General features: G+C 44.5%; 1 protein-coding gene across 1 annotated transcript; it reads left to right on the plus strand.

Moving 5' to 3' along the window:
- Nucleotides 1-3820: 3820 nt before the first annotated feature.
- On the plus strand, nt 3821-64991 carry LOC119654768 (esterase E4). The gene is made up of 9 exons (XM_038060309.1): nt 3821-4243; nt 43066-43209; nt 43377-43716; nt 50661-50866; nt 51080-51242; nt 51394-51575; nt 52154-52319; nt 52441-52576; nt 64552-64991. The coding sequence occupies exons 1-9, from the start codon at nt 3998-4000 to the stop codon at nt 64757-64759; spliced, it is 1791 nt and encodes a 596-aa protein (XP_037916237.1). The 5' UTR covers nt 3821-3997; the 3' UTR covers nt 64760-64991.
- The last annotated feature ends 79188 nt before the right edge of the window (nt 64992-144179 follow it).

Here is a 144179-nt window from a genome sequence, read left to right on the forward strand (position 1 = left end):
CTGCTACCCTCTTTTCCCTGTTCACCGCTGGCCTACCCAAACCAACCCCACACCTCATCATCCTTTAGACCTCCACCAAAAACATCCCGGTCGGTGAAGTCCACCTGAATTCCTATTTGGACGAGCTTTACCGGTACTTCACCCGCTGGAAACTCTCCCTAAACCTACAGAAAAGCGAAACTATCGTATTCTGCGGTGACATAAGGATGACACCGAAAATGAGGAGTGACATGTTCAAATGACCCCAACCTCAATCGATACACTCCAATTCTTGACAAGCCCGTTTATCAGCGTTTTCCCTAGAGTTATGTCCAGTATCTTTTATCACCTCTTCCATTAGTGCTGCTGCTTCCCTAGACTTTGTGATAGGCGTTCGCACTGCAGCCGAGGAGAACTGGTAGCGCCTTCTTCTCGCAGAACTTCACCAGTCTAGCGATTCACTTCGGTGGGATCCCGATGCATTTTCTGGGAAGGAGCCTAATGCATCTCGAGTTCTCCCCCCTGCTTCCGATGAGATGTGGACAAAGTCTTCGGTCAGGAACTCAGTAAGAGATACATATTTTAAATTACGTTCAAGAATGACGCAAGTTCTTCGTTTTTTGCAAGAGGAGTCCTAAATTACTTGCATATTTCCTCGATGTAGACCATGAATCTGCCCCCGGTACACCCAGAGTTTGTGAGCCAGCACTATGTCAATGTTGCCCTTGGAGATTGTCCTTGCAATCATTGCAGGTTTATCTGGGCGCTTTGCCATACGTCGTTGTGCACCCTAAGTCCTCGAATATCTAGGACTAGGTCGTCCAGCGTCCCTTCCCCACTGGGCAGCAAGCCCACTTCCTTGCTCAATCCAGTTCTTTTAGCTCTTATGGGCTCCCAGATTCCTTCAGGGACCTCGATAGGTTTTACATCCGATAACTCGAAGTTTCTTCCCTCGAATTCGTATGTTACCTAATCTATAGTTGATATGCCAATTTTAACGTTTGATTGCCTCCAGGGATTGGTCATTTACCACGATCGTGAGGAGTTTACCTTCGCTCTCCACATTTATCTGAAGACCCTCCATAATCGCGTATGGAAATCATTATTCTGAGCAAATAGGTGGCCCATAAGATCCTCTGTCGCTAGTGCTGCGGCTTTAGGAAGAAATACTGTCACCGTGTGTGCCCCTGATATATTATGACCAGGGCATGTCGACAATTCGGCTCTTTTCAAGCTTGGCAATTTAGGGACCATAATCATAAGCCATTCCGCAGTGTCGTCCGTCGCGCAGTTCAAGAGCATGTAACCTGGCCGAAAGCGTATCCTGGTGAACATAAGCGCCGCACTCCATCCTAATTTCCTGCTCCTTAGTAAAGAATATTGGCTCTGGAAACGTTTTTAGCAGTATGACCAGTTGAAACCCCTTGACCGCACTAGCATAGCTAATGGTGGGTCACCTGACTTTGGCCTCCACTCTGACCTACTCGCGCTTTCTCCCCTCTTGGGTTTGGGTTTGGATTTTTTTGGGACCATTCCCCTTCTTGGCTTCATTAATGAAGGTGTAGATCTCTCCTGAGTCTTCTCAAGGGCTTCTTCTTGTTTCAGACCTTCCTTCAGATAACGCAGGCACCATTTAGCACCTGCGCCACTGAGACCTGTCTCTTTCCTAGCGTCTGATATACTGATCTCAGACGTGCTTTTGCCTATCTCTACTTTTTTAGCAAGGGCCTGTGTTGGTTGCGGTCTTTACAATAGGCCAATGTTGAACTTGCCTTCACTGATTGATTCCACAACTTTTTCATTTTTGGGTGTAGTCACCTGGCTTTCAGTGTTGCACAGATATGCCTTCACCTGGTGGGCCGGTTTGTATGTGGTGCGGGGTCCCGTTTGTTTGTTATTATTTTCCTTTTTGTTTTTAAAGTATTCATTCATTTGATTCCCATGAGTATGAGTTTTAGGAGGTCCGCTGTGCCATAATCCCCTGTAGCACAGTAAGGATTTGAGGAGGTGTTTTCGACTCCCTAGTCTAGATCCGTAGCGTCTTGTTAATAGAAAGGTCACCTATTGAAGGGTGTGGTTATAACCAACCTTGTCTTGATAGACGAGAGGCTTGGCTCCTGCCGAGCCGCATATTACCCTCGAAGAGAGATTAGTTGGCTCTTGCCCACATATCACCGTCAGAAAGAGACAAGTTGCTCGAAGGGACTTATATTCCGCATCAGTCTATCCTGAAGTCCATTGCTTGACCCCTACTGATACCTTACCCACATAGCTAATTCCCGGCAGCCACACTCACGAAGCATCGACAATTCCGAGGACCTACTCGAGTAACCAAATGCTCTTTTGATATCTGCCAAGATTTCGGGCAACAGCAAGGTATCATCGGTGGATCTGCCAGCTCGGAAACCTTATTGCCTGTCGAACATTAGATGAAATATTTTGACCCCGACAGAGTTAGGTTAGTAATTTTTGCATTTAACAGATAAAATCGGAGCATAAAGCGAGCGTAGGCTGAATTCATTAAAACCACATTGGGCGCCTTTTGAATTCATGATGAATTGGTGCGAAGAGTGAATTACTTCTCATAAAAAAGGAGAGAAATCCGAGCTCTTAGGAGGCCGAAAAGTTTACTTCAGATTTCTTTCCCCTTGGAATTCAGAATCTGAAGTTTGTTCGGCCTCTGGAGGGATCAATCTAATGCAAACACAATAGTTCGACTGAAAAGAGGTAATTTACGCCAATTTTCGAGATGAAAACTTAAACCTGAGACCTGCTTGTTACATAATTTTGCAAAATATGCCAAGGAATTACTGAGGCAACACGTTCTTGAAAAAAAGATTACGCTGTGGATTCCCAACAACTTTTTCCTCTTTATAAAACTCTGTGTCATTCTCCAGTAAAAAGTTGGTTTAATGCAATTCGCCTGTCCAAATTTGTACTCTCAAAAAATCTGTAAAAGACACGTTTCACCGCAATCTACTAACCTAAAAGCGGAGGTACCTAAAGAGGAAAAAGTATCTAAACTTGCTGTTCTTTAATGTATCTGTTCATTTCACGGTATTCCAGCTTCCTTCATTGATCTTACATTGAAACTGTTTTGAGGAAGAAAAGACAAATTATCTGAAAGATTGATTTTCCGTGATAATTCCGCAATTCATAGACTTTTTACCCAATTTGCAATAAACAATTATCGCTTTACCACTATCTGATTGGAGTTCCGCTATTATAATAGAACGGATAGAAATCTTAGCACGTTCAGATTTTTTCTCAATTTTGGAAGATTTGTAATAGAAGGCTCTGCACAATTACATGTTGTCTCAGATATTTCAGCTTATTATCATTCAAGAAACCAGTTTACGACTTTGTAGATACTCCCCAGTGAGAAAAGCGGCCTCGCTTTGGAAGAATTGTTTTCCCGCTTGAGTATTCTTCGGGTTTTTTTGAGTATCTAAAAAGGAATGTAACCTACTTGAGAAATTCGAAATGAAGTCGGTGACGAAATCCTAGTTAGTGCGTATACCTGGCTCTAGTGCTTGCTAGTTGAGGTGCTGGAAAATATTTATGATGGATTCGCTAATGAGATAACCGCTGAGGCAAGAACATGTCTTTGGAACCTGTTTCAAGTAGATGTTTCCCATGCATTAATAAGATACGCATGTGATGGAGTTGAAGGAGTTGCATAAAGTCAACAGAACGCAGGTTTCATTACCCAGGGACTATCCTAAGTTTTGAAGCTTAGACTGGCTGGGTTCATCGAAAGCATCTGTGGGCATACGAGTATTTCTCAATGGTTAAGCACGACTTAAGTCTCTTAGCTAGACAGATATGCGGGACAACCTTAGATTAGCTGGTGCTCAATCGACTATCGTTGAAAGTGTCGGCCCGCTGGCCAACTTACGTTAGAAAACATTAGATTAGACCGGGCTGAAATAAAACAGACGAAAATAACAGTCTTTAGTCAGTTGATCTTTAGAACTTGGAGTGATTAGATAGTAGTTCGCGGGGAAGATTTGTAAATATGCGCGGTTCTAGTGAAAGTGCCAAGTTACCAATTTTGTTGTCCTTTCTTTTGAAAGTAGTATTTGTGATAGTTTGTTGTCATGCGGTCGGTACGGAAGGTAGAACTTCGGATGATCTGAAAGTCACCCTTCCACATGGTGGAGTTCTAGTCGGTCGGCATCTTTTCTCGCACAGTGGAAGAGGCATTCGAGCTTTTCTGGGCATTCCATACGCAGAACCACCTGTGGGCGATCTCAGATTTAAGGTGAGTGAACGTTTGTGGTGTTAATTTTATGGAACATTTGGAAAAACCGGTCAGTGAAATGGATTTCAAGAGGCAGTCATAAATAGGTGAAAGTTTTCGTGTTTTCATATGAGTTATCTATTCAATATGGGTTGGTTTTTAGATGGCTTAGACCACTTAACCTGGAAAGATTTTGTTGAAAATATGAGCCACGGTGATGAAGATTACATGGCTACGGCTGTGGGGTAGTGCTTATGGTCGTTGTTTTGCCGCAATGCAGTTTGCTTCGAGGTAAGCACTTAATCGTATTCAAAACATGAGAGTAGGCGAATATCGATTGTGGATTCAATTTTGCATCGATTTCTCTCTTAATTCCCTATTAGAGTTTCTGCAATAAAACCTATAAAATTTCACTTACATTTTCGATATCTTCATATGGTTCCAACGACTACCCACCTATGGATGCATTTTGCGTCGCGCCAAACAATAAATGCTCTCTTATCTCGCATAATACATATCTAGAATTACTACTTCAATTTATGAGCGATTTCAACTGATGAATATTATCTGGTCTCGGAGTGAAATAACCCTGGTACGGTTACGATCATCGTTATTATCGGACACTGACCTTTGGGTTATAAAAAGTGAAACTATTTTCGAAAAGTTACGTCAATTCTTTCTCTAGCGTGGATTCCTCGATAGCTTGGCCAAGTTGCCTCTTAGCCTTTCTGTGGAAATATGACTACCTGTCAAGGAAAATTGCATCATTCTCGACCTTATTTGTAATTTTAAATTCAAATGACAAAAATTATCTAACAGGTCTGCATTCCTAAAGACAAAATAGGAAAAAAAACCGTTCTGGAACGGTGCGAAGTGCCTATATAATAATCGATGATATATTGATGTGAGGCTTCAGTCTTAAACGTTTTGTTAACACAGAGCCTTCCTAAAATTTAAGTTGAACATCTTCAAAAGATATTGACACACATGTTCCAGCATGTGGGATGTTTAATCACCAAAACGATTCTTAACTCAAGTCCCCGCGGAACAACCGCAACGGACATGACTCCAGTCTCTCTCCCAGGCATTGACTCTTTCAACTTGCACTGAATCCGCCCAATTCTAGTTCTCCTGACATGCAAGAACTGCTCCAATTTGACTTTTACGAGCCATTGTTTTTTCGAATGTCTCCTCTATACTCTTTCTTCCTTTGTAAATCTAGAACAATGGGAAAAGATATCCTCCTGATCCTCCGGAATACCGTCGCAGATGGGACAGTTTGGTGAGCTGTCTAATTCAAACCTATACTTGCATCTACGGTATCTTTTGTGTCCTATCAGAAATCGCCTGAAAACATAGTTTATCTTACCATGCCTTCTCTGAGACTGGGTGCACCGATCCTGTTCCTTTCGTTCTCGTCGTTGCCACCTGCTCAACGACTCCTGCCTTTCGGCGTCTTTCATCTGGTTATCAGAACCGTGCCCACCATTGATCTATGTCATCTCATCGGACGAAATGTCAATCTGCATTATTCCGGCTAGAGCGTAGGCCATTTGATCTGAGCCAGTTCTAAACCACCAGCACACATCTTAGGCAGTATGGAGTTCTCATCATTCTAGCTATAAGCAGCTTGAAGGTACATCACGGGTGCTCAATATTTGACATCATACTTTCCAGGGTCATGTTGACATTGGACGTCTTAAAGCAAGCATGTTGCAAATGTTTCTCTAAGTTCAATCTGGCATCTATCGTCATTACAAAATATTTGATTGCTGGTTTTGAAGTGATGATGTGGTTCCCGATTCGCATGCGATCGGTCGTTTCTTTGCCTCTGTTTTGTCCACTTTGAGTGTAACACCTGCATCTTTCAGCTACTTCTTTATAGTAATGATTGCTTCAGATGCAACAAAAATCACCGCTGTCATCGGCGTAACCTTTCCGTGGATCGCATTTTCAACCAAACCAGTAATCACAATAATAAGTAATATTGGGGTCTAGTAAACCTCCGAGGGTCCTTACAGTTGGATGCAATCCGTTATAAATTATTCACTCCAGCATTTTCCTCACAGTACACAATAGACATATAGGTCTGTAGAAGGCTGTTTAATCAGGAGGTTTACCAGTTTTAGGGAACATCACTAGTCCAGTCTTAGATCCCATCCAACAACCATGCTTGAATCAATTCCACAAATATATCTGGCCTCGATTCAATAGCCGATCTAAAGACTTTGTTTGGTATACCTTCAAGGCCAGTTGCTTCCTTGTTTCACAGCCTACTGCAAATCTCCAGTATTTATCTCGTTGTTGGCTCAAATAAAAGTGTCTGGAAACTGCTGCCGTGCTTGTCCTTTTGAGGAAATGAATCTTGAATAATTTTCAGCAATAGACTCTTTAGGGGCCTTCCCATGGATTCTTCGCTGTATATCAAGTTTGAAGCTTCTTTGAGCTTTCTTGAAGGCACGCTGCTTTACCTCCTGGCAAGTAACACTTATTGCCTTCTAGACCGTTTATCATCTTGACCAAAGAACAAACAGTATAAGTATAACGTCTTGGCAATGATTAGTCGTATGCCGTTGCGATGCACTTCGTAGTATGGAAGACTCGCTCCGAGGCTGGGTTTGGTTGAGGGTGCTGGTCCAAACATTCATCGATAAATTATTGCTCTTCAATTGTTTCCCCAGGCCAACCTGCTGTGCTCCTCATTGTTAGAAGTTTCAGGTCCAAGACGATTGTCTAGTAAGCGCTATGGTTTTCCCATTCACTAAAATCCCAAGATATATCCCGAGTTAGTCAAGGATTTATAAAAGTCTAGTCTATAACAGAAACGAACCCTCCGTTAGCCAGTATGACGTTCCGCTGTTCAAAGGCCTCTAAAAGACAACGCCCTCCCGGATTCGTCAGTTCCCTTCCCCATTCTGTGGCCCATGCATCAAAGTCACCTACATTAACTTTTGGTCTTTTTCTTTTTACGCCCAAGACCAATTTGTCCAGCATATCCTTGAACTCAGGCTATAGGAACTATAGACGTATATCGTGTATTTTTTTCTTTGTTGCAGGCACCGCATGCCAAAAATCCGCCCTTCTGTTAAATCATTACTGTTATGGTATTTATAGAGTTTGCTTTTTATAATCTCGAGAGTAGGTCTTGAGCGACTCTACAGAGTTTGAGGTTGATTTTTCCACCGCAGCTAGCACCTTTATGAACTCCGCCTGTCATCCAGGCCTTCTTCCATCCATTTTGAGTTTCTTTCTGCCTGCCTGTCTTTTCAAGGTTTTGAGTAAAACAAAACCTTATTAAAATCGGTTTACTCTCAGTCTGTCTGTTTTTTTTTAAGAAGGTGAAAATCTTCAAAATACTCTGTCCTGGGCATGCCAGAGTATGGGATTTTTACCCATTACCCATTACATTACGGAGCGGAGCTAGCTTACTTTAGCTAGGTCTCCTTCCGTCTACCCGCAGGGTTCGTAACCGTGCTTTCCTCACTTCTTCTGCTTTTCGCAGTTTATCCTGGATTACTGCGATCATGGAATTGATCGCATTTCAGTCCCAGCCACCATTCTCCGGACGAAATTTTCCGAAGATAGCAGTTCACCTAGAGTTTCCTCTAGGTTCCTCCTTCCTTCCATGAACCTAGGACATTGGATGAATACGTGCATTAGGTGTGGTGTTCAATTTAAACTTGTAGGTGAGGTGTCGAATTTGAACCTGTACAGGTATCGATGGTATCCTCCATGGCCGGTGAGAAACTGAGTGAGATTATAATTGATCTCCCCATGCAACCTGTAAGTCCAACGACCCTTTTCTGACTGGTCGCATCGCTGTTGCCATCTGCTTATGGACCTCTCCTTTTCGGCTTTTTTCACCTGCGATAAAGGAGAGGTGGACCTGGTGTTATAAATGTTCATCATTTCGGTTGCCAGGATGTCAATCGGCATCATTCCCGAGATGACGAACGTTGCGACGGCCATGAAGGCAGCACATACCCTGAAGGCTGTTCTTCTGTAAACCGTACTCAGTTTATGTGCATTGCCTAAAACATGCAAGGCTTTTCCCTAAACTGGGACTGCATACAGCATGATTGAACTCACCACCCTCGAGCGGCCTGCAAGTATGCCGCGGTCCTCCTACGTTTGGCATCATTCTTGTCAGAGCCATACTAGTGATGGATGCGTTATGTGCTGGTTAAAATTGAGTTTTCCGTCTATCATCACCCCAAATTATTTGATGGCCGGCTTGGAAGTGATGATACGATTCCCGGTCCTAATGCAGGCGTAATTTCTCTTCCGGCGCTTAGTGATGAGGACCGCTTCTGTCTTTTCCTCCGCGAGTACCACTCCAGCACTTTCTAGACAAGCCTTAACAACACTGATTTCTTCGCTTTAGTGGGTAGGTATCAGTGGCTGCTCCGAGGAGCCCAATCAGCGCTGCGGTGGGCCGTTTTGATGCCACAAACTCCTGATGACTGCTGTTATGACAGCAGGGAGGAAACTGGCGCACTCCCGAGATTTTGGATCAGATACGTAGATGATGTATTATTAATTAGCAAAAGGTTCTTCCCTCAATCCTCGAGAAACTCAACCGGGCACACAGGAACATCGATTTCACCATGGAGATCGAAAAGAAAATTGAGATACCGTTCCTAGACTTAAAAGTAACCCGGGAAAGAGGGGATTTTGAATTCGACCTCTACAGTAAACCGACCCAGATACAGCGAACCATCACATACACCTCAAACCACGATTTACACCATAAGATGGCGGCATTCAACTTTATGATTCACAGGACGGTCATAACACCGCTCAATGAGGAGAGAAGAAATAAAGAAATGAATGAAATCCTGGAAATAGCAAAGAAAAACGGATACAACAGGAACCTCATTGAAAATCGTATCAATAAGAAACTACGCCAGGTCTCAAGACAACAACTTTCAACACTCTTCCAGGAGGTGAACACAGAACCTAGGCAATGGATAACACTAACCTACTCGGTTCGGACGCAGAACTTCAAAAGGCAGCTACATAAACGTGGATTCCGGGTCACCTCGACCAGCAGACGATACCTTCTTAGGACCCGGTCAAGGACAAAAAAGAGTGTACGGAAAAAAGCCGCATTTGTAAGATCTCCTGCCCAGACTGCGACAAGATTTACGTAGGGCAAACAAAACGGGATGGGGATGCAGGGACACCATCTGTCGTTGAACAACGCCAATATCTTGAAGGAAGTGAACGCCGTTAGCAAACTAGATTCCTACAAGAGTCTCCACATCTCGCAAAATTCCCCCCGTAAAAAGGTTAAACACGAACATGGGCAGCAATTTTTCCACCTTGGTGGAACTTTTTGGAAGGACTAATTATGATATTATAATCACAAGAACAGCTCTAAAAACCCAAATGGTGGAAAACATTTTTCAGAAGATAAAACACTGAAGAAGGAGACAGTTGGTCCCCAAAATACGTATTTGTTTAAATTAGATACTCTTAGCCAATAAAACGGAGAAATATCTTTCAAGGCAATCTTTCATGTTAAGACTTTGGTTTACAACTTGGTTACGAAAGTCGTCGGTTTTTCCCGCGCTAGATTTTTCAGCTCAAACATGAGGTTCCCTTTCTGGATCCTCCGGATTTTGCTGAAATTTTCGTCTAGGTCTTTTAGGACGGGGTCAGATTTAACCTTTTTCAGTATCTCCGCATATGATAGATTTCCTTTGCTGGAGATTGCAATTGCCTCCAGACGAATTCGTACCTTTGGTTTCTTGTTCCTTTTTTTGTTCACGACAAGTGCAACCACTGTTTTCATTTTCCTTCGGTTTCGCTTCGCAAACCGACATTCCATTTGTTGGATTGGTTAAGACTCCCTTTTACCTTTTTAGTGCCTGTTGATTCCCTGAAGCCTCTTTGTCTCGCATTCTCTTACTTGATCGAAGGTCGCTGACCTTGTGCTTTGGTGTCACTTGGTTCGCCTGTGACACTGGCTGCTATGTGCGTCTTTTCCTTAGACTTTCTTTCTTCTCCTGCGACCTATTGTAAAGCACCCTGATGGCTCTCACCATGTTCTTAATAGCTTGGTGCATGTTGTGGTTGTCCTTCATGAATTCGGTCAGCTCAACTATTTTAGCCCCAAGCTGGATAAAAGGTAGTTCTTCTGGGTGCTAAGCTCCTATGAACTTTCACTTTTGCCGTTTTTGCTATTGGAGGAATTCGTAAGATTGATGAGCTCCTCCAGAATGGATCTATTTGCTGCTGCTGGAATACCTCTTGATCAGATCCGATGGCTGTTGAAATCGTCATTTTGGGCCAAGCTATCTCCTTATAGTCCATCATTTTTAAGGTTTTGTGTGAAACAAAACCTTATTAGAATCGATTCGATGTCTGTCTGTCCGTCTGTCTGTCTGTCTGTCTGTCTGTCGGTCTGTCTGTCTTTTTTTTTTTTCCCGATGGAAGGTGGAAAGCTTCAAAAGCTACCGCAGGCTCCTGCCACACGGTTATGTGGGACTCTTACCCACTAAAACCACCTCCTTCTCCTTCCACTCTCCCCGCGGGACTCCCATTTGGTATTACGTCGCGGGGCTGGATCAGAATTTATTCTGCGCTCATGTCAACATTCGTGTTCCTCTCGCGTTCATTCTTTCGGATGACTTCCTCCTGCCTAAGCTTCTTTCCGATGGCTGTAATCACTTTTTCAACTTCGGTCCATATCCCCTTGGCTTTCACCATAAGCTCCATGATATTTTCGGGTGTAAAGTGCTCCCCGGTTGTAGCTTCAAATGTAGCCCTTTGGGTTTCGAATCTGGGGCAGTGAAAAAAGACGTGTTCTGCGTCCTCTGGAATGTTTGCACACTGTGGGCAATATGGCGAATCATCGCGCCCAAATCGGTACAGATATGCTCGATAGCCTCCGTGTCCGCTCAAGAATTGAGTTAGGTCGAAACCTACTTCGCCGTGAGGTCGCTCGATCCATTTCCGGATATCCCATATGATTTTGTGAGTCCAACGGCCTTTTTCTGACTCGTCCCACTTCTCTTGCCATTCCGCGACAGTTTCAGCTCGTGCGAACTGTCGCCGACGGGCAGGAGATTCTCCGGTGAGGTACGTTCGATCGTAAAGTCGTTGTATTTCTTTCGCCAGAATCTCAATCGGGATCATTCCTGCTATCACGCAAGCTGCTTCATTAGAAATTGTTCTGTAAGCGCAACATGTTCGGAGTACACTTATGCGATACGCAGCTCCAATCTTTTTTTTATTTATTATATTTTCCAGTGCATCTGCCCATACTGGGGCTGCATACAGTAGGATCGAACTGACCACCATTGAAATAAGGAGTCGACGGCTCGGCATTGGGCCACCTATATTTGATAGCATTCTCGCAACCAGCGCTCCGATGTTATATGCCTTGGTTGCTGCACCCTCCACATGCAATCTGAAATTCAACCTCTGGTCAATCATTACACCTTAGTACTTAAGTGCAGGCTTGGAATAAATTGTTTGCATTCCAACTTTGATCTTCATGGAAGTGCACTTTCTCCGCTTGGTAATAAGTACTACTTCCGTCTTATGCTTTGCGAGCTGTAGACTAGCATTCTCTAACCAGGATTTAATCTCATAGACGGCTTCATTTGCATAGAGCTCGGCTTTCTCGAGAAGGCGCGCAACAACCGTCACACCAATATCGTCCGCGAAAACAATGGAGGCCACACCAGTAGGAAGGTCTAGGGTCAGTACCCCGTTATACATAATAATCCACAAGAGTGGCCCTAGGACAGACCCTTGCGGAACTCCGCATGTCGTTTGGTAGGATTTCATTCCTTCATCTGATTCGCAGCACAGAGTCCTATCGATTAGGAAGTCGGCAACAATACGCACCAGGTACTTCGCCACGCCTAAGTTAATTAGGGACTCAAGTATCTTGCTCCATCTAGCGGAATTGAAGGCATTCTTCACATCAAGTGTAATCACTGCACAACATTTGCCCTCGTCAAGTGCGGTCTTAGCTGTGTTAGCTACTAGGACAAGTGCATCCGTTGTAGACCTCCCCTTTCGAAAACCGAACTTATTTTCGGAGAGACCGCCATTCTTTTCGGCAATTCGACTTAATCTGTTATAGATTACTCGTTCGAATAGTTTGCCAGTATTATTTAGAAGGCATATCGGCCTGTAGGACGAAGCTTCACCCAAAGGTTTGTTTGGCTTGGGGACTAGAATTAATTTCTGCTTCTTCCATTGTGTAGGAAATACTCCTTCTTTAAGGCATGTGGTGAACGCCTCGGCAAACATATTTGGAGCTATTTTTACTGCTGCCTTCAGAGCTTTATTGGGGATGCTATCCAAGCCAGGTGATTTATTTCCTACAATTTTATCCGCAGCTTCGAGGACCTCCTTTTCGCTTACCGTGGGAACTTCCGCGGTGTCTATCTCGACAGTGGGAAGGTTAGCGGTACTCACATTCTGTGGGAAAAGATCCGTTACTATTTCATCAAGCAGAGTAGGGGAAGAGATGGGTGGGGAGCGTTTGCCTTTAACTTTCGATATTACGGTTTTATAAGCGCCACCCCAGGGGTTCGTGTCAGCTTCATTACACAGTCGCTTAAAGTGTTCGCATTTACTTTTTATGATGGCCACATGTAGTTTCTTCCGAGCGTTTTTATATTCTTCATGTAACTGCTCGTATCCAGATCGGTTTCTATTTCGCTGACTGCGCCTTCTGGCCTTGAGGCAGGCCTTGCGACATTCTCCGATTTCTGTCTGTCTGTCCGTCTGTCTGTCTGTCTGTCTGTCTGTCACACCCGATTTATTCGGAAACGGCTAGACCGATTGTCACGAAAATTGGTAAGAGTATGTGATCTGCCGTTCCCTTTACATGCAGCAACTGGCGCCATTTTGTGTTAAGTTTAAGGGGGGGGCTCCCCATACAGGTGAAAGGAGGCTGCAAAATTTTTTTTCACAGAATGTAGTATCAAATGTATCAAATGAAAGGTTCAATTAGTACTTTTGGAAACTGGTTCAATATTTGATATTGGGTGAAACATAGGGGAGTGACGGCTCCAAATATGACCCCCAAAAAGTGTAACAGGTCTCGTTCTCAGAACCTATCCAGCCGAAAAATCCAAAAAAAATCGCAGTAGTGTATCTCTATGAAATCTAAGCCTCAAAATATATCCGGTTCCGATATCTGCACAAATAAAGTTAATAATAGTATATTTCCACATTTTAGAAATTTGCCCGGCACCCCCCTTATATTCATCGAAGAAGTACATACGGATAGAAAAATGTGCGTTGAAATATCTTAGATAAGATGAACACAAAACCTTTATACCCGAAGCACGAGCTTCCGGTATTCCGACTTGTTTGCTTTTGCAATTGGGGTGCTTGGCAGAGTTATGCTTCGGTTGAACACCTCCTTGTAGCATTAGATGCCACGGTGGCCAAGTTGTCCGCCATCGAGACACTGCGGTCGAGGGATATCGACGGCCAGGAGTCCGCTTGCTTACTCCCAAAAGACGGTTTTTGGTATTGGGGTTCCGAGCCCCTGCAACTTAACTTCTTTTTCGATTCGTTCATGTTTGTTTTATTCTGTGGGTATCCTTCCCATAGCTATAGGAGATCTGGCAACTCCTCACGGGGTTGACTGCTTGTCTGTCTGTCTGTCACACATTTTCCTCAGAAACAGTCATAGCGAGAGTTAAGAACGCACACACTTCAGATTGGAGAGAGTCAGAAATCTTTTATACGTGTAGCGTTATAAACAGATATACCTAAAGCATTGGACACCAACCACGATTGATATTAACGAATCAATCAATCTCAATTAGAGGTGGTTTCCCATTAATTCAAGTTGTCAAAGTACATTTCACACTATATAATTTCCACCGTATTTCGCCTTCATTAACGATTGAAGGTGAGGTTTCCCATTATACATTGAGTCAACCGCACTTGATACGGTTCAGTAATTTTAAATGCACTGGACTCGATGTTATTTTGGTTGGAAACATTTATCATCAACGTTTCCATAAAATTTTAATGGAAAACGTTAGGGATATGAGGTTGATTTGGATGAATATTAATATTTAATAATTATGCAGTTGGTATTTGGTGTAGTGCAAGTTAATTTATCACGTGAATAAGTGGGTAAACAACTACTTTATAAATAATTGCAAATGCGTAATTTCGATTGCAATCTACAGATTTTGTATGGGAGTGAATCACTACGAGGTTTTACAGAGAGAAAAGTAGATGCAGGTGGCTAGGATCAACTATTATTGATGGTGGTGTGTCAATTTGATAGTATGTTTCAAATAGAGTTCAAGTGAAATATCACACTCTCCCTAATATAGCAATCCTCATGAAATAATAACAGTGGACCTGTGAGATACATTCTCCTGCCTATGAATCTATGTACATGAATACACCCTGAGTCCAAAGACCTCAACAATAGAGGATAATTTATTGTGAATTACTAACTCCAGTATATTTCCAAAGGTATCTAAAAGGCATATGGGTTTGTATCACCATGGTTTGCCCGGAAGTTTGTCAGCTTCAGGTACTGAACCTAGATTGGTGTGCCCAGGAAATAAGAGAGATCCCATCTATGAAACATGTCTAAATAAGTCCAAGACTATGTCCCCCAAATATTTGAGACCCTAACTACAGAAAGCCACCAGAATGTAAGAAGACTACATGCAGGAGGGGCAAATTGAGTTTTTAGGGAGCACCGAATGTCATTGCAAATACGGGGGCTAGGCACGAGGTAGCTAACTGGCGCGGGTGTGGATGACGTCTAGATAACTTTGTTGTGTATGTCTCCCCATCTCAAGCCTCACATACATGCTACCGGCACCATAAAAAACAGACGCGCAAGTGATTAAAGAAAGTCGAATAGGCGCAATGCTTTTCTTCCAACATACAAATTTAAGCAAGCGCCGGGATGTAGTCTTTTTGGTCGATGGTTAGATTATTCACTACTCCACCAACAACATTGATGAGTACCACGCAACACTGAACAGAGAGGGGGAAACGAGTGATTCCCTTCGAGATCGAAGTTTTGAGGGCCTGAGCAGAGAGTTTCTCTTTATGGTCTTTGTGTTTTGCCATGAGTTCGTCATGTAGGTCAATACAGGGCGCTTTAAATCTGTAATCAATCGGCTCCGTTGATTTTTCGAAATTTTGAGTGAACCTCGTTGGCCAATGAAACGTTATTCTTCTTGATCCAATACTATTATAGAAGAAAGCAGTAGACTCTGCATGAGAGCTTACTAGTTTTTGGGGATTTATGTAACATCCCAACTGACATTCCTTGCGGCAATCTAGATAGAAACGAAGACATCCATTGCCATGCAACAAATTCGGTAGATCAAATCTAGCTCCAGGCCCCTCTTCATATTTTTCTCGTTTTGTGGTTGCATCTTGGAATACTGATGTAAAGATCAGGCTAGAATCAGTTTCTTTATAACCAAGCGGTGAAAATTATACGTCCTCCCTGAATTTATCTTAGCCTTTCTATTCCGACCTCTGACAGAATTCCGGAATTATCTCCGTTCTCTCCGCCTCACTCAATGGACTTCCTTCAAAACCATTTTCGATTATTAGTTTCTGGAGGAGTGGTTTGATTTTCTTCTAGGGAAGACGTGATGTGATTTTTTCTTTTTAGGGATTGAGGAGTCGTAAGTCCGCATTCATTTAATTTCGGACCGGACCCTAAAAATAAATTGTCTAACTCCGGCCAAGTTTTGGTCCGAACAATGGGTGGATTTACACTGAATATAATTCGTACCCTTGTTGTATATTACGAATTGTAAAAGGGAGCGTACAACACCTGCGTGCCGCTTTGGTCACGTTGCTCCCAGGGCAGAGGTCAGGCAGCGTCTGAGGATTTGCCTTTGCCCTGATAAAAAACCGTAGCCGTCTTCGCCCCTCTTTTCATGTGACTTTTATTTTAACATCGGATACATTTGATTGGTATAGTTTTATCTCCTGTTACACATTTATTTTAAAACAGTACAGTTTTTTTTACCACAAAACTAGCTAGATAATTTTCATGTCCAAGTGTTTCCTTTCAAAAACAGTCCTAACGGAAGAAGGGGGGGGGGGCAATGCCCTTCCAGAGTTTTCGTGATAGCATGGAATAGAGACTGAAATAAAATGGCTATAGATGGGCCTGCATAATTTTTACCGCAGATACGAATTTCCTCTTTACGGCGCTGATTCACTTTCGGATGTGGAGGGCATTTTTCAAGGGTATGACATTTTTCCTGTTTTGTTCTAGCAAAGGTTATCTCACTTTAATTTTCATAATTTAAAGATTTGCACGCTTTAGATCGAGAGCGATTGCATGAGAACCATGAGGTCACTAGTGAAATCAAGGTGTGCCATCGCTGCACTAACGGACGGAACTAACCAGCGAACTCATGCAATGGCGATCCTTCTTACTTCCAGAAGCTTGGAGGTTACTTCTGCTCTGCTCTGATATTCATATGGTTCTCCTGAGTAGGCTCCAATAAGCCTCAACTAAGGCTGTATAAGTTCTACGGTGCCTTGTCTTTCGCGCAATATGATTGCTGAAGCTTTCAGCGTTGCTTTGATGAAGGGTTTTAGCAGTAACCTGAGGTCTGCTTTGGGGTTCCCCCGGACTTTCCGATAAGTCTTTTAGGATTGGAGTAGCTTTCATTGCCTTAGGTATAATTTAGTAATTCGAGAAATTCTTCTTTTTCTTCAGCCTTTGTCCAGGTCGGCCCGTCGTGATCGGTTTCGTCACTTGGCTCTATCGAATGCCTGATCTGGGTGCAATCTCGAGTCTTTTAAATCCCCATTCAGCGTATCAAGCCACCGTTGTTTAGGTCTGCCTTTTGGTCGTTTACCATCGACTTCGATGTTGAGACCAATATTGACAAGTGAATTCTCGTTAGCGCGAATTGCGTGACCATACCATCGAAGACGCCTCTCTCCCAATTTTTCCACGATCGGTGCAACCCCATAACGATCGCGGATATCCTCATTTCGGATGTGATCAAAATGTGTCACACCACTAATCCAACGCAACATCTTCGACTCCATTACCGAAAGACGTCGCTCATTGTATTTTATAGTCGGCCAACACTCAGAACCATAAAGGGCGACAGGACGGACGACATTGCGGAAAATTTTAGATTTGAGACGGCCGTTGATATGTCGATAACAAAGAACACCAGTTGTGGAATGCCACTTCATCCAGGTTGCGTTAATGCGTGAAACAATTTCATAATGCAGTTCTCCATTGGCTGATAGCCTTGATCCGAGGTATTTAAATCGCTCAGTTCTGGGCAGATCACTGTCGCTGACAGTGATTGTGCCTTTTTCATGTGGATCGGGGAGGACCGGATCGGGCGGTAATTTGAACATTCTGCTGGACTACCTTCCTTTTTCCATATTAGAACCGTGCTACTTTCTTGCCAGCCAGATGGTGTTCTTCCTTCCTGAATAACCCGATTAAAGAATTTACTGAGTAACAATGTTGGGTCCCAGCTCTCCGCTTTCCATAGCTCAGATGCGACGCCGTCAGATCCAGTGGCTTTCTCCGATTTCATTCGTTTTATTGCCTCCTCGACTTCAGTTGCGCTGACAGGTGGAACTGGTGGCAATGATGATATAGTCGTCAGCAGGCACGTGGCAAGTCTTTTCATCGAGAAGTTGCCAGAAAGCAACTTTCTGGGTATCAGGTCGACCTGTCTGGGGTGCGTACGCGGTGAAGAAGTGAATAGTGCGATCAGCTGATATAATGGTGAGCTTCATCAGCCGATCATCAAATCTTTCGACTTCTTTAATGGCATCACGGAAAGCTTCTGAGATGGCAATGCTAATACCATATTGAGTGTGTTTATAGCCATTTTTACCGCGTTCGCGTTCGATGTCGCAGCTTTTGACACCAGACCATCGGGTTTCTTACAGAGCGCAGATATCAATGCTCCTTTTCCGAAGGGCTGCGAGTTCCTCGGTCTTTTCAGTTAGAGTACCAACATTTAGCGCACGGACACGTATTTATTTTGTTCGGACTAACTTGCTTACGTCCTGACGCCGTCCATGCGTTAAGAATCCTTGTCTATTTATCGACAGGACCAGGGCCCGTCCTGCCGCGTCGACTGAGGTGGCCCTAGCATTTCTCCGAGGCTTGTGACTCAATCCGATCATCTTGTTTGTAACGACATTGTATGCATTTTTTGGTCGGCCTGTCGCCGGACCTGCCACCAAGAGAGATCGGGTAGGATTTAGGATAGTGGAGTACCTCCAACTATACTCTATTTATCTCTTTCCCTGATCTCAGCATTTTATTTTTATTTTACTGAGGATAGTACAGAGTACGCTGCCACAAACCCTGGGCTTGGGACCATCATACTATGTTAATAGCATGGCGGAATTTAAGTAATTCGAGAACAGATGAATTTATTGTCACAAAACTTTGGAAGAGTATGTATGTGTCAGTTGGGGTTTGAAAATACACTTCAAGTATTGTCTGCTGTCGGAAAATTTGTAGCCTAATAATCTGCAAATGTTGAAATTTTCTGCTACCGAAACGTCGACAAGGCTTCCGGTAGGGACGACCTCACGACTATGAGTTTTGGCTATTAAAAACGCCTAATGGTTGATTTTTGGAATGTGTCTACGCTCGCCGACAACGGTGTCGAGGGTCCTCAGAATGCTCGGTTTCTCCAACTTGAGTGAGAATTCCAACGGTATAACATTCAGGGTCTCATCGAAGTAAAATGGTAGGACTCTGGAGAGTACTCTTCTCCTTCTGGACACACTTATGGCAATGTGCTTTTATAATGTGGAAGGACGAGTGTTAGCAGGCGCGAGTTGTTTCCGATGGCTACCGGAAGGAGCGTTCTTTTGACCTAGGAGGCGGTTTCAGGCAGGACTCTGATTGCAAGATTCCGGTGCTGGTTAAGAAGCATCACAATTGTATAGTGCGACAACTCAACGGAGATTTCCGATACGCGAGTATTGAAGAAAGATGCTTTCTACGGGCAATTACGCGTAGTTCAAAAGACGCTTGCTAAAGGTGACATTGTCATCGTAATGCGTCAGATCGCCCATCACCAAGGACACCATATTGTTTCGATATGGCTCCCATGATGATAACAGTGGGGGGTTTATTGATCTTTGTAGCTCGCACAGCCTCATTGGTGGTCTATTGTTTGAGCGCAGAGCTTGCCAGACGGTCAGTTGGGTTTCAGCTAACTCACATCGTACGAGCAATCAAATGGAAGTTATCGTCTCGATTTGCATAACAACAGAGGCGTTCGCGTCGGTCTTAAAAGGGATCACTATCTAATGGTTGCCGTAGCAAATTAAGGTTTCGCCGATAGAAATACTGAACTGTATACCGCATCATAGAAGGACATGCATGTAGCCGCAAATTTTTCGATGGTCCTTTGAGGGACATCCACGATGACGAGCTATTGAAGAGGTGGACGGAACACTTCGTCAGTGTTCTTCAACGTACCACATCCGGTAAAATTCCGCCTGTTGGGGATAAAATGGTTAGTCACTATATCATACGGATGCGGGCTACTACACGAAGAGAAATCGACTCCGCTATTAATGTACTCAAATGGAGTAACGGTTTCCCTGCAAAGCTGTGAGTGTATCTGGAATGCTCTAAGATGATTATTCCGGAAAAACCAAAAGCTATTATGAGAGCGACATATAATAGCGCGAAATTTCCCGTACTGCACCGAGGAAAAATCTCTGAAGAATGTCCAGTGCAAAATGGAGTCCGCCAGTGCTGCTTCACTGATCTTATTTCTTCTCATTCTCGATGATGTTCTTCATGGTATCTTGTTCGGAGGATATTGAGGGCTGCAATGAACCATCAGATCTTTCTTCGAACACCTCGACTAATTTGATCACAACTATTTACTTTCTGACCGACTCATGGACCTTAGCAAAATGACTCTGAATTTGGAAAGAAAGGCAGGTAATGAAACACTGAAAATGAATACCAACGAAAGCAAGGAGACTTAATGGAGATCTATAATCGTATTTACATTAACAATGAGCTTATTCTTTGTTGAAATCTGTGGTATTTCTTACCTGAACTAACAAGCATCGTCGTAGAGCTAAAATCTGGACTTGGGGTGTTGACAAATTAATCTAATTTTGTCACTGACGAAACTAGACTAATTAACATATCTCCTCTCTCGATGAGCCTATCAGCGCAATTCCTTGCGGAGGCAAGTCTGACGAAAGGGGGGAGGGGGGGGGGGGGGGGTAATTCTTCGCCCTGGAATTATCTCGGGGTTTAGAATAGCGATTTTATTGATATAATGAATTTTATCTCTACGGCTAAGAACGAAACCGGGCGTTGTTCGATTGTTGAAGTTAAGCGTTGTTGAAAGTGGCTAGTATTAGATGGGGGACTATTTGGGGTAGTTTTGTCTTTATTTTTATTTCTTGGTGACTGTTACTGTTAAGCACTGCTCCACTCTCACCGACAGAAGATTACCTATCCTGTTCCTCATCCAATGCTCCCTGGAGGATACTAGGGGAAGAAGGGGTTCCAAGAAAATAATGCACAACTGAGTTTCCAGCTTCTGCATATGAAACAGTTGTATTCTAAATTGTTTAAGAAAAGAAAAGTAGTACCTGCTCCAGTTGCTGACTTGTGTATCTCCCAAATGGATTTTCTATTCCCAAAACATATTTTACAAGGACTGCAGTGCGGCGAAGGAAAACAAACGTAATCAGATTTGAAATATTCATACATAAGCCGAAAGTCTCTTATTTGAATAAATTACATATTTTACGCGTTTAGACAATAGCGACATTAATCATGTCCCATTACCTACATATAGTATTCAGTTTGAATCCACTCGTGCGTATGAATCACTCACGTGTATTTTCCATTTTCCCGATTCATGGTAAAGTTTTGAAGTAACACAAACAAGTTCCACGGTAAATTCCCAGAGTTACACTAGAGTGTGCATTAGAGATCGATAACTGACTTTAAGTACGACGTATGTACATGTGTCTGGAGATATATTAATATATTATCGAGTTTACATGTGATTATGCAAATTGTGCCTACTGTACTGGGAAAATTGCTATTACAGGTTTTTAGTCAAAGAAGAAAAGTGCATTTTACTCCATTGAAAATTGAATTTAATGTCACTGTTTACACGTATTTTGTGTTTTATGGAAGTTTTACGGTTGTAATTTTTAGCCAATGTTAGAGGATGGCTTAGTTTCGTTGACTTTTCTGTATCTTAAGTTACTATCTTACATCTGTCAGATTTTATCGCTTTGCAAAATAGTGGATGCACGACGTTTCGCAATGCTTGCCAGTTTTAGACCGTATTATACTAACAAAATTATAGATATATCAGTATACTCACTGAATAGTCAAAATTTAAATCAGATACAAAATAAAGTAGCAACGTAGTTTATCTAAGATGCATCAAATTACGAATTGCATCTAACTAAAAACTACAACATTTAGGTTTCAGTTGTAAATCGTTTACCTGATTTAATTGCACTTCAGAGAACTATTGCGCGATAACATTGCATGGGAAATGATTGTATCAGGAATCTATAGATATTTTTTAGCTTTCCGGTAGATTTACATCTGAATAATGTATGACTATGGTAATATCATTTATAAGTGGTTCCACTCATGATCAGTGTCGATATTAAAGAGAATTCAACCGCAAAAATATAATATAAACACAGGCAAACATAGGCATGTTCTATTGTATAATAGTCATCGTTGTCGCTATCTTAGATACTCTAAATTTCCCCGATTTTGAACGGGATACCATCACCCAGTCATGTGACCTGGAAGAGGAACAGTGTAACATCTGGAGGAGCTCTGCCCACCATGAAAATCCCACTAGGGAACCAACCGCAAATTCCACTAGAACACATCCTCCAGGAAATCTCCTGGAGCATATGTTCTCAGAGGGCATTCCGGTTCCCATGGTACCAGATAACCTCCGGTGAGTTTTCGTGGTAAAAGCCACTTCAGATGAGTCCCTTGCAGACTCGTGTCTGATCGCCCTCCTCGAGTACGTGGGAACGGTACTCCCCAACAGGTTGATTGGAATTAGCTCGAAGCGGAGAACCGCAATGAAACCTTTCCACCAGTCAACAACCGCTCTGCGTACAATACAACACAAAAAGACGTCACAAGACAACACTAACACAAAACACGCAGGACTGGTGGCTATCCACCACGACCACTAAGGCCATTAGCCCATCATACTGCAGGTGAAACAGCGTCGAGAAACTCCCTCCTTCGCTGGAAGGCAACACCCGTGAAAACATTAGCACATCGAAGTGTCTCACTGCTAGCAAGGCACTGGCTAAAATCAAAGATACCGTTCACCACACGAAAGCCCATGTCATCTAGATTGCGAATTTCACAGTACGCCGGACAGACATGGAGAACATGGAACCAGTCCTCTGAGTTTGCCCCATACAGAGCACAATCCTGACTGGAGGCAAGGTTCCGCTTGAAGAGAAACCCATTCAAGTTACCATGCCCCGTCAGGAGGAAGCCCATCCCAAGCGCAAAGTCCACGACGGAACTTCCTCTGGCAGACACATATCTGACGTACTCATATGTGACCCGACCTTTGCCACATTCGTTCCATATGAGCTGCCACTTAGATGTTACACTCTCGTCTAACACCCTTTTGAGGGCAAGCGGTCCGAGCCCTTCCATCTGATCAACACTTACTAAATCGGTTTGCAGCAAAGGTACGTCCCTCCTGATCCTATAAGCCGTGGCACGCCGGACTACCTCCAGATCAAGAGGAAGAGCACCCAACAAGACCTGCATGGGGTCAGTCGAGACCGTATGACATACAGGAAGACACAACAACAATGCCACTCGTTGAAAAGCATAGAGCAGCTACCTGCTCTGCACCGTCAACGCCAAATCATACAACATAGGAGACCCGTACGTACAACATGCAAGAAAGAGTCCCACATAAATGGATCTAGCGGCTCTCTTGTTTAGACCCCATTCACACCTCAACACACGCTTCAACATACACACCAATGTAGTCAAACGTGGCTTGAGCAGGTGCGGAGCCAAGGACATACGTTCCGCGACCGTGACTCCCAAGTATGTCACTTTCTTCCGGTATCTCAATGGAACTCCATTAAGTTTAACAGCCTTTGAGCATCATCGCGACGGTTTTTTCCGTTGAGGTCGCGACACAGACTTGTAAAGACCACGCGTTAACGATGCGCATGTACTCAGCACCCTGCTGTTCGACCTCAAGCCGGGGGAACACCCGGCTCAACAAGAATGAGGGGATCATCGGCGTAGGCAATACATTCAGCAACGGTCGAAAGCTCACCCAACAGTTCATCTATCATCAGATTCCTTATAAATGGACCTGCAATAGATCCCTTCGGGCAGCCGCGCTCCACGTTCACCCATACACGCTCATTGACACCTTGGACGAATGTTTTTCTACCATGGAAGTAGCTCTTCCACGGTAGAAATCCCACGGTCTTCTTAGGACACGGATTGATTTTGTGACTACAATCAGAGCCCCGTTGAGACAAGCAACAACGGTACCAGTCTATACGAAGTGCATGGCTCGGCATCTATACTGGTGGATGCAAGACCTACCTAAATCACTACCGAACTAAAGAGTATGGCACCCGTATTGAAGCGCAACACCACCCTGAGACGCGAAGGTCTCTGTTCGCTTGAATGCAACCACAATCCGCATGAAGCTCTCACTAGGAGGCCAACCGCAAACAACCGAGCTGGACGCAGATACAATAGGAATTTTCCTGAAGTATGTGAATCCGGGGGATATCCCGGTTCCCATGGTACCAGTATACCCCTGGTAAGGTTTCGTGACTATTGCTATTTTAGATGAGTCCCCGTGCAGACTCGGGTCTGATCGCCTTGATTAGATCTTTGGAGCATTCGCCTACTGCATCACGGCCAGAAAGCCAATGTGATACAGCGTCTCCCGATGTCACCACTATGGAGGTTCTCCTCGGCCACTTGGTTTTGATTCAGCCGACAGGGTTGCCGCCCCGTCCTCCTCCCCGCCACCTCTGAGCACCTGCTATGGATACAACAACTTGGGGTATTTTTTACCTGTGCTGATCGGCGCGTGGCTTGCCTCACCCATATTTTTTCTTACTGTAACTCAGCAATTTCTGCCGTCCTTCAATAGATAGAAACTTATGGATATGGAAGCCAGAGAGGCTGCTGTTGTCAGATTGAAAACTGAACTACACCGCTCGAAATATTCTCCACGATAGCTCTGCCATTCCCAGGAGATTCGAGGAACCATCCAATTTTAACCTTCGCGACGTTCCATTTACAGACAGACAGTGATCACTTCCAACATAATGTATCGATAATCATTTGCCGATAAGCCTTTTAGAACTTGTCACCCCCATCAACGGTAATAATGGCTTCGAGGCGTTATGTGGACAATGCTTTCTTCCCAGTCTGGATACCGGTACACCCCTAATTTCAAGATCTGTTTCCTTCTGAAGCTTGGATGAGGCATGGTCTATTCCAGTGCTTTGGTGATAAAATCACCCCCAATCGTGTCATAGATGTGTCAACCTGGTGTCAAAAGTTCACCTTATGGTCATTCGGTGTTAGATAAATGCTGAAAAACGTTAATGTTAAGCACTGAAACCAGGGAGAAAACTCCCGGAAGTATTATAATAAGGGTGTTCTGCAAGGCTGAGCTTTCGGGGCGAATTTATCTATTTAAAATTGCATTTTTTTTGCATTTTCCAGTTAAAAAATTAGCGTACGATCTGAGATGGTCGTAGCATTCACGAAGGAAAGCGGCTCGCCCACCTTGCAGCTAGAAATCTCTCTGAGGTTCCCCTATAATGGTTTATCCAGTGTCCGTAGCCTGAGAGTAGTTAGAGCTATACAATCACAAAGGAAGTGTCTGGGGGTTTCCCCCTCTCTTCTCCGCAGCTTCGGCAATGCGAATTGTATTGTATGCCGAGCCTGGCGGCATGGTCCCCTATGGGCCAGGGCCCCGTGCATGCCGCCGTAATCTTGTATTCATTTGCACGCGTCTGGCACAGACGAGTCTTCGCCATCTGAGGTTCATGGCTGCTAAGTAGTGCGAATAGATGCCATCCTTGACAGTCGTGAGCGAGACATCGACTGTATCCGCCGAAGGAATGCCAAGAGCAGAGCCTCACCTGGCCAATCTAACAGACCGTTCATTCCCCTCTATGTTTCTATGATCGGTACCCATAGGAGGGTGACCTTGAGCGTGCCGCCCAGACAGTTCAAGCGTTTCTGCACTGCCCCACTAGCCTGGAGACTGGGTACAAGGCCTTATTGGCCGCTTGGCTGTCGGTCAGAATGGCTATATTATGCTTTGGGCTCGGATCATGCTCAGCCAGGCTTCTAGTATCGCTAGTCCTTCCATTTGGAATAAACTGGTGAAATTTTGGAAACCATACGACTCGGATACATTGCGTGTATTCGAGAAAACTCCCGCACCGACTCCACAGACCATCTTTGATTCAACGGTGAGGAAAACTGTGTCAGAGCTTTGCAGGACGCCGCCGGTCTTCCACTCTCCTCTGGATGGAAAGTCCACAGCAAAGTTCCTCGTGAAGTTCGGCTTGCGTGTGGGATAGTCCATGGGGAATTTCCAGATTTCCCGAGGTGTTTCGTCTAGGGTGTTATTATGGCATGCAACAACGTATTCAATGTCGAGATTTTGGGGGAGGAGATGCAGGACTATGTTGAAAGCATCTGCCGGACTGGACTTGAGAGCCCCAGTAGCACCTGCCCACGCGGTTCTTTGAAACCTATTAAGCTTCTTTCTATTACATTTTTTGTTCAAAACCTGCGTATGGTGGCAGGTAGAGATGTACGTTAGGATTGGACGCATCAGAGCTGTGTACATGCAGAGAACTATCCTCGGCTGCAGGCCCCATTTCTTTGCGAAGGTTCTCTTGCAGGCATAGAAGGCTATACCGGCCTTCTTTCCCGTCAGTTTTATGTTCAATCTCCAATTTAGCTTTAGATCCAGGATTGGACCCAAATGCTTTTCATTGGAGGAAATAACCAATTTTCGTTCATTCAGCCGCGGTATGCGCAATTCAGTTACTCTTGTCTTGGTGGTGAATAGAATCAGCTCCGTTTTGGTTATGTTTATCCCCAATCCACCTTTTCCACACTTTCTCCAACACTCCTTCTATGATATCGGTCATAATGGACGCAAATTTCCCTGACACTAATATCACCAAGTGGTCGTCATAATTTCGTTCATCACTATTAACCATCACCGGGGAGATGGCGCCACCCTGGGGCGTGGTTTCCTCCCAAATCCGACTAGATTATCAAGGTACTTAGCATGGATATAATTCAATGCGTAAAATACCCCTCCAATCCAATACTAGGCAAGGCTTTCTTGATGGCGTTGGTACCAACGTTGTTGAATGCTCCTTCTACATCGTAAAAGGACATCTTCTTATTGAAGGATCAGTCCATACCCAACCGTAAAGAAGGATAAACTCAACAAATCGTGCCTACTGGATAAGGGACCTCCGGCACTGGCCACCATCTGGCAAATCGCAAACATTCTAGTTGCCATGATTTCACCAACCTGAATAGGGAGGACTTTGGGAACTCTCTCCTTGGTCAGGACGACTACTTCGATTTTCTCCACAGCATTCTCACTATGCGCTGTGCTTGTTCAACCGTGCCTACAGGGACCAACTCCGAAACATCATTCGCGCAACCGACCGGATGCGGTCCATCAAGTCGTAGCCGACTATCGATCAGCCGTTCCGCATGATAGATTCCTGAGCCGCGCCTGATGTGACATTCGTTCTGGACTATCCTTTCCCGGGTCTCCTAGAGGAGGATGTGATCCTTTAAACGGTGCGTCAATATACAGGAAAAAAGATAGAATATGGAAACAATTCGTCAGTGCTTTGAGCATATCGAATTACCTTGTAGAATTGAAGGCATGTTTTACATCTAGCGCCACAAAGACCACCGCTCCTGGTCACTGTGTGCCTCAGCTAGTATCATCGTTTGGACTATCTCCTCAGCGCGGGCTTTACAACCTTCCAACGTGAGAGAAAACATCCGTTGTCAAACATTCGTGAACGCGCTGAGTAGCAGGTCCGGCTTATACTTGAATGAGTACTTGAGTACTTCACTGCAAATACCATCCGCTCTCAGTGCTTTTTTCTTTCATGACCAATATTTTTCAGTTCCTTTATAGTGAAGGGTGGGCATTCGTGAGCACCTTCCTCCTCCTACCATGCCTCTCATCAGCAACGTCAGCTCGGAAGGGATGGACAGGAAAAGTTAACTGAAAAATTTCTTTCATTTTCGTTGCCTTCTTGGAACAGGGTAATTGAGCTGTACCCGAAGCCCTATGGCTTTTTCTCAATGTCACCTACTACCTGCTGCAAGCAGGGTGCTTATTTCCTGTTAATATGGTGGCGAACTTCCTTTTTCCCTCTCGCGTATTTTGTGGATTTAAAGGTTACTTCATCTTGGCCCCTTGCATGCTGCACAGTCCACTGAAGTCTGAAGCAATTTGTTTGTAGACTTGCTATTCCAGCACCAATGCACAGGTAACTTTCCGTGATAGAGTTTCATTTTGGACCTCGTTTGGTTTGGCATCGGTGTTGGCGTTTTCGAAGAACCTTGGTGAAAGGAGGCAGCAAATGGTTGTCGAAATACGTATTCGGGGAAAAATACATAAATATTTACTTAGGGGAAGGAACCCGGGAAATTTTACTATTAGAGTGTGTTTTCAGTCAATGCAAATCAGCCGAGCTCAACACGTAGTACTATTTTCCTTCGTTCGGTTTGACGAGAAGGACCTCTGACTGTGGTTTTCCTCTTATTTTTTTCTTTAGGGCTAACGTTGTTGTCGTAGTTGACCTCGACTTTTCCATAGTGGAATTACTTCTGTCTTTATCCAACCTACCATGTTGTTACTGAATAGTCCTCTAGTTCTTCTTTCTGTGCCATTGCTGTCCTGTATCAATCCCCCCCCCCCCTTCTTGTGGGCTTTGCTTTTTCTTCAGCTTCTCTTCGTTGGTTTTCCAACAGTGTTTGGCTGGTGTGTGATAAGGTCCAGGAGTTTCTCCATGTCCATTGTCCATTTTTGACAGCCGCAGGCATGTTTCACTGGACAATGATAGAAGTCTTCATTTTCCGTAAGACCGTCTGGCGCTTCTTAAGTAGTTTTTCTTGTCTTTTGGATGAGGTCCATCCTCTCCGGTGAGATGACTTGCGTTTCCATTGACCTGGTTGGCGAGTTGCTCAACCTATTTTCCCAATAAGGGAGTGTCGCGCAGCTCGAAGTGGGACAGGGGTTCTGTATGCCTTTTTAGTAGGAGCAGGTCAGAGCTTTGTGCGTCTTGCAAAGGGATTTATAGATGAATTGCCGATTTTAGTTACAGAAGGCGGTGAACATTGTGTATTGCCAATCTTTCTAAAAATTCTGGCTATTGACGGTTGTGTCTTCGTAATTGTTGTTACTGATATTGTTTGCGTTAGTGTTGTGGTTGTTACTGCATCATCCCAGTCCCAGTTGCCAGCCGCTATCTACGCTTGAGAGTGTAGTCGTCTTAAATGACTCTCGTGATTGTCTACGCCAGCAGAGAAGTCACGCGTGGGTTGACACATATTCTTATGAAAGTTTTTCTTCAGGGCCGGAATGAAGCGCTTGTCAGGAGTCCATCTCCACTGGTCAAACTAATTGATGGTTACCTGGCGCTTATAAACTGGAAGGTGTGAAGTCACTTAGCTCAGAAATAAAAAATGATGCCATCTAGAAACTTAGCCCTGTCTGACCGAGATCATTGAGCCTACTTTATAACGACGGGTCGGGGAGCGGCCTTTTTTCCAAATAATTACTAAATTTGTTAATAAATAAATAAACATTCTGAGAGGAGCTACCTTCCTCGATTCTACGAGGTCATCTTCACTATTTTTTCTTTAGATTAATTTATAGAAAAAGATTCTTTCAAATTAATCCATTCGAACTCAGTTGTCTGACCTCGGCTACCCAATCAGTAAATTAACCAATTATTTCTTGGATAAAAGCATTTCACTTGGGTAAGAAAAATGTTTCTTGCCATAAAAATTCTATCCCTGAGACTCCATTAAAATTGCTAATGCGAATTTCTTTTTTCCTTATTTTTTTTTCTCATAGAATGCAATCATTTTTAATTACTATAATTACGTGATTATCACCTTGCACGTGTTTCATTATGTTGAATTTATTGCTTGAATGGTTGAAATCGCCAACAGCAACCAAGGAGCAGCATAATTGGCTGCTGGAAGGCAGTAATTTAAAATTGTGCAAATTTTTGCTCAGGAGTTAATTTTTGGTTGTACATAGCTTGGTGTACGCGTGGATTAATGATAAAAGTTATTTGATTGAAGGTTAACTGGAGTTGAAGTGGTTGAAATGGGTATCTGAAGTGGCAGTTATCGTTTTTATTCTTCAGGCTAGCTTCTATGAAGGCTGAGTTTATTTTCAACATGGCATATTTGGACGGAACGGTCGGATTATGTCTAAAAGTGAAATGTTCATTTAAAACTTTTCGTCCTTTTTGAAAGTATTGGGGCTCGGTTTTTCGAAAAAGGGGATTGTTGCTTATAATTCTCTACATTCTTAAAGCCCACTGTGCTATCCACAGACATCCCAAAGATATGAATTTTTTACCCTCTTAGTGTAATTTTGTCGGGATTATTTGGAAGCCGCTGGTTCATGTGGGGATGTCGACCAATGGACCTTGAGTTCCACACTAAAATTATTTACGGAGTTGATATGGGACATGTGTATGGAAGCAGAGTATATGAGTATGTGCATATGAGCTCAGTGGTCAATGTCCCTTCCTTTGTAATCCACTGTGGGTTTTCGGCACCGAACCGAACTTTTCTCGGAACGTTTTAAGGCCTAACCGAGAGTAGACCTTAAACTAGAGAGAGGTGAATGCAATTTCCTTTTTAGACCTTTTTATGTACTGTATCCGCTTTATAGAATTGAAGAGTTGTCATTGACGCCTTCTTCCCTGATTAACATGGCGGGAAGCTAGACATAACTGAACGGGGGCTCCAGCCTGGAAGGAAGTTGAGAAATTGATCTTATGTCAAATAGGTTTGCAGCAGTATGGGCTGAACGAATCAAGAAGCAACTTACGGTTTTGATTAACGCATGGGAACAATGTAACCGCATGGAGTCGCAGATATTGTTTCCTCCAATGGCATGGAGTTCTAACCACTTTTTTTCTGCCCTAAGTACATATCATTATTTTTGTTTCACTTAGTCCTGAGCTTCCTGAGTCTGGGTGGGAAGGGGCAGCTGTTTCAAGGGGCAATGGGAAATCATACCACAAACTGTTACTGCGTGGACTGCTCATTTGTGGACAAGACATTATTCAAAAGTTCGAAAGATATTTGCCCGGACCACGAATGGATCCCTTGCGCATGAGCCTCACATGGCTTTATTCTCCCATCCCACCTTGCAGAGTGTCCTATCCTGTCCTTAATAATATACCTCGAGAGCTGGTCGTTTCTTGTGTCTATCTTTGAGATTTAGCGTCTCATAGATGATTGTTTCCAGAAGCCTCAGGATCTATGGACCTTTGCGGCTAAACGCTGAAAGGTATTGCCATCCGGGCTTCTGAGAAGTTTCTTTCAGTACCTTTTTGTTAAACGGCAATCGCTTTGTGCAGTAATTGAAAAGTTTGATGGAATACGGGGAGAGTCGGCTAATGCTGTACCATTCCCTCCTCGATGTTTCTTGCTTACCTTGCTAGAGGGAAACGCAACTGAGAAGGTTTCCCAGATCGGCGAAAATTACTACGAGGATTCGACGTGTTCATTCTAAGGTGTACTGGTTTCCAAAAACGAGTACCAAACTTCTGGTGCAACTCTGGAATCCAAAAAACGCTTCAGTGCCTAACCAAGGCCAGAAGTCGGAGTCAGCGAAAGAGAAACTATGTAGTATGAATGCGAGTAGCTACTTGGCCAATACAAAGAGGCAAAGGTAAAAGCAAACACAGCAGTCTTTTGGGGAAGCTGATTTGGGATGGCTCCTACAAACAGTAATGTCCAAAATCAAAGGCAAACACCCTCCTCCTATTACTTGCCCTAGCTTGCTACATGAGATAGTGGCAAACTTTTTCCCGCAAAATGTGAATATCGTCAACCTTCCTATTGTTCAAGTGGATCCCATCGAAATTCGAATGGTAAGTGGGAAAGAGGTCTTGGCGGCTGCAACGAATTTAGCAGAAAATGGGTTGGATGGTATCTCCTTCAGGCAGCAGTGAATATAGTGCCAAATATGTTTGCCGAGTTATTCACCGCTTGCTCGTCTTCCACGTTCAATTCGCCCTGCCATTTACGCCTGAAGAGTCTGCATTTGACCGGCGGCCGTTAAGTGGATGGGATGTCTGGGGTCTGTCAGTTTTGACTATTCCGCGGGTCGGTCATGGAATGGAAAATGACTAAGAATGTTATGGGAATCTTTATCGGTGGTGAACATTTTTGATAAATGCTTATACACAAAAATTTCTCAAATTTTAGTCTCAAGGCCTTCCACGTCCATAGTTGAACTAATGATGTTGTGGCTTGTCGGTATGTAGATGGTGCTTTCAGTTCAACTGCCAGCCGGGTGCATTGGGGGCTCTCCCGGCACAACTAGCAGGCCGAACCGATCGTGGATTCCCACAGAGTGGAAAAGACATATACTAGTTCTCATTAGCAAACCAGACAAACCTTTGAGTGAACCTTGATCATACAGCCCGACGCCTTTATGATCGCGCGTATCTCATGGGAAAACCATCTCCTTGTTGGCGGCTGTTCGCACAGAGTGAGACTAGTTCAGTGGCAGGAGGGGTGGAACAAATCAGAGAAAGGCCGATGAACTCAAAGAATCATATGGGATATTCGGAGATGGATCGAGCGATCCCACGGCGAAGTAGGCAAGTTGCCTACTTGCCAGTTTTGAGTGAACGCGGAGGTTATCGAGTATACTTCCATCGATTTGGGCAGGACGATTCGTCATAGTGTCCAAAGTGCCTGAACATTGCAGAGCACGCAGAACTCGCTTCATTTCAATGCCCGGGAATCGCAGTTCAATGGGCTGGATTAGAGGGTATAACTAGGGATAACTTCACACCCGAAAAGATGATGGTGTATACGTTGAAATAGAAGGGTTGTGGACTGCAGTCGAAAAGGTAATAGCATCCAATTATAAGAAGCTTAGGCAGGAGGAAGGTAACCGGAGCTTCACGAACGCGAACACGAACGCAGGATAGATTCTGATCCACCCCACGACGTAATACCTTAAGGAGGTCCCGTGGGGAAAGTGGAAGCAGAAAGTGGTGGTTTTCGTGGGTAAGAGTCCCAAATAACCGCCTGGCAGGAGTCAACGGTAGCTTTTGAAGCTTTCCATCTTCTTTCAAAAAAACAAAAAAAAGAGGATAGGAGGCACAGCAAAAAAGGACACTACTCTTAAGAATTACGTTTGGGAGAGGACCCTGACACGGGATAGGTACGTAATCAATGTTAATGGCGCACTCAGTTGGAAATGCATGATATTTTGAATGGTTAGGTCCATGTTGTTGAATGCATCATTTATGTAGGCAGTTACACTTGGCTAGCTGCTGTCTGATGGCTGCCAAGCTTGGTAGTGCACTTAGGACAAAGCACTATTACCTACGGGAGAATCTTAATCGAAGTACTTGTGTGTAAAATTCTTCTCCTGTGGGGGTGAACAGTCATATGACAGGGATGGAGTCATGTAATTACTGGCAGCGTAGATCCTTGGAAGTTTGGCGGATGCAAGAGCTCATCGTTAATATTACGGAATAGTTTGAACAGAGATACGGGTATCGTGTCCTTTTTACTTCCCAACTTTTCATGGAACGGAGAATACTATATGACCGGGGGCTTATGTCAGGAAGTACTTCTTGAATGAAACCCTCGGGAAGTAGTTTTTATTTGGTGAACATGGCACACGTTCCCGGTCTTGCTCAGGGTACTAGTGTAGATGATCGCACTAAAGCAGACATGACTCTCTAAAATCTGTTGATCCTGAAAGATTAAACATGAACGCGATGCACAGGTTTTTAGCAATGATAGCGGTTAGAAAATTTTTTTAGGTATATTGAGTAACACACATGAGAGACTATCAGCTCTCTATACGTGGGCACGTGGCCATCCAAGCAAGAGCAAGAGGGAAAGATTTAAGGAGCTCTGTTCGGAAGCGAACGTAAACCCGTGGGGGAGCGCTTATAGAATCGTGATGGGGCGAATCAGAGGCCGATCATCTCCGCAGATCACGTGCCCTTCACTCTTGTTAAAAATTGTCCAGGGGTTATTCCCCCAGCAAGAGGAGTTCATAGACAGCTTCCAGCGACCTCTGAACAACACGGCAATATCGCCAGTCACCAGTAATGAGCTGCTGGAAATCTGCGCTAGGATAGGAAATGACGAAGCTCCGGGTCTGGTTGGCGTTCCGAATAGGGCCCTTGCCGTGAATTCAGACCGGACATGTTCGTTGAGTTGTTCGAAGCGTGCATGTCCGAGGGAAAATTTCCTGCATCATGGAAACGACAGAAGCTGGTGTTACTGCCTAAGGCTGGCGAACCTTCAGGCGAGCCAACCTCCTACAGACCTGTTTGTCTTTTGGAGACTGTTGGCAAAATACTAGAGCGAGTAATCTATAATAGATTACTCCCGTTTGTTGAGAGCCAGGGAGATCTCTCAGATTGGCAGTATTGGTTCCATAAAGCCAGATCAACCATTGATACCAATTCACGGAAAGAGCAGTACTAGCAAATATTGCATAGTAGTGACCCTGGATGTGAGAAATGCATTCAATTCGGCTAATTGGAACCTAATACGGGAATCTCTGGCAAGGATTGGCATTCCCGCTTATCTTGCAGCTATTGTCAACAGCTATTTATAAGAACGGAGGCTTTGGTATGAGACCGATGACGGGCCCCAGGAGTACGTTATCTTCGCGGGTGTCCCACAGGGCTCCGTACTGGGCCCGCTGCTGTGGAACATCATGTACAAGGATGTACTTAATCTTCCCCTTCCGGAGGAAGCCACGGTGGTGGGCTACGCCGACGATGTAGCGCTAGTTGTGGTCGCGAAGCACCTCGAAGATGCTGAGTTATACTCATGCGAAGCGATCAGTGCTATTAAGAGTTGGCTAGAGAGTTCTGGTCTGACACTTGCGGAGGAAAAAAAACGGAACCAGTCCTCATCACCAAGCGCCGTAAAAGAAATTTTAATAATAATAATAATCGTTGGCGCAACAATCCATATTGGATCAGGGCCTTGAAGTGTGTTAGAGCACTTCATTCAAGACCGTAACGGTACACTACAGTAGACTGTAGGAGGCAATGTGGTCAGCATTGCGCTCGCCCGAGATTATTACCCTGATTTGACTCAGGTACTCATTCACAGCTGAGTCGACTGGTATCCGACGTCAAATCACGATGCAAATTCCACTGCCACCAGTGAGATTTGAACCGCGACCTTCCGTATGACAGCCTAGTGCTCTAACCACTGAGCTATCCGGACACTAAAAGAAATTTTGACCGTATTTAAATTGGGAATCATATCATCACTTCTAAGCCTGCCATCGAATACTTGGGAGTGATGATTGACGTGTTGCTTATACCTAATAAGCAACACGTGGAGTTTGTTTATGATAAAGCATCCACTGCAAGTGTGGCCCTGGCAAGGATGATGCTGAACGTGGGGGGGCCACGGCATGCTTCCAGGTTGCTTATAGCTAGGGTAGTTTGTTCGATCCTGTCGGAGTCGGGGGTGGTTTTAGTGGCTAAGAATCCCACACGGTGGCGTGTCCAGGCCAGTGTCTTTTGAAGATTTCCACCTTCTCAAAAAGAAAAAAACGTGGGCAGAGAGTTCTAGTTGAATGATTATTTTCAGTGTTCTCTTGAAAAAATGATGGTACCTAATCCGCTTATCATTACTTGCAGTTCTATAAGGATGTTGACGATGTTGTTACTGTTAAGCAATCCTTAAGAGGAAAAACTTCCAGAATCATCATCCTGAAGCTGCATTAAACCTTAAACCTTTATAATTTGATCCACCTGCTTCCAAGAAAAAGAAGCTTAACATAATGCCACTAATGAACTTGCAAACAGGACGTACATCGCATAATTCCTAGAAGGTCTCCTTTCCTGAATACTCGCTATTATAACCACGCATATGAATATGTACTGATTTCCTCATGCATAGAACACATGAGTACTCCTTTACTGCGAAATATATTGTACATTCAGAAGCAACTTTTTCTTCCCACCCCAAACACTCTTTTAAGATGCTGAATACGGTTATCCTGTACCTGTTCAGGTCATAGTATCTTTCAGCGAATGTCGGGTGGATGTCTTCTAAGAAGGTACTCATGTGTGCATATGTAATATTCATTTTCCTACTTTCATGATCATATTATCCTGTTTTCAAGTACGTCACGTTGGGTCATTTGCATAAAATCTGAATGTCTTAGGCATCCTTTGGTGAGAGTACTCAGCAATTTAAAGGAATTGTTCGATGTATAGATACGACGAAAATGAATAGATATGGGAGTGTGGTTGCGGAATGATACTACATTTTCAAAATCTGTAATATCAAAAAGATGCTATTCATGTGAATTGCACAAAGTAATGGAAGGTTCGTAGTCGGGAATTGCACCCTTACTCCGTGAATAATATGCTTTTGGAATTTACGCTCCACTTCCAGAGTGGAGCTTACGTCAAAGGACACATAAAGTATGTATTCTCGGATAGAGCCGAGCCTAGGCACAGGGATTCCAGCGAAATAGTGCGCCCAGCAACTGCTTTCCTAAAAACCCAGGTTAGAAACCCCGTTAATGTCTTCAAGGGGAATAACCCTTACTAATAGGCATGACCTTTCTCATACTCATTTTCTTAAGAAAATTTCAGAGAGAGTAGTATGTCCCAAGCGGATTAATTCAGCGAAATATGTATGCATGCGGAGCGTAGGAACGTTTGCTCTATGAATTTAAAGGACTTTCCCCCATAACCGCACATTTGCATGCCTTACATACGGAAAAGTCACTTGTATTTATTTATTCAGTTGAAAGTGGTGGATCTTATGATAATTTCAGATCCAGACAAAGATACATAAATTTATTCTCCTACATAAACTTGATATTTTACTTTGCCAAACTAGATAAAAGTTTCTTTGGTTAAGAACCAGAGTAGGAAGGCATAACTTTGCGTATAGGATGAGGATAATACCACAGCAGGTAAGTAAGAAGTTCGGTACTTCAATCTGCATTTGCAGGAAAGTGTGGGAGATGGAGGTAAATATAGTAGAAAGTAAAGACCACAAAACCCATGAGTTTATCAGAATTTGTCCAGGATGAGACCACGACTAGTGGAGTTCTTAAATAAGGATAACCGTCGGAAACTTTTAATATAGTTGGTCAGGTTAGCCACATCCCGTTGCTGTGGAAAGTTTCAGGAAAGAAAGGTTCAATTCGCTTCTTTCACTACGGATTAAACTTGAAAAGTAGTTTAGGCAGGGACTTTTATAGGTACGACCAGTTTGTGAGAAGTTTTTATCCTTAAGTTTGGGTAGCTAACATGGAAGTAGGGAATTGGCTGGGAATTTATTGTAATTTCTTCCTTATCGGTTTAGTGGGGGAAAAGCCATACAGTACCAATGTATAGTGAGTACTATTGGCGATAGCTATTGAAATCTGTCTTCGTTAACAAACGCAACTGTTAATAAGAAACGAATTGTTATCCGTGGAACCTGGGAGTAGCACTGAAGGGTTGGTATGATTAAATTGAAGTTGAATTCTCCTTCGAGGTACCCTTTTAAAAAAATCTCAAGCGATGACTTGAGATTGGACTACTGATTTTTGGTAGAGCTAAGTGGAAGGGGTCATCTTATTTATATTTTAGTATGCATCTAAGGAACCCGTTCTTTTTGTGCGGATCTGGAAAATTTTAGAAAGACACGTCCGCTTCAGCTCCACCGCAGCAACATCCCAGGTAGAGCGGGCGCGTGTTGGATTCGCACCCAATAAAGTCCAGCCACAGCCTCCTGCGACCACCGTTGAGGTATTACTTCGCGGAGTGTGTTTCCTTTCAGGCACTCGTCCTTCCGTTCCTTTCTGCTTTCCTCCTTCTCTGCCCGGTCAGCAACTCTTGCTCTATTTTTACAATTGCGGAGGAAACCGTAAGCCAATTCCTCTTTGGCTTCGGCATCCCCGCAACTATGTATATTCTTCGCACTCACGCTCTTGCCCAACGCTTGATTCAGATTGCTCCTCTCCATTGCGAATCTTGGGCAGTGAAAAATCATATGCTCTGGATTCACCGGTATGCCGCCGCGTCAATTCGGTGAATCATCCAACCAAAAGTGGAGCAGGTACTGTATTTAGCAACCGCTGTGTCTAGTCAGGAATTGGGTGATTTGGTAGTTGGTCTCCCAATGTTTCTGCTCATAACCTACCCTAATGGGTTGGGAATAAGCCTGTGCATCCACCGACCCTTCGTAGACTCGACCCATCTGCGTTATCAGAGTTCATTCAGTTCATGTGTGCCCTTCCATATACCTTGTATGGTGCAGTGGACTCACTTCTTTCGCTAGAATGTCGACAGGTATCATGCCCGCCTCTGCTCACCCAGGTAACTAATAAACCAGAATCGATTGCGCCACTCCGGCTAGAAGTGACCTTCGACAGCGTTTTGGCCGCCAATATTCGGCACCGTTTTTGCAAGTGTCGTAGTGGTACTGGCGGCCTTTGGGCATGCATACTCTAGGTGTTCCCTTGGCATCCATTACCATCCCGAGGTATTTGATAGCCACCTTTGATACGACCGTATATTCATCGCCTTCCACTTTCACAGTGTTCTTTCAACGGTTTCTTATTAAGATTTTCTAAATTTTCTCGTACACTAAGGTAAGCCCAACTCTTTCTACCTAGAACTTCACCGGTCTCACTGTTTCCGTCGCGTAGGCCTCCACATCCTCTAGGCGCTTTGCTGTAACAGCCACAGTTAGATCATTCGCAAAGCTCACAATCGTAGTTTCCTCTGATACAGGTGGAACAAGCGCCCCATTATACATGACATTAAACATGACAATGTACTTTTTGAGACCTACATCCCTGCCGTACCAGGACTCTCTGGTAATTTTCCACCAGACTCGGTAAATACCCTACCATACGCTAAATCTATGTTCCCAATTACGCGAAATTTGTGTTTGCAGAGGGAGCTATTTCGTGGACTTTGGGCTTGTGATGAATTTGCTTCTGTGGGGACATGGCAGCTTGAATGGGCGGAGCCTTGCCTTTAGTCAAGGTTGTGTTCTATGTAGGGCAGCTTATTCAGAGGGCTGGTTACATGTCCTCTATGTCAATTCAGTTTACTGTGATATCGGCAATCTAGAAGATATAGGCGTTCAGTCAATCAGTCAGTCTAGCCGTTGTGGGTTTCCATCCCCACATGATAGAGAAGGGTGGTTAGAATTGTATCTGCAAAGCACAATTCAGAAGTAGCTCTGCCTATAGAGATGCTGTCTGTAACCATGGACACCAGGATGGTTATTTAAGAGCATATACTTTGGGAGGAATTCCTGGAAGCTGTACTCTCGGCCCAGTTATTTCCGGTTGTCCCCCCTTGTGCGACTTTCATGGGGGTTGTGTTTCCTCAGCCGAGGTGGATCCGTTGGAGAGAAGTGGAAACAACGCAGACGTGAATTTTGATTCACTACATTTTCGGACAGCGAACTATTTGCGACTGATCCAGCGTGTTAGGGAAAATTCCAACAAACTCCCTGATCTGCAGGTGTGCGATGGATTGGTATACAAGCGAACCAGTCATGCTTCAGGAGAGAAGCTGCAATAGGCTTGGAAGCTTTGGATTCTGGAGGAGCTGACGACTGAGGTGATCACCCGTGTTTATGATTATCCTTCAAGTGCACATAGGGGTGTTGGCAAAATCTTGGGTAGACTGCGGTTGTGGTTTTATTGGCTTAAAATGGTTTACCAGGTCAAGGACTATATCCGCAATTTTGAAACGTGCAAGATGTCAAAAGCTCCCAACGAAATGCTCCAGCCTTTAATGGGAAAAGCGTTCATCTCCGATCGGGTATTTCAACGCTTGTATATCGATTTGATCGGCCCATACCCCAGATCTCGTCCCCGAAATTTAGTAGCAATAGTCGTTCTCGATTCTCTCTCGAAGTTTCCATTTGTGGTGCCGGTTAAAGCAGTATGGCATACAACACATTTACACTGTTTTATACTCTCGAGGCAAACGGCTCGGAAAGAGTAAATCGTTCACTAATAAGCTGTCATCCATCAGCTGTGCCTTTCGTTGAGTGAAACAGGTCTTGATAAGAACTTCTTCCTATAGCATCGTTTTTGGGCAGAGCATGATCATCAATGGGAGTACCTACGCCTTTTTACGAGGACTGAATGGCTTCCATGATGCGACCTTGGAGGTTTGTTCTCAGGATAAAGTTGCTATTCTGAGAGCAGAGGTTCAGAGGTGTATCTCCCAAGCAAGAGAGACACAGGAAAGGGTTTACAACTTGCGATCCCCAGCTCGTGAATTTCAGGTCGGAGATATCGTGTATAAGCGGCTCTTCAACTTAAGCAGTGCAGCAAAGCGGTGCAATGCCAAACTGGATTGGAAGTTCGTGAAAGTGAAGGTGATCGGTAGAGTCAGAACAATTCAATACGAGTCGAGGGTTGTAACCTGAGCGTCGCTCGCACGAAGGACCTCAAGGCCTAACTCACTGTCTGGAACATTGGCTGCCTTTCCTCGTAGAGCACGCAGATACTCAGCCGCTTACCAGCAGTGATTGTCTCACTGGTCTTCAGCTGTATTTCCTCGAGCGTTTGTTTTTATTTTCCAGGTTTAGCTCGCGTTCTGGTTTTTTTCGTAAGGTCGTCGCGAATTCGACCCGGTGCGGGCCCACGCATCGGTATAGACACGCTAATTTTGTACTAATGACACGTGCTGGATCAAAGCGCTCAAAGGACCCCCCATATTCCTGTGCCTGGTTAGCACAGAGGCGTGCAACAACGTGTCAACCGAGCACAGGCGGACCTTCATGGTCAATTTCGCTAACTTTTTAGATTTCTGGGATAGCTCTGCCATCTATAATAGGTCGGTGTAGGTATTCAGGAGCGATCATAAAGGCATTGTTGGCTACGCCATGTAGTGGAATCGACTCCACTCTCTCAAGATGGCCGACGACTGGGTCACCCCAACAAAAATTTGGCGCAGAAGAGTGGAGAAGGGGTCTGGTGTCTCGGGAAGTCGTGGGGAGAGCTGAAGCCTATTTTAGGTAACCGTGAGCGATTACGCGTAGTTGTGGTTGACGCGCTTTACCCTACCAAGCTGCAAATGGTAACCATAAATATAAAGTCACGATTGAGTCTGTTAATTTTTAGAAGTTCTTGTTGGTTCTGTCATACATTCATCTAATTTTACTATACGTTTTCGAACCTGGGAATTGAGCTTTTAGGAGGTTTCAAGAGGTTTTTCCAGGTTTTGTGTACAAACTGCATCGCAACAGAACTCACCGAGCCTGATCCGGTAAGCCTCTCAGTTATGCCTCAGCAGTTTGTTAACCGGCGAATATATGTGCGCTTCGGGTGGCTTGAAAGGAGATCAGCAAATCGTTACATTAGTAGATCATATACATCAAATTTGCGTTTTAATGCCTTTCAAGGCCAGAGCTGAACAAAAGGTGCCATCCCGCATGCCAGCACGTTTATGGCATTTTAAGTTCAGGAGACGGCCGGATGAATTGTGGACTGTTTAGACGTAACTGACTGGCCTGCCAGTTCGTGTTTGGGAGGCTTTAGGTGGGATCTTCTGAAGGCGCACTCCTTCTGAGAATGTCTCTACTTCCTCACAGGACCTCCTCAACGTTTTGACTGAATGATCTATTAGCTACGATTTGGGTTAGGATTTCTAGCCTTAGTTCGTTGAGTTTAGAACCCTAGCTCCTTCACATAGGACTGTTCCTCCTATAACGTGATAGGGGTATACCATATGTTGGCGTAAAAAAACTTTGTTCCGGGACAAACCACCTTTATTGTAGATTTTGATGCGCTTTCAGAAGAAGAAAAATCGCATCCGTTCGAGGCTGCAAAACAGTTATACCATCCTAAATTTTAGGGTTGCTACGTTGTTGTTATAAAGAATAAATTTCTCGCTCTTCAGAAGATATGGTTTCGTTATAACATAAATCTGGAGAGAATGATACCCTCTTTATCGATACATGTAACTGTCCTTGATGAAGTCTATCAAAATTTTATTTAAAAAACTCAATATCTTTGATTTGAGGTTTCACCGACCCCTAAGCGGGTAGGAGTGAAAATTTGTTGTCTAATTCCGATGGATTGTTAAAAGAAACTTTTCTGCTAGACTAACAATCACCCGAATGGTGGTTGGAAAGTTCGGAATCCTGTTGTGTTTTCTTCCAAAACAATTTTAAAGTTTGCTTTTTCAGCCCCATACCAACCCCTGTATTGGGTGTCAGTTTCTTCCAGCTTGAAGGCTACCGGCTAACTTCTACCTTGGGAAAGTAATTAGAAATCGATTGAAAGCATGAAAGCTCAATTAATTATTTGATTTCGTTTATATATTGTTTTGAAGAGTAACTTTCTTTCAAGGAAGATGCCGGATTGTTTCCAGCCCCGGCTGAAGGGAAGAAGGAAACCTTTGGTCGAAACATCCAAAGTAATTATTGATTTTCCTCTTATTGCCTTTGGTTGGATGATGATGATGTGAATAGGCTTTAAATTTAATGCTCTGCCACTCTCTCATTAGTAGAGATATCTACACTCACCCTTGGAGGCTTTAATTAAGTTTCAAAGGCACGTGGTGAGCCCTTTTGAAATACGCAAATGCTCCTTTCATGGTTGCTCGGGCGTTTCTGCTAATTGAGTTTATTCATTACGAACCCACATTAATAAATACATGCCCATACAATCCTGACCAAATAAACGCAAAATTTACATAATTCCATCCACGCTGAAATCATTTCCAATGGAAACTTTTCAAGGGTGGATCATCGTACAATAGCCCGAGCGCCAATTGTTTACCAAACCGAGAGTCCTGTGCAAACTCAATCCTGGTAATATGTAAACAATCCTTTTCGCCACTTAAACTTTAATATCTTTACTACATGGACGCGGCAGCCATTTAGTGAGTCTATTGAGTGGTAATGACTTGTGGTTGCCTCCATACTAAATTCAAAATGAGTCGATGCCAAAAGCTATTCCGTCGGCCTTTAGCAGACATTTGTATGCATCTCCTGTGTGTTCTTTTCCGGGCGTACAATTGGTGGAGCCGTTAAATACTTTGCTATCTAAATTCAAATTTTTTTTTTCGGTATTTGTGGGACGGCACTTTAAGGGGTGTTAGACTATGAAGCGTATAGTCATGCAGTGCGGGTCGAGCCCATTTGGCAAACAGTTTATTTAGTTTCCGTCCTCTTCGATGAATATTAAAAAGCTCTCGTTCTCTGGGATAACAATAAAATTAAATTGTAAGGATGCTGGGTAGAGGAGGTGGAGGTGATTCAGTTGGAATATGGGCTAGACTAGGATGAGCAAGGCTCTGAATCTTCAATTTTGCAGGGATAATTCCAGTGCAGTCAGCTTGCTTACCCTAGCTCTAAGTTCCCTGAATCCACCTCCTCAATGCTTCTCAGAAACAAGAGCTGAATATTCAAATGATTATCCGAGCTACAATTGCAGGCGTTTTACTTTGTCACCCAAAAGACTAGAACATGAACTTTCAGCTCACACTCCTCTATCCTTTTCTAATTTCAGCCCCCAGTACCAGCTGCTTCATGGACCGGCGAACGACAAGCTGTGCAGGACTCCCCAATTTGCATACAACGTGACCCATTCCGGCGTGATCATACAATTGAAGGTAGCGAGGATTGCCTGTATTTGAACGTCTACACTCCACAAGTAAGTTTATTGGCTTAGTCCTTTCTAAAGTTTTTACGGTGAATAAGGAAATGTGGCCTGAAAGTCTATGGAAAATGTGCTTAAAAAAGGTCGAATATCCATATCTAATTGAAAACGGTATACGAGTATTCCCACGATTTAATGGCTACCCTTTATTGAAATTTCAGAAGCAAGATGTGCTTGGACCATTATCAGTTATGGTATGGTTCCATGGCGGCGGCTGGGAGTGTGGAGCCGGTATCAGCGCATTTTATGGACCTAAATATTTATTGGATCACGACGTTGTATTTGTAAGTGGAAACTTTAGGCTGGGACCACTTGGTTTTCTGAGTACCGAGACTTCGGATTGTCCTGGCAATTTTGGGCTTAAGGATCAGGTAATGGTGCTGAAATGGGTACAGGAAAATATTGCAGCATTCGGTGGAGATCCGAGCAGTGTCACTATTTTTGGTGAGAGTGCTGGAGGTGCAAGTGCCACTTATCATATGATATCGCCTGCAACCAGAGGTGAGTTAGAAAATTGAATATTTAGCATTACATATTATCATCCGTTAAGACACAATTATCCTCATAATCTCCCATAATTGTTTCCATGACGTGCTTTGCAGAATGAGTTATTTGTTGATTAATATCAAGTTATGTACATCGTTTTCTTTCATTAGTCACAGATATCAATCTGCTTTAGTTTTTTGATAAAGCAGTCAATAGGCGGAATCCGATTTTTACGCTTGCCTTATGTCTTTCCATCTTCCAAGCAGTTGGCATGGTTCGTTCTATCCTAGGCACACTCAGAAACCCCTTCGCAGCGCAACTGCTCTCAGTTGCTTCATCGAGGAACCTTGTTTCCTCGGCCACTGAGGCGTCCCAGCTTCGTTCTTCATTAAGCGTTTTGGTTAATACTGGAGCTTCATTTAAGCCACCCCGGGTGTCCAATTCTCCACTCTTGTCTGCTCAACACGGTCCTACGTAGATCATCCTGTTGACATAGCTGCTATAATCCGCTGCCTCCCAGCATCACACGGATAATGGTCCCTGCAACACTGCAAGCTACATCTGCAATCACTCCGAACTTATGGTCTATTTACTCGAACTGCCCCAAGCTGCTTCACGATCAAAGCAACTCTTCATATCCTGATTGGCTTACTCTACCAGGCGGAGAAGCAGCTCATCTCCGTTACCCTTCCGACTGTGAAGCTGACCAAGGATCGCACCTTTGGTCGGGTAATAACGTCATATTGCCGTAACCGTTATTTTGCCGTTCAACTTTCCTTTTTTACCTAGAGGATTTTCATCAAACCTTACCAGAAGCACAAAATATCTGCGCTGCCTGCCTATCTCGTCGAAGCTAGGCTAGATGATAGGATTTTGAATTTCTGTTTTCTTTGAAGGCTGTTCTGACTTTCGGTTTGACAGATACCTTTTGCTATGGCAGGATTTTGGGTAGGGCAACTGGCGAAGGTGTTCTGAGCGCCGTTAAGTCTCATTTCCTTGTGAACCCATTTTGCCTCCTTCTCTTCTCTTAATTATATTCCCGTACATAATTTTTTACTCAACGCAAGCCCGTTTGCATAGTTTCACTATCTGAGGCTTTCTGACCTGTGTGCGAAATCTTCGACAGATTACCTTAAATTTTAACTTTAGCCTCCTCTTCTTTGATTATGGTGAATTTAGCCTCCTATGCTTCTCTGGTCTAACTTAAGTTCTTAACTTTTCACTAACTTCTTCCTTCCTCCTCTTTATGCATCCTCGTCAGTTCAACTTCACCAGAAGTCACTCAGGTCGTCCTTTTGGTCTTGTCCTTCCCAACCTGCCTGCGAGTAGCTTTCCCCAATGTCCAGAGGCACTTTCTTACAAAGCTTCTGGTATCCATCATTTTGCTCTGGAATACGTGAGCCTGGTAATTTCATCTTTGGCAAAGCCAATTTCGTAGACCTGAATTCAACCCTGGTGGCTTATCTTCACTCCCTTAATATACGGCCAATTATTCAATTGTGTTTAGCGAAGTAAGATGGCGGGAGTCCGGAGAGTACACCTCTCCCTTTTGCACTCTGGAAAGCCACGTAGTATCAGACACGAATCCGGTGTCGGATTGTGACTTTTACCACCGATTTCTAACAGACTTCTGACTGCAAGATCCCGGACCAGGTTAAGGAGCAACACAATTGTACAATGCTACTCACCAGCGGAGGCTTCCGATGTAGTGGAGAAGGATGCTTCACGAGCAATTAAATGGAGTTCAGGGAAGGTTTCCTAAAGTTGATATTGTGATCGTGATGGATGATCTGAATGCCAAGGGGTATGACAACACTTTGCGCGGACATGGGATGGGGAAGCACGGTTTTTCCGACCCCAGTGGTGGGAGCTTCATGGATTTCTTCAACTTGTCGCCTAGTCATTGGTAGTACATTTTTCGAGCACAGAGCCTGCCATTAGGTCAGTTGGGTTTTAACTGACCGACGCCGTACCAGTAATTAGATTGACCATTTTTCGCGTGTACCACACAAGTCGTCGGCCGTCGGTCTGAAGGGGCGTTATAAGATCTGGCTGACTGTGGAATCATGAAAGCGGATTGGAAGGTGGAAGGCTATAATGATCGCTGTTAACGACGGTGGGCATGACGCGCTCAAACCTCAAAACCAGCTGAAACCCCGGGAAGTTCAGCATAGTGTACGCCATGACATTGCGCTGGTTAGGGAAGTGGAAAATGTCACAGATCACAATGATGTCGGGAATGTATACCGCATCACGAAAGAGCTTGCATGTGGTGGCAAATCTTTCGATGGTAAAATAGATGGTGGTAAATGTACTCAAATTGAGTAATGCCGCTGGATTTGACGATTTCCCGGCGGAGCTATTTATCGCTGCACCTGCAGTTACTGTTGATTCGCTGCTTCCACTGCACTGCACAAGCGAGACCTTTACCAGAGAGTGAAAGAAGGGAATGGTCGTTAAATTCCCAAAGAAGTGGACCTGTTTTGAGTATGACAATTGGAGGGGTATCTGCGTGCTCCCTGCCATCGCAAAGATAATATCTAAAATAATCCTGGAATGCGTAAAAGAACACCTCGAAAGCTTGATCAACAGAGAACAGATTGGTTTCCCCGCCGGGTCTTCCTGCATTGACCATGTCAACATCCTACGGATCATTTTGGAACAGTGTGCGGAAATTTTGTTTTTGCTTCCCCTGCTCTTCATCGATTTCGACAAAGCTTTCGATAGCGTGAATAGGGAGTGTATTTGGAGTGCGCTATGCAGGAGGGGCATTCCGGGGAAACTAATAACTATTATCAGAGCAAAATATGAAGTCGTTAAATATCAGAAGATTTTGAGGTCCAAAGTGGAGTCCGCCAGGGTTGCATCTTGTCACTGATATTATTTCTTTTTGTTATCGATGGCGTTCTTCATGCTCTTGTCCGGAGGACATGGAGGCATTCAAGGGACTATGACATCTTTTCTCAAACACCTCGACTACGCTGATGACATCTGCTTGCTTTTTTAAAAGGTTATGACCCTTGGTCAAATAGCTTTGGATTTGGAAATAGAGGCGAATACAGTTGGACTGAAGATAAACACCCATAAAACCAATACTGTCAGTCGGACGGGTCATCGTACTGTCCCTATTAGCATTAATGGGCCAAGCATCTAAAGCGTTGATCAATTTGTATATCTAGGAAGCGCGGTTTCTACCGACGGAATTGCTGAATTGGATGTTGCCCGACGGAGTGGCAATGGATAGGTTACACATTGAGGAGAGGCAACAATTGCATTGCAGGCTACGAGTGGGTCGTCCAAGGGCGCTTGGCGCAGAACAGTAGAGGAGTACGAGCGTCTCACCTACGTGTCATCGGAATCGATTTGCTGAAATGTGTTCCAGTTTCCTCTAGGGCCTCTCCACAAGCTTGCATTCTCCTCCATTGTTTTACGTTAACTGTTTCTGAGACAATCTATTCGTCGGCTAATCTGTAGATTCTTCTGTAGATGCTGGTTGGTGGTCCTATTCCACATATTTGTATGATAGTGGACTGCACTAATTTTGAGGAGCAATGGACCCGCAAATTTTAATTTCTCACCACTCGCTGGTGTTGGTGTTGAAATAGTTGTATTTCCAGATTTTGATCAAATTGCGAAAGTTTAGGAATTTCAATGCATCGTGCGACATTAAGCTCGGTGTTGCCTTCGGCCATTGATGCTCTCCCCATTAATTAAAAAAAAAAGAAAGCGATGATCAGTCAGACTGAAAACATTATTTTTGGTGGCATTCATTTTTATTCCGACTCTATTTGCCTCCTATCCAAAGTTCATGACCCAGTGAGATAGCAAACAGAAAAAAGATCGCATCAGCGCGGTCGAGGTGTTCAAGAGGAGACGTCAAAATCCATTACAGTCCTCCACGTCCTCCGGCCAAGATGTCATGAAAATATCACTGATAATGCGAAGAAATAATCTCGACGACAGGATGTAACTCTGGCGGAATTCTCTCCTGCCATTTTCGCACCAAATGTGATAGCTACGTTGTGCAGATCCTGTTCCGAACGGAAGTGTCAAACTTGGACGACTCTCGGCAGACAGTATTGACGCAATTTTACAGCTTCAAGTGGCGTTTTGTTTCTAATCATGAGCTTTGGGAGAAGTATGTGGCCTTCATGAGGGAATATGAGGCATATTTTGCGCGTTGATTGACTTCCAGAGCAGGCTCCTAACTACTACATCCCACACCATGCTGTGCTGCAGAAGTTCCGAGGAGTTTTCAACGCCTCGGCAATTCATTGAATGACATGCAGTGGAACAAACCCATGATTCAGTTTCATCTGCTTCACATCATTCTCCGATCTAGGCAATTTCGAGTGACATTATCCGCAGACATCCAGATAGCATAAGTTTGGATGGCGTCTGAACATCGTAACTATCAGTGAATCGTTTGGAGGAAACACCCGCAACATTCTCTTGAACATTATCGATTGACAATCGTTCGAGTCCATAGAATGCGGTCCGAGTTTCGCAGCAGTGCGCTCTGGACAAAATACAGTGCGTAGCAGATTCTAGCCGAGCTGCAGCCGCACGAGATGCTATCTGGTCGTCATTCTACGCCGACGTTGTCTTATTGACTTTGAATGACGGCTCATGACATCGATCGCATCCTCTCAGCAGCGCATTTCCCAATGTGCAAAAGGAAATCGAAGAAGCCCGCCGTGGTGGAGGCAATTTCGGACGTGCATGGCCTACGATGGGATCCAGCCCCCGACGAGCTTCAGTTCCATCTTCCCCATATTTGGTGCTCCGACTAAGTGCCAAAGTCGTAGGTGAGGTAGGCAGACTTTTTAATCCTGTTGCCTAATGGTGCCAGTAATCGTGCGAAGCAACATTATCATTCAATCCATTTGGACAGCTGATTTGGACTGGGATATACGTCTCCCAAATATTTCGGCGCAGACTTGGCTAACCTTTCGTAATGGCTTGGTTAACCTCAAACGATTTCATATTCCACCATGGTCAGGCATGGCTTCTACACACATATTGGCACTTCACGGTTTCTGATATGCCAGTATTTAGGCCTGTGCCGCAGCCATCTACGCGCATATTTAGGATCAAACAGTTTGCGTTCATGTTACCTTCAGTGCGGAGCGTACAAAGTTAGCATTTCTTAAGGTAGCACAGTAAATCACATTACCACAAGGCGATGTTACGATTCCTAGGTTGGAGTTCACGGCAGCTCTTCTTCTGGCAGCCATGGTAGACAACGTGTGATCAGCGCTATCATTAGCGGACATCCCGTGCACATTTTGGATGGACTCTCAAGTCGTGCTTTACTGGCTTAAGAAAACCCCGATGGAACTGAAACGTATGTGACAAATCGAGTGAGGAAAATGCAGGCCCTCAGTTCCAGAATGAATTGGTGTTACGTAAGATTGCTGATTGTGGGAGCCGAGAACTGTCAGCTGCGGAGCTTCTTGATGATCCTTTTTGGTGGGAAGGACCGATGTGTCTTCGCGTTGTAACTGTCGTCTTCCTAAGCGGACTAGCAACATGCTCAACTGGAGTAAAGGCTTCTTTTTTAACATGACATCGGCAGCTACCAGTCGAGCTTCGACTATTTCTGCTTATTGCGCTGACAACAGGGTCATTTTGTTTCTGGAGCCATTCAGCTACCTTTGGCGTTTATTGGGTACCGTGGCTCGGATACGGCGTTGGACTCCTTCGTGGCAGCATCTTCTTGGCAGCTCTATTGCTAGCGCTCAGGAATTGGACTAGGCAATTAATCTGCTGTTATCTGACTGTTACCTGACCTTCACGATGGAACTGCAATCGCTCTGTGGCTACAAGACAGAACCGAGTTCGAGTCCTTTCCTTTCTCTCAATCCATATCCGGGGGATCAAGGATTGCTACGCCTGGGAGCTCACAATAACAAATTATAGGATCAGTGTTTTTCCATTAGTTTATTCAAGTACGGTATATTGGCTAAATTTGTAGTATATCAGGCGCATATTACTACTTGCCATGGCGGATTGCAACACATGCTACGCGAGCAATGTATATCAAGGCAGTGGAGGAACTACCTTTTAGGGACACTTTGTGCACTGGTCGTGCGCATCGAGGCTTGTCTTAATTTCAGGCCTATCACACTTTTACAAGTTGACCTAAACGACAAATTTGTACTCTGACCAACTATTTACTTAGAAGACCGCTTCATGCCGTGTCAGAACCTATCGTGCCCAATGTTTCTAATCGACTCAAACATTGGCAGTAGCTTCGTCACATTTACAAAGAATTCTGGTGGTGCTAGCACGATGAATAGTTGGTGACACTATAACTTCGCAGCAAATGGCTAAGATAAATCCCTGACCTGCAAGGGGGATGCGTGGTCTTAATTACGGAGGACGGAGATAGGAACCTAGCCCTCCGAATTATCTTCCTTGACAAGCGGACGGCACAAAACTAGATGTCCTGGGCTTTCAACCAGCTTCGAAGGTGTGGGAAATGTTGTCGAGCTTAGACCAGTTTCCAAGGATTGTTGAAGGCATATCTTCCACAGCGCGTCACTTATGGTTGGAAGTATCTTGCACTCATTGTATTAAAGTACTTTCATATGACATCATACTGCGGAGGCACTCACTTATTTAAAGGCTTCATCCCAAACTTGTTTCAAGACGAAAATGCGAATCCTTTTCATCCTAGCAAACACTGTTTTCCCATTGCAACTCATTCCAGTGAATCTGAACAGTGTAAACGTTGGGTCCTTGCTTTTCTCTAGTTTTTGTTTTTCATTCCAATATTGAAACAAAACACTGGCGTTATGATCCTTTATATGATACTGCGTAATTATATGCTCTATAAATTTCTTTAACAACCCAATATGCCGGCAAAGTACACATTTGTATCCTCATATTCCCTATCTGCACTGCGTAATAACCGAAAAAAAAAATTTATGAAAATTCTTCCTTTTTTCTTGCAGGACTATTTCACAAGGCTATAATTCAGTCGGGCACTTATTTCAATCCTTGGGCACAGCCAGCCCACAAGGGAGTACCAGCCAAGCGAGCCAACAAAGTTGGTGAATTGCTTGGCTGTAATACGAAACCCAATGACTGGAAGAACTTGTTGAAGTGTCTACACGGAAAATCCGCTGAGAATATTACGGCCACCGTTTACGATTTCTTTGTAAGTACTCATCTTCCGTTTTGTATCATTTTCCACGGGTTTTTAATTTCCCGGCGTTAAAGTTCGGGGTTTCTATAATAGGCAAAGATTTCTTCTGTGATTTCTTTTGGTTCATTCACTCGAAAGTGGGGAGGGACTAAATTCATCTTTTCAAATGTTAACAATGCGAATAAAAGTGACCGTAATCTTTACATCGTTCATTTCTCCTGACAGGAATGGGATACGGATCCGATGATTCCCTTCCCTCCAGTCGTCGAGCCACCATCATCCAGCGCCTTCCTTTCAGTACATCCTCGCGACGTGGATATCCCGCATTCTATCTCTATCCCGATCATAGTTGGCATCACATCGGATGAAGGCGCTCTGAAATCTGCACGTATGTATCTAGATATAATCTTGGATGAATAGGCCTCTATCTGAGTCCAAACAGTTCATAAAAGTTCACGACCGGTAACAACATTTTAATTTCTCTTTTCATCCACTTCAAAATGGTACCTGCTCCTGGAAACTTGTTATCCGGACAAAAGCCCTACTGAATCTGGGAATTGGAGATGAATTTCGGGAGAAATTCAAAGATGTACTTCCCATTATTCTCTATTATGACCATCATCCGGAAGAAATTCGCGACGAGATAACAAAGAAAATTAATGAGTTTTACTTCAATGAAAAGCATGACTGGTCCAAGGAGAATCATCAGGACTTGACAAATGTAAGATTTCTTGATAGTGGTGCTGATAGGGGTTGGATGCTGGGTGTTTACTACATTGAAAGCGAAATGGGTCCTTAATAATGTAACGAGCCTGTTGTGGGATAGCTTCACAACTCCCTCGGAAGTGAAAACTTTTTAGCAGGAAACGAAAAGATACTTGAAGGAGATACATTTATCTTTTGAAACATTCGTGGCAAGCTTAAAAGCAAAGAGTTTCAAGTTCACTGGGGAAGATTTTAGTAATTATTTTCGTAAACTTACAAAGGAATGAGTTCTCTGAATTATTGAAAAGTTTACGGAAATGAGGAGCTGAATATCCCCAGCTAAACACGTTAAAGATACTTTTAGCGTGAATTATATCTATCTGAACTTGAAGGGCAGATGACCCTCCACGATTTGATTTCGATATCTTAGTTCCGCTCCACCGGACGATAATCTTTATCAGCAGAAGGCTGAATTGTTTGCAACTTCACGAATTTATCGGTTTCCGCCTCCAGCGCTGAGTTGTAGTCACAAACAGCTATCCCACCTATTACTGGTCCTTTGACTTTCACTCACTCACTTTCTTATTTCCTAAGCTCTTTACGGATGCCTGGTTCTGGCACGGCGTCGAGGAGTACTTGATGAAACGATTGAGTGCACCCCGAAAGGCACAGGCAGGATCTACGTACGTATATCTTTTCAACCACAAGGCGCCAGCTAGTTTCACGGAGCTATTCAAGGGTGGATTCGAGGATTATTATGGTAAATAATAGATTAAGAGTAATTTACTTATGGCTCAAGTGCTTGAACGTGTTGCTCAGTTTGGGAGTTGAATCTCGAGTTCGGGCAGGACTTTGATAATTTCTTATCTCTTTTGGAACAGGTGTTTGTCATGCAGAGGAGCTACAGTATTTGTTCCCTTTAGCTGAACAGTTGTTTGTGACAGCACAACCGACGAGACGTGATGCGATGCTTCGAGAAGCGATGGTCCAGATGTGGGTGAATTTCGCACGAATTGGGTAAGTTGAAAGAGAATTTAAATTACTGTTCCCTATTATCCTGGTACAAGGCGGCCTTTGTTGCCCTAAGATGGGGAGCGAAGTAACGAAAGTAACAGGGAAAAAGTGTAAATTTTTAATAGCTTTTCGGGAGTTATGGAAACTGTTAGGGGTGCTCTAGAGGGGGCGTGATACCATCATCAAAAATCAGATTTCTTGGCATAAGATCGATAATTCATTATCTTTCGTGGATGAATCAGATACTTACTGCATATAACCTACCAACAACCAGAGCGCCTGAGGGATGACGTTACGCTGGGACGTTTCTCTGCTCAGCTTTGGTCAACTGCCTACGCGTGAGGACGCGTTGTAAGGTCTTCAATTAGGAAGAGGTAAGGTTGATTGGGTGAAAGCCCTACACGGGTCTTACGCGCGTAAGAGCCTTCCCAGGTTTTAAAAAAATTGACTCCTATGTTCCTCGACCAGAATCTTACTGAGTCTCGTAGTTTTGAAAATAATGCGGGAAGGACGATTTGTCTTGGTGGTGTCAGGCAGTCCTTGTGTAGCTACCAGTATCTGTGCCTATAACAGATGTTGAAGGCCTCTCTGGTCAGCTTCCTGAGGTTGGTAAGATCTGAGATCATCTGAGTACGGTGACGATATCTTTTTGCTGTATTTTGTGCGGCATAGAATTTTAAAGGCGGTTTCGAATACCTTTTCCGGAACCTCGACTCCGTACTCCATCATCACCCCATATCATTGCGAGCCCCGGGGAATTTGCTCTTGATAACTAGATCGAACTTTATCTGGATAAGACCCCTCCTGGGATCTTCCAAAAAAGGACGTATATAGCGAGATTTAGACTGGAAAGGATCCAACTGCGAGCTGATAAGGACCTCTGAGCAGACCCTTTTCAGCTCTTCGCCCTGAAAGTTTTCTAGTTGATTAGAAGGGTGATATTAAGGATCTCCTCCTTTGAATACTGCTAATGTTATACACCGATAGGTATGTGTTATAAGTAAAGTCAGAGAACGGCTTACCTCTTCCGTTGGTTTCCGAGTTGGTCAAAGTGCGTGCTCCACGTTGGTCTTGCTCGCTGCTATGATGGTATCCGGTCTAGGCCTGCTTTAATAAGGAACTGCAGACATCCCGGTTTTGCGCCGAGGTCCACCAATTCGATATCCCTAAAAGCTGTCTGGGGTCGTGACCTACGCCATCGCTCCATCTTAGGCACGGTCTGCCTCGTCTTCTTTTTCTGCCATAGATATTGCCCTTGTAGACTTTCCGGGTGGGATCATCCTCATCCATACGGATTAAGTGACCCGCCCACCGTAACCTATTGAGCCGGATTTTATCCACAACCGGACGGTCATGGTATCGCTCATAGATTTCGTCATTGTGTAGGCTACGGAATCGTCCATCCTCATGTAGGGGGCCAAAAATTCTTCGTAGGATTCTTCTCCCGAACGCGATCAAGAGTTCGCAATTCTTCTTGCTAAGAACCCAAGCCTCCGAGGAATACATGAGGACTGGCAAGATCATTGTCTTGTACAATAAGTGCTTTGACGCTATGGTGCAACTGATGTCCATATTCCAACAGTTTTTCCATCGCTTGCCGCAGAGAAAATCTGATTTGTTTCTGATTTGCCTAGAGTGAAGCCTCTTTGGTATGGGCGTACGGGGCTATCCGGCCTAGCAAGATAGTGGAGAATATTTTATAGATGGTACTCAGCAATGTGATATCTCTATAATTGCTGCATTGTGTGATACCTCCCTTTTTATGTATGAGACAGATAATGCCTCTTTGCCAGTCCTCAGGCATTGATTCGCTGTCCCATGCCTTGAGCATAAGTTGATGAACCACTTGGTGTAACTGGTTGCCTCCATATTTAACCAATTCGGCTGTAATTCCATCGGCTCCTGGTGACTTATGATTTTTAAACCGATGAATTGCACGGACTGTTTCTCCTATATTTGGTGGTGGCAGTATTTATCCGTCGTCTTCAATTGGCGGGACCTACAACTCGCCGATGTTCTGGTTGCTCAGTAGTTCATCAAAATACTCAACTCATCGCTCCAATATGTCCATTCTGTCGGAAATCAGATTTCCCTCTTTGTCTCGGCAGGATGAGCATCGAGGTGTATAAGGCTTCATCCTGCTGACTTGTTGGTAAAACTTCCGCGCCTGGTGCGCTTGCTCCCTGTACTTTTCTAGTTCACAGACTTGTTGGTTCTCCCAGGCTTCCTTTTTTCTGCGCGTGCCCGCATTCTTTGAGAATGCAATATTACTCGGTATGGGGCATTCTTCCGTTCCGTTGCTAGCTTAGATTCATCGTCAAACCAGCCGTTCCGACTCCTTTCGCGGCTGGGGCCAAGTATGTTTGTGGGCGTATCCATGATAACGTTCTTCAGGTGATTGTGAAGATCATTTGTTGATGCTTCATCTCCAGGTCCTCTGTTGACTGCGGTTATTGCAGCATCCATTTCCCTCTTATAGGTGTCGCGGAGGATTGTGTTGTGGATGGCTTCAGTGTTCACTCTCACCTGATTGTCAGAGGGGATTCTAGGTGGTATTGTTATTCGAGCTCGGAGCACCATGCCAACGAGATAGTGATCCGAGTCTATATTGGCCGCCCTATATGTTCTGACATTCATCAAGGCTGAGAGGTGACTTCGTTCGATCAACACGTGGTCAATTTGGTTGAAAGTGGTCCCGTCTGGAGAGGCCCACGTATGTTTGTGGACCGCTTTCCACGCAAACCAGGTACTTCCAACAACCATTTCGTGTGACCCTGCTAATTGAATAATCCGCAGTCCGTTATCATTTGTTTTTTCGTGTAAGCTATGGGAGCCAACGTATCGCCTGAATACGGGCTCCTTCCCTACTTGGCCGTTAAAATCCCCAAGTATGATTTTGATATCATATCTGGGACAGGCTTCGAAGGTTCGTTCTACTGCCTCGTAGAAGGTATCCTTCTCCAACTCTGCAGTCTCCTCTGTAGGGGCGTGAACGTTTATGAGGCTTCATCCTTCTCCGTCTGCAGCTTTTCGTTAAGAAATAGCTCCCAGCGGTCACCACGTGGAGGTGGAGATAGGGTTTGGTAGTAGAGCTGTTGGTGTTGGTTCAGCAGGCATTTCCCAGGTTTTATGCTCCATCGTGGGTACCAATCCACGTTTGGCTCTGGGACCTATACTACACTTTGACCACCATGGATGATGGAAGTCAGATATTTTAATTCTCATGATGTAGCCGATCAGTTGTGAGCCACGTAAGCTGAGGAGGTGTACACGTTTTCTAGTTCCACATCTTCCAGTTTGATCACAGTTTGGTTATTGGGACTCAGTTCTGGATAGTGGAAACATCCTCGTGTTTGCCTTTGCAATGCAGATGTTCGACGAATATCTCTGACCGACTTGCCTCTAGGCCGTGCCACATCTCCGCCGCATCTTCGCTGCTAGAGGAATTACCATCCCCGGCGCCACCTGTAAGTGATTTGAAGCTAGGTCGCTGAAAGTTTTCGCAGTCCATTTTTCGTCGGCTGGCCGTTCACTATTTGCAGAGGTTACTTAGCGTCAAACCTCTGTACACTCTTAGCCGTGCAAAGACGGTTTCTAGTAGCCAGTTTGGGGAGGTCGTTTAATAAATCCTACAATTTTGCATACTTAACCTAATAGAAATTTAAAAAGATGGCAAAAAGGAATTGGGAGGAGTGCACGAATCAATCTCTACAGGACGCTTAGGAGACAAAGCTAGTCACCGATGAAAGGAGGACGGGCGAAGGAAGTGGACGGCGTTATGAAATGATCAACATCGATCCTCAAAATTATATAATAAAAGTTTTAAAATAGGAGACGTGGGTGGTTGGATCCAGCAAAAAATGAGTCTTGTAACGTATTCGCCGAAGGGTCGAATTGGATTCAGAGCTGATGGACCACAGAATGAATATCAAACTGAATCCGGCATTCGCGAAACGAAGAATTGATGCAGAAGCTGAGCTAATCTTTTAATAAAATAGCTATCAATTTTCTCTCTAAGGTGGAACATGTTTATCACAAGGTCAGAAGACAACAATGTAAGGATTTCGACAAAATCATTACAAAGGAGGAAATCCGCGCGGGCGCAGAAAAAACAGTTCAGATTGCCCAGTTTACCAACTGAAGCAGCATTTAAACTGCTGGCGGTTGGTAAGGTGGGACTAGGTTGCGACTTATGCTAATTCTGCGAGTAGGTGACCCCCAAGCGGTGTTACTAGCTTTGTTGAATCTGGTCAGTTAAAAGTAGAACCGAGGAACTGGTTGAAGAGCCTATGGAATTATCTGCACACTCTAGGTCTATGCTTTGTAAGAAAAACGATGGTGTTGAATACTCAACAAATGCCTAAAATTCCCAAGCCCCGTGAACATGATAGTGGAATGTGGCTGATTTAAGGTATGCTCAACTATTGGGTGAGAACATAGTATCCGCACCGATTAACCATATCAGAGAAGGACGTGCTCATAAGTAGCAAACTGAGCTGCAACTGAACCAACAGAGCTTGGCACAAAGATTTATTTGACAAGTGAATCAAGTTCCAGAAAAGTGAATTCCTCATAGTAGGAATATCCAACCTCAATATTTACAGCTCCTTTATTTTCCCTAGTGTGATGATGGGACAACACAAAGAGATTTTGGGCATCTTGGTTTCGATATAAAGAAATGGACATTCCAAATGACAATGTTAATGCTTGGCATGGAATGGAAAATTCAATCTACATATAGCCAGGATCATGTCTGTTTGAGGGTTTCACCAATCTGGACGACACTACGTACGCAGCGAGCACTACGTATATAGGTAGGAAGGAGGTAGATAAGAAACGGTTCACATGATAGAGTGCTGAAATACTGCATCCGAAAGTGAAAGAAGGACACCAGATTTCAGCGAAAAACAGAAATGGTGTAAGGATTTTTGAAACAGTTAGTTAAGTTTAGTGGGGGGAGCCGCAGCTGCAAGCACTCAGACCTTTTTTGGGCCCATTGTACTATTTCCGGAGGTAACCTATCCAATGGCCTCTTGCCTTGGATGTTCCCAGGCTTTGGCGAATCTGAGATCATTCTCCAGAGACATAGAACGCATAGGCTCTTTTACTAAGGTATCTTCGTGTTAGGTCTGAGGAGGCCGAGCAGTTGCAGACGAAGTGCCTGTTTCTTTTTCCTCCTCACATTGGCTGTATATGGCCGAGGCCACCACTGCGAATTTTTTTCCGTGTGGTAGTTTATGGAGCAGTTCCCCGTTAAAAGCCCTTCTAGGGTTTTCATGTCCCACTTCTTATGGGAAAACAAAAAAAAAAAACCGAATTCCTTCACAAAGATTTTCACCTGCCAGAAGAAATTGCAATTTCTCCATTTGGCCGCGTGAAACCCTCCAATTTCCCCCTTCAGAGTAAACTTGACAGTGCCGATTGTCAAAAGCTGTTTCTGGCGCCGCCATTGTGGATGCAGGGCCTTGGCGAGCTAGTCTGTTAGTTTCAGCAGCACCTGATATCACAGGTTTGATATGTCCCAACCACCAACTGGCGTGATATATCCTTGCTGTTTATTGCTGATAACGCTGCCTGACTGCTGGATCAAATTCGAATGGTACTACCCCTCCTCGTGGCCATGAACTGATCATTCTTCTCCTTGGGTGATTATAACGGGGTATGTCTTTTCGAAGACGAATTTGGAAACCAGAGCCACCTGATGTTTGTCAAGAAATTTCTAGATGGGCGTATGGTTGGCCGCCTTTCCACGCGTCGATAGTATCAAGCCTATGGGGAGTAAATTTAGGATAGTTTCGAGTGCACGCACTGTGTCCCCAAACTTGCCGATAATTATTACGGTTAGATTGTCCGTAAATGATTGTACGAAGAGCTTTTCGTCTCTCACGATCCATAAGAGAAGAGAGGGAATTCCTCTCTGTGGGCAACCCTGCCTCAACAGAATTCTGTCCGACCAATATGTGGTTTTTCTCCACTCTGTCGTGTGAAGGATATTCAACTGATAAACAGCGGATCGATTCCATGCAGTGTTGCCACGTTACAAACAGCCGCGAATGAGGCATAATTGAAGACCCCTTCGATGTCCATGAATGTGTCTAAGGTGTATTCTTTATGGGACATCGCCTTCTCAATTTTTACTGTTAGCTCATGGAGTGCTGTCTCCGTGGCGCTTTGCCATTTCATATTGCCTACAGTGAAATAGCAGTTTTCGGAATAAGTTTATGGTGAATGCTGCTCTAAAGACATCTTAAGCATCTTTTTAGAGATGCCCGTTTTCTGAGTCTGCACACGACCCAGCCTATCTTAGCTTTCCCCGCTGCAATCAATTTAATTGCTGCTCCCGGGTAGCTTTGCCATTTGATACTTCAGTGCTATCCACTTCTAATGTAGAGCATAAAAAGCAAGTTAATGCCTCCTATCAAACCCCTTCTGTATTGATGGATATTCCGCCTCCTGGTAATTAACTCTCACAGTTCATTTATATATTACCTAAGTGAAAAGAGCGCTGTTCATGTTTCGTCCTTTTTATGCTCATGCTTTACACCAAACACAAATGCTTCGATGCGGTGATCATCTGCATTCCTTTTTGATTTCTGCGAAATATGTCAACTATCTAAGGGCGGTAGTGAGCTCTTCCTAAAATAATCGGGTCTGTATCCAATTCCTACTCTATTTTAATTTCTAGTAGCTTTAGATGCTACAGTAACCAAGTTTTCGACTACAGAGGTACTACGGTTGCTGGGCGAATTTGAGAAAGACGATTGCAAGCCCGTTTGAAAAACGAGGATGGTTGAGGCACTTTAGGTTGGACGGCGAAGAAACAACTAGACATCTCAACGAGTACAGGGGACTTCAATAATAAAAACTTATTTGATTTGATGGCTTGGTGAAAAGGGGACGCCTCTTGAAGTTTTGTTTGACTATGCGCTCTAAATATTTCTTGCATGCTGTCAGAGGTTAACTCAAAGGGATACAAACTTTTGAGCCAGTGATCCGCAAATTTCGATACCTGGTTTTACTAATGGGATTGTTGTGCTCACTTAGGATAAGGTCGAACCTATTGATTACGACCATTAACTTTCCTAAAAGGGTTAAGATTGGCATTTGACATGTGCATTCCCTCCTTGATGTTGGAATTGAGAGCGTCCAGAATATTTCATTTTTCCAACTCGAGCAGGACTCGGAGTAGGTTTTAGACGGAATACTGATTGCCAGATTCCGGTCTACACTTACGGAGACTTGGGATGCATAGGAGAAGGAGTCTTCCCAGTAGTAACTAGATGCGGCCACGGAAGGCTACTTCAGATCGAACTGGATGACCTAAATGTCAAATTAGGTTCTGATTATACCTTGCTTGGGCATGTTTTAGACCTTTATTGGTCCATTAAATCAACAACGTCTGCTAGCTAGGTTTTCACAGATCATCGGCACATGAACAATCAGTTGCTTTCAGGGTGCATGCCGGTGGACGGGGAGTGGACTAAGAAGAATAACAAAGACATTCCCAAGAAAACCAGCTGGTAAATATTCAACAAAGCAGGCAAGCGCTAAAGAAGAAATACAATCGATCCACACACCAAAGTGGGTTGTACCAAAGGAGAAAACCTCACGGAATATAGTACATAGGATACATAAGTGCCCGCATACCCGCTGTCATGACAGTGCTTGCACTGTTCTGAGAATGAGGCAAGTCGTTTAAGGATGAGGAGGTCGTAGTTATTTTCCTGATGTGTCTTCCGGAATCGTATTCGGGGTTAGTCACTGCGCTCGAAGGACGGGAGGAACCTTACAATCTATTATGGAATTGGGAAGATCATGGACGAGTACCAGAGAAGATCAGAATTTCATGGCTCCATCAGCGGGAGTTCGGAAGTAGCTCTCAAATCAGCAGCTCCAGGAAAACGTAACCAGAAAAGGGTAATTGTAACAAAAGTTCAAGCTTTTCGTCCAGACAACGACGGCAGTCTATACAGACTGAAACTAAAGAATGCTAATGGGTCTGCATTCAAGATGGTTGACACATCGAAATCTCGCAATGATCAAGAAAATGGAGAGCCCAAACCAACGGAAATGTTGGAATCCTTGTAAGGATGAATCAACTTGTGACGGCTGCATCAAAGGGAAAAAAGTAAAGAAATGAGGTGGGGTAAAAGAGAAAGCGAACCAGGGATACTGTTCCATTCAGATTTGTTCGGACTGATGCGGATGAAACCCACCAAACGGAAACAGATACTTTCTGACACTCATCGATGACTATTCATGGTCGTCAAGCTGATTAAATTGAAAATAAAGGTAATCGATGCAATTATAGATTATGCTGCAGCAATGGGAAACAGCTTTGGAGGAAAACCAGTCGCGGCCAGATCTGACAACGGAAAGGAATAGGAACTACAAGTTTTTTTTCGGCGAAAAGGCTGGAGTAGCAATTGATCGTTGCTTCCATGCCACAACAAAGTGGAGTGGGAGAAACAAATAATAGAACGTTGACTGAATCTGCGAAGTGCATGCTTGGACTGGATTTGGAGCAGCACCGGAGAGGTTAAGGATAGTTGATCGGTGAGGATCATCGGAAACTCAATCGACCCCAAGAAGAGTTGCCAAAAATTGAAGAGAAAGAACACGTCGTCAAAGCGGTATCTCAGAAGAGTGCATACCTGAACGGAGATGTGAATGAAATGCAGTTTGAAGAATTTGTTGTATTATGGCAAAAGGTTCAGCTTCTGAGATTACAGAAGAGCCTATACGGTCTGAAGCAGTTAGCAGGAGTTTGGAAGTTGAAAGCAGTAATTGCTTTCGGTGAAGTCGACGATTTGTTGGTAGCCACAACAAGTCCTGAAATTATGAAAGTAATGAGCAAACACCTGAGTAGACACCTCCAAATGGAAGACTTGGGAGAAGTCAGTCACTACCTAGAGATCCAGACCGAAACGAGAGGAACGTTAACATCAGACGTTAAATTTGGTTTGCTGTGTCGATGAGTGGAGAAACCAACTTAAGCTTATTGGAACTGTGGAGGTGTCAGTCTCACTTTCTACGGGGTCGCAGATTTTGCAGGTGACAAGATTGACCGCAAATCGGGAGGCAAATATGCGTTCCTGCACAGTGGAGCAGAGATCACCTGGTACAGTAGGAAACGTCGTTGAACTCAAAGAACTAGTAGAGCATATGATTGTGTAGGTCCTATCATTCTAAAGCAAGAAGGAGTATTTGAAATGAGCGTTTCCAGAATGTTCGTGAAACAATTAAGTATGTTGGGCACGTCCTCGATAGATGGTGCATTGGTCGATAAACTTGCAGCGGGAGCAGTGACCACGGCCTCTTTGTTGCTGGACGTGTTGTCGAAAAATAAGTGCACGTCGGTTATCTAACCTTACACTTGTAATCTTTAAAATAAAAATCTTCTTGCGCATAAAATCGTGCTCTTTGTTAGCCTCATTTACATGAGTTTGTTATTTTTGGTTTTATCTCTAAGCAAACTGGAGGTGCGAGACATAGGTTTATTGGCTTCAGTAACACTTGTCCTTTCAGATGTCGGATCTTCCCACATAGTTGAAGGAAGACCAACACTTCTGGAGCCGCTCGTTCCCACCACATGTTTCGTTGTTTAAAGAAACAAAATTTAACGTCTTGCAGTGACGTTGTTTTCACAGATATAAGGAGTTTTCTTATGAGCTTTAATAGGCAGTATACGGGAAAGCAGTCTGCGGTAACAGTTTTTCCAAAAGTAGTTTGGCGGGGTCAGATTGCTCGGAGGTGTTTTTTTCTGCTCACCTGTGGATAAAGCTCTGTCTGCAGTAAGTTAGGCTGACTGGAGCCTTATGTCGACAATGTTCCCCAATTCAAATTTGATCTGATTTTCCGTCCACCGAAAACTGGCAAGGGCAACTGGTACAAAACCTGAGTCTTAACTTACATTTTGGATTGATTACCTTAAAGTCGTTCTCCGCTCGAGGCACAATAGTTCTCGATCTAACTTTTGTTTCGTGGTTTATTTTCATGAGTGACTTGCAAGGCGTAAGAATACCCAGCTTGAGGGAGGAAGGGGAGGTATAATTTATTAAAAAATGCTGACCCAGGATGTCGTCGTGCACATATTGGTGGCTGTGGCATTAAGTTCAGTGCTATATTAGGGTGTTAATAATAATAATAATAACTGGCACAACAATTCAATTGGATCAGAACCTTGAAGTGTTTTAGAGCACTTAATTCAAGACCGCAACGGTGCACTTCAGGATAGCCTGTAGGAGGCAATGTGGTCAGCATTGCGTTCGCCCGAGATTATCATCCTGATTTAACTCAGGTACTCGTTCACAACTGATTCGACTGGTATCCGACGTCAAATCACGATATAAACATCACTGCCACCAGTGTGATTTGAACTGCGATCTTTGGTACGACAGCCTTGTGCTCTAACCACTCAGCTATCCGGACACATGTTAGGGTGTTACTTTTCAGAATTATTACAGAGGCCCAAACATCGGTGAGTCTCCAAGATCGAGAACAGAGTTATAATGTTGAAACATGTGTGTTCCTAGGTGGTATCAGCAAGAGATAGTAGAGTTTGCAGTCTTGATATTTTTGAAGTGCCTAATTACCCCATTTACGTTTCCCTGGATTAAGAACTTCCTTCAAAAACTCGGCTTTAGAATGGGATCCTAGTGGAATTAAGCTATTAATATTGTCATTGTTTATCAGGACATGGTCAAAATCAACTTTGCAGTATGTTCAACAATTATAGCAAACTTCGTGCGTGTTTTCTGAATTTTCATCGAAAATCTGAAGTGAACTGAGAGGGTTTCAGATTCTTAGCTGAGTTCATTTGGAACAAATGTAGTTGGGGAACGCCTAAATGATCTGTGAATATTGATCGTTCAATTTGGCCCACACCCAAGTGGAACCCAGGATTCGTCATCATGTTCGCCTCTTTATTGTCTAGTTTGGAAGAGTGAATTGGATCCTGGATGGTTAGGCTCTCAAAAAGATATTAAGCATAATTCATCTGTTTCATCCCACTTGGGCCTTGTAAACCTGAATGCTATCGAAACCGTGATGAAACACGATGGGTTAAATCCTGATTTGATACTGTCTTTTAGGCAAAGCGATACTCTCTTTAGGCTCGACCTATGGTGTACCCGTCCTGCATCGGCATCCTATGTCCTGCGTAGGTTTAGGTCTCCTCTATAGGAGTTTCATCAAGTACCCTTATCTTCGACTGTTTACCATTTGTTGTTGCGTATTGGGTGGTTGCGAAAGGCCAATCTGGAAAGTTTTGGAGGGACCTTCTGAGATCTACGGTTGAGGTGAGCAAACCAGCAAACTTAAGTAGTTATCTTTGCCAGAACATACGAGAAAGCTGATTTGGGGAGAACTGTTGACATGCAAGCTCAACTTCGACCGGGATGCCATTGATTATTAGACGGGGATGAGAATTTTTTTTAAAGAAAGCGCTGGGACACTCGATACGTTGTTGCTCTAGTTTTTCATGGGCTCTTTATTTGAGTGCTGGGTGGCTTAATGCTTGACATTTGCAAGAGCTAGAAAATAGTTAGTTCTAAATCCTAGGTGCTATGTTGGGAAGTCCTAACCGATGCTACGGACTCGTTAGGTTGGGCAGCAGTAAGTATTTCAATCAGATCAAATCAAGCACGAAGGCTCTCGTTGTGACTACCCCATTTGGTTCTTTGACATTTCTAAATTAAGTCACCTTTGTATCCGCTCCTACTAATCACAGTTCACTTCGTAATCATTAGTTTTCCAGTTATCGAAACTGTCCAAATTATCCACCCATCGAACTTCAACTGTCTGAAATAAATCCTTCAATAATCGAATTTTCTCTTAGCGCAATGGGAGGCAATTAACCCAAATTAGAGCATATGCCATTGGATTATATTTGACACCATTGCCTAGATTCCCTTCTATTTTTCATTCATCCGCTATTCACATGTCTTTTCCTTAATTTCTGTTTCTTTCTTCCGCAGAAATCCTACGCCAGAAGACAGTGGATTGCCAACATGGAAACCGGCTCTGGGCCATCCGATAACGTATGCTCGTATTGGTAGTAAGGATCCTGATAATTGGGTTGTCCTTCAAAATGAACATGGCCTCCTTGAGGAACGGGCCAACTTCTGGAAAGAAATTAATGCTCATCTTCCGGCAGCCGAAACATCAACAAGAGATGAACTGTAACAATTCAAGTGAAATTGGACCCTCACGCTGTGACAGGACGTCGTAGGTGTGTCTGTGATTAAGGAGATTAATTTTGTTAGGACGGTCGGGATTAGTTTCACTAGCGCAATTTGAGGGTATTGAATGGTAAGAAGTATTCCTTTGGTATCAACAAGCTCAATGTGTTATAAGTAATGATATTTGATATTTTATGTACAAATTTGTTAATAAAGTCGTGTAAGTACGTGGAAAAGCTTCTTTACTTTCCCTAAACTTCTTAGGAAGCACCCCGAGGAATACCCTGAAAATCCTCCTTTCTACCTCAACCATCGGCGAATCCACACTATACGTACCAGGAACCTATTTGAAGTTAATTGATCGCCTAAAATCGAATTACTTTCCGATTTCCCGGTGAAGTGATTAATTTCGGCACGTTCGTCTCCCAACTAGTGGTAGTTTGATCCTGTTCCTGTTATGTGGAGTAGACACGAATCGTCTATGGCCACATAAAATATTTTCGTCGCTATTTGCCGCTACAAATTATCAGTCTATTAAATTAATGACTTTGGGGGTTGAAAAACATTCTGGCGTTAGACGGAGCTAATTTATTTTGTTAAATTGCATGTGGGCGTCAGATTAGCGCCTATACCTTTCAAAATTTTTTACACATACGTGTATATCCTTGTGAAGAACTCATATAGGATTCAGGGTGTGATTTATATTATTTGGAGGGAACCTAATTGGGTGGTGGTTGGGGTGGGTTCTGGTCGGGGTCGTTTTTTCTGTAGTCGACAAATAGGATCCAATTTGTTGAAATGCTTTTAGGCAGATGCTGGGATGGGAATCACGAAGGATTTATTCTGTAATTTGTTTGAAATAATGTGAATTGTTTGTGATATATTTCGGTGGAAGACATCGTAAATGTTTATCCATGTCTTTGATGGCGCGGCTTATTTTTATGTTGGGATTTGTGCCCTTTGATATCTTTTTATTTACGTTTGTTAGCTTAAAGTGTTGATTGGAAAGTTCAGTGCTGTTCGAGTGCTTGGTATTTTGATGTGGGTGGGGTGAGTTAAATTAAATTTGGACTACTTTAATTTTCCCGAAAGATTTTCAAATATTTCGAAGTAAGCCGAAATGATCTCTGGAAATTCGGTTACATTGGAAATTTCCGTGAAAATTCCATCAATCACATATTTTGGTGGTGGTTCAGACACAAAATGCAGAGCTTTGTAACGATGGTTCGTTATGTCAGCCATACTTCCTCGCTGTCGGGTCAAAATATTCATCATCTCCAATTCAGAAAGGGCAAGTGGATTTCCGATTGGTAATCATCCATCAATCCGAAATAAAGGTGTGCTGAAGAAAGAGGCAAACAAATTTTCCAAATATCTAGGTAACAAATGGGAAAGTCATACGAGGGAGTACAATAATATCCTGTTTGACAACCCAATAACAGACAGAAGAGGAAAAATGGAAATTGGAGACTAGCAAAAGAGGTATGCTGAGAAGCCATAGTAAGGTGGGCAGTGATATTTTCTTCGCACTACTTCCGATGGGCCCAAAAATCATTTTAGCATCCCTCTTTAGTATGAAAAGGGGTAGCGTAGCCTTAAAATACATACCAACTGATTGAAGGAGTACAAAAGCAGTTTTTATTCTGCATATGAGTAAAAAGGATCGTTTTCACTAGAAATTTTGTAGACCAATTTCTTGACATGGTTTTTACTGAAATCAGACGAGAAGGTCTTGAACAGCTACACTAGAACTAATGTTCTGTACATCCCTGTCAACATGCTTACCGGGCAGGACGGTCAAATGAAACCGCCTTATATCAATTGGTAATTGTATTAATAATAATGATCATAATAATTAATAATATTCCCAATGCATAAGCCAGTGAAGGAATAGTGAATACATTCAACGCACTTATTTTATTCTTCCCCGAGCGATGCTTTTTTAGCACCAGCTTTACACGTCGCAGGAATCCGGACAGCAGAGCATCCTTCAGATCACTAACTTGAGCATGCATTTCTTGCAGAATTCCTAGGTATTTGTAGAAGTCTGTCTCGGTCATAGCTTCGATGTGGAGGTCACCAATGCTGTGTCCGTCATGCAGCCCGTGATGACCTTTGCAGATGGCGTGGATTCGACACTTGTCTAATCCAAACTCCATCCCAATATCACGGCTGGACATTTCTACTATTCACAACAGACTTTTAAGACGGTCGTCAGTACCAGCATACAGCTTGATGTCATCGAAGTACATCAAATGTGCCAGTTCGTACTTAGCACGTGGGCCACACTTTATTGTAAAACCATGCCCTCTAGCGTAATTCAGTAGCTATGAAAGGGGGTCCAGTGCCATACAAAACCAAAGGGGACTCAACGAATCCCCTTGGTAAATGCCCCTCCGTATACGGAAGGGCTCTGATGTATATGCACCCTCAGATGGACGCACTGATAAGGTGGTATGCCACCCTTCCATCACTGTTGCCAAAAAATTTATTAGTTTCGGATCAATGCGATACAGATGAGAACATCGATTAGCCAGGCATGCGGGACGCTGTCGAAAGCTTTGGCATAATCGATATAGCAACTAAGGATGTTTCTTTGGCCTCTAGTTGCTTGTCCTACAACTACCGAGTCGATAATGAGTTGCTTTTTGTAACCCCTTGATCCAACTCGGCAGCCCTTCTGCTCCTTAGACAGAATGTTCTTGGTTTCGGGGAGCGGATTGACCCTTCCACTAATAATGGACATTATGCATTTGTAGAGGGTTGGTAGGCAAGTAATCGGTCTTGTGTCTGCGGGGTCCTGCACCGTGTCCTTCTTAGGGATAAGGTAGGTAATCCCCGCAGTGAGGAAGGGTGGAAATTCCTCCGGCCAACTCATGACCTCATTTATGTATTATGCCAGAAATTCTGTACCCGATCCAGACCTGGGCCCCTCGAGTTCTTCGAGCTGTTTATGGCTTCTCGAACTTCCCCTTCGGTAACATCCCCAAAATTCATGTCAGGCGTATTGACATGGCGGGTGCCTTCGGCGGTGATCCACTCAGTATGCTCAGACCCTCCCCCCCCCCACCCCAATAGTCTTTCACTTCCGTCACTGAAAACTGTACTGTCTGGACGCTGGACGCTGGAATGACTTTGCCATACTATCGTAACCGACTGCATATGACAAAAAGTCTCCGCTTTAGTGCGTCCAGAATTTCAACTACGTCTCACTGGGGATGGTATAGTTACGGAAAACCCTCTGCACTTTATTTCTCACCCGTCTGCTGGCATTGCCAGTGCTGATATGAATCAGTATATCAATGTTCTGCCTTAGTGAGTCCCGCCGACGTTCCAAACGAATTTTCCATGGTGGATCTCTTTGGTCACTCAAACCATTAACATGAAAGCGAATTTTCTGATCGTGCAATCTGATAGCCGTAACTGCACCACAATACACAAGTGATTGTAGGTGCAGGAGCAACATATCAGCACACAGCCGAGACGCAATCTCATCATTGATTCGAGATAGAATTCCCGGAGTTGCTGGAGATGCATAGAGCTTGGGAATACCTGGTCTCTGCAAAGGATCCATATCCGAAAATTCTATACGGCCTGTTTGGAATTCGTCCCGAACCTCTGCGGGAACCACAGCTGGACGGTGGAGAAGAGTGCTTTGGTGAGCACTGAAACTCTTGCTTGCAGTGCGGCGTGGTGTTGTTGATGACGCCACCCCTGCGCCCATCGACTCTTGGTCACCAGTTTCCCTGATGACCTCAAGTCGAACACGCTCCCTGATGGTGGCCGGGATTTTGTCGTTGCGAGTAATAAAGCGGTACTGGTCTGCGACTCGCTGCACAGTCACGTGCGCGAATTATGGGAAACCCTCGACGAATTTCTGCTGCAACAAGGGGCGGTAAGATATTGTACCCGTCTCCGCTGTTATTTCGTAATAGGAGCGGATGATGAAGAGGTTCATTTCTTCAGTCCACTTCATCCGCTGCTTACGCGAACCTGCTGATGTGGTCGCCACAGATTGTGGGGAAACAACTGCAGTAGGCGAAGCAATGCTCCTGGTCGTCGTGTCGCCTAGAAGTCGAACCGCCCCACGATTAGAGGTTTCGACGCCTTGCTGTCCATTACGGGAGTCCGACCTAGTCACCAAGTCAGCCGATTCCCGCCGGTTATCCGTACCGGACCTTAAATTCCTTCTTCTTCTCATAGATGGATTTGCATTTTATACCTAACTGCCAGGTGTGGGGATAGCTCCTTACTGGCTGTACTGGCAACAGTGCAATGCATCACCAGGCATAATGCTGTATGTAAGGATATCCATCAAAATCTTGCATACAAGAATGGGCAAATCACGGGAACATGTCCAGTTTACCGATATGAGCCGCAAGAAGTACGTAGTTCTGCTTACAGCATGTGCTACATAACAAGCCTGGCGTACTGTTAAGATGAATAATTTTGGGACAGTGCGCGGAGTTTAGATCTTTGCTGCACCTACCCTTCATCGATTTAGAAAAAACTTTTGATAGTGTGAACAGGGAGTGTATCTGTAAGTAATAGCTATTACCACAACGTCATATGATGGCGTGAAATGTCACGCAGCACCGTAGGAAATTTTCGGAGGATTTTGGGATCGAAACCGGACCCTGAACAAATGGCTGTATATTTGGAAAGAGAGGCAAGTAAAATTGGACTGAAGGTAAACACGAACAAAACCAAGGCTCTCAGTCTGACGGGTCATCATACTCTCCCTATATGCATCAATGGATGGATAAACGAAAGTGTGAGCCCTAGATCCGCTGTAAATGCAGTTATCTCAACATCAAGATGAAGATGAGGCGCTCAAAGGGTAGTATAGATCTCGGGGCAAAACGTGGATTGGTACCTACGATGGAGCATAAAACCTGGGAAACACCTGCTGAACCAACACCAACAGTTCTACTATCAAACTCTATCTGCGCCTCCATGTGGGGATCGCTGGGAGTTCTTTCTTCATGGAAAACTGTAGACGGAGAAGGATGAAGGAGCCTCGGAGACGATGGATTTCGAAGTGACAAACCCGGCAACGACAACGGAATAACGATTTGCGCATTCTCTCATGAAACGTGCGCTTCTTGTATAGACCGAATGCTGCTGATCAGCTAGCTGATACCCTGTCCCAATATAAGGCTGATGTAACAGCGTTGCAAGAGATGCGCTGGACAGGGACCGGTTTCCTGGAGAAGAGCCACCATATATTATAGCGGCCATCCAGTAAACCATGTGCTTTGAGTACGTTTCTTAGTCAGCCAAAAAATGAAACCTGCTGTCATGGACTTTGAAAATATAAGCGAAAGGCTATGCACTCTGTGTTTATGAGGCTAATTTAGAAATGTAAGCTTCATAAACGTTCACGCCCTTACAGAGGGGACTGCAGAGTTGGAGAAGGATACCTTCTATGAGGCAGTTGAACGGACCCTTGAAGCCTGTCCCAGGTATGATACCAAAATCATGCTTGGTGATTTCAACAGTCAAGTAGGGACTTTCAATCAAATTGACTTCCCCACCTCTCAGCCGTGATGAATGTCAGAGCATATAGGAGGGCCAATATAAACTCGGACCACTATCTCGTTGGGATAGTGCTCCGAGCTCGAATTACGACACCACCTACAATCACCTCTGACAATCAGGTGAGAGTGAATACTGAAACCATCCACAACGCAGCCCTCCGTAATGGCTATAAAGGGGGAATGGATGTCGCAATAACGGCAGCTAACAGATGTTCTGGAGATGAAGCATCAACAAACGATTTTCGCAACCACTAGAAGAACGTTATCATTGATACGACCACAAACAGTCTTGGCCCCAGCCACAAGAAAAGTTGGAACGTCTGGTTCAACGATGAATGTAAGCTAACAAGAGAACGGAAGAATGCCGCATGCCGAGTAATGTTGCATTCTCAAAGAACGCGGGCACGCGCAGAGCTTATCACGGGCTCCATCGTGCGGAGAAGCGACTTCACAGACAGAAAAAGGAAGCCTAGGAGAACCAACAAGTCTGTGAACTAGAAAAGTACAGGGGGCAACAGCACCAGCCGCGGAAGCTTTACCAACAAGTTATTAGGATGAAGCCATATACACCTGGTCCTGCCTAGACAAAAAGGGAAATCTGGTTTCCGACAGAATGGGCATAGTGGAGCAATGGGTTGAGTATTTTGATGAACTGCTCAACAATCAAAATGTCGGCGAGTTGGAGGTCCTGCCAACTGAAGACGACGGACAAATGCTACTACCACTAAGCATAGAAGAAACAGTTCCTGCAATTCATCGGCTTAAAAATCATAAGTCGCCAGGAGCCGATGGAATTGTAGCCGTGGTTCATCAACTTGTGCTCAAGGTATGGGACAGCGAGTCAATGCCTGACGATTGGCAATGAGGCATTATCTATCTCATACACAGTGCAGTAATTATAGAGGTATTACGTTGCTGAGTACCATCTATAAAATATTCTCCGCTTGCTAGGCCGGCTGGCCCCACACGCCCAGAACATCATTGGCCCATACTAGAGAGGCTTCATCCCAGGCAAATCAGATCAGATTTTCTCTCTGCGGCAATCGATGGAAAAGCTGTTGCAATATGCGCCATCTTTTCATCGGCTCTAAGGGTGCCTTTAATAGCATGGTCAAGGTGAAAGGGTGCACGGCCATGAGGGAATTCGGCATCACGACGAAATTGATAAGACTGACTAGGCTGACCCTGACCAATGGGCGAGGCCAGATAAAAGCAGCAGGATCACTCTCGAGACCGTTCGTCATCAACAATGGTCTAAGACAAGGGAATGCCCTATCATCCGTCTTCTTTTACCTGGCGCTGGAGGAAGTGATCCGTGATGCTGAGGTAAATGCGAGGGGTACGACCTTCTTTAAGTTCAGCCAACTTCTGGCCAATGCTGACGATATTGACATACAAACTGCCTTCATCTAGATCGAGCAGGCGGAGCGAGATCTTGGACTGTACATCAATGCTGCAGCCAACAAACAACATCAAACCGCACTAGTCAGATGGGGAGAATAAAGATAGGAGACTACAACTTTGAGGCCGTTGAAAATTTCTCCTATCTAGGGTTGAAAATTCCAACCGATAACAGCTATGACGATGAAAACGGTGCACGGTTGCTGGAAGCTAACAGAGCCTATTTCAGCTTACAAAACTTGTTCCGCTTGAAACGTCTCACCATAGGGTCAAAGCTCTTACTGTATAAGATAATGATCTTGCTTGTCAGAAGAATCCTCCGAAGGATTTTTGGTCCCCTACATTAGGATGGACGATTCCGTAGCCTACATAACGACGAAATCTATGAGCGATACCACGACCGTCTGGTTGTCGATAAAATCCGGCTCAATAGGTTACGGTGGGCGGGTCACTTAATCCGTATGGATGAGGATGATCTAGCCCGAAAAATCTGTAACGACAATATCTGTGGTAGATAAAGAAGACGAGGCCCTGCCTGAGATGAAACGATGTCGTAGGTCAGGACGCCAGACAGCTTTTAGGGATATCGAATTGGTGAACCTCGGCACAAAACCGGGATGTCTGGAGTTCCTTATTAGAGCAGGTCTAGACCGGATACCGGTTGTTGCGCCGTTGATGATGATGATGAAAATTTGTTGACGGGGGCGACCCTCTGCCGGTTTTTCGCCCTGAATGTGATAGTTATCTAACTTATTAGGCTAAAACAGGGACTGAATTAAGAGTAAGTAATGTTCCCTGATTCGTGCCATCATGATAACAGTTTTCACTAGCAGACTCAAGTCTCATACTCAGAAGTACGCTGAAGTCAAGGCAAACTTAGGGGACTACCCAGTCGGCAGCGGACAGAATTCTAAGGGGCACCAATCTTCACGATAAGTTTTCTTCTTACTCCGTTCTTTATAAGAGGCCTCTAAATTGGTTTCGAATTTTTATGCAAGTTCGATATCGTTCGATATCGGTTGGTATGATCTAATGCTGATATGATTGCCCTTCACCCCTTGGTGGGGTATAATACCATCGTCATTGCCCTTGGTTACCAGAAATGCGTTGCGGCTCCACAACTTCCCGAGGCGCTAGCACTCGTCCTCTACTGTTCTTAGTGTTGACATGACTGCATTTTCAGATAGTAGACAGGGCAGAGAAGGCGAATCTAGGGCTGTTAATGCATCGGGCAACATCTAGTTCGGTGAGGCGGTTGGCAGAAACCACACTTCCAAGATATACGAATTGATCGACTCTTTCGATGCTCTGACCAATAATTCAGATAGAGTGCGTTGACCCGTCACCGGAACCTTGATTTTGTTGGCGTCTATCTTCAGCCCTACTTGCCTCTCTTTCCAAATCCCAGTGAGAGAGCAAACAGATGTCAGCGTGGTCGAGGAGGTTGACGAAAGATGACATCGTCCATTCCAGTCACCGACAACAAGAAGAAATAATATTGGTGAAAGGATTCAACCCTGGCGGACTTCGCTTTGGACTTCAAAATCCTCCAACAGTTTACCACGGTGCAGTACGTAATAACTATTAGTTTCTCCGGAATGCCCCTCCTATGTAGAGCACTCCCTGTTCACGCTATCGGAGATCTAAATTCCGCGCATTATTCCCAAATGGTGTTGATTTGGTCAATTCAAGAAAATCCGAAACGGAAACCAGCCAGCTCTCCGTCGATCAAGCCTTTGAGATGTACTTTGATGTCTCCCAGGATTATTTTACCTATTATCTAGCGATATCCCTCCAATTGTAAAACTCAAAACGTGTGTTCTTTTTTGGAAACTTGCTGACTATCCCCTTCTCTAACTCTTTGGGGAAGGTCTCGGATTCAGATTTGCGTACGAGCATGGTTGGACTGATGGCCGACATGATTTCTCTTCTGTTTGGAGGAACAGACCGTATTCGCATGTTACGGTGACTAACAATTTCATCTATAAAATAGAAACTTCACGGGATGTAATACGGTTAAGAACTATGGTGAAGTGTTTTTCCCAACTCTTCACTTGTTCATTATTGTGGATGAAAAGTTTTTCACAGGACAATCGGAAGATTTGCGACCAAAAGCTTGTAGCGGTCAGTAAAGCTGCTCGTGCGGTGCCGGTCATATGAATCCCAACGGTCCCATAAGGTCATTATGGCAGGCTCAGTGCTCGAACAATGTGCCACCAGTGACAAGGCGGTGGAAGTTGCCCAAATCCACGAACCTCCTGCCATTATAGTTGCGGTCGCTAAGACCATGTTTCCCAATCACATGTTCGAGAAAGGTGTTGTCAGATCCCGCGTTGGCTTTATATCACCTATCCCGTTCACAATGTACTTTTAGGAAACTTTCCTTGAACCACATTCAATTGTTCGTAGAAAGTATCGTTGTCCACTAGATTGGAAGTCTCCATTGGTGCTTATCATTATACAATTGCGATGCTCCTTAACCTGGGTTGAAATCTTGCAGTTAGAAGTCAGGCAGCTTGCTTAGACCGAGAATGTGTAGTTTATATCGCTGGAATTCTCGCTCAAGCTGGAGAAAGCAAGCATTCTGAGGACCCTGGCTACCGTTGTCGAAAAGCATGCCCACATTCCAGAAACCAATTGTAGTCGGTTTTCGATTGCCAAAGGTTTTTTGCTGTGAGGTGAGTTCCTATTCGATGCTTTGTTGTCGTTCTGAAGTGACCGATCTTTGACGACCTAATAAAGAGGCATTCCGTTTGCTTGTCATGAAAAAGTTCAACAATGGACATTACCTCAGGGTCGTATGAAGGTTTCAATGGCTTTCTTTCGGAACTTGTAGATATATCACCACTTTGGCTAAGTTATAGTTGAGGCTATAGTAATCTCTGAAGAAGATTTTTTTGAGTGCTTTGATTTCTATGTTCTCAGTGCTGCTGGTCTGAAAAAGGTATGTTTACATCATTACTCTGAAAGCCAGTTTCTCTTCGACCTCTCCCTTGGATCCTGAGTCATTCATCGGAGGCAAGTCACGACGGCAGGAAATGAATACTATACAAATATTGAAATATCAGTGAAACTAGACTGTCACCAAGCGAAAAGTTTTAAGCGAAGGTTGGAAGTACAATTTGCAAAGGTGTGGGAGACAATATTTTGCTTAAATGATTGAAATGTCTTTCACGAAAGACAGGCAAGATGGGCACTGAAGCTTTGTGGATTTTTGGTTGGCAAAGTACATGAAAGCCTGAGCCTGAGTGTGAGTACCAGCCATGTAGGCATACTCCCCTGGTTCATTTCGGCCACGGACACACGCAAAGCCAACATTTCAGCCGCCTACCAATGGTATGGACGCAGCAAGAACCACCAGGGAACTTCCACAAGGGTATCAACCGCAAATAACTCCCAGGAATTCTCTTGGAGCATATGCTTTCATGTGGTAGCGTATAATCTCCGGTGAGAGGTTCGGTTGACTATATTATAAGCGGGCCAATTTCTCCTTGACTGGCGCAGCTCGTAAGTCTTCGCTATCTAAGGCCTGCGGCTGCCAGGTAGTGCGAGTAGACTCCGCCTCTGACAGCCGCCAGCGAAACACCGACTGTATTCACCGAAGGGCTGCCAAGAGCAGAGCCTCGCTTCGCCAATCCGTCAGCCTACTCATTCCCCAATATGTTCCTATGTCCTGGAACCCAGAGGAGGGTGACCTTGAGCGTACCTCCCAGACGTTTCAGCGCGTTTCTGCAGTGCCCCAATATAGCCAGCACTTCCGCTTGGAATACACTGCACCTGAAGATGCTCCGGGACATTCACCATATGGTGCTTCGCTGCGGAAAACCTGGTCACACGTCGACTGTGGCGTAAGCTTCTAACTGTTTTCCATTACACATTAGCTTATGTCGGAAAATATAAAGATTGGTGAAATTAACCTGCAGCATGACAAAGCCTTTTCCTATCTGCTGGCAGTGAAGTTGAAAAAGCTACAGGACTGTCCTTATTTAGTTTCTGGTGCAAGATACGTTGGTTCGATCAGTTGAGGGGCTAGAATTTTTAACGATGGAAGATCTATAAGGCCGAGAGCTTGTGTCGGTTAGAGGCAACCATGCTGAGATACCTCATCATAGTTGCGTCTACTTACTTACTTTATCATTCTTTGTGTTCTCAACCGATGCAAGATCTAATGGATCTGGTAGCGTATTCTATATACATCTCAATTGATTTCGAATTCGTAATAGGTTGGGATGCGAACGCTCAAAATATGTGCTGGAGCAGTAGCAAATGTATAATAATTCCAAAGCAGAGAAGCTGTTTGATTTCATCACTCCACCTACGTAGGGAGGTGAAGTAATTGGCCTAACAATCCACACTTCAATGGTGTTAAAGTTGATTACACAGAGGCGTTCCCACTGTCAGATCAGCGATACCTATAATTCAAGCTGACTAGACAAGTAAAGATGGAATTCAAGGAAAACGGATTGAACAAAGTGCAATGAATTTCTTGGCAATAACGTGCGGCGCCGTAGGCAGCTGAGGACTTCTTTGGCGCTGGGAGACGAATTGGAAACTCTGATTCGTGTGAATATAAGAGTTTCATTAAGAGTCCGAACTGAAATTCCTTTAGAGCGTGCTGTGAGGAACTAGGAGACGAAATTGAAATATTCGGGAGTTATTCCAGACAGAAGCATCTTTGGAACAAACATACAGAAACAGAGATGAAACGAGCTATCACAGCTCATAGGCTGTGCAAACGATCCTTTGCTATGGCAAGGGGACTCAGGCCTCATGTGATAATGTAGAAATAATGGACTTGAGGGCCACAGAGCGTTGGAAGAGTTATTGAAAGTTCTTGAAATACCTTCCGATCCTCGGGTTCCCCTATATTTGCTAGCTAGAAGACATGAAGTTATCCTGAAACATAGAGAAAACTGGGAAGCTCCAGAGTAATGCGTGGCGGGATATACAGAAGTCTTCTACACCGATGACTTAAAAACAGAACAGGGTTCTAGAGCAGATGCCTATCTCTCGAGTAAAAATGAGAAGTAGGCTATTCTTTTCGGACAATATACGCTGGTTTTTCAAGCTGAAGTGTATGCTATGCTAAGGACGACAACCTGGGTAATTGATGGTTGAAGGGCACGCACATCGCAATCTGCAGCAATAACCAGGCTATGCTCGATGCGTTGAGTAGTCCTTTGACCATCTCCTCCTCGTTCAGGAATGTAGAAATATATTGAGCTACATTTTTACTACTACTTGCGGTACCTGGGCCCTGTGGGGCGGAGGGAAATGAGAGGGTTCAATTTTCTCCATGCTGGGACCGGGCCCCACAATGGCAGTATTGGTAGCATTGACTAAGGCTGTCTTCAAAAACTGGGAATAAGCTTCCCATAATGACAGGTGGCAGACCCTTACACTTACACCCTTATACTGCTAGATACATCCAGCTTTGTTTGTTAGTCCCTATCAGGCGTAGCTGAAATTTGATCCTGTCAAAAAGCAGGAGGACTTGCCGAAGTTTTGAGGGCAATAATTCATTAGCTGGACATATGGTCAGAATTGGAATAGTACAAGATAACACGTGCCCCTCCCATAGTAACTAAGCAGAATCTACGCAATATTTTCAATGTGAATGCCCCACCAGCTACAACGAGTAGCGTCACATCTTCCAATGGAAATCCCACGATGCACTAACATATTTGGAATATTTTGTTAGACGGGGGAGCCGATTAGCTAGCTACTACGGTGTGAGTGCTGATTCTCGCTCATAACAAACACACACGACCTATTTCTACCTATTACCTACCTCCTACATTCAGGCCCGTGGACTAGCACCCAATCTCTAAAACAGACAACAGAGGGGGATCTAGGTCTAGATCGTCCGTTCTCTTACTCTTAATAGGTAGCAGATTCACCCCTTTATTCGCTCCTGTTTTTTCGTCCTAGCTAATCTCCAAGGCTTCTCCATGGATTTTGGCAGATTTTCTATCCAATATGTCCTCTGGAAAATCTTTCTTCGGTTTCTTAGTGTACGCGTTCACCGCGATATTACTGAATATGCCATTTTCAGACATTATAAGATCTAGAGGCTTGTTTATTTGCCACCATATGTGCATCTGGTAGCACATGTCGACAGTTCTTCCTATCAGCTTGACAATTTAGATACTATGGTCGTGAGCCATTCTGTCATGTCTTCTATTGTTCGGTCTACCACTATCCGGCTTGGAGTTGTGCTCTCGGGATGGGTATTTGTGGTTGGGTCCCTTGTCGTAGTTTCATGGTGGGTGTGGTTATGCCCATAACCCGGCCAAAGTATCTTGTGGGATCAATACGTGGAGTTGCGTATTAGATGCCAAAGTAGCCAAGTTCCTTATTACTGAGTTGTTAGTGGTTTTGAATGTTGAATTGTCCAGTTGCTTGGTGGACCTTTTCCAAAACTGGGCCTGGAGTTTTCGCGGAAGTTCGGAAGGGATAAATTTCATAAAATCAGATTGGAATGGGGTAGCATTTTCTCTCACCCATGTATGGTTTTTCCTCTTTACGACCCTATAATATACATGATGGATAATCACTGGTATTGGATATCTACTGTTTACTGGTAAATCTAGCGCTGAGGTTACAATTTCGGGTACAAAAAACTCAGGTATAGATAAATGGATCCCTGTTAGTTTCCAGAATTCAGTCTTGCGTAACTTCATCAGGAGGTAGTAGTGAAGTGAGTGCTTCAACATACCATTGGATATTATTCTCACCGGTCACGTTTTTCCCTGTTTAGTCTACTGTAATAGGATGGGACTCCCATCCTTTCCATTGCCTCTTTGCGTACAAGTATTTTCAAACCCTTTCCCTTTTACTACTTCCACAAATTCTTATTTACAAAGACCTTTCAGGAACTTTACCAATTTCGACCTCCCTGAGTTTTCCATGAAAAATACAAAATAGATAGGATTCGTAATTCAATTTCCCATGTTTGTCGAAAAAGGAGATACTCAATAATAGGTTCAATTTTCCAATAATTTTGATACATTACCGTTGGAAATTTCCCTTATCAATAAAACGTGAGGAAACTCCGAACAAATATCCATTACCTCAAGAAAAGGGAAAAAAGAATACAAATAAATACAATAACCAAAAGCCCGACAGGCTCGTATGTGTGCTTCCTCAGTGGTAGCATTCAAGGACGTATTTTTGCGTCTACCGATTGAGGCCCATTTCCAGGAGCGGAAGCGTTCCTCAACCAGAAGACAAAAATATATTGTTTAGATTTCGGGTAAATATGTTACCACCAGTTTGTCTTTGTGAACATTGTATGTCAGCTACACTGTTCCTGGCTTGTGGGGGACATATTTGCACAAGTAGGGGATGCAAGAATCCTTCAAAACACGTTCTTTCAACAGCAGCCATCCCGCTGGATGATGTTATGTACATGTGTGCCTTTGAGTTCTCGCTTTTGTCTAAAGATTTGTTGAGTGGTTGCAATCAAATTCATTGTTTACATGTGACTCCGGAAGACAAGAATCACTATCTGTGCCTGTTGATCTTACTCTTAGTAAGTCTAGTAGAGCTCTGAAAGTCTAGGATCAGTAGGAGGGTAAGGACCTCTTGAGTATCATTGGTAAACATTGCATCAGAGGATGCACAAACTTGTGTCACTAACCAAAAGTGACAATTAGGGAGTTTCCTGCTTAACCTTAAATAAGTAGGATTAATGCGCAACGCTTTTAGGAAAATGTCCTTTTACTTTCGGAAAACCATACATAACCGTTGCTCCTTGGAAGGATAGCATTCATTCTGAAAAAAATTGATAGCAATTCGGACTAAGTATTATCATAATCATCAGATATGGCAACCATTTGTCCTTTGCTCCAGGCCTCCACCCAATCCACCTTGACATCCAGAGAGGATTCCTGGCAGCAATACTTAGTTATTGCAAAAAAGACGGAAAATACACACATCCCCCGGGAAAATCAATCAACAGTGATACGGGTTCAACAAATTGAGATCGTTTCGAGAAAAGTATGTTTTCTATATAGAAAATCCAATCCTTGCAGACATGTGATAAATTGAGTTAAGAACAAAGTTTGTCGTTGCCGTTGTGCTTTTTGTCGCTGTCATGGAAGTCCTTTGTACGCACTCCTTGTGGTTTTATAGAAACGAGAGCAGTAGTTGTACCTGCCTTCAGCCTTCACGGTTCAAGCTCAGCCAAAGGAGCATAAAGTGATTTATAAGGAACATATGCCTGAAATCGAGCCCAAGCCTTGTAGTGTAAATATTATGTGTCTATGTGAATCGAATGCAGGATAAATTGAGGCAATCAATTTGGTCCTAATGATTTTGATTCTATTTCCCGTCCTATTGCGGTTTCCTTCACTTATTGGGAAAGGTGGAAGTATGCGATGGAAGGGTTACCAAGGAAAAATTTAATTGGTGTTGGTTGTATGGAATGTTAGAGGCTAAACTCAAGGATGTCGTTGATATGTTTATACAGGTCCTTGGGGAGGAGTGTATGGAAGGCTTTGCGGTTGCGGCGCTAAATGTTTGCTATGAAAGGTCGAGGTTAAAATCTCCTTGGTGATAAAGATATTTATGTTGTAAGCTGTATTTTAGATATGAATCGATTAAGCTGAATATTTGATGATGATTTGAAGATGTCACTCACTGACTGCGTGGGTGAGTACAATTCCAATCTGTCTAATAAATGTCAATTGGTATAACCGTTTCTGAGTAAAGTGTGTATGACAGGCAGACAACTTAGAAAAGGAGGCGTTTAAACGCAGTACATTGCTCCCAAGAACACCTAAAGAAAAACGGCGGGCGTCATAATCCGTAATGACACCAACCGAATCGGAGCGCAAGGTGTCACAGTAGGCTTCTCAGGATCGAGAGTTGGATTCATTTAGGAGAAGCCCAACGATTATAAGATCTCCTCCAATATCTAATACGGAAACAGAATTGAGCCAAAGGAGCGCTATAAATGTTTCGAAATACGTAATGAAGGTCACTTTAGAGGCTGTTGCAAAAAAGTCTGAACTAGAAGAGTAATCCTCCATCTTGGTTGCAGTCAAATTTGCTGAATTTTCGGAATATATTGCAAACACAACATGCACCAGGCAGTAAAGGATATGGCGAGAGTCATCAAGGATCTGTGTAATAAATCGCGGGAGGATACGGGAGAATCGAAAGAAAGTGCTGAAATCACAAAACAGTATATGCGCCGTTGGTTGGAGAAACAAGAGGATTCGGAAAAGGGAGGAAGAATAACCAGGAAACCCAGAAGCTTTGAGGAACGATGTCAAAACCTCGATAGGTGGGAAATAGGGACCAAAACGCTAACGTGCACAAGGAAGGCGATGTCTCGTCAAGAAGTTCGGGACGGACCAAGTTTTAGCCAAAAGCAGTAAAAAGAAGAAGGAGGAATCAGGATAAGCTCCGAGGCGCTCACCATTTTTAGGGCTGGCAGTATGTTCTAAGCAGATGTTGTTAGAAAAGGTGGAAACTAACTCTGAAACTAAGGAAGGCCGGCAGGATCTGAGGGAATCAAAAGAGAGATTGCATACCGGAGCTGTTCAAAAGCATGAAATCCCTTTGTATGCAGTTTAAACTGCACAACATACAGAAGGCATTTATCCATATGTAGGTACACAGACGGTGATCAGCCGGCTGTTACCAGCGACCGATGAGGTAACATCCAGAAAAGAGATCTGCACTGCCTTGAAGCAACAATTCAAGTTGGAGGAACTCAGGGAAGAATCTATCGTGAGCCTAAGAAAAGCTTATGGCGGTACTCAAACGCCCACAATGCGACTGTCAGTGGAGTCAGCGCAGTAGTTGTTGGCCGTGGGGAGGGTTCGAATTGGATAGGTTGTTTGCGAACTAAGGGAACAGATCTCTTTAAAAAGGTGCTTCAAATGCCTAATGTTTGGACACTTCGCGAAGGCACGCACTACCGGCACCGATCTGTCCGATCGATGTCGAAGGTGTGGGGAAAAAGGACATATTGCCAAGGAGTGCAATAGAGACCCCAAGTGCATTTTGTGCTAAGGAAAGGAGGGAAGAGATAACCGGCACATTGCCGGAATTGGTAAATACCCAAAATTTAGGAAGGCGTTAACTGCAGTGAAAAAATGAGGTTAATACAAATAAACCTCAATCACTGTAGGGTCGCACAAGATTTGCTTGCGCAGACCACTTACGAATCCGCGGTGGAGATTGTTATCATTAGTGTACCGTACAAAAACCTTGACGGTGGTGGGTGGGTCACAGATCCGACCGGTGGAGCGGCGATATGGGCTTGCGTCCTCAAACCATACAATATAGCATGGGTCAGGCGGCTAGTGGCTTTGTGTGAGCAAAAATAAGCGGTATATTCGTATACAGCTGCTACGCCCCACCGAGCCTCGCACTGCCTGAGTTTGTAAGGGGACGAGGTCCAAAGGTGATAGCCGGTGATTTTAATGCGTGGGCTATCGAGTGGGGCAGCAAAGAGACACGCAAGGGGCGGTGGTTATTAGAAGCATTCGCTCAGTTGGATGTAGTTATGGCCAACGAAGGCGATATAAACACTTATTGGAAAGAGGGAACTGGTTATATTGTAGATCTGACTTTTGTCAGCCCGGCGTTAGCACGTGACATGTCCTGGCAGGTTAGCGAGGACTTCACGTACATCGACCACCAGAAAATCACCTTTGAACTAAGAACGGATCTACAAGGCAGGAGACCCACACTCCGGAAACCGAAATCCAAAAGGACACCATGATGATTTGCAAAAGCGATAGATGAGCCAATATTCATGGAAGTGTGGCTAGACTTGCCTAGCAAAGCAGGCACCTCCACGGATAGAGATCTTCATGTCACACAGAGCATCTCTAAAGCACGTGACGCGTCGATGCCTAGGAGATGCTCCTTCCCCACTAGAAGATCCAATTATTGGCGGAATAGTGAATTTGCCAGCCTTCGATCGATTTGCCACGGAGCCAGGCGAACGGCTCAGAGGGCAATAGGTTGGATGGATCAAGGGCAAACGGAGCATGTTTACAGATAAGCTCGCAAGAACCTCAAGCTCGTCTTCCAGCGGAGTAAGACGGAATGTTTTAAGGAACTCTGCTTGGAAGCGGACATCAATCTGTGGGATAGCGCCTATAAAATCATGACAGGACGATTCAGAGGCCGATCATCTCCGCAGATCACGCGCCCTATCCTCTTGTTGAAAATAATCCAGGGGTTATTTCCCCAGCAAGAGGGGGGTACTGACACCTTCCAGCGTCCCCTGAATGTGATTCCACATTCATGTTGGAGATCTGCAGTCGAATAGGCGACAGCAAGGTGCCGGGTCTGGACGGCATACCGAATAAGACCCTCAAATTTGTTGTTAAATGTAGACCGGATATGTTCGTGGAGCTGTTCGAAACGTGCATGTCCGAGGGTATCTTTCCTGCATCATGGAAACGGCAGAAGCTGGTGGTGGTGCCTAAGGCTGGCGAACCGCCAAGGGAACCGTCCTCGTATAGACCCATATGTTTTATAGACACTATGGGGAAAATGTTGGAGCGGGTTATTTATAATAGACTACTCCCAGTCGTCGAGAACCAAGGGGGCCTTTCAAATAGGCAGTATGGGTTCTGTAAAGCCAGATCAACCATTGATGCCATCAAAATGGTTACTGGCTTGGCTGAAAATGCAATTCACGGAGGAGGTTGTACCAGCAAATATTGTGTGATGGGGTCTGTATGTGAGGAACGCATTCAACTCGGCCATTATACGAACATTATACGAAAGTCTCTGGCGACGATTGGTGTTCCCACCTACCTCGCCGCTATTATCGATAGCTAGTTGCAAGAGCGGACACTATGGTATAATACCGATGATGGACCCAAGGAGTATGTTGTCTCCGCGGGTATTCCACATCGTTGGGACTTGCCCTTGCAATTACCGCAGATGCAGCTTTCGCATGGCGGAGGTTTATCTTATTGGTGGCCATCGGATCCGTTATTGTTTAGAGCTCTTCCCCATTGTCCGAGTATCGCCCTCCTCCTCCGACATGGCGCTTCCATGCGCGTAGCGGTCCACCCTAAGCCTTAGAAGATCTAGGTCTAGGTCGTTCAGCTTCTGCTCTGCACTGGGAAGCAGGTCGATTTCCCCGGCTGATCCAGCCCTTTTCACCTCTATGGTTTTCGGGTAAGTTTTCCACCCGATCTCTCCTCCGAGGTGTCTGTCATCGGGTTTTGCACAGGTATGTTGCCAAATCGACAGTTGATATGGCAATTCCAACGTTTGATTGCCACCAGGGATCGGTCATCTACTTCGATTGTGAGGAGTTTACTCTTTCCCTCTACCTTTTTTTTGAACACTTTCCAGAATCGCGTATGGAGATCCTCATTCTGAGCGATTAGGAGGTCCAGGAGGTCTTGCGTCTCTATTGTCGCGGCTTTCGGGAGAAATATTGTCTCCATGTGTGCTCCTGGTATATTATCCCCAGCACATGTTAACAGTTCTGCTCCTTCTCTCCTTTGTACATCTGCCTGACGACGAGGTCTTTGATAGTTTCCAGCTCCTCACGAAGGAGTATTTGTTCGGGAAACATTTTTGGCGGTATGGTCAGTCGAATGCCCTTGACCACGCTAGCATAGCTAATGGCGGGCTTTCTGATTCCTGCCTTCACCCCTGATCTGCCCGGGTTTTCTCCCCTCTTCGGTTCAGGTTTGTATTTTTTGGGAGCATTCCCTTCCTGCGGGCTAATCTTCGCTGCTTCCCGGTTTCTTGGCTCCAATTAATATGGCTTAGGTCTGTCCTGAGCCTACTTAAGTGCCATTTCTGGTTTTACGCCTTCCTTCAGATAACGCAGGTACTATTTAGCATCTGCGCCACTGAGACCTGTCTCCTTCCTGACGTCTGATATGTTTATCTCAGACGTGCTTTTACTTGTCCCTGCTTGAGAGCAGTGGTGTTTGTTTAGTTGTTGTCTTCGCAGTATACCAATGTTAACCTTGGATCTACTGCTTGACTTCCCTTCTTGGGTGTAATCACCTAGCTCTCAGTATTTCGGAGATGTGCCTCCTCCTGGTTAACCAGTTTTTGTGGCGAGAGGCTTGGCGCCTGGAAGACCACACATCATCCTAGAGGAGAGACAGCTCTCGAAGAGAGATAGGTTGGCCCCAGGGAGCTACATTCCGCGTCAGTCTATCTTGCAGTGCACTGCTTGACCCCTTGACCCCTTGCTTCTAAGCACTTTGATTGCCTCTCATCATATAAATGGAGATATTATGCCAATTTGATTATATTTTTTCTAATCCATTCCAATCCATATTCGTTTTCTGCGATATCGCTTTAAGAGTTATAAGTTGCGATTTGATTAATTTTTTTTCACATTTGCCTGACCCACATTGCTTTCTTACTAATAATGGTTTGCTTCTTCTGTGCTCTTACCTACCCTAATGGGCTTTAAAGGATACCAACCATCATAACTGTTTTACTGCAAATAAATAGACACCACCAGCAATCATATAATATTTCCCCCACTCTATTCAGGAATTCTATGAATCTCCCCCTAAACATAATTGAATCAAGAGTATCTTGTTACCAGTTTCTTCGTAACAATTTCCGTACTTAAGCAAATAGTACCCAAAAATGCTATTTTGAAGATGTAACACGACCGGCAGACATTCTACCGCTTCAATAGCATTGTAGGCGCGATGATGATTATTATTTAACAAGTCCTGGATAAATAATCAACCTAACGCAACTACTATTATTGCCAATTACATTAAGGTTGTTTAGCTTGTGCCTTGTTGCAAATAATTATCTTTCCAAGTAATTAATTGAATTCCCTGGAGGTGCTGTAATTTTCGTGGAAGATGACGGTAGCTGGGCATAAAGGTCTTGCTTTTCCCATTCTACTACTCGCATCCTTGTTAATAAGGACTTGTAAGCATTAAGAAAGGAATTCCAGGGAACACTTACTATCGTAGTAAAACACCTCAGATAAATTTTCGGTCTAACGCAATTTTATGTATTGTGTGAGGTACATACCAATGATCTGATAATGGTGTAGGCAACACTTCTGGGCGTATTGACGATTTGGAAATTGTGTTGTCTATTTCGCTTCTTTCTTGAAGGAAAAGAATTTTTATTTTGTCACTTCAGTTATATTGAAACCATCGTCACCATCACCGATCGGGTCTAGGCCTGCCTTAATAAGGAACTCCACACATCCCCGTTTTGTGCCGAAGTCCACCAATTCGATATCCCTAAAAGCTGTCTGGCGTAAGTCATTGCTCCATCTCAAGCAGAGTCTGCCTTGTCTTCTTTTTCAATCATAGCTATTGCCCTTATAGACTTTCCAGGCTGGATCATCTTCATCAATACGAATTAAGTGACCCGCCCACCGTAACCTATTGGGCTGGATGTTATCCACAACTTGACGGTCATAGTATCGCTCATAGGTTTCGTCGATATGGATGCTACGGAATCGTCCATCCTCATGTAGGGGGCGAAAAATTCATTTTTCGGGCGGACCTTCGTGGTCAATTTAGTCAATTTTTTTAGGTTTGTGGGATAGCTCTTCTTTCCAAGTCAGGATGGTCTTTTGACCATCTACAACCCACGTACAGACAGCAATCCCGGGAAACAAAATTTAGGGGGTAGAAGCACCGCGCATCTAATCAAAGACGTGCAGCTATGGTTTAATCGAAAGTACGGTGGGATTTGCTAACCTAGCTGCTTAGCGGACAGGGATATTTTCAGTCTTACTTGCATAGAATCTGGAAATTTGCGGTCAGTCGACAGAAGTTACTGCCAGGAAGCAGTGGATGATGCCTGCCACACCTTTTCCTTTTGCATAATGTGCGAGTGCCATCGAGGCCATACCGCAGAGTGACGCACGTTACATGCAGTCCAGAGGGAGATGAATAGGAAGTATGGCAGGGTAGCTGAGGTTCCCTGAACTGCAAGGCCTGGCCTGGCCTGGTAGTGTATCAAACGGTTCCGGGTTTGTGTCCTACACGCAACAAGGGGTGCCCTCAACCGGTAATTTATTTGGTGCAAGAGTTCCATAATTTTTATTGAGAAGAGGAAACTTTTGTGGGGTAGCACTGACCTTTTGTAGACATGCCTAGCGACTATGTTTTCGTTTTTCCATGATCATGACATGAAGCGGGTAATTCGCAGATAAACGGGTAATGGAGCCGCTCTAAGGATAGTGGCTTATCTATTAAGGGCGAAGCAAGTTCTGGTAGATCTTCAACATCGCAAATTATCTTGTCATTGAATGCCAATGAAGTAAGCATCCTAGTGGCTCAGACTTATCGGAAAATAGTCAGAGAGCGGATAAAGTGAGGATTGGTGTTGAATTCGTTCATTCTATTTTAACAGAAAAAAATATTCTCAGAAGCATCTCAGCAAAGTTACTGACAATTCAGCAAACGCAAGTTTCATTGCAGACCCCACAGGGCACGCTTGAAACTAATGCTCCCTGAAATATTATCGACAGAAAACTATGCTGGTGGACTTGACTGTCTGTGACCAATATGAAGATGGCCCTGGATTTCGTACTGCAGTTCTTCGGTTTCTTTTTAGCTAGATATATCCTGGAGAGATCTTTTTGAACGATGGATCTGCACAGGTTCTGCTTTTGCGAAAGCTTGAGAGTGGTGCAGACAGTGAATACTTTGGGTAGAAGTTACCTGCTTTCTCTGACCTGCGGGCTATCCTATCCCTTCGGACTACCGATCTTGCCTCCAATTCATAGGAGAGACTAGGAACGTCTCTTTTCGCTGCGCTGGCAGGATTTCGGTTGGTACGCATGTCGAATGTGCTGCGGCTGCGGGTTGAATGGACTCAAGATAGCAGGTTACTGGTGATGGGTCAAGTGTTCTGTGACTGCAATCGGCACTGCCTCTGCTTGAGGTGGAATAACATTTTTGACCTGGCTCGGTGATGAAGAACTTGGTCTGTTGACTGGTGTGGCCGCCCTTGAGACGAATGAGGGCATCTACTTCGTAGGCCGCTGGTCGAGAAGCTGCATGTGGCTTCTCTGTTGGCTGGGAAATCATGGGTTGCTTTTCCGCTGGAGTTTCTAGTTGATAGCCGAGGTGTAGTTGTGATTGCAACGGAAAATCAGCATCTGAATTTCGTGATGTGCTGTGCCTTAGTTCGAAAGACCGTGTTCTTGGCTGACTGCATTCCGACTGCGAAATCAAATTGTCCACGTTGTATTCTAGGAAGGCTGGTTTCAGCCTTTCGGTGGAAATATTTACTTACCGCCTGTTAAGATCCACCTTGAACAGTACGGGCGAAATGCGGAGGATGATGCGGTGAGGTCCAAGGAATGGCGTTTCCAACGAAATTTTTACGGCATTCAGCCTAACGAAGATGTATGTGCAGGACTTTGCGGTGGACAATGGTCGTTGGGCGAACCTTTCTGAGGTGCTGATGGATTTTTCCGAGAAATATAACCATTTACCTGGCAACCTTAAGAGGGTGCCGAATAATAGCTCTGCTGATGACGCGTTCAGGTCGTACTTGATACTTGTCCGGAGGCTGAGGAGAACCATAGGCAAGACCTCTACCCACATACGATTCTCTTTCAGGCACATGCTAGTGGTCTTGAGAGAACGATGGCACCGTTCGATCGCGCCGTTTGATCCTGGACCACATGGGGATGTTCTGGTCCGCTTGCACCCCAGTGTTTTGGCTAAAGCAAGGAAAAGTGACGATTCAAACTGAGTGCCCTGGTCCGTGGTTATAACACTAGGCATCCTGTAGCGCGAAACTCACGTCGTGATGAATGCTTCAGCAACGGAATCAGCTGACTGTTCTGCCAATGGTACTGCTTTCGGCCAACGGGAGAATCTGTCCAGCATCGTCAAACAATACCTGTACTCGCGTGAAGGGGGAAGGAGCCCCACAGTGTCCAAATGAACCTGCTGCAATCTTTCGTTGGGCACCTCGAATGGCTGGTACAGGCCCGCCTTCGAAGCGCGCCTGGAGCAAACGGTCGGATGTACGAGCGCAAAACAACGTCTTCCCTTTACGGAAATCCACTGGTTCCACTTTGAGTGATGTTGAATTGTCAGCACGTATCTGTTGGAGCTGTTGGTCCCTCTCTTCTTTCGCTGTTAGCTCGTCAGTATCAAACGTTGTTGGTAAAAAAATATCGTCAACGCGCGAAAGTACGGCAGTTATCACGTTCGCTTCTCTCCTGATGTGAACTATGCTAGTTGAAAATTCAGCTATCTACGTCAGGTAGCGTACCTGATGAGGCGAGGCTTTATTCGCTTTTTGCCTAAACACGTAGATCCACGGCTTAGGATCCCTCTTGATAGCAAACTGCACGCCCTCGAAAAAATGACGGGAGTGCCGAACGCTGTAGATGCTATCAAGCCTTCTTCCACTGGAGACCACGGGGAGGAAGATGCAACCACCGCGGACACCTAAAATCCTGTCCGCCATTTCCGGCAACCGTGACACATCGCTTCTGAAATACTGAGGATGGCCTGGACGCTAGCTGACAGGCGTTGTAGCCACAACGATTCGAGGACGGCGTCAGTAACTTTGTTGCCCGCTTTTGTTTTCATCCCACTGAGAAGCTGTGACGGTTTTGATGTCCGAATTGCATATCCCTAAGCAGCTCATGCAGTTCAACCTTCTCCGAAAAGGCATAAGCAGTAACAATCCTCTTTTTGTTTGTTCAATATCTGTCAGTTAGTGGCGGTGTCCTTTGTCACCCGGTGTGTGCGCAGTTGTGCTCCCGCACGCGCAAACCTCAGAGCTGGCCTCGCCTTTCAAAAAGGGGGCAGGCGAAAAGCAGTCAGGCCTTTTTTATTTGCTCTGAAGACTTTTTCAACCGAGATTGAACCTGTTTTTGGGAGCGTATCGATTGAAAACTAAGGCGTTTGGTAATAAGTTCTCCTTCTTTTCCAACAGAAGATATACATCTTCCAAAATTGGCAACACTATGACGAAGCCACAAAAGTAATTTCGAAGCATAATTACGGATACTTCCATTAGATGCCTTGTTTTTGTTCAAATTCTAATTATGCAATACATAATCAACCTCGGGGCGAATCTAATCCAAGGAATGGGTAATTTCATGGGATCGTCGGTTACATGATTGGAATCCTTCTTTGGTAGCAATTGTAGGAGTAAGCAGTTAGGCGGAGGGAGCTCTGCAGGAACGACAGTGGAGGAAGGCCACTTGTAACTGATTAATAACGTTGGAATCAGAGGTTGTCACCATCGTTGGCACCTTTTAAACGGAAAGGCAATGGTGGTTAGAGTGCTTAACTGAGACTGAAGCGGGTTGAAGCAATATTCAAGACGCATTACGAATGTATCTTTGGGCTTATTATCGGAGCTAATATCATATTTTCATAATGCGAAATATTGATTCACTGAAGTATGACTAAATGGTGCAATTTTGAAAATTGAGTTCAACTTTGCAGGAATCAGAGCAGAATTGAATATTAATACGACCCAGCTGGACAGCGAAGGTATTCTGCCATTCACTTGGAATGGGAAACTGAAGGTAATCAATTCAGGACACGTCGAATAATATGCTTGATCGTGAGCTTGCCATATTTTCTGATTTTCATATTACGTTTCCTCAATTGCTTTCATGAATATTTCAAATTCAGTCGAATATTGGCCTTGTCCTCTCTGGCTTTGCCACCTCCACGGCAAATCCAAATTACACCGCAAATCTCAAAAGGGACACCATAATCGAGATTAGAAGGGCATTCACAGCGACCACCAGTCGATATTAGGCCAAAAACCCTCTGTTCAAATTTTGGCAGGAAATCACCCGATGATTTGAAATTCTAATTAGGTCGCGATGCGGCTTATGGTGGCGCTTGGCAAGCATCAGATTTCAATGATTAAATCTAAATCCTTTATAATCACAGACCTTCGCAGCTGACAAGAGTATAAAGTGGAATTGGGGGTTGTGCATATAATTATTGCTAATGGCGGGGATTTCGGAATCTAGTCTAATTATCTATTGTGTTATTCTGGGCAGGATTCTGTGGCATTAATATTTTATCGTGTCATATTAGAAAGAGATAATTAAATTGTTGGAAACTGTTGTTTGCGGATTGGATGGCGGATGATGACCTGATACGTTTATCCTGCTTGTAGGATGGCCTTATCGTTATTAGGGATGTATGGAGCCGTAGGTTGGCATAAATCAATAATTATTAGTGGGAGAGCTCAGTTCTCTTTCATTAAAGTTTCAAATGACATGTAGGTTATGGCGTTGCGAGGTACTCAAACCAAAGAACTATTGTGCTCCTTTTACTGGCTATAGTGTACCTAGCAAGCATATAACCGTCAGGAACTTTAGTATGTTCCCTACTTCCAGATCTTTTAACTTTCCATCAGGTATTAAGTGTTCTCCCTGATGCATCGACCTACTTTGCACAAGTGCCGGACACTGTCCCTGGACGTGTATAAAGGTTTCATCACACTCCTCATAAAACCTGCAGGCAGTGTCCGTAGATATCCCTAGCTTCCCTAGGTGGTAGTTCAGCCGACAGTGGCCAGTGAGAATTCCCACTATGATTCGGAGGTTCTGTTCGGTGAAGTTTAAGCAATCTTTTGTACGCATGGGTTCATATCCCCAATAAGCACCCTGGACTGTTCCATCCCTGGTAGGCCCGCCCAGTATATTTCCCTCAACCGTTCCCCTTCATTTCTTAGAGTCATACTCATGAAACCGTTTCCTATTCTAAAGAAGGGTTCTGGCCCATGTAAAGGCATACCTGCTCCCTTCTTGGCTAATTCGTCCGCTGCCTCGTTGCCTTGTGGCGCGGCAGGATTCGCGGCGTTCGAAATTTATTTCGAATAAGGAGTGTAGAGCAGAGTGCCATGACTTGACGGCAGGACGTAAAAGAAAATAATAGAGAGTCTTCTGTCTTCGAAACTGGTTATTGCCCGGAAAGAGTTTGAATAACTCGTTCAACAGGCTATCTGCAGGCCCTCAAACAGCTGTTGGTCTTCCCCACTGCATATGGTTCCTAAGCCAAACGGCGAATGGCGCCCATGTGGGGATTACAGAAGGCTAAATGCACAGACTGTTCCTGACCGATATCCAACTCCACTCATCCCCGACTTTGCGCAACACCTCGCGAATTGCCGCATCTTTTCGACCTTGGACTTAACCAAGGGTTATCATCAAACCCCTGTAGCTCCAGAAGACATTCCAAAGACGGCAATATGCACACTCTTTGAACTCTTCGAGTTCACCCGAATGACTTTCAGATTGTGCAATGCGGCGCAAACCTTTCAAAGGTTCATCCACTCGGTCCTGCGAAACCTGGACTTATGTTTCGTATATTTGGATGATGTTTTGGTCGCCTCTTCCTCAGAGTCTGAGCACTTAGTCCATCTTGAGTGCATTTTTCAACGTCTCTTTCAAGCCGGGTTAGTCCTAAACGTTGAGAAATGTAAGTTCCTTCAAACATAGGTGAGATTCCTCGGCCACTCCATTTCCCCTGAAGGAATACAGCCCGACCCAGACAAGGTGCAAGCGATTACAAGCTTCAAGCGTCCGAAAACTGTAAAGGATTTGCGGAGGTTCTTGGGCATGCTAAACTTCTATCGTCGTTTCCTGCTCAAGGTCGCCCAACACCAGTCCGTTTTGAACGCATACTTGTCTGGCCCCAAAACTAAGGACACACAAGAGATCGTGTGGTCTGAAGAAGCTGTCCGCGTGTTCTATAAATAATAATAATAATAATAATCGTTGGCGCAACAATCCATGTTGGATCAGGGCCTTGAAGTGTGTTAGAGCACTTCATTCAAGACCGTAACGGTACACTAGGAGGCAATGTGGTCAGCATTGCGCTCGCCCGAGATTATTACCCTGATTTGACTCAGGTACTCATTCACAGTTGAGTCGACTGGTATCCGACGTCAAATCACGATACAAATTCGACTGCCACCAGCGAAATTTGAACCGCGACCTTCCGTACGACAGCCTTGCGCTCTAACCACTCAGCTATCCGGACACGTTCTATAAATGCCGACACCAACTGGCTGAAGTTACACTCTTGGCATTTCCTCTGCGAGATGTACCTCTAGTCGTTTTTGTTGATGCCTCTGACACCGCAGTAGGTGCCGATCTTCACCAAAAGGTGAATCACGTCTGGCAGCCGTTGAACTTCTTCTCTAGGCAGTTGAACCCCGTTCAACGGAACTACAGTACCTACGATCGTGAACTGCTCACCGAGTACTTGAGCATCAAATACTTCCACTTCTCCCTTGAAGGCAGACCGTTCACAGTGTTCACGGACCAAAAGCCTCTCACATATTCTTTGAAATAAAAGCCCGATAAAGCGTCCCCTCGTCAGCTTCGACATTTGAGCTTTACAAGCCCGTTTACGTCAGACATACAGCACGTGTCCGGCAAGGGCAACATAGTTGCTGACGCTTTGTCTCGTGTCTCCGAGGTTAACATCTCCGCCTCACTCGACTTCTCGGCTATTGCCAAGGCACAGGAGGATGACGCGGTACTTCAGAGCCTCAAATCCAACCCCAAATACAAATTTCGGGAGTAGCCCATCTTCGGCTCAAACCTCTCTCTCTGCTGCGAAGACTCGGAAAAGGGACCTCGGTCATACATTCCGGCCACCTTTCGTAAGGAAGTGTTCTACGCGGTTCACGACTTAGCGCATCCAGGCATCAGGTCAACAAATCGGTTAGTCACCGAGGAATACTTCTGGCCCTCCATGAACAAGGATGTCAACTCCTGGGCCAGACAGTGCATCGCATGCCAAAAGTGTAAAGTCACCAGGCATGTAAGGAAAGAAGTGGGACTCATTCCCCCACAATCCACACAATACACCTCGACATAGTAGAACCTTTGCGAGACTCGCACGGTTACAGGTATTAATAATAGTCGTTGGCGCAACAATCCATGTTGGATCAGGGCCTTGAAGTGTGTTGGAGGACTTCATTCAAGACCGTAACGGTACACTAGGAGGCAATGTGGTCAGCATTGCGCTCGTCCGAGATTATTACCCTGATTTGACTCAGGTACTCATTCACAGCTGAGTGGGCTGGTGTCCGACGTCAAATCACGATACAAATTCCACTGCCACCAGTGAGATTTGAACCGTGACCTTCCGTACGACAGCCTTGCGCTCTAACGACTCAGCTATCCGGACCTGAAGCAATATCTCTGAAAGACTTTACGGCGCAATCTTGTGCCGAAGTCCTCTGTCGAGAGTGGATACCTCGCTTTGGCGTCCCTGCAGTTGTCATCACTGACCAGGGAATGCAATTTGAGTCCACCCTTTTCTCGGAGTTAGGCAAACTCCTGGGGTTTAAACGCCAACGGACTACCGCAATCCCCGCAATCCAATGGGATGCTAGAACATTGGCACCGGACGCTGAAAGCCGCCAATATGGCACGCGACGATCCGTCCTGGACCCAAGTCTTGTCTCTCGTCCTACTCGGCCTACGTACAACTCACCGCGAGGAATTTGCGGCCAGCCCCGCGGAGCTGGTATACGGGGAGAACCCGAGACTCCCAAGTGATCCGGTCTTCGATAAGAGTTCGGGTCTCACAGAGTCGGGGTTAGTGCGTCTGCTGAGAGACAATCTCCGACGCATCAAGGCCACTCTTCCCATCCAACACTCGTCCGCACCTGCCTGTGCGCCCAATGAACTGGACACGTGTACGCACGTCCTGGTCGGGACGGATGCCGTCCGGAAGCCGCTGCAGCCTCCTTATGAAGGCCCGTACCGCGTTCTCGAGCGTGAAGAACATTTCTTCAAGCTCGAGAGCGGAAGACACAACAAAGCGGTCTCTCTGTCCAGGCTGAAACCCGTGTGCACCCCAAAACAACGGCGCGTTTGCTTCAAGGACTGATTCCGGATTCGGTCGCTGAAACCCCCGGTTTTATCTAGGGGCGGAGTGATGTGGCGCAACAGGATTCGTGGCATTCGAAATTTATTTCGAATGTTGCGAATGCGAGCGGACAGATGACGCCACCGGCGCTCTCCACTAAGTTTAGACCTCGCCACAGGAGTGGAGAGGAGAGTGCCATGACTTGACGGCAAGACGTAAAAGAAAATAATAAAGAGTCTTCTGACTTCGAGATGGGCTATTGCGGCAATTAATATAATATAATAAATATAATTCAATATTATTAAAAGATAAAGTATTTAGTTCTTAAAGCTTTCCAACCCAGCATGGCCTGGAACCCAAAGTATTCAGACCTTGTTGACGGAGCCGGGTGTATTCAGCCTCTCCAGGCATTCCTATACCAATTTAGAGTTCATCTGGTCGGACCTAAGTGCCTTGATCGCTGCTTAACTATTGGTGAGAATAGCTATGTTCTGCCCTCTATAGTTCCTTTGCAGATTAAAGGAGGCACATTTGTCTATGGCGTATATTTCCGCCTGGAATATGCTAGTGTACCTGCCCATTGACCACATTTGACTACAGTACATTTTCTTTGGATCAATGACAACGGCACTCGCTCTCTCTACTGTCAGGGATCCGTGAGTGTACCAAGCAATCAGTTGCTGGTTTAAGCCGTATGTCGCAGCAGTTTGCCTTGTTACTCCAACGTGTTTCAAACTTCTTATCGAAGTGAAACCCCGTTGTCATGTTATTATGTTATGATAGAAAGAATATCAATCTTCTTTCGGTTTAGGCAGCTCCCTCACTGATACTCCCGCCCATCCTGAATATTGCCCTCCTTGTCTGCATCTGTATGTGCAGATGAAGAGGGGTTAATCCCAGAAGGATCTCCAGGGATGCGGTTGGGCGTGTCCTCATTGCCCCACTGATACACACGCAAGACATTCTTTGGAGCTTATGTAATTCTCTGGCTTGTGTGCTGAGTTGGGTTCTTTCTGCCCGGATTACCGCTCCATAGGTAATCATTGGCCTTACTATTGCAGTATATAACCAAAGTAGTATCTTTGGGCTGCAACCCTATTACGATCCTTTTACCCGATAAAGACCACTTTTGCCCGTCTCCATGTGCGTGGTATGTATCAAGTGCTATGCTCCCTCTTACAACCCTCAGAAGAGACTCTAAGATAATTCCTAGGCCTCTCTGGATTAGTGCTGAGAAAATGCCATCTACTCGGGAGACTTCAGTGTTTTAAAAGTCCCCACTGCCCATCTTAGCCTAGCTTCTGAGCATACCTCTTTTGCTAGTTTCCAGTTTTCCTTTCTTCTCCTTTTATTCGTTGTTGTGGTGTCAGGCAGAATGTTGTTGCCTGAGATTGTGGCGTAGGATCCCGCGAAATGGGTTCTGCGAAACAGGTGCACTCTGTCCTCCTCATTCTCGGTAAATGTCCCATATTCCTTCTTCAAACAGACAGAGAATATTCCGCCGTTTTCGGCTACAGCCTTGTAAAGCCTGGTTGCTTCTGTGATCTGTTCGATCCCCTCACAGAATTCCCTGAAGTTGTTCCGTTTTGCTTCGCTGATCGCGTTGCTATACGCAGTCAGTGTATTTTTGAACCTCTGCCAGTCGCCGGTTTGTTTTGCACGGTTGAAGAGTTTTCGTGCCTCTGTTCTGATTCTGGCCATCTGGATCCTGTTTAACCATGGTACATCCCTTGATGACTTAACTGTCCTAGCCGAACAGCTGGCCTCATATGCGCCAATGACTGTGCTGAGGTTTTCCATCAATGTTTCTAGTTCCAGTTGACTCCTGATATCACTGCCCAATCCATTCTGCTGGGATTTCTTATTATTCTTTTTATTTCGGAGTTACCCTCAATGTCGAATCTGATTATCCTGTGATCAGACATAGAGGGTTCATCCGACACCTTCCAATTCCTGACCGTTCCGTTCATTAGAGTATTTCCTAGAGTTATGTCTAGAACCTCCTGTCTAGTGCTGGTCACAAAAGTTGGAGAGTTCCCTAAGTTATATATTTCTTACTTATTGCTAAGAATAAATTCACCTTTTCGATTGGTGTCGTTGCTTCCCCAGACTTCCTGGTGGGCGTTGGCATCGCAGCCGAGGAGAAGTCGTAACGCCCTCTTCTTACAATACTTCACCAGTTCAGCGACTTTTCCCCGTGGAGCCCGAATTTCGTCTCCTGTGAAGTATCTCGATGCCACGATTGCCTCTCGAGTGCTCCTCCCGGCTTCCAATGAGAGTTGGATAGCCACAAGGTCCCCGGTTAAGAACTCTGCAAGACATATGTATTTTAAATTACGTTTAAGAACTGTGCAAGCTCTTGGTTTGTCACAAGAGGAGAGAGAACTTGCTCTTGCAATTACCGTAGATGCAGCTTTCGCATGGTGGAGGTTTATCCGGGCTATCTTAATGCTGGCCATTGGCTGCGTTATTGTTTGGAGCTCTTCTCCACTGCCGGAGTATCGTCCTTCTCCTCCCACATGGTGCTTTCCTGCGCGCCGTTGTCCATCGAGATCCCTAGGAGTCCTAGGTCTAGGTCACCAGCTTCTGCTCTTCACTGGGCAACAGGTCTACTTCCCTGGTTGATCCAGTCCTTTCTGCCTCTATGGCTTTCGAGTCTTCTTCGGGGACTTCGGTATGCTTTTCACCCAGTGTCTTTTATCGGCTTTTCCCGGCATGGGTATGTTGCCAAATCAATAGTTGATATGGCAACTCCGACATTTTATTGCCTCCAAGGATCGGTCATCTATCCCGATCGAGAGGAGTTTTCCCTTTCCCTCCACCTTGCTTTTGAAGACTCTCAATAAATGCGTATGGAGATCCTCATTCTGAGCGATTGGGAGCCCCATAAGGTCTTCCGTTTCTATTGTGGCGACTTTTGGGAGAAAAACAGTCACCATGTGTCACTCTTATATCATCCTCAGTACATGTTGACAGTTCTGCCCCTTCCCAGCCTAGAAATTAAGGGACTGTGGTCCTAATCCATCCAGGGTGAAAAGCATACCGAAGTCCCCGAAGAAGACTCGAAAGCCATAGAGGCGGAAAGGACTGGATCAACCAGGGAAGTAGAGCTGCTGCCCAGTAAAGAGCAGAAGCTGGGGACCTAGATCTAGGACTCCTAGGGATCTTGATGGACAACGGCGCGCAGGAAAGCACCATGTGGGAGGAGGAGGACGATACTCCGGCAGTGGAGAAGAGCTCCAAACAATAACGCAGCCAATGGCCAGCACTAAGATAGCCCAGATAAACTTCTACCATGCACCAATTGCAAGGACACGTTTCAAGGATAACATTGGAATAGAGCTGGCTCAGGAGCCCTGGGTGGTAGATTCGTGGTCTGCAAGGAGGCAGCACGCAGGTAATTTGGGACTCCTCTTGTGAAAAACAAAGAGCTTGCATAATTCTTAAGCGTTATATATTGTATGTAATTGGTGTTCTAAAGTACGCACATCCCGCTTGTCCGTATAGTGTAACGACAAGCATCCTTTTATACTTTGCCAATCATTATCAAAGATATTATATGAGATAAGGGCAGGATCAGCAGGACCCCTCACCTTCTGCCTAATATGGCGAAGTGTTGCTCTAAAAATAGGCTTATCTAGAATATTCTTGACACTTTAGACCCAAGATATATACTGAACTAGATTCCCATCAAATGGTTGAAGGTCTCTGAATCAGGAAATTTTTTGATCTCGTCAAGATTCTGTTCAGTTCTGGGAGTAATTATGTTGCCTGGCTTCTGTCTCAGGTGAATAGCATTTGGATATGATCAAACTAACAGAGGAAAAAGGGGAGCAAAGGGAGTGTGATAACTTGCATACATATATCTCTCAGCTGTCCTTTTCCACAAGTAAGACCCCTTTTTTCTCCAACAAAATTTGTGTCTTTCTTCTCCTATCCTTTTGCTATGAATGCAAATTTGTTCAAACAAATCTTACTATAAATTTCTATTTGAATTCTAAAGTAAAACTTTCACCTTGAAAGTCCACTTTCTAGTAAATCAGTCCCCAACCCTTTTCTCCATAGTTCCATCCCCAACTTGAAACTTTGAAATTAGTTAAGAACTAAAAACTTTCCTTTCCACCTTTTCTGCATCTTGAGATATTCCCAGGTCATCGCACCTGCTCACACAAAGTCCTTGGAGTGACCAAGCCAAAAGCAACCCCCCGTTTGCCACATTTACCACGTAGTTGTAATTCACTGGTACCAAAATCCACTTTACAACAAACTTAAGTTTTTAGAGGTTATCCTTTCAACAGATGCTTTCCACCTGGCTGTGTCTAAATGCTACAATGTTCAAAGTAAAAGGAGAAGATTTTATTTTGCTTTTTGCTCTTCACTGATTTTCAGGATATAAAGGATTCCTTGCGAGAGAAAGGGTGGATTCACCAAACACAATAAAAGGAAAAGTTTTGAGGAAACATGTAAACATGAGATGCTTTCAATCTTTTTTCATGGTTTGAATTCATGAGTCGCATGGGGGTTGTTAGGGGGTGAGTTATGCCTATGAGATAAATCGATCTGCACGGGTGAACCTGAAATGAAATGTGTTGAGTGATACATATCAAGTTTCCGCCGGAAAGATCTGAAGTCAGCACGCTTTATACTGAAACTTGGAATCTGTTTCGTTTTTCAGCACTTTATTGAGAAAAGAGAGCATCGATTAATGTATGAATTTTGAAGAGTATCTTCTGCCTTAGGTTATTTGACAAATCTTTAAAGTACAAACCTTGACAACAATTCTATTGTTAAATTAATGTGTACTGCTAAGGTTTTTATTTTGAGGATTTAAAATAGATTTAAGAGCAAATAAGGAGCACATGCAGGAGCTACTGTAGGGCATATTTATAGCGAAGTCGTAAAAATTTTCTACGCTGTATCCTTACTCAGAAGATTTTTAAAAATTTGCACCACAAACAAGTGATTTAATTAATTCCGACCTCGTCTAAACAATATTTGCGTGTATTTTCATTCTTTAGCATTGTTGACAATCGTTTGCGTACTTTGTGGTCAACTGGTTATACAGTGTTGGTGATATTGGTTGGTTGACCCCTCCATACGTCTTGGATGGTTCAGCCCCCTCCATACGTCTTGCATGGTTCAGCAGAATGTCGACCAGGGATCATGCCCGTCACCACCAATACTGCCTCATCTGCCTCATCAGCCCGTGAACCGAGTTGCCTCTGTCCACACAGGTGACGAGTAAAGTAGGATGCAACCCGCCACTCCTGGTCGAAATAACTTTCAATATTCGGCAACATTCTTGCAAGTGCCGCGGTGGGACTATCTTTTGGCATGCATATTCTAGGTGTTGGCTAAAGCTCAATTTGTTGTCAATTATCACACCCAGGTGTTTGATACCCGGCTTTGATACGACCGTATATCCACCGACTTCCACTTTCTCAGTGTTTTTTTCCTGCGGTTCCTTATTAGGACCGCTTTCATTTCTGCGCCCGCCAAGGTCAACCCGGCTTTTTCTAGCCAGGACTTCACCGCTCTCACTGTTTTCGTCGCGTAGACCTTCATATCTTCTGGATGTTTTGCTATAACAAGCGTAGCTAGATCATTGCAAAGTTGACAATCGTAGTCACCTTTGGGACGGAAAGAGCAAGCATCTGCACATGATATTCCACCTAAGTACCCAGTACCCAGTACTGATCCCTGTGGTACCCCCGCTACGACAATGTTCTCTTTGGGGCGCTCACTCGTCCCGTACCAGAGAGTCCTCTCTGAGAGGTAATTTTCCACCAGATTCGCTAAATACCCGGGGATACCTATGCTAGCCAACACCCCATTCAATTCTGTTCCATTTGGCCGAATTGAATGCGTTTGTGACATACAGCGCCGACACGGCACAGCAGCCGGCAGAAATTAGTGTGCCTTTTCCCAGGTTAACTGTTATGCTAATTGCATCCACCGCAGAGTGGGCTCTTTAGAAACCGAACTGGCGCTCCGACAGTCCATTGCAACGACAATGGGTAGGAGTCTGTTTTATATAACTTTCTCCATTATCTTCCTCAGAGAGGCAACAATCTGGTTCAAGAGGCGCGGATTTCTGCAGCCTTTTCATTACCACCCTGTAGGCCTCGTGCCGATGGAAATTCGGCATGGTCACACAGCTGCTTGAAGCAGTTTTTTCACACTGTTGCCTGTGGGCCTCTTAGCGATCATAGCCACCGGGATTTCCACTGAGCCTCTGGTAAAGTCTCCTTCCCCGGAGACATGCGGCTCGCAAGCTTGTGATTTCGTTGTTCCACCAGTAGTTGGGTTGTCTACTGGAGAGCAATCGGCTTCTGGGCATAGTAGTATCGCATGCTTTCGTCATTCATTCGGTGATTTAGGTGGATTTTTCTCTAGCCACACCCTTCAAGCATATGCTGGAAAAATGTCCTCCTTAAAAGCTTGCGCCGTTCAGTTGAACAACCGACATTCTGCGAATGCAGTTTTTCGAGCTCAATTCGCCCCTGATTTCCATTCAGATTGCCTGGTGGTCGTTGTGAGTATAGTTCTCACTGACATGCCAAGCGATTCTCACTTATGTCACGTATAGATCCCAGGCCCCTTTTCCTGAAAGTGTGCGAGGACCTTCTCTTGGAAGTGTATGAAGCCCCAACATTCGCGAGTACCACGTCTAGCTCCGCGAATCCTTTGAGTGGAACGTGTTCCCTCACACTGATTTGTATCGACCTCACCAGCGATTTGTATTAAGGGCTCTTCTATATTCCGGGTACCTATTGCTGCTGCTCATGATCCTTCCACTCCGCATCACCCGCATTGCTTCGACCTGTCATTTGGATTAGCGCATGCCTTCGCAATGTGACGAAGCCAAGGCATCTAAAGCATTGCTTAAGTGCCACCTGCTCTCTAAGCTGACACATAATCCAGTTTATTCTTAATCCCCCTACTGCTAACAGTTTGAGTGCTGTCCCCACTGGTAGAATGCTTGTGTTGCCCCGTAGGCTTACCTCAGTGTTTTCAACGCTGACTCCTGTAGTCCGACAAGGACGAACTGCTTCTCCAACGCTTCGTGAACCCCTCCTTCGTGGTTATCTCATTTATACAGGGTGCGGCAGCATAACTTCCTTTTGTCAAAACTAAATAAAAACTATTGTATGCATCGGAAAATATTTATTTATTTTTTATAATGTAAATACATGTCTAAAGTTTTTATTTACATTGCTTTGAAGATCAAATCTGTTAGGTGACGTCCCCCATTCTCCATACATTGCGTAAACCGATTTCTGGCGTTTGTCATGACTCTTGTTAGCATAGCAGGTGTTATGTTGGCAATTTCTTCTTGGATGTTGTTCTTCAAATCTTGTAGGGTTCTTGACGGTTCACATAAACACGGGATTTCAAAAAACCCCATAGAAAAAAATCACAAGGGGACAAATCGGGAGAGCGTGCCGGCCATTCCAAATCGTCTCTAATTGAGATAAGGCGCTCTGGAAAGTGTTCCCTCAAAACAGCCATCGATGCTCTTGAAGTGTGTGCTGTTGCACCGTCTTGTTGGAACCAAGTGTCCCCCAAATGCAAATTTTCTAGCCGTGGGAAAAAAAAAATTCTGTAGCATGTTTACATACCAGTCCGAATTCACTGTCACTGTAACCTCATCTTCCTCAAAAAACCAGGGACCAATAATTCCAGCTGAGGAAATTGCACACCACACTGTGACTTTGGGTGAATGCAAAGGCTTTTGATGCAATTCTCGAGGGTTGGTGTCAGCCCAGTAGCGCATGTTTTGTTTGTTAACCGATCCACACAAATGAAAATGGGCTTCATCGCTAAAAAACCATAGTACCCTCGGGAACGACATCAAGAAGAAGCTCACACGCGTTCATCCGAGAATTGAAGTCACGTTCTGAAAGTTCCTGCACTATCGCCATCTTATAGGGATGAAAATGAAGATCATCACGAAGAATTCTTCTCACAGAACGATCGGATAGTCCAAGGGCAGATGCGTGTTTGCGCGCAGAACGCCGTGGCCATCGCAACATTGACGCTCTCACTGCTTCAATGTTCTCAGGTGATCTAACGGGCCGAGGGACTCCAGTTCTTCCTTTTGTCGCACTTGCAGTTTGTCTGAATGTAGTGACCCATGTAACAATTGATTTGCGGTCTGGGACGCGAGCCAACGGGGCTAAATTAAAGCGATTCCGAAATGCACGCTGTGTTGCAATAACCGAACATCCGCTTGAAAAGTAAACCTCAACGGCAAAGGCACGCTCCTCGCTATTCCAACGCATGATGGCGACTGAACCATGTCGGGACAAAACTTTACAGTATCCCCTCTTGAACGAGACCACTAGCGCTCCGCTATGACATCAACTAACTGAGTGGCGCGCATTTTAAAAAAGGAAGTTATGCTGCCGCACCCTGTATGTTTGCAGATTATAGTGATTTCTGGCCTACTAGCCCTTATGTCGGCTTCCTGTCCTAGAGACTTTCCGATTTGGCTCAAAAACTTGTTCACAGTTATATCCTTGGATTCCTTGAGCTCCACCATAAGATCTCCTTTTTGGGACCTTCAGTCGCAGTCCGCATATGTTTCGTCTTTTTGGGAGTTGAGCCCTTTTATCTTTTCGGGGTTCGTTGGTCCGTTGAATCGTTCAACTTTTCGCGCAGTCTTTTCCCTGGTTTCTCCCATTTTATATCTTGAACAGGCGCTATTTAAGTCACCTGGTTCACTTTTTCATTCGACGGCTTTCCTTCACTTTCGTCCTGGGCTTTGCCGTACAGATGCCTTTTATCATGACCCTTATATTCAGTAAATATTCCTGCGCTCCTTTATGAATTCACACAGCTCCACGATCTTTTTACCCAGGGCAGTAAAGGCAGCTCCTGATTCCAATTTTGGCTCCGCTATGGGCCGGAGCTGCTTCAATTATCCCATCGATCAATGCTTGCATTTCCTTCGAATATTATGATACCTCCTGTCAAGGTGTTGCTATCTCCTGCTCACCTATAACGGCAATAAGCTTCCTTTTATTTGATTGTACTCCAGGACAATTATATTACGCATTAACGCTGCAGTATTCGTTCGTCGTTGTTGCTTCATCGCTTGCAGTTAAGTTTGACTATTATTCCATTGTAATAACTGCTGCTAGATATCTTGCATTGGATAAGTAATGGGTCCCTGCTTTCACCGCTTGACTGAGCAGAACCGAGAGGAATCCCGAGGAGCTCGTTTGATCCGACTAACTTTGTAGCCAACCTTAAGTCCTGTAGATCTTTGGCAGTTGTCAGGCGATGACGGCTTTATGGTTTCTTTCCAAGGCAGAGGCAAATCCCTGGTAAGAAACTGTAAAGCTGTCATCGCCTGACAAGCTCCCACTACTCTGCACTTCACGGAAGTTCGAGCGCATTACGTCCGCCATCACTCGTAGCGGCCAGTAGAGCCTTCAACCTCTTCCATATTTCTATGTTCAGTCAGATCTTCGGGATGTCACCGGCGACCTGTGTAGCATTCAAGAATAGTACATTTTTGATGGCAGCCCAATGCTCATCTTATTCTCAGACTGGTAGTTCTATGTCTGTCTTCCGGTCAGGGAGATAGCTCTCTCACTGTCAAGCGACAGCTGGATCATACCAGCGGTCTATGTTGAGCTTGGGGGGTCGCAAGTTCTCCGTATCTGCGAAAAGTGGCGGACGCAGCACATAAGTGAATTTAAGCGACCATCCCTCGGTGGTCCCTTTTGTGGCACGATTTGGAGGCTCTCTTATTATGCATATCCAGGACGCGACTCCTAGATCTACTGCTGATCGCGAAGTGGTCGATCTGACTGCTCGTACGGTGTCTGCCAGTTCAGACCCAACTGAACTTTCAGGCAGGCTCCGCATTCGAACAATGTGTCACCAATGATGAGGCGATGGAAACTGCAGAAATCCACAAACCTCCAAACATTATTGATACGGTCGCTAGAACCCTGTTTCCTCATCACATGTCCGAACAGCGTGTTGTCAGAGCCTTTTTCGGAGGCCTTCCCTGAATCTTGCAATTTGTCTGTCTCTCAGAAACCGACTTCTAGGTCAAGAGAACGCGCCTTGCGGTAGCCATCAGAAACAATCCGACACCATATTCACGTTTGCTACCACAGGGTTTTCCAGAGTACAAAAGCACATGGCCGCAAGGGGGAGGGGAGTACCCTTGAGTCCCAGCATCCTACTTCCCTTAGGTCCAGGATGTCCTACTTATAGTGTTGGAATTCCAGCTCGACTTGAAGAAAGCGTAAGTTACGCTGATGATATTGCATTGTTTGTAATCGCAAATCATTAGAGGAGAGGATACGAAGTTATGCTTGATTAGAGGCCCCGGACTGACAGTTCCGGAGGAAAAAATGGAAGCGGTCCTCATTATCAAACGCTGTTAGTGAAATTACGTCTGAATTAATATTGGCAATAACGTCATCACTTTCGGGGTGGCTAGCAAATACTTGGGAGTGATGATAAACAGGAACCTAACCAACACGTGCAATATACTTATGACAAAGGATCGGCGCTGTGAATGGCTCCGGTAAGAACAATGCCGAACTTATAAGGGTCGCGGTATAGTTGTAGGCTATTTACTGCCACGTTGGTTAGTTTGATTGATATTTTATGCCGCCGCAAGTTGGTGAAAGGCTCCAATCCAAATTTCATGAAGTGTGCATAAACTGAGTGCGGTCTCTAAAAGGTCAGCCATGATGTCAGCCACCTTCGTAATCTTTTCAGATGATGCTGCACTCGTAATCTCAACGACGTCGATTGACACCTTGACAGGTAAGGTGACGCGAACATACAATACAAACGAAGAACGTCGAAAAGGAGCATTAGCAAATGAAAGTCCAATCCCGGAGTGGTTGGAAGCATTGAGAATATACCTCAACTAGTTGTAGGAGGTAAAAATCCCCCATATTAGTGAATCTATACCAGTGTCGTCTGATGATTTCCATCTCCTCAAAAAAGGTGGGTACGATGCGTAAAACACATTTAATTGAGGGAGTTGAGGGAGTTTCAAATTAGGCCCGCAATTATCTGCAGTACTTAATGTAGGCCATCCTAGAATCTACTGTTTGATTTTGCCTCCCCCCCGGCTTACAGAAGATAGGGGGATTGGATTTAGGACCTTGATGCGATTTTCACGGTCGATATTTAACATACTGCTATTCAGGCTTTGTCTAAGAGGTGGGGAGAGGATAGTGAAAGGAAGCCGGAAGAAAGTTGCTCCGACCCTTACATAAATGACGAAACTTAAGTACTATGACTCTCTTATCAAGGAGAAGAAAGGGGCTCGGGCTATCATAAAACGTCTCTTCTATAAGGAAAGGTCCAGGATAAGAAAAACGTAAAAGTTTGGAGTTGTCTAAGCCAGGTGATGGCATTTCAAAACACAAAAAGGGACCAAGAGAAATCCGGAAATAGCCTTCGGGAATTAACGGATCAGTCGGTCAACATCTCACCAAAGGCAGATGGGCTAAAACTAGAAGGAGTGGACCTAAAACGGGGAATATACATACCTAGAGAAGAAAAGTAGGAGAAGAAAATGATCAAAGGTAATTATTATTTTCAAGAAGGGAACACATGCCGGCAAACTCTCTCTCTATGGTAGACCCAGAATTCATTGAAAGGTGAATAAGGCTTGGTCGCGTTAGGAGATCCTAGAAGAGGGATCTCATGTTCGAACTTAAGTGCAAGTTCTTAGGGCAAATAGGAAAAAAATTACCATAGCAGGTGAATATAAGGACTAACAAAATGATACGATCGAATACAAGCACATTGCGAAATCTTCTTCTTCTTCGATTGCGTTGCGGCCCAAGTTCTTTGAGAATCGCTTCGAATGTGGTCTAGCCTCCAACCGTGTTTGCCATTACGTTAAATTTAGCCTTCTTTGAGGGGGACTACTCTACGTTTGTCCTTTGAATATTCTTGTTTTCGGCATTCGTTGGATGTACTTTACGTGTTGCGTAGTGTTGCTCGTCAGGACTTGGGAAAGGAACCCATGCTATATGGATTGCAGGAGTCAATGGTACATAAGACCTACGGCAGTCGACTGATGGCGGTTGGGTTGTTTGCAGGCTTAAGGAGGTTGTACCACTGAAACAGTGACACAGATGCATTTGCCATATTGTCATAAAGCGATCGCATGTAGAGCGATTGATAGGTCCAAGTACTGCAGGGGTACCATATCGAAGCCACCATAAATTGTATGCTATGCAGAAGAACAAAGAGTGTGTTCCATTGGGATACTTCGAGCAGTAGAAGATAATGGGGTTACGGGAGAACTCTCAACAGAAATCGGGCCTCTTAATGGGCACTGTACGCACAGTGACTACAGAACAATCTGCATGCATACCACAGGTGAGTTGATGAGTGAAAAGAGATTTTACAAAACGCCGCACAGTTTACCCGGTTGGACTTCGAAGGGTTTTGAGGAAGGTATGTACTTTGAGGCCCTAGTGACCGATTTATAACTGGATGCCATTGTGGGGGAATATGTTGAAGAAGAGCGTTTAGATGGCAAAGCAGAGAGGGAATCTTGGCTGTCCGCTAGAGAGACAAAAACGGATACTGTGTCGTCCAAATTTAATAAACCATCAGGAAACTCAGCACCGTACCGCCCTGTTTTCTGGACTTAATGTCGAAAATAATGGAAAAGGTGATTTTCAGCACATGTCTAGATACTATGAGTTTCGGTGGTGGATGCAGTAAACTTGGTTGTGTACCTAACAGAACGGTCAGCCAGTTGTGCCAAATGTGTCGCGTTGGCACTGAACATGAAAAAATCGTGCAACCCACGAATATGTGACGAATCAAGAAGAGCTGGTTGATCCGTCTTCTTCGGTACTTGGCTAGGGAAATCGAAAGTGATGTTCCGCAGAGGACTCTCTGTTATGGGACTGATGGTGGATTGGGGGGTCTGAAGACACAGAGGTAACACCTGGTGTAATGTTAAATCCTCTATTATCATGAACAGCGGAATTCTCACCTTTCCCGTTCAAGGGGGGGTGGGGTTTGCCAGGTTCGCAAAGGATTTAGGCGTTGACCCAAAAACCGTGAAATCCTAGCTGGGAATTTGGAAGGTAGGAAGTACAGTCTCTTCTTCTTCTCCATCACACCTACGCTACGGGGATATTGGCATTTTAATTTTTTAGCATTAGAACCTTGAACCCTTGAGCGGGAAGAAGCCAAGAAACGATTAACTTGAAGGTCTTTTTGGAGAATCCGGTAAGGTCATCTCGTCGTTTGACGTGCAAGGGTCGTGAATCCACTTCAGTAGCATTTCTGTTGACTGCCTTATCGTCCCAGAAGGTGTGTCTCGAGTTGAAGTCCCTACGGAAATAAAGTATTTAGACTTTAACTTGAGATTGCCCAAGACTTTCAGGTCTTGGTCAAGTTGTTCAGTGTGGGAGCTGCATCTAAAGAAAACGAAAATTCGCCTATTATCTGCCGTTTTCACTACTGCCGCTGCAGCGATAGAGACGAGCAGGTTCCTTAAAATGTTAGTCTTTCCTGATTAAAAGGCCAACGCCAATGTTAGTGTCATTCCGGATAATGTTATATTCGGTAAATTCCGGGTCCTAGGGTGGGGTTCCGAAACGCAGTAGATGTCTGGTTTCAGAATATCAATCAACACTTGGGCAATGGTAAGTAGAGCGTTTGGGATCAGGGACGCGGAGTTAAAACTTACAATGTTTAACTCCATAAGTTGAGAATTAGTTTAATAGCAACAAATTGACGCTGCTCGAAGGTGAGGGCCGAAGCAAGTACTTCAACCAACTCGCGGAAAGCGTTGGTGGGTGGTCCCCCCCCCCTGTCTCCCTCTACTTCTCTATCATCCAACTATTAAGTTCACTCAACTTGAGGAAGACGACGTAATTCAAAATTCTATTGATTTATCCTTATAAATGGTTTCTACCTATTCCCCTACTTGTCAAGCATGTGAGCCGTTGAATCTATAAACATCAATCTGTCCTTGGGGTCCTCATTCCAAACAAGAAAATCTCCGAAGAGCATTGCAAGCATTCATCTTACATTTTTCATTAAATAGAAAGCTATGATATGAACTCAAGGATTTTCTCCCGATACTAAGCCGATACTAAAAAAGGATATGAAAAATTCAACACGAATCCCATCTACAACGCTTGCAAAATTTTCCTTTTCTTCTTGTCGAATATCTTCACTTACTTATAAAAGTAACAACTCAGCCATATACTCGTCCCTCGGTTTAAGTGGGGGAGGGAGTTGCACCCCTCTTTCTTATATTATTTTTCTTGTTCTTGAAAGTTAAGTCAAAGTTCATAAAATATTTCCAATAAGTCGAAGATACGTGGGAATGTGTATTGTTCATATTCTATGGGAATTGAGCTCCTGCAGAGGATAACGTCTCCCTTTGCGATGTTCGGTGAGAGTTCAACGCAATTTATTTGAAAATGAAAGTGTGAGAGTGTGAATACCGAAGTACGAGGATGTACGAATTTAGGAGCTCAGCTTTGCTTAGTGTAGGGGTCGAAAGTAAGCTACACGAAGGATATGAATTTTGCAGTCTGAATTTAAAGTACTTGAATATGTAAAGGCTCCATAAAAAAGAAACGAATTTTCTTCCAGGCAATCGAGTAGTAATTATCCTTGATAAGTTTGTCGACAGGATCATAAAAATGTCTTAAAAAATTAGAAGCGAATTATTCCGCCTCGTAAAAGTGTCGTAAAGGATTTCATTTTCATTCGGTCAACAATCGCAGTCTTCCTTTAAAAGCTCAGATTTATCGGTGCTGCCTACGTAAAACATTTTTTGATGCTGCCTACACAATACACACAATGCCGGAAATAGAACTACGTCCTTTGAAGGAACCATAGCACGACGAAATCATTCTGACTTCTTCAGGCTGCTTTTGGGAGCATTGAGAAGGTACAGAAGCGTGTTAACTTCATTATTCGATACAACGTGGCCATAGCCTGGGCGGGTTGAATGAACACAGCCCCATTCAGTTTTTCCTTGAACATCATAAATCCATTCCAATAAAAGGATAGAGGTCTATTCAACAAGTTCAATATCCTACAGACTTTTCGACCACAATTATCGGTCAAATAACGAAACTGAATCGTCATCTTCATTATGCGAAAAGGACGAACCCTTTGCCGATATATTTGTCATATGTAAATCTTTAATGCGAACGCTACCGTATTCTACCCTCTCAAAAAGTCATTTAGATAAAATCCTCTATTATTATTATTTCTCTAAGCTGATTCCGAATGAAATCAAGATAAAAATCCTTTCGGGTTTTTTCTCTTCACTAAACATGAATGTCTTTCAATTTATTTTTGGACCTTGGGGCAATTCCTTGGAGCTACATATGAAACTCACCCGAAAGCCAACAAATTGCAAACAATTTCACGGTCCGTGGTGATGGTATTTTCGATAAAAGGATAGGTTGCCATCTGTGTGTGTGGGAAACATCCCCTTTTGATTTAGCTTTGAATCGATTGACCGGTTCATTCACGCGAAGCTTTTTCTATTGATTGTCCTTGCGGTGGATATATGTTCACTTTTGTTGGAATTTAACGTTTTATAGGGGGTCTGTGGGTGTCCTGGGGTATATAGTTGACTGGATATATCCATTCGTGCTAGCGTCAATGAATCCGTTTTATGAGTAAAGGGACTCAGCTTTGTTGCGAGGGATAAACATTTGTTTTTAATCACTGCTGATCATATGTTGTCATTCTTGCCCTGCATGAACTTTTATAGATTTAATTACAAGGACAGTTCATATGCGTCCCAAATGGGATAACATCAAACGCATCTGATCGAGGAAGGACAACCAATTAGGGGAAAATCTCCTAGACTTTAAGATCTGGTGGGAATTGTTAAAGGGCTTGACAATAAGTAACTTCTGACAGGGCTTCGTTAGGCAGAAATAACTGACCCTATTTCTCTAAGAGTGCGCGAGATGAAGTCCATCAGTAAACCATGAAGGCCTGAACGCGAGCTTTAAGTACATATATGGAACGGACCTTGACTGGGTTCAAAGAGGTAGAGAAAAAATGCGATGAAATGTCCCAAAATGATGGTTTTCTATTTGGAAGTGAATTGGAAGTAGTCAAGCAATGGACTGCTGGATAGACGGACGCTGAAAATAGTTGCCTAGGTGCCAGCCTGTCTCTCTCAGAGGGTCATATGTGGCTTAGTCCCAACCTATCTCCCTGCGAGCATGATATGTGTCTCTTCAGGAGCTGACCCTCTCGTGACCTCACTGTTAACAAAACGATGCGGGTCTAGACTGCAGGATAGGCTGACGCTGAATATATTTGCCTGGGAGCCAGCCTGTCTCTCTCAGAGGGTCATATGTGGCTGAGTGCCAACCTATCTCCCTGCGAGGATGATATGTGTTTCCCCAGGAGCTGACCCTCTCGGGACCTCACTGTTAACAAAACGGTGCGGATCTAGACTGGGAAATCCCAAAACACCTCCCCCAATCCAGGGTGTCATGCGAACCACACCCATTGGATAGTTTGCAGTCGATGGTAGCTGACTGTATTCGAACGGAGCCTTACTGATACCTGGCAACATCAGTAAGTAGGTTTGACTTTACCGTATGGAACGGCGGACCTCCTTAACCTGTTTCTGAACCAGTAATTCAAACACAAACAAAAATAATACAAATAAGCGGGACATCGTACCGCATAACAAATTGGTCCACTAGGCAAGGGTACTTCTCTGCAACACTGAGAGGCAAGTGGGAAGTCAAGCAGTAGAGTCAGCAACACGAGGGCATAGACAGATTCCAGCTACCTCTGAACGACACGGCAATACCGCCAGTTACCAGTGACGGGCTACTGGAGATCTGCGCTAGGATTGGAGATAACAAAGCACCGGCTTTGGATGGCGTGCCGAAAAGGGGCCCTTAAGCTTGCCGTGAAATCCAGACCGGACATGTTCGCTGAGTTATTCGAAGCATGCATGTCCAATTGGAACCTAATACGGGAATCTCTGACGAAGATTGGTATTCCCGCTTATGTTAGAGCTATTGTCGACAGCTACTTACAAGAACAGAGGCTTTGGTATGCCACTGATGACGGATCCCAGGAGTACGTTATCTCTGCGAGTGTCACACAGGACTCCGTACTGGGCCCACAGCTGTGGAACATCATGTACAACGGTGTACTTAATCTTCTCCCTCTGGAGGAAGCCACGTGGTGGACTACGCCGACGATACAGCGCTGGTTGTAGTCGTAAAGCACCTCGAAGATGCTGAGTTATACTAATGCGAAGCGATCAGTGCTGTTAAGGGTTGGCTAGAGAGTTCTGGTCTGACACTTGCGGAGGAAAAACCAGAAGCGGTCCTCATCACGAAGCGCCGGAAGAGAAATTACGCCAATGTTAGAATCGGGAATCATATCATCACCTCCAAGCCGACCATCAAATACTTGGGGGTAGTGATAGACACGAAGCTCAGCTATAAGCAACACGTATAGTATGTTTGTGATCAATCATCCACTGCTAGTATGGCCTTGGCGAAGATGATACCGAACGGAAGGGCCACGGCATACCTCTAGATTGCTTATAGCCAGGGTGATGACCTCAATCATGCTCTATGCGACCCCAGTTTGGAGCGAGGCGTTGCGGATGTCAGTTAACACTAGCAAACTGAATGCAGTCTACAGGAGGACAGCTCTGAGGGTATGCTCTGCCTTCAGGACTGTCTCAGATTATGCAGCATTCGGCATCTCTGGAATGATGCCGATTGACATCTTGCCAGATGAGATGGCGAATATATACCATGCGAAGCCAATCTCTCCCTTATTGCAGACGAAGAACGCTGAGAGGGAAAGATCCATAAATAGATGGCAAGTGCGATGGGAACGCTCGGGAGAGGGTCGGTGGACTCACAGGCTCATTCCTGCCATCAAGGATTAATTAAAATCTCACCCAGTTTCTCACGGGACATGGAAGATATCTCCAATACCTTCACAGGTTTAAATTGGAGACCTCACCCGACTGTCCAAATTGTGATGGAGTCCCAGAGAACCCAGAGCATGTATTCTTCCACTGTCCGAGATTTGTGGAAGAAAGGAGGAATCTAGAGGAGATTCTAGGAGAGGTGCTGGTACCAGAAAATCTGGTGCTGCAAAATGCTAGTACATTAAGAGAATTGGGATGCGGTCAACTCCATGATCGCATCTATTCAAGATAAATTGCGAAGGGCAGAGGAAAGGAGTAAAGCGCGGTCACGTGCGCCGCGTATAGAAGAAATGGGATTAAGCTAGAGTGAGCTGACTCCGCCCCGTGATGTAATACCTTATGGTAGTTCCGCGGGGCAGGAAGAGAGTCGGGGGTGGTTTTAGTGGGTAAAAATCCCACACGCGTCTTTTGAAAATTTCCACCGCCTCAAAAAAAAAAAAGACAGACAGACGGACAGACAGACAGACATTGAATCGATTTTAATAAGGTTTTGTTTTGCAAACAAAACTTTAAAAATTATAGTAATATACTATTATCAACTTTATTTGAACAGATATCTATATGAAGGGAGCCTAGGCACCATACAGTGGCAGTCTCCTGATTTTGTTTAAATTTTTCGGTTGGGTAGTTTCTGAGAATGTGTTCGTTAAAAAAATTATCACTTTCGACCGCCCTCCCCACCTTTCCATTGAATGGCAAGACAAGGTCTGGCTTTGGAAAGTACTAACCAAGACCTTTGATTTGATATCCCACATGACTATATATGGTGAAAAAAATTTACACTCCCCTTTTGCATGTAAAGGGACCCCCCCCCCCCGACCTTAATTTCTACGTAGAAGGATGTAAATCACTGTATGTATGAGCTTTCACAGTTTCCACCTTTCCACCAAATTTGATGTCAATCACAATAACCATCTCCGAGAAAAATGCATGTGACGAACAGACAGACAGAAAACGTATGAGGAGTTGCTAGATCTCCCATCAGGTGGGACCCCAGTTGGCGGATAGGGACATACCTATTTATGCGAGATATGTATTCATGAACTTTGTTTTCTGATTCTGCATTGTGCTAGTGTTTGCTCATCTCTGGTGCGTGGACCAAAATGGCTATGGGAAGGATACCCAGAACATGAAACCACCATGGAAGTCGAGAGAAGGAGAAAACTTACGGTGCGGGGACACGGAACTCCAGTAACGGTGGCTTTTGGGTGTGAGCAAGCGGGCTCCCGGTCGTCGATATCCCTCGACCGCAGTGCCTCGGTGGTGGGTAACTTGGGCACACTGGCATATGATGCTACAAGTGATTTGGATCTGGAGAAGAAAGTGTTCAAGCGTAGTACGACCTTACCGAGAAAACCGGTAACAAGACCAAACAAAGATGAACTGAAGGCAGATTGTGATCCATTCAAAAGAAGCTCGTCAACTTTGAGATCTCCACCAATGCCAAAGACGATGAAGGATAAAGTACAGTGACGGTCAATAAACGCCAAAAGTGAAGAGCGTATAAAAGGAGTAATCCTGCCGGGGCTTATAGGGAGCAGAGTCCCGATCCGGAGGAATTGCCCTTCACCCAGCTTGGGGCAAAAATAGTTGAGCTGTCCGAGTTTATCAAGGACAAGCACAACGTGCACCAAACCATAAAGAATATGGTTAGGGGTTTTAGAGTCCTCTATAATAGATCGCAGATGGATTAAAAGAATAATAACGATACGCCGAACCCCGCTGTGCCAACAGTATCACAAGCAACTCAAGTGACGCCTAACCGTACTATTATGGAATCACAGCGAAATAAAAGAATACGTGAAAAAGAGGGGGTCTTTTAAATAATCAGCAAGCGCCTAAGAGAAAAAAGACGGACAGCATATTCTGAAAACCAGCACCAACAGCTCAGGAGGAGGGAAGCGTACAGCGAATGTAGGAAAGTCGACCAGCGTTGCGAATCCCAAGACGAACGAAAACGATGGATGGGTTAAAGTTACCAGCAGAAAAGCGAAAGGAAAAAGCACAAGTGTGAACTTGTCCAGATGCCATTGTTATCTCCAGTAAGGGCAATCTGTCCTACGCAGAGATACTCAAAAAGGTCAAAGCTGATCCCAACCTAAAAGATCTGAGCGGAAATGTGATCAAGATCCAAAGAACCCAGAAAGGGGATCTCATGTTCGAGCTGAAAAGATCCAGCGTAGGCAAAACTGATGACTTTCGCACTCAAGTCGAAAACTCACTTGGGGAGAATGCTGCAGTGCGTGCCCAAAACATGAAGTCTATATACTCGTTGAAGTAACATTGAAAGGAAAAATTGGTTCTGCTCTGAAGGAGCAATTCAAGTTTAAAGAACTTACCGAGGAGTCTGTTGTGGGCTTACGAAAAGCCTATCAAACGGCCACAATACGAGCACCAGCGGTGGCACCGCAGATGTTGTTGGCTGCCGGAAACCAACTCCACTAAAGAGGTGCCTCATGTTTGGATACTTTGCGAAGGTATGCACCAGCAGTATTGATCGATCCGATCGATGCAGAAGGTGTGTGGAGAAAGGCCCAGAGAGTGCAACAGGGACCTCAAATGCCTATTGTGCGAAGTAAAAGAGGGACAGGATAACCGGCATATTGCCGGAAGTGGTAAATGTCCGGAGTTTAGGAAGACGCTCACTGCAATGAGAAAATGAGGTTTATTCAAGTAAACCTGAAACACGTTCGAAAAGATGGAAATTGTCATTATAAGTGAACCGTATAGAAACCGTCGCGGTGGCATGTGGGTCACAAATTCAATTGGTGGAGCGGCGATGTGGACTTGCGGTCGACAGGCCATACAATGTACTGCAAGTTAGGCGGCCAGTGGCTTTGTGTGGGCGAAAATAATTGGTAGCTCCACCAAGTTTGACATTGTCTGAATTCGAGGAAATGCTTGATAACCTTGTTCTCGACGCAAGGGGTGAAATGCAAAGGTGATTGCTGGTGATTTCAATGCTTGGGCACTAGAGTGGGATAGCAGAGAATCAAATGCTAGGGGGCGCAGTTTATTAGAAGCTTTTGTGCAGATGGACATAGTTTTGGTTAACGAAGTTGCTGTAAACACCTTTCTGAAAGGGGGTCAGGCGATTGTATACTTGACCTTTGTCAGCCCTGCGTTGGCGCGTGGTATGTTCTGGTACACCCACCGCGATCACAATATAATCTTCTTTGAGCCATGTGTCGAGCCATAGGGCAAAAAGCTATCATGCCCGAAATCGAAAAAGATTCCAGAATGGTCTGGGAAAGCTTTGGATGAGCAGACCTTCATAGAAGTGTGGTTAAATCAACCTGATAAAGCAGGCGCTTTTACAGAAAGAGCCGCCATGTGGCTCAATGCATCGCCAACGCATGTGACCCGTCCATACCTAGGAGCTGCTCATTCCCCAGTAGAAGACCAAACTACTGGTGGAATGATGAACTAATTTTCTTTCGATCAATCTGCCACGAGCCAGAAGAGCGTCTCAGAGGACGGTAGATAGAGTCGATGTGGGGCAAAAAGAGCGTGCCCAAAAGGCAGCCCGCAAAGCTCGCCATCCAGCGAAGCAAGAGGAAATGCTTTAAGGAACTCTGGTCAGAAGGAGACGTAAACACGTGAGGGGGGGGGGTGCCTACAGAATCGTGATAGGACGTGATCCGCAGATCACGTGTCCTACACTCTTGCTGAAAATCATCCAGGGGTTATTCCCCCAGCAAGAGAAGAGCACCGACACATTCCAACCACCTCTGAATGTGACGGTGATTTCGCCAGTCACCAGAGACGAGCTGCTGGATATCTACGGTAGAATAGGCCGCCGGCATTGGACGGAGTACCGAATAAGGCCCTTAAGCTTGCCGTGAAATCCAGACTGGACATATTCGCTGAGTTGTTCGAAGCGTGCATGTCCGAGGGGATAATTCCAGCGGCATGGAAACGGCAGAACTTGGCACTTCTGCCTAAGCCAGGTGAACCATCCTCATACAGACCCATATGTTTTTGGACACGGTAGGAAAAATGTTAGAGCGGGTAATCTAGATAGATTACTCCCGATTGTTGAGAGCCAAGGGGGACTTTCAGATCGGCAGTATGGTTTCTATAAAGCCAGATCAACTATTGATACCATCAAATTAGTTACTGGCTTGGCCGAAAATGCAATCCACGGAAAGGGTCGGTCAACTTGCCCAATTGGAATCTAATACGGAAGTCTCTAGCGAAGGTTGGTATTCCCGCCTATTTCGCTGCTATCGTCGATAGTTACTCAACTGAAAGGAGCCTCTGGTATGACACCGACGACGGACCCCAGGAGTATGTTGTGTTCGCGGGTGTCCCGCAAGGCTCCGTATTGGGCCCACTACTGTGGAACATTATGTACAACAAATGTACAACGATGTACTTAATCTTCCCCTTCCGACGGAAGCCGCAGTGGTGGGTAACGCTGACGACATAGCGCTGGTTGTTGTCGCAAAGCATCTCGAAGATGCTAAGTTATACTGAAGCGAAGCAATCAGTGCTGTTAAAAGTTGGCTAAAGGGCTCTGGTCTGACAATTGTGGAGGGAAAAACAGAAGCGGTCTTCATCGCGGGAATCATACCACCACTTCCAAACCGACCATCAAATACTTGGGGCTATCACTATCCCCAAGTATTCGATGGAGCAGAAAGCTCAGCTGTAATCAACACGTGCATTATATTTGCGCTTAATCATTCACTGCTGGTATGGCCCTGGCGAGGATGCTGCCTAACGTGGGAGTGCCACGGCATACCGGCAGGTTGATTATAGCCAGGGCGATGTCCACAATCATGCTCTATGCATCGTTTGGAGGGAGGCGTTGTGGATGTCATGGAACGCTACCAAATTGAGTTCAGTTTACAGGAGGACAGCCTTGAGGGTATGCTCTGTCTTCAGGACTGTCTCAGATGATGCAGCATTCGTCATCTCTGGAAAGGTGCCGATTGACATCTTGGCAGATCAGATGGTGAACATATACAATGCGAAGTCAATCTCTACTTCATCGCGGACGAAGAATGGAGAACTGCGTTATGAAATTTCTTCACGTATTAACGCAATCTGGATGAAGTGGCGTTCCACAATTGGTGTTCTTTGTGATGGACGTATTAACGAACGTCTCAAATCTAAAATTCGCCGCAATGTCGTGCATCCTGCCTCTCTCTATGGTTCTGAGCGTTGGCCGACTATAAAAGATAATGAATGGCGTCTTGTGGTTATGGAGACGAAGATGTTACTTTGGATTAGTAGCGTGACACGTTTTGATCACATCCGAAATGAGGATATCTGCGATCGATATGGGCTTGCACCTATCGTGGAGAAACTACGAGAGAGGCTTCTTCGATGGTGTGGTCAAGTAATTCGGGGTAACGAGAATTCACTTACCAAGATTGGTATGAACATCGAAATCGATGGTAAGCGACCAAAAGGGCGCCCGAAACAACGGTGGCTTGATACGCTGGATGGGGATTTAAAAGCCTCGAGGTTGCATCCAGATCAGACATCACGACAAGCCAACCCCGCTTGTGAACGGGACAAAGGCTGAAGAAGAAGAAAAAGAAGAACAGGGTAATTTGGATATCGAAGTCCGTAGCAAGGTCGGGATCAACGACTATAATATTTTTGGAACGAAAGCAGTGGTTTGCAGCCTCAGTCCTATGCCTTCAAAATAAGGATTTGGACTCTCTTGCGAACAAAAGTGGAGGAAGGGATAAAAATGGATTTCGCAGATGTGAGGAACCTTAAGATGGGAGCTATATCTGTCAATCCAAAGGGCTAAACTTCACCACTGCCACCGTCTCTGAGAAGACAGCGAATCTTCTTTATTGTGTGGAAATGGATTTCGGGTGGACTATCTGCAGGATCGAGGCGAAGTGCAATTCCATCCTGTTGCTTCAAAAGCTGAGCATGTCCGTGCAAGGTCGGGGTTTGCAAAAAGGTAGGACGGGAGCATTGTGTGTGTGTCGAATCCGAGCGTAAAGCGAAGTCGCCGAAAAAACGCATTGTTCTTGGCAAAGATCGCGGTCTACAGAAGGGAAAGGTGGTTCATGCTGTCGGTTTCGGGCGGTGTTAGGTCTTCAATCCGATGGGGCTGATCATGAAAGAAGGAAGAGCTGAATTGTCGTTCACCATAATAAGATTTCACCATCGTCATATGAGATTTATCTGGCATTGCCGCCAGCTGGGTGAGAGACCGCCCCTTACATGAGGACAGCTCAGTGGTTCGAGCACTAGGCTCTCTTGTGGTAGGTCGTGGTTCAAATCTCACTGATGGCAGTGGGATTTGCATCGTGACTTGACGGCGAATATCAGTCGGCTCAGCTCAGAATGAGTACCTGAGTCAAACTAGGGTAATAAGCAAAGACGAGCTCAATACTGACCACATTACCTCCTATAGGGTACTGTGATCCTGTAGTATATCGTTGCGGCCCTGATCCAATATGGATTGTCGTGCCAACGACTATTATTACCATTTCCTCAGGAAGACGCGGTAACAGTCTCCTGTTGCCTTTAGATGTGGCTTTAATACCCTCTAGATGTGGGTCTAATACCTACACTAGAAATTTGCAGAAGGTTGCGAAGTACAAAAGCAGCAGGATTCGACGGTATACCAAACGAAGCCCTTGAGGTGGCCAGATATATTTATGGAATAGTTTGAACTATACTTGCTGGATGGAATCTCTCCTGAGGTATGGACGCGCCAAATTTTAGACTTATAGCCTAAAGTTGGTAAACCTCCTGATGAATCATCTTTCTACAGACATGCGCTTGCATTTGGACAGTCGATCCTGTACCCCATATAATGACCAAATTCTTATCGATACAGCGACCGTTTGGTTGTGGATAGAATTCGGGGGGTGAGGATGATCCAGCCCGGGGTAGAAACTCCGCGGGCAATATTTATGGTAGAAAAAGGCGTAACAGATCCTGTCTCTGAAAGAACGATCACGTGGGCCAGGATGCCAGATGTCTGTTAGGCATGTAGAATTGGTGGACTTCCGCTCAAAACCGGGATCTTTGGACTTGCTTTCTAAGGAGGGCCTAGATCGGATAAGGATAAATAATGAAGTTTAATCTGAGCGACATCAGGTGAATATGATGTCCTCTGGACAATATTAGTTTAGTTTTTGTTCGGAAATTGACTGATAATTATGGCGGTGTGTGCCGGTGCATTGGAGTGATACGAAAGCCAGGAAATGCGTTGCCATAAGATCTCTCCGCTTTATTAACGGATGATGCAAGTGAAGATCTTAAATAATATTTTTAATTAATTGTGTGACCACTCAAATGAAACTCCACCATGACTCACTTGGTTATTGTGGAATTCCATCCAGTGGCCAATATGATAGACATTTTCGTGGTCATCCCGAATCTGGTTGTTAATACAAATTCTTTGTTACATGAATTCGTCCTTTTTAAAAATTCGCCCGGCATATTTGGTTAAAGTTTCAAACTAAGGCCCCTAGTGTCATAACTACACCCTCAGATGTCACAATGTTTCAACTTAGCAAAAAGAACTCTGTATTGATATTCGAAGCATGACTATTTCGAAAAAAATCCCATCATTTCTTGGACCCACTAGCGGATTAACAAGGAATAATTAATGGAGGACTCTGTTGAAATTAAAAATCAGAGACTAAAAAAGATGCCTAATTTACATATTTATTAACCTAATACATAATTTCCCAAGTAAACCAGAATTTTTAGTATTTCGGATTTGATTCCAATTCTGACTCCTCCGCCTTTGATCCATGCTGTTGACGTAACTAGCCGGTTAAGGTTACCATGGTTTTTTCTTCTTGGTACCTTCTATTATTGGTGTTATTGGTATTATTGGATTTATGATTACTTACAAATATAGACCTTAATGGAGTATGGAGTAAATATCTGCACAAATGCAAAATCTGTAAGGCAGTGGATTACTATCCTGTGTAAGCTATTTGCTCCCTTTATCCATGCTCTACTGCAAACCCTGTGATGTAGCTGAGCCTTAAAAATAGCTTTATTTCCCTCTGTTGTGCACAGAGTAAATCCTAATCCTCTTCTTCTTTGAGTTCAAGGATCACTCAGAAAGGAAAACTTCTAATAGAAATAAATAATAGAAAGCACACCCCCGTCCCCATAAAAGCCTTATCCAATTTGACGTTTATCCTTAGCCTCAAATCAATGATTGATCTAGTTATCAATCAACCATCTTATGGGAAAGAAATCCTATACTAATATAATCTTATGCCTCATTATTTCCTAATATCCTTTAACCTTTCCAGGCCCCGTGTGCACATCACTGTAAAATATCCATCGCCATATTTACACACGCCAAAATTGCAATGTGGCTCCTTGTACTTGGGTGTAAGGAGGTATTGGTATCACATCATCAATCAATTGTGCGACAGTTGGTTTTGATTAAACTTTCCTGGAAAAACCGAAAGGATCTTATGGGGAAATGCTAACATATTGTCATAGTGTGAGTTACATGCTCCTTTTCGGGCCAAAGCAAAATTAAAATGTTAGATCGGGATGTCGTGTTTATGTTGGCTGAAAGGATATTATGACGTCGTTATTATACTTTATAATTCTGGGTCTCCTTGCATGTGTTCCTGATATGATTGATAGCTTGGTTTCGGAGGTGAGAGGATTTAATAAAAGCTTTTCTGGCGTATGATGTCATGTGAATATGTAATTTTGCCTCGGGGATGGAAGCTGGAATGGTAGAGAAAAAGGAGACTCATCCTATGCTACCTAATTATAGGTTCATGGAGTCGTGTGCATGCTTTTATAACATATTTTGGAAGCTTTAATAAAACTGGATCCGATGACGCACAACATAATTACATACAATACCCAAGATATGATACGAGATTGCACGTAATTAGGATGAGGTAGCAAATTTTCCTCATCATAGAGTCTTTGCCCAAAACGATTATATTTGATAGACATCCCTCGTGCCCTGTCTTCCAGAATTTGCATTGGAGTCCTCCACAAAATGTTGGAATCACATCTCATACGGAGCTCTTTTCTGGCTAGCTGGAATCCTTATATCCTTATTTTCTGTGGGTCTCGGATGAATTAAGAATCTTTGAAGTGTGATTTTATATTTTTGTGTTTCCATTGAGGGTCCACATTCCATATATTTAGGCCTCCTCCGGCCTTCTCCTATAATTATCAGCACGTATGGTTTAGAGGGATTACATCCTTGGGTGATTTAACAGGCAATAGGACTTAACGCTGAAAAGTAACTTAATTGAAGTAGACGAATTGACAAGATAAACAAAGATACTTAGAGATCTTTGGTCTTATCTTTGCGTATTTCTGAGAATTTTGATGGAAAAGCTGTTCAGGATGACTAACATGGATATCTCGCTCCCTTGGTTTGAGTAAGGGTGAATAGAGAGAATAATCGAACTTCGATTAATAAGTGGTGTCTGATGATATAGAAGATTTCTCTAACATCAGATATAGGCTTATATATACTTGGGTATCTTTCTGTCTTCCTGGTTTTCGTTTCTGGCCTCCCCACCTATCGTACCTTAGTTGCCTTCCATAATATGAATGCCGAGGTTTGTAAAATGTTTTCTCTTAACAAGAAAGTATTCGCCATGATTTAAGAAAGAAATTGGGAATCCATAGTTTATCTGAATCCAGGTAAGTTTGGCTCCTGGGTTCCTCCTTCAGAAAGGATCCTGCTTGAGGCTTCAGCCAGATGTTGCGGATATCACTTAAGTACTTTACCACTGGGTCGCAACACTTGGATTTTCAATATTGGCCAAAGAATGTTAGGAATTGACTAAAGACAAACCATCTCAAATTTAAATTAAGGGTTGAGGCGCATATGAATCCTGGAACCTGTTCAGAACCTGAGAGATGACTGCCTCTCTGCTACTAGGGTCAGAGCAGTCACTTTGAAATTGAAAGCGTTTTCCCTTTCTGTGGATAAAGAGGCGTCCCATAGCGACGTAGTGGCCTATTTACTGCAAAGTAAATTTTTCTAGGGTCGCTTATTCTGACAGACACAACCCATGAAAGAAATGAGGAGTAACCATTGGGTATGAAGCAGATACGTAAATCAAATATTATAAGTAGACAAAACTGTCGAAAATGCCCACATATCAAGGAAGATTTAGGGTGGTGGTAGATAAGGGAGATTGTGAGTGCGAATTGGAAATTCCCAAGTTCACAATGGGAGTAAGAAAAGGATGTTCGGGAAAACTTGAGCGGGGGGCATTTGCTGATATTTAGTGTCACCTTGTTCACTGAGCACGAATGTACCAGGATATCTAGGTTGGATTGCAGAAGAGCACAGCACAGTGGAAACGAAACAAAGACAAATAATTTAAGGTTATCTGCGTTATTAAACACGGACGGTGAGGATAGAGGGATGGTCATTAATCAAAAACGGGTGTAGTAGGAGGCTTAGCATAGAGGCTAGATGATTCGAAAGGAGAGAAAGAACGGGATGAGTAACTACGAAAAGAAACTGTGCAGCCACGGTTAGATAGGTAGGAGTTGAGTCACGATATAACTGAGGAAAGCTGAACATAAAGGGTTTGGAGAAGAGTATATTATGGTTGACGGAATCAAAGACTTCGGAATCGACGTTAATAACGTGTGCCTCATGCCATGCATTAAAACATTTAGCCACAAAGTTGTTGAGATCAAGAAGGTTTGAAGTAGTAGATTGATGTTTCATAAATCCATGTTGCTCTTCCGCGATGAGGTGACTAACTTGCTCGGTCAGCCATCCAATTTTGAAAAAGAGGGAAGAGTACGATAGGGCGGTAAAATACTACTAGAGTAGGGCTTCAACTTTTGAGGATATATATGGTCGCTATTCACCCATTATGTGGTATACCACGTCATCCACCCCTTCGCGCTATCGTTCACGGTTCGCGGAAATGCGCTTCAAATCCCCCAGACTTCCCGAAATGCATGAACTCTTTCTCTATTGTTTTACGCCTAGTGCTGTTGAAACGACCCACACATCGGCTATCTTGGGACGGTATGTTTCACTGCATGGCGTAGCTAGCAATTCAGTCGTCGTCCTTCCTTAATGTGTGACCTATCCACTGCCACTTGCACCTTCCGATCACTTTGGGTGCGAGATCTGCACACCGATCAAGTTCTTCGTTCGAAATAGTTTCAGACCAGGGTACTTCGATAATGAGTGGGAGCGAGGTGTTTACGAAGACTTGGATCTATTAAGTGACATTGGGGTGACTTTCAATGTATTACTCCCATACAGCAACGCAGAAAGAACACTAGCACAAAACACTCACCGATATCCAACGACCGCAGTGCTTAAGTAGTGGCGAACTTGGCTACTTTGGCATATAATACTACCAGAGATCTTAGTGGAGTGGAAATGAGTCCTACACCGGATCCTTTTTGCAAGAGCTCAAAACTTGGGAGGTAACCACTGAGGGCAACATAACCCCAACGCAGTCGAAATTCGTCGCGGAACTGAGAAAGGAATCTGTATAGTACCCGTATTGACATAATTACTGATGCTGTAAAAGATGACCGTTTAAGGCAGCAAACTGCACCTTTCACTGTGGGTACATATAAATAAACTCTTTGAGTTCACCAAGAAGTGGTCGAAAATCCACCAAAATATCAGGGCTCTGACAAGGGGCCTTAAGTTGTCCTATATTAGTTGGCAAAGTCACGCGGGAGACGCAGCTGATGCCTCCTCAACAGAAGGTAGGTGAGAACGCAAGCAAAGGGAGAACCGACGGAATAAGTGAACGCCTTGGCACCCAGAGAGCGGCCGGGAAGAAAAAGGCTCTCCACCGAAGAAAGCTGGGCCGGCGAAAGTTGCGGGTAGTTCTCGATTACGGTCCGAACTTTGACAACGGGGAAGAGTCTACAGCTCGTAAACTCGACAATGGACACAGGTGAGCGGCAAAGAGGGTCAGAAGTGAAAAAAGAAGATTAGTCCGGAAAAAAACCTTAGTTCCAAGATAGGTGCTATGTCTTAGGCCGATATCCTTGGGAAAGTCAAAGCCAATCCGGAATTGACAGCCCTGCGCGGCAGTGTAAGTCGTATCAGGGGAACGTAGAAGGGAGATCGGCTATTGGAGCTAAACAAATCCAGCGAGAAGACAGTGGAGAGATTTCGCGGCCAGATGTAGAAGGTGCCAGGGGAGCAAGCAGAAATGAAAGCTCGAAAGCAAGAGATAGTAATTGAGTGCAAAGATCTAGACGAGCTCACATCACAAGAAGATATGGGCGTGTTGAGGGCACAATTCAACATTAGCGGAATCGAAGGAAGCGCGATAAAGAGGATGAAGAAGGTGTATGGAGGTATAGAGACCGCTATTATTAGCTTGCGGCTAGGAGCAACGATAAAACTGATTACCACGTACAAGGTAAGGATTGGTTGGGCCGTGTGCCGACTTAGAGAGCAAGTATCTCTCCAGAGATGCTTCAGGTGCCTTGATTTGTACTAGTGGGCACGATACGCCGGGAAAGTGCAGGAAGTGTGAACATGAGTGCCATCTTATCAAAGACTGCACTGGAGATCCGCGATACATGTTGTTTAAACAATAAAAGCGAGTGGACGACCGGCACGTTGCAGGCGGTGGCAGGTGCCCGACATATAGGAGGGACCTGAATCGTAGAGGTAAATGAGGCTGATTCAAATTAGCTTCAGCTACTGCGAGGCAGCTCACGAGTTGCTCTCACAAACCATTCGAGAATCAAATGTCGACGTGGCGAACATAAGTGCAATATGAGGAGATGCTAGATGGCTTAGTTTTTTACGTTGAAAACCACAGCCCTAAAATCAAAGCTGCCGATTTCAACACGTGGGCCTTCGACTGGGGAAGTCGAGTCACGAACACCAGGGGCCAAATCATGCACGAAATCTTTTCAGAGCTGGACATCGTACTAGCCCACTTTGGATGCGTGCCCAACTTCGGAGGCAGAGGGCTGAGCTCAATCGTCGATCTGACTTACCGCAGTACACCCACGGTGACCACCAGACCATCTTTCTCGACATCGGGACCGGAGGGGGCGACAGTTGAGTGAGCAACAGAAGTTGAAAAACCAGGATAGCTTAGTCGTCCACTGGAGTTATCAAGAAAGGGAATTTCCTCCAGGCCTTAGAAGGAGGAAATTGCGACTTTGCTATGTCAGCGGGTAACTGAGGCATACAATTCTACAACGCTGCGACGGAAGTTCCATCAGTGAAAGAAACCAAACTGCTGGTGGAACTAAGAAATCGCGCTCTTGAGAGCATCGTGTTTGCGACTGGGCAGGTTTTGCCAATGGGCGCGAGGAAGCCACAACATCGGCAGTTGGAGAAAGAAGACCACGTTCTTCGAAGTTGCCTTAAAAGGGTTATCTGGGAAAGTAAGCGGAATTGCTAGAAGCAGTTGTGCATTGAGACAAATACGAAGATGTGGGTCGCCGCATACCAGGTTGTAATAAACAAGATGTGAACAAAAATCACACCAAGTGATGCGCCCGCAATTCTTGTTCAAAACAATCCCAATCCTTTACGTACAACAGGGAGAAAGTAAACCTTAGCCAACGGTTCAACAAGATGTCTTTCTATATCGGGTGATATAAAACAGGCTGCTTCCGTTCGTTGAGCTAGCGGGTGGTCTATCGGAGCGGCAGTATGGGTTTCGCAGAGCACAGTGCACTGCCGATGTAATAGCAACGATAGTGGACTGGCTCGAGACGGATCGGTCGCTGGTAAGTGTTGCGCGGTGGTGATGGTGGATCTCAGGAATGCTTTTAACTCTGCCAACTTGGGTTGGTTTAAGGGCACCGTCACTGAACTGGGTGTGCATCGTTACTTAATAATAATAATAATTGTTGGCGCAAGAATCCAATTGGATCAGGGTCTTGAAATGTCTTAGAGCAATTCATTCAAGACCGTAACTGTACACTACATGATTATAGTGTCCTATAGGAGATTATTACTCTGATTTGACCCAGGTACTCATTCACAGCTGAGTCGACTGGCATCCCACGTCGAATCATGATACAAATTCCAACAATCAGTGAGATTTGGACCGCGACCTTCCATACGACAGCTTTGTGCTCTTACCACTCAGCTATCCGGGCATTACCGCTTACTTAGCTCAAATAAACGAGAGTTACCTCCCGGAGAGACTTCTTTGGTATGAGACGGACGATGGGCCGAAGGAAAATATTGTAACAGCATGTGTTCCCCAAGGCTCAGTATTGCGGCCCCTGCTGTGGAACGTAATGTATGACGGAGTGCTCAGCCTTCGCGTGCCAAAGGAGGCAAGATTGATTGGTTTTGCAAGGACCTGGCGGTGGTAGCTGTTGTGAAACACTACCAGGACCTGGAACTGAATGGAAGTGAGACCATTTGTGCTAACAAAACATGGATTCAAATGGAGAAACTGGACCTGGCGGATGATAAGGTAGAGGCGGTCCGTATTACCAATCGTAGGAAAAACAATACTGTCAAAATCCGATTTGGTAATCACGGGCTGGTTTTAAAATCGATCATTAGATAGCTTGGGGTAATGATCGATGCCAAGTTGAGTTCAAAGGAGCACTTGGATGATGCCTAATGTTGAAGGGGCAAAATCTAGTCCCCGTTGCTTATGGTATGTGTGGTGAAATCCATCCTGCTATAGGTGGCTCCTGTTTGGGTCTTCGCACTAGATAACACAGTGTAAAGGGTAAGGACAATTTCGGCATATCGGCCAATCACGCTGAGGGTGTGCAGTGTATACAGGATAGTATCCGGTGAGGCGGCGTGTGTCATCGTGAGGATGATTCGCTTTGACTTTCTAGCATAAGAGGCGCACTGTCTTCAACGGAGCTGGAGGGCGAATCCGACCGAAGTGATTGCGGGCTTCTGAAAAGCCAATAGGAAGAGGGTTGTACAGGAGATGGCTGCAATGGTGTGATAATTCTGAAAAGGGCTACTGTGCCCATACACTGATCTCGTGTGTTGAGAGGTCGGGTCGAGTGAAAGTATAGAGAGTTGAAGTACCACCTAACACATTTCCTTACGGGACACGGTGAATACAAGAAGCACTTGCATTGCTTCGGATTGGGTGAGTCCCTAGACTATCTCCAATGCGCTGCTTCACCCGAGGATCCGGAGCACGTTATGTCCCATTGTCCGAGAATCGCAATTGAAAGAAGGAGATTAAACTAAGTCCTCAATGCAATTATCGGATCCCACAATTTCATGGAGAAGATACAGGAACTCGATGGTGTGCGAAAAGCGCTGGTCTAAACCAGAGTCCTCCACGCGAAGTAACAGTTAATGGCGGTCCTGTGGGGATATGGGCGAAAAAGTGGGGGTAGTTTTGGTTGGAGAAAATCCCACACACTGCTGCAACCTGGCACAGCAGCATTTTTTTAGAATTTCCATCGCCGCCCATACAAAAAAATAGCCCCGTCTGTACTGTCACATAACATTGTAGTCTTCTGTCGTATTCGGTCCTCACCAAAATTTTTCTTTCCTGTATCCATATATAATTCATCCCACCCGGATATTATCTGAAAGATTTTCCCTGGGCTTTCTTTTCAAATAGCGAAGCTTGTCATATTAGTGCTGTAGCGTTTCCCAAAGTACTTGTGTAATGTATGTGTTTTCCGTTAAAAGCAAGTAACCACGGATACTATCCTCAAAACTGGTTGCTACGAAATAAGCCATCGATTCGCCTAACATAAGTAAATCCACATGAAATCTTACAGAAATCAATGTCTTCGACTCGAGTCCTTTTCATTGAGATCAATTAGGCTCTTCAGAGCACATGAATCCTTCATGCACAATATGTAAATCCTTGCAATCATATGTACATTACTACCTTGAGCGTCCCATAATGTGTGCGGTAACTCTCAATATAATCCCATAATGCCAAGTAGACCACGTACAAGGGGAATTTATTCGAGGATATCAAATGGTTTAAGCACCAATCATTTGAAGCACCTCTCTCATTGGATTAGCGGTAAAACCTTAAGAGGCTTTACCAGCAAAAGAAAGCAAACGACACAAAATTCCAATTCCAGACAATAAACCTTTTTCTCTTCTATATAAATTGAAATCATAAAATATCCGTTTTTCAACATTCTCCTTTCCCTCATTTTTATTTAACACCTACGGAGTGTGCTGACTCAGGACTGGTTGGGTGGAAAAAATGGAATTATTCTCATATCCTCTGACAGCGGTAACTGAATACTCAAGAAGGAAATGAAGACTTCTTAAGGAATCATCTTTTACTTCTACATTTGGGTCTTATACAGAATTTTCCTCACGGGAGATAAATGTATCTATGATGCGAAAAGATGACCCGACCTTTTTTCAGCTACTTTTTTTCGCCCTCGTCTTTTGCACTTTCAAAGGAATGAATCTTAACGGAAATTTAATATTTTTAAGAAATCCACTTTTGGCAATAAGGAGGAAAAATATCTGATTTTTAAAGGATAAGATAGGGTATCTGTTGCAGTGAGTTATCCTATTTGGACACAGGAGATTACATTAGAGGTAAACACAGGCGAAACATAAGAGATTTGTCTGAAACTTTGTAAAGCTAATGGGGACACGTGGACTCCAGTAATTTGTGATTTATGACGGATTAGCATGGCAGGTTAATGGATTGAGAACCAACACCAGAAATGGTTATGATGATATGGAAGTTACCATGATAGAAAGATTATATAAGTCGGATAAGGGTCGTTTTTATGCGAGGTCTTCCAAGAAAAGCGAATTCAATATTCTGCACAGCCATGGAAGCTAAAGGATTCCTTCAGAAAAGGAATATTTTATTAAGGAAATGATATTTACATAATTTATCGGTAATAGATTGTAGTACCTTTTGCTGAATAAGGAAACATGGAATGCTTTTCGAAATGAAACCTTTTATTTCTTAACGGAAATCTGGCGAGGTCAGTCATTCAGATATTCCTCACATTCACCCAGCCTACAACTATACGCCATTGTCCTATTGAAGTACTTTTGATGTTTTTCAGGTCGGCAATGAGAATGAAACTTGCGGAGGAGGAGACAAGCAGGTTCCTGGCAAATAGAGGTAACTGTGACATTTAATACTTACATATGGGTTTTGGGGATAGAAGCTTTCAAGAGCCTGCACTATCCTCGAGTTTATACACACTTTTGTTAACTTAATGAACTTCCATTTAAGTTCTTTTTGGACTACATACAATTAAATTAAAATTGTTCCATTCTGGTTGACGGTTTGGATCTGGCTACTCAGTTGAAAATCAAGAATATCGTGCTGGCGCAGTCGTTTATCCCTAGTTGACATCAAGAGATTTCGGTTGCAAAGAGTGACCGGCGAACGTCCGAACGGACGCGATACTCATTCTACCTTTCAGTCAGCCCCTTGAAGAAAGACTTCAGCCTGTCCAAGGAAACTGTCTCCGGCTTTTCCCCATCGTACAGTCTGAACGAGTGTTCTCCACGCTCGAGAACTATATAAGCCCTAGAATGGTAACTACAGCAACTTCTGGGTAGTATCAGTTCTTATCAGGATATGGTCCGGATTTCGAGGTCACTAGCGGTACTAACCCCAACAAACGCAACAGTAGCCGCAGCAAAGCAATCTCTTCAAAATGGTCCCTCTTGTCGGGAACTAGGTTGCCGGGGAATTGTAGGTTTCCCACCATATCAGCCAGGTCAGTAGGAATCTCTTCACGAATGGCTGTATGGAGGCTAAGCAAAACAAAAGGCAGGACATGCGCCCAGTGTCCATTATCGCGTGTTATAGTAGTGGCCTGCATTGGACTGCGGATGGTATGTAGTTGTCCGATGACGTCTGAAACCGAGAAACTTTTCGAGCTCCTGGTCTGAGATTATTATGGTTGCAATACCAAATTAGCCTCAGTTCTGTGCTGCAATGTCCTTCAGAGCTATTTCCTCAGGCCACCGCAGTTGGATAAATACTCATTTTTTAGCATCAAGAATAAGGTCATTGTCAAGGATGCGTTGAAAAAAAAACACTCGAGGTGTGCCGCATGGTCGGACTCGGCTAAGAAGGTGACAAAAACTTCACCCAAGAAAACGAAATAGAAGTGCGAATTTCATAGTGGGAGTGGATGAATCCATGGAAGTTTTGCATAGCATTGCACAGGCCATCCGGGCAAATTCGAAGCGACCGAAAGGTGTGGAATTTGCTGCCTTTGGAATGTATTCGGGAGCTGTAGAGATTCGGTGGTATGTTTGACGAGGTCTGAGATCGGGAAAATACTATAATTTGGTAAGTAATGCGCAAAGTATTGGATGGAAGAAATGGGGTATCGGTCCAGAGTTGTCTAAGCATTTGGGCGTCTATAGTCTCCACAAGGTGGCCAGTTTGCCATTGGGCTCGGGGACTAGATGGAGTGATTAGGAGCAATAGTCGTTGGAAGGTATACCTTTTTAAGTAGTTGTACAAACTCTGTCCCCGCAACAGCGAACTTCTGGAGTCATGACACACTTTCTGGAAGATTGGGGAGCCAATAGCATTGATGTGGTGCTGAATACCATGCTTGAGTGGCTGGGAGATACTACATTCGGTAGTAATTTTGCTGTATTTTTGAAAGAGTGCACGGGAGGATCTGTATCGGCGATGTCCTCCCAAACAATGGAAAGAGAGTTTGTGGTTTGAGCAGGTTGAAACTTTCTCTGACGACTTAAAAGAGTGAGGTCTACCAGAGACCTATGTTACTTATTCACCAATACCCCATAGTAACACATATGTTGACGTTGATGTCTTCTGAAATGAAACACAGACTCACGTCTATTTGCAATAGCCATAAGCGTTGATTGGTATGGGGTTTCCTGCCGGTAAGTTTAATTGTTGCGTTGGCTCTGGCGACGGGGATGTCTACCGAAAAATTTCTTCCGCTAAGGAGATCTTATACTGTTAGACGATGTGCTACTACGCTTCGGGAAAATGTCGCCACGTCCCCCAGTTTTTGTGTAGCGATAAACGTGCATGGGTTTTAGTGGCTCTGTCTGGAAAAAAGCAATAGGATCAGTACACGTTGGATTTCGTTACGGATCGCAGCGTGCGACTACTCGACCAACCATTTCTAATCCACCGTCTCGAACGTATAGTGTTCACGGCCGCTGTGAAATGTACGGCCTGCGTATCCTTCGGGAGCCGCTGAAGCCACAAAGACTTTAGGAGTTGGACGTTAACCTCATCTCCACCCAGTTATTTCATTTTACGCAACAGTCGGCTGGAGGTGCGGACGCCATGCCCGCCTTCACTCAGAATATCGGTAACAAGTGCGACTGACTTATCATTCAGACCCACGAGCGTGTGTTTGTATTTAGTAGTGTCCTTAGCGACGTCCGACAACGCGAAATGGGCCTCCAATTGAAGGTACCAAGACTCCGCGTTCCGTCACTTTAGTTCCATGGCAGTTATGAGTTCAGAAGATCACATGGTACTCCAAGGGTATTCTTGGATTCTTGGATATATGCCGCTGGGCCAAGAGTACAGTTCTCTGCTTGCCAAGTAACAGCCAGATTATGAAAACCGTCTCCATTCTCAGAGAAGGTGAGGAAGTAGCATCCAAATAATGATCGAGGTCTACGTTGGCGCCTTTTTTGTTGCACACATTGAAAATACAACTTTTAAATTTATAACTCTCTCTAAGTACAGGAGTACATTGCCGATCAGTTGAAACCCAAGGGATGTTTGCCAAGGTCTCCATGTCAGTTATAACCAGGCCAACATCCGGCCGTTATGCTCCTAGGACCGTACTCCCTCATTTAAATAAGGTGTTATCAGAGTCCAAAAAGGATGAATATATTATAATATGATGATATTTTCCTAAAAGGGAGATTTGATGCTGACGCCGGCAGCACAGCGGAAACACACTGCACAGCAACAGGCTGAATTAAGGAGCAAAATGTGGAAGATCAGGAAGAACGAAAACATTCGCTAGATTTTGGAAAATCAGTTCAGTATTTCTGATGCCTTGAATTTAACAATATCTACAGCAAAAGGAGCAGCAAATATGGAGAAAGATGTTTGCTTTGCAAAGGGATTTAGGGGATCGGCTATCCGCATGGCACAAGGAGCAGTAGTAGTTCAGTGTTCAGTATTATGATCTGAATATCATCCTAGAGAGCAACAATAGTCTGGTGGAGTAGTGCTTAGAACACTGAGGGAAACTTCCTATTGATAATAATGTGGGGCATGTGATAAAAAGTATTATTGCATGATGGGAAGGACTCTGAGGCTATTATCGTCAAAGATTACAGATGACAGTTACGTCTCTGTACGTGAGTACCTGTCGAGATGACTTAACCCCACGGTCTTAACCACAACCCCCTTGAAACTCTCACTAGGGGACCAACTGCTATAACCGAGTAGAACGCACATGAGACAGGAACTTTTTCGAGGCATGTGAAGTATACCCCTGGTAAGGTTTCGTGACCTATTGTCGCTTCAGATGAATCCCCGGCCATTGGAACATTCGCCTACTGCATCACGGTCAGCAAACCATGGTGCCACCATCGGGTTCTCCTCGGCCACTTGGTTTTGGTTCTGGAGGCAGGGTTGTCCCTTCCTCCTTACCACCACCTCAGAGCACCCATACAGAGGACAGTTACGGTTTCATGTGAGACCTAAACCTATGGTCTTCTTCAGACGCAGATTGATTTTATGAGCACAATCAGAGTCCCGCTGTAACAAGCAACAACGATGGGGGTCTATACGGGCTGCATGGCTCAATATTCATACTGGTGGATGGAAGTCCTATTTACACTAAACCTCTGTCGAACTAACGAATAAGGCACTCGAGTTATAAGTGCGGCTCCATGTTTAAAACCCAAAGCTGCTTATACATAACCACAATATCCATGAAACTCTCGCTAGATTGCCAATCGCTAATAATGTATGAACTCACCCCGGTTTCAATGTTTCCAGATGACTTCTGGTGAGGCTTCAGATGAGCCACCTTGCAACCTCGGGTCTGATCGTCCTAATTAGACCTTAAGAAATTCACCTGCTGCATCACGTTCAGCAAGTCAATGTCAATGCAGCGTTTCCCGGTGCCACCACGTGGAGGTTCTCCTCAGTCACTTAGTTTTGGCTGCGCGTCTGCTCCCTCGACACCGTATAGCACCCGATACAGACGACAGCACAAATAAAAAGATGGTAAAGAGAATCATGAGACGCTGATATCCGGAGACTGCGAGCGCTCATTTACTGGTTGCAAATTGCGGGCTGTGTACTTTCAGGCAATAAAGCTCTGACAGTGAGTCAGGGTCTAAGCCGATTTCAGAGGGAACAAGGAGCATCCAAAAATTTCTAATAACTAAATGGTTTGAGCGATGGTCAAAATTGTGGGTGGTCGGAGTCGATTTAGAGATGAGGGTTAGCCAAAAACCTAAAACATTGCCGAAATTTCTCGTGAAGGTCCGCTCGCAAATACTAAAGCTTCGCTGGAGTGTTTCGCCGACACGCACTTCCACGCCTCTTTGCTAGCCCTCTGTGGAGGGGGAGATCCTTTCAACACCTTAATTCCTCGGGTATCATTGTAGAGGCATGAAGTTCCTATCCTGCCATCGTTCAACCCAGCTAGCCATTTCAAATCTTTAGAGCAGGTTTAAACACATAATTCCTCGAATCATTTGAATCCATGGAGGCATCGCAAAGGCCGTTATCGAGAAGTTGAAGGAGTGGACACTACTACCGATTTTTTCCAAAAAGCGGACAGATAGGACGAAATATAGAGCAGGGCTGATGCTGTGATTATACCTGTGGAAATTGATAATTATCGATTGGAAATTTGTAGGAGAATTCGGCATAGATGATATTTCTAATGGATCCCTTAAGCTCGCTGTCAGCGTGATTGAGGTATGTATTTTGTAAGGAGTTTTCCACCACGATGGAAGTGATAAACTCAGGTGATGTCGCCGAAACCTAATATGATAATAAGTAATTTATCATTACATGACCAGAATACCTTGCTTATGAATATAGCAAGACGAATGCCAGAAAGGTTCATTTACAAAAGAATTGTTAAAACCGAGGAATATAAGGATGAAGTATGCAAGGGACTATTTAGTTTTTCCCAAACCCATTCTACAGTGATTAGTTTGAGATGCAATGTTTTCCAGTAAATAATATTCCGTGATAGCATTAGACACTAAAAATGCCGTCATTTTGGCTACTTGAGGATGGATTAAGGTCTCATTATTATACATTATACATTACCAGTGGTACCGCCATATTTATCCCGGGTATATTTCTTTTCAATCAACTATTCCACCTACAAATCACAGACACCTCCGGCGTCGTATACGGTGCATCCGTCTACAGTCCTAAATATTTCTTCGGTCCCAATATCATAACTTTTGTTTCATTCTATTCCACGGACTAAGCATGGCCAATTAGCAAATTTGATATAGTATACGGAGAAAGCACGGATTAGTTTCTACGAGAGGGTGCAAAGCCTAAGAAACGTCTGCGGAACCTGCACCAATAGCTGTGGTGATCGCTACGCGCGAACTAACGAAAAACTGTAAACGAAGAAGGATGACGGCCCCTAGAAACGGGGCAAACTATATCAACTGGTCTGACAACCCCGGAAGAGAAACTACATGATATGAAGTTGCAAATAGAGCCTCGGACTGTATGGATTTGGCAAGGGCGGAACCGTCAATGAAATATGCGGTCCCTGCAGAGAATCATCATCACCAACGGCGGAACAACCGGTATCCGGTCTAGGGCTGACTTAGTAAGGAACTCCAGGCATCCCTAAGCTGTCTGGCATCCTGACCTATGCCCTCGCTCCAGACAAGTCCTGCCTCGTCTTCTTTTACAGAATAAGAGCCGAAAAGCAGCTAGCTAACACACTGGCTCAATATAAGGCTAACAGGGCAGCGTTACAAGGCAGGGTTTCCTGGAGAAGAGTCACTACTTCCATCATCCTTTTCTTCATCCCGTAAATTATGTACTCCGAGTAGAGTAGCTGACATCTGTTGTTATCGGCTTTGAAAAGATAAACGAATGGCTATGCATTCTGCGCTTGAGGAATGTCGGAGAAGAATATGTTCTACGATGTATTTTGGACCGACATGTTACAGTAAAATCAAACAGAGTTTTTTTCACTGGGAAAGCGCACAACTGAATTTTGTGGGTTCATAAAGGAGAGGCTCATTTACGGTCCGTTAAGTTGTCTTACGTGAAGGTACAGGTTAGGAAAACGCCCAGGCTTAATGTGGCAACGTCTCGGGAGAAATGCCGGTGACACCTTCTCAACATAAGGTAGGTGATAACGCGGGGAAACGGAGGAGGGATGGAATTAGTGAACTCCTTACCTAGCAAGAGACCAAAAAGAGAAAAATCTCTCCATCGAAGAAAGCTGAGTCGCCGAAAATTCAGGGGAAAGTTTGTAGTGCCCCGATTGCGGGCTCGACACTGACGAATGGGGAGAATAGTCAGTTAGCAAAACCGAGCAGTGGACAGAGGCGGGCGAAAGGGGGAAAAGGAGATTTGTTTGAAAGTAATCACTATTGCCACGAAAGAAGATATGTCTTACGCCGATATGTTACGGAAAGTGAAGCAAGACTCAGAAGAAAAGAGTGCGATAAAGAGGGTGCCTATAGAGGTGCACAGACCGCTATCACTAGCTGGCTGGCGAAATCAGGGGTTATAGTGATCACCGCGGGCAAGGTAAGAATAGGGTAGCTCGTATATATCAACTTTGGGAGCATGTATCACCCAAAAGATGCTTCAATTTCGGTCACACTAGTCAGTATGATAGGTCGGAAACGTGCATGTAGTGTGGAAAAAACAGCCATCTGATCAAAGATTGCAGTGGGGATTGACGACATATGTCATGTAATGGAAAAGAGGGGGGCCGGTATTCTGCATGCATCCGGGATATAAGAGGCTAAACGAGGTTGATGCAAATCAACTTCAACCAATGCGTGGCTCAAGACCTTCTTCCGTAAACCATCCGAGAGTCAAATGTGGACGTGGCAGTAATCTGAGAGTGTCGGTAAAATTACGGGAAATGCGGGATATGAAGATGTGAAACGCAAACCAACCAACGGAGCCAAGAGTCAATATCGTAAATTTAATAAATAGTAACCCTAAAATTATTACCAGCGATTTTTAGGCATCATTCTTGGACTGGTGAAGCCGACTGATGTAAATGAGGGGCCAAATCATACTAGAAACTTTCAACCTTCACGGCGCTGAAAATTGTATTAGTTAACATTGGATGCACACCTACCCTGGCAGAGGGTTAAGTTCGTCCGTCAATCTGGCTTACTATAGTACCTCGTTGGGGAGAGAAATGGTTTGGCGAGTGAGTGAACACTACACCCACGGGGACCATCAGGTGATCTTTCTCGATATTAGAAACGGAGTAGGCTATAGAAGAGGAAAAACCCGGATAGCTGATCCACTGGAGCTTTCGAGGAGGAGACGTTCTGGGCTGCGTTCGAAGGAGGTAACATCCCGAAGGGAACGGCGCTGGAAAGGATAAGTCAGTAACGTCAGCGACTCTACAGCATCGTGATGGCTTTTCCACCATAATAGGAAACCAAACCAGTGGTGGAATTAAGAAATCTCGCTGTTGAGATCATCGTATCTGCGAGCGGAAGGACTTTGCCAAACGACAAGAGGGAAGCTAGAATATTGGCAGATAGAGAGAGAATATTGCGATATTTGAGTCCTTAGACTGAAGACAGAAATTTGGGAAGACACTATCTTGAACACGCTTTTCCAGTTCTGAAAAACGTTGACTGCAACACACCCACAATAGCCTGCCTTGATTTAAGAAAGCGTTCGACTCCGTATAGCAATATCCAGTAAATTTCCAACCGCAGCTTTGGAAACAGTACTTAACTTTCTAGATAATGAGTGATGTTAAGTGAGGGTTGAGTAAGTGCTATCCTTCCCATGCAACATCTTGTTTATCCTTCCACAAGACTTCGTCCATTCACAACGCTTTTTCACCCTTCACGGTGGCCCATGACCTCATAATGTACACCTCCACGAAGGACATACTACACAGTAGAGTTCTTCTGAACTCGTACTTTGGACAAGCTCCACCGAGACTTTATCAATTGAAAGTCAATCCTTAATCCCCAAAAAATATCAAATTATTGTCTTCAATCGAAAGGAAGGTAGATGATACCGGCAATGGTTTGCAGCATCAAAAATGTATCTTTGATTGGAGCAACTCGCATCCCGATAGTACAACGGGTCGTCTACTAACCTAACTGTCCAACACCCCCGTATTAGCAAGATTTTGAGCCTTGTTGTTTCATGCTAGTTTGTATAATCTGAAACCTAAGGAATACACCGTGATGGAGACTGAATTCCTTCCTTGTGAAATATGGTGCATAATGCGGTCCTCGACCTCCTCTTGGCTGATGGTCCTTTGATGCTTTGAAAACACTAACTAACGCAATACCAAAAAGTGGAATCAGAGGAACATATTACTATTCTCAAGTAGCGGAATCGTTGGTATAATGTATGATATAGAAGCTACTATTATCAGTAATATATAATAGTTGCGAATCCCTTACAGACGGTATACCATCGCTTGTTTGGCATTCAATAAACCCCCATTCGACATTTCAATCCAACAAGCGCCCACTTCTCAATTTAGCAACCAACCCCATCAGAGCATACACATTCGTCTTCCTAATTAAATGCATCACCAAATTCAATTATTCTCACTTTCGTAAGAGACCACTTGAACTAAGGATAACAACTATTATCTGTTTGTTCAATCTGTCCATTTTGCCGACCAGTTTCAAGTCCTTCGGACAGCTAATCTGAGGACATGGTCGTTTGTATCCGAGCAATTACTCTAATTGCCTAACTTTGCCGAGACGGCACTAATAAGGGTAATTGAAATCATACACAGGGTTTTATCTAAGTAGACATATGGACAACGTCACAGGCATACCACCCTCATGGTTTCTAGTTAGGAGATTATCTCTCTATTTTATTGTCAATTACTTAAATAACTACTTATACGGCTCAAGTATTGTCGAGGATAGTTGGTTGGTAACTAGGTTAGTGGTGAGTGCAATTATAATTGCCAGGTTGGAAGCAGGATGATCCCGATTTTGACACTTCACCCTTTGTGTGGAAGCTTGTGCGAAATGTGTCGGACTCGGGAAGTAAATTTCAAGACAATGGTGAATTTGGGACTAGGATTCTAGTTCCAAATTTAAGGAGCAGATCAGATTGCAGATGGAGGTTGTTCTCGCCGGATAAATTCTACATGGTACGTTCTCTGTTGAGAGTTCGTGAAGCGAGCGAACAGTGAAATTTGGTTTAATCTGGACCACTTGTACGAAGAAAAGATATTTTTGTGAACAATGAATCTTTCAGGTTTTGTGTAAAACAAAAACTTATTAAAATCGGTGTATTGTCTGTCAGTTTGTCCATCTTTTTTTTGCCGATTGAAGGTGGAAAGCTTCAAAAGCTACCGCTGGCCCCTGCCACTCGGTTATGTGGGACTCTTACACACTAAAATCACTCCATTTTCACTCTCTCCGCGGGACTCTCATATGGTATTACGTCACGCGGCTGAATCAGAATTTATCCTTCGCTGATGTTAACACTCGTGTTTCCTTCGCGTTCATTCTTCTGGTTGACTTGTTCATGCTTAAGCTTCTTAGCGATGGCTGCAATCACCTTTTCGAGTTCAGTCTAAAGTGCTTCCCGGTTGTAGCTTCTAATGCAGCTCTCTGGGCTACAAATCTCGGGCAATGAAATAAAACGTGTTCTGCGTCCTCTGCAATATTCGGGCACTTTGGGGAATATAGTGAATCATCATGCCGAACTCGATACAGATATCCTTGATAGCCTCCGTGTCCGCTCAAGAATTGAGTTAGGTTGAAATCTACTTCGTCGTCTGACTGTTTGTCTTTTCTGGCAGAAATCCATCATGGTTGCGCGTCTAGAATCGAGGATGCGCATGCCGCACTTTTGCCGACTAAAACCTCCCATATTTTCTTCTCACTCTTCTGGCGGAACCACCGTTCTAGTATTGCTTCACGAGGCTGTTCAGTTTATTAACTGTTCATGGAGTAGCTGCTTCTGCTTCCTATGGTGTTAGTTGCATTGGGTTTGCTTCTTCGTCTTCATTCAGCTTCTGCTTCTTTTAGCTGTTGATGTACCCGTTTCATCACTCCAACTACTGCATTCTACGCAGTATCTGATTTCAGCATATTGCTAACTAGATTTTCCACCATTAACGATGAACCCAGCTTATTCTCGAGGTCTCTCCTTGCGCGTTCGCATCTTGAGTAGACGAAAAGAACGTATTTTGCATCTTCTGCTGCAGACCAATCTGGCGATTCATCCAAACCGAACCTATAAGGGTATTTTATCTACCCACCATTTTCGCTTAAGAATTGAGTGAAGTGCTGACTCGTCTCACCATGGTTTCGTGCAGTCCATATCCTTATGTTTGAGATTAGCTTGTATGCCGGCCGACCATTCTTCACCTGGTTCCATGCCGTTTGCCATGCCGCCAATGACCTTATTCACTCAGTTTGCTTGCTAAGGCTTGTTTCCTGCTTCTCGTACAAGTAGCTTGCTTCATCAGCAAAAATATCCACTGGAATTATCCCCGCAATTACCCATGCTGCCTCATACGATGTTGTTGGGTAGGCGGAGACAATATGCTGCTTGAAACTGTCTGCGACTTTCTACAATTTTTATCGTAGATGCCCACGCTGGTGCCGCGTATCAAAGAACAGAGCTGACGACTCGCGATGAAAGTAATCAACGGCTGTGTTTCGGGTCGCCTATATTTGGAAGCATCCTTGCTAATGTCGAGCTGATGGTCGCTGCTTTTTGCCCAGTAATCTTTAAATCATCATCAACGGCGCAGAAACCTATATCCGGTCTAGGTCTACCTTAATAAGGAACTCCAGACATCCCGGTTTTGCGTCGAGGTCCACCAATTCGATATCCCTAAAAGCTGTCTGGCGTCCTGACCTACGCCATCGCTCCATCTTAGGCAGGGTCTGCCTCGTCTTCTTTTTCTACCATAGATATTGCCCTTATAGACTTTCCGGGTGGGATCATACTCATCCATACGGATTAAGTGACCCGCCCATCGTAACCTATTGATCCGGATTTTATCCACAACCTGACGGTCATGGTATCGCTCATAGATTTCGTCATTATGTAGGCTACGGAATCGTCCATCCTCATGTAGAGGGCCAGAAATTCTTCGGAGGATTCTTCTCTCGAACGCTGACGTTGCCACCATACATTTTGTCTTGCCTTCATTGATGTGCAGCCCAAGATCTCCCACCGTCTGCCCGATCCGGATGAAGACAGCTTGTACGTCTCGGGTCATTCTTCGCATGATCTCGATATCGTTAGCATAGGCCAATAGTTGGGTGGACTTAAAGAGGATCGTACCTCTTGCATTCACCTCCGCCTCACGGATCACTTTCTCGAGGGCCAGGTTAAAGAGGACGCATGATAGGGCATCCCCTTGTCGTAAACCGTTGTTGATGTCGAATGGTCTTGAGAGTGATCCTGCTGCTTTTATCTGGCCTCGCACATTGGTCAGGGTCAGCCTAGTCAGTCTTATTAATTTCGTCGGGATACCGAATTCTTTCATGGCCATGTACAGTTTTACCCTGGCTATGCTATCATAGGCGGCTTTAAAGTCTATGAATAGATGGTGCAACTGTTGTCCATATTCCAACAGTTTTTCCATCGCTTGCCGCAGAGAGAAAATCTGATCTGTTTGGGTGTATGGGGCTATCCGGCCTAGCAAGGTAGCGGAGAATATCTTATAGATGGTACTCAGCAACGTGATACCTCTATAATTGCTGCACTGTGTGATATCTCCTTTTTATATATGAGACAGATAATGCCTCGTTGCCAATCGTCAGGCATTGATTCGCTGTCCCATACCTTGAGCACAAGTTGATGAACCACTTGGTGTAACTGGTCGCCTCCATATTTAACCAATTCAGCTTTAATTCCATCGGCTCTTGGCGACTTATGATTTTTAGCCGATGAATTGCACGGACTGTTTCTACAAATGAAATCTTTAAATGGCGTTTAAAACTGAGCTTTGAGTCGAAAGTTATTCTCAGGTATTTTTGCAATGGCTGGGAGCGAACGGTATGTGAACAGATGCAGATTGGAACGATTTTTAGTTTTCGTCGCTTCGTGAAAAGTATCAGCTCCGTATTCGGTTCAGCAGTCCGAAATCTTCAAACCAAGACTTGATCGTACAGCTTCACCCGCGTAAACTTCTACTTCGTCAGAGTGATGTTCTGGCCACCTCAAAATCATCTGCGAATCTCACGACAACAACCTGCTTGGGTGCTGGGAGTCGTAGAAAGCCACCATATTATATATATTATGTTCCATAGCAGAGGGCCCAGAAGAGACCTCTGTGGAACTCCTGCCGTTGGGGATTTGATCAATACTGGGGGCTGCGTTATCTCGGACTTGTTTTACTGCGTCCAGAACTTCATCTGCGTTACTGGAGCGATATTTTTGGCACTTAGTGGGATCGTAGAAAATGTAGTTTCCGGATGTTGGGAAAACAGTGTCGAAACGACACAGCAATCTGGGAAACATAATAGAAGGAGATCTTTTGTGATACTCATTGCAAATTTTTACGGGCGTGTTTATACTCGAGGTACTATTGTTCATATTGTGGCGTGTTTTTTTGGCATTGACCTCCCGGCCTTCTAGTGTTCCGGCATTCCGTCCGGCATTTCGCTATTTCAGCGTTCCACGAGTAGTTGGGACTCCACTTTTGAGAGTGCATACGTCTTGGAATGAAAGCATCGCAATCCTTCGCCATGGGTCCGATTCTGTCTGTCAGTCACACCCGAATTATTCGGAAACGGCTTAATCAATTGTCACGAAATTTGGTGAGGACGTGTGGTCTGTGAATCCCATAACTTCTGATTAGCTGTTCCACAGCTTCCAGACTTGGGGTAGGGTAGGTGAATGCATTTACGTACAGAGGGTTGGACTCCCGCAGCGGAACGCCCCCGAACTCTAACGCCTTGCGGGAATTCCTTTCATCAACGGGAGGAGTGAGGAGTTTAAGGAACCCCTTGCCATCCGGCCCCTCCACCAGTCGAGCTTTATCTTCTTTGTAAAGAAAAGAACCCGAACGTAATGCGCAACACGGTTCCATCAATCAGCGCTCGTCAGCATCTCCTCGAAAATATTGACTGGGGAGAGATCCCCTCCCCTGTGTTTAAATAGAACTGCTGTTGAATCGCATCCCACCTTCTACAGGAGAAAAAGGTGTGATGGGCGTCGTCCACAACTCCATTGCAAAACACACAATTCGGAGATCGTGGGTAAGGAAATTGTTAGTCTGGCCATGCTTCCGATTCAGCTACGCACCTAAGTTCCCAGTGCGCTTCACAGTCCATCTGCCTCTAGTTTCATTTTGCCAAGCGAGTTGCCATCATCTAGGGTGTGTTGCCGTTCTTCGGAAGCAATCACCTCCCTTGTCTCTACTCCCTTTTATATGGTGTTACGCTCCTAAGCAAAAAGGCCAACGGGAATCACTCTCGTCAGTAAATACCTCTGGGCCTTAGAGAAGGACAGATTCCGTTGAACTCGTTAGTAGGCGTCGCCTGCTAGACGTGGGACCCCCAATAATTGCCATTAGCTTACTTAAGGCCGAAATTCGAGCTGCAGTTTTGTTCGCTACTACTTTGATTTGCTCAAAAAAGCTCATCTTTGAGTAAGGGGTCAAACCGAGATACTTTACCGTTTTGACTTGATAATTGACTGGTCGAACAATCGCTGCGCTACCCCTGACGTGACCTCCATCCTCCTCTGACCCTCTAGTGCTTCATAGAGTAGGGCGTACAGTATTGTCTAGTGTGTTTAGAATGTCTTTTCATCTTATGGAATTACGAAAGGCACTGTGAACCTCAGTCCATAATATATTGAAATCTATGTGGAAAAATAGACCACTTCGGTGGTCGCGTGAGAATAAATATATCGTCTCCACGGTAGACTTTGAAGGGAAATGAGTAAGTCAGTGCTGATTAGCGTTACGAGGAGTACCACCTGTCGAGCTCGGGGGCTATGTTCCTCCGCTTAACGAACGGCATCCACGACTCGCATGACAGCATAAATTGTGGATCTATCTGCTCTATAACTGAACTGCCGTGGGGATAAGGCTCCTGAGAGCGTATCGCTTCAGCGAGTCTACTTGTGATTATCTTTCCAAGCGGCGGTATGAGAACGGCAACTCAGGGTCGCTTTTCCCTTTGCTGATCAGCCCAAGGCTCGCCACTTTCAACTAGAAGGGAAAGTGCCCTCTTTTAGGGAAGCGCTGAATGCTTCGAGCAGTAGATCTGGTCGATGTTGAAACACCACTTTGGATACCTCTGCTGGGATACCATCGGGCCCTGACGCTTTCTTGTTTTTCATAGAGAGGACTGCCTGTTCCAGCTCTTTTATAGAGAAAAGTACGGCGTGCGCAGGGAATAGTCACCGTATAATGCGGTCTATTTGCTATTTGCTCGCATTCAGTAAACACGGTTTTCGCAGAGCCTCGATTTTTCGGGTTACCAAATCGTAACTGAATCCCCACGGATTCCCATTCACCTCGTCGACCAGATCCTGCCAGCAGGAAGCTTTGCTCCTGTTTATTGCGTTTCGCAGTCTCCTTTTGGCTGATCGGTACTCTGTCATTATGGTACATTCCCTGGGGCCCTTAAATGAGAATGACGGCGAT

This window comes from Hermetia illucens, chromosome 4, assembly GCF_905115235.1.
Source record: "Hermetia illucens chromosome 4, iHerIll2.2.curated.20191125, whole genome shotgun sequence".
NCBI classification, from domain to species: Eukaryota; Metazoa; Arthropoda; class Insecta; order Diptera; family Stratiomyidae; genus Hermetia; species Hermetia illucens.

Coding starts and splice junctions, on each gene's coding strand:
- LOC119654768 (XM_038060309.1), top strand. CDS start 3,998: ATGCGCGGTTCTAGTGAAAGTGCCAAGTTACCAATTTTGTTGTCCTTT. Junction 50,867..51,079: donor CCACCGTTTACGATTTCTTT/GTAAGTACTCAT, acceptor TTCTCCTGACAG/GAATGGGATACGGATCCGAT. Junction 52,577..64,551: donor GTGAATTTCGCACGAATTGG/GTAAGTTGAAAG, acceptor TTTCTTCCGCAG/AAATCCTACGCCAGAAGACA.